Raw genomic sequence first — 144,179 nt, 5'->3', positions numbered from 1 at the left:
CATGAATATTGAGAAAACTCACGTCGCGTAGATCGATTGAAAGGAAAATTGAAACGAATAATCGAAGCTTCTCTCAATGGCTACACCGAGTGAGAGTTGAATTCCTCATAAAAAAAAAGGTTTTACGACGTAGTACGTCCCGCGAACAGGCCTATAAATAGTTGTATCAAAATGAAAATAAAGACCTTACAGCTGATTGATTCGAGTGAGCACGTCGAGGACTGCTTGTAAAACAAGCTCGTGGTGATTGACCGGTGAATCTATCAGCGTCCCCATAATTTGCGTACCACATCACAGTATTGACCAACGGATCATCGGATAACGACAGTCTAACGAACTTCTCCGTTTGACTAATTTATTTTTCGACGAAAATAAAACCTCCTGATTATTCGAGTTATTAAAAAATCTTTCAATGGAAATACGCAATTCAGAAGGTGTCGTCGTCGTTGGGTGTTTCCGTTTCGATTTCAACCTCGTTTAATACTTCTCCGTCAAAGGAATCGCTAAACTTTTATCACTTCGGAGATCTAAATTTGCATTTATATGAATAATAATACAAAATAGTTATGCAGTTTCCAGGTAAGTGCGCAAGCACTCGAGAAAACAGTCCGCAGTTGCGGTCCATGTATTTTTTCAGTCCCAACGAGAAATCAATGGGAATGCAGTAATTAATAACATTGTTGAAAATGAAATTGGAGTCGATCGGAGTAGGTTAACCAAAAACGTTGTGAGCTATCTCTTATTACAGTGCGCTTACGAAATAGGCTCTCTCGCCATTGGAATTCTCAACGAAAAGTTGGAGCGCGATCGATTGGTCATCTTCAACATTTTGTTCCTTTTTTTCTTTCTTCGTTTTTTTTCCCCTTTTTTTCTCTCGTTTCATAGAAAGTGATATCTGCTCATGGTATCGAAGAATGAAGAAACAGGCACCTATAAGTGACGAAGGCCGCACGAGCATGGAATTCTCACGACTGAGAGACTCATGGGAGAGGAATAAAAGAGACGGAATGAGGAGGGCTATGACCCGTGTTACTTACTACTTTACTATATCGTTTACACGGAGGAGAGCGATAGCGTATCTGCGTAGAGTTTCCGCCAGCTCTGACTCGCGCGCGAGAAGCTGTGACGCAATTACGATCTTCTGCCGTCTGGTCATATTTGTATACGCGCGCGTATGTATAGGCACACGCGCGCGCCCAGGCTCATGTGTAACCATGAGATATTCCATGGGAAATTTTCATTCGAAAACCCGAATCGCCCTTCGGATCGGTACGAATTCTTTGGCGATTTTCGCTCGCTCACCGTGAAAAAATACAGACTCGTGTATATACTTCGGGGACTTTTCGTTGCGCTATTTTTTCAATTGCGCAGTCAATAGTTTGAAATTTTGAGGATTGCGAGGCTGAAAGTAATGGGGTGCTTGCATTTTATCTTTTTTCGAAAAAATCACGAATCTTGTACGAAAAAATGGTTTTTTTCACTGTTTTCTTCGCAGCGAGGTTAATGCTCGAAATTCCAAAGGTGTCGGCACTGTTGAGACCATAAGAATTGAGTTGTAATTAAAACGTTGGATTATATATCTACGAATGGAACAAATGGCAACTAGTTCCTCTCACTTTCTGAATTTGGAGCTACGATCATCGAGAGAGATCGTGTCGTAGCATTTTTATTCCATTATTGATGAATTCGCTGGAAATAATAGACGAGCGTCTAAGAATAAATGTTCCGGTTTTTCTTCTCTCCAATGCCCAGCGGCATTGGAGAGAAGTTCCCAAAGAATTATTTTATTTATTTATCATAATAAATTCATTCAAAAATAACCTGACGATTCGGATTTTCCACAAATGAGTTTCAAGAGTTCTCTAACTCATTCATACAATTTCGAGTTTGGAATTAAAAATCTGAGCACTCGGGTCCTCAATGAGAACGCCTTTTAAGCAGTTTGTGTTCCAATCGGCAACACGTACCATTGAGCAATATGTTGTTTGCGACCGGATCCCAATTAGAAATTCAAGAATTTTATGCTAGAAACAAGAACCTTCTGAAGTTCCACCTTCGCAGCTCCTACAAAATTCGTGGCACCTTCGGCATGAAAACCGTTCATCGAGGAGAATAAGTTTTTCAATCGAATAAAGGCATCGTTTCTTCTAAAAGAAAATCCTTAATTCGTGCTTTTCGAATACTATTTTTCATGATCCATTCCTCTTACCCTTACATCGAAATCAAATCGAACAAACGATACACGAGTGTACAGTAAAAGAAGAAAAAAGGAATGAAAAAAGTGGAGACTCTGGTTGCGAGGTTTACGACCTCGTCAAATTGCAGTCAATGTACATAGTATACCACAATATTTTACGCAGATATCGCCAACGGTGAGAACTTCAAAACTGTTACATAGAAACCCACACGTACATATATAAATATCCGAGTGCAGTCAAGGGTCGTTTCCCCCATCGCTGACAGGATTATTCTCCATAATTTCGATTCACATGCAAACGTCACGTGATATCCTCGACGGCTCTCATGTAACTGAGTTTTACAAATATATATATATAAAGATAAAAATTGAAAAAATGCAGCGCGAGAAAAAAGGTAACGCGAATTGCGAATGAAAGAACGGTGGGCCGCGGTGATGCGGAAATCCGAGACGAATAGGAAGCAACGTTGCTTGTGGAGGTCTCGGCTCTACTGCCTTGAGATGCTTATGCCAGGTGTCATAAGTGTCTCTTTCACATCGCTATTTCTGTACGTACACATGCATTTTGTGTGCGTGTGACGCTCAAATTATGTTTGTGCAAACACCATTTCGTGCTTTTTTTTTCTTGGCGATCTTGCTGAATGGCATATTTCATTCGCACATTTGACTACAAAAGGCGACAGCGCACAACCCGACTTGCCTGCTGATAAGATTCCGACTTTATTTAGTCTCTCGATTCAAGAATATGCCACTGTGTCTCGTCATTTTCAAGCTGAACTGTACTCCTTATTTTTCTTTACTTACTTTCCTCTCTTTCTCTCTCTCGCCGTTTTCTGGCACGGAGATCGTTCACTGTTCGCGTTACTGCAGGTCAAGTCACGTTATCAATTAATTATTGCCGCGCGCATGAGTCGGATGCACTACGCTCGGCTACGTCAACCCAAAGAGGCGGAATACTCACATTTTCACTGCTTGAAAAGGAGATTTTTAATCATCCTCGAAACTTAGTAAGTCGCGACAAAATCTTTTTACCAAAAAAGATCGTGATTTTACCTGCTGGCTTCGAAAGCATTGACAGCATTTCGAATTCAGAAGTTTCATTGGAATAAGCAAACCAGGATGAAGCCAGACTGGAGCGTGTTCCTCGAACGTTATTTTTGTGCTACAATCGAACGCGATGCAGAATGGTTTTTCAATGGTTTTTTGAAGGACCATCCTTCCTCGTCCAGAGAGACAACGAGATTTTACTTAATTATCGCAGTGTATATTGGTACAATTAAGCAAATTTCTTTTTCGAATTTTTTCATTCCAATATGGCCTTTCCATGTGTATTTCCGAGTCTCCACTGCAGGAGTTTGGGGAAATTGTTCACAGGACACCCCAGCAAATTATTTTATCTGTTAATCTCATTTAGCAAAGTTCATTGAATCGGAGGTTTGAGGAGGCTGCTTTCCCCTGCTTGCCTAGCTTTCTTGATTTTTTACCAGACGATTTCGAATAAGAATCGGAAATATTACAAAATCCGATGAACTGTAAGAAAGAATTTTTTTTATCTGCGAAGAAAATTCAAACGAACGCGATCGACGAACAATTTTCCCAACGTAATGAAAAATACACGAGTTGCATTCAAGTACTTGTATTTTAAAAAAAGTGTGTTTTGGACACATCGCGACAGTTTGCAGTATTTTTACGACAACAGAAACTGCACGAAAAATAAGACCAGCAGACCTGAAGCGTAAGAAAGATTTGAGAAAATGTTGAGTAAACAAAAGAGTGACGACGAATATCGATTAAGTTTTAAGACTGTGAGAATTCATTGATTTATCAAAGCTTTTCAATGCTACAATGAATCGACTCGTAACCGCTGTCGAAATTGCCGGTTTTTCTTGCGATACGCGCAAAGGCGGTCAACGTCCTTTCGAAGGTTTGGATCCAGTTGCAGCAGCAAGTAGCACCGGCAGCAGCGACAGCAACAGCATCAGCACCGCCACCACCACTAACAGCAGCAGCATCAGCATCGCCAGCAGCCGCAGCAGCAGTCGCAGAACTAGGAAGAGGTGGAGGGGGAGGAGGAGAGCGCGATCGTGAGCGTATCGTACGAATGAGAGCGCGGCTCGCATGCCGATCGCGATCGCGCGAGCTCAGGAGCTCTTTAAAAGAAGGACCGAGAGCGGTACGCGAGTCTCTCTGTGATTGTTGCCTCGTGCTTATACTAAATTCGTTGTGTGAGCATAAATATGCGTGCGCCAAATGTGGAAGTGCCCAAAGCTTTTATGTCGGCGATGTCCTTGCTGGGGATACGCCACTCGTGTCTCTAATTTATGGTTCGCATTGCGTAGGTAGTATCGCAGCTACGAGAATGCATTGTTCTATATACACAACATTGTCGCATTCCCTCGCGTGTCAAAATCGCTGGCACATCAAAATCTTTCGGACACGAGCGTCGCAAGATTGTACAAACAATTATTTCCCTCTTACCGAAGCGCATACGAGCTTTCCACTATTTTCAGTACAGATTTTCCCAGGTGAGAATAGCGCACCTGCCATATTTTCTGTGCAGCTGCGCACCGCAAACGTTACATTTTTCCGATCGCCGAGTACCGATACGGCCCGGTTAAGCAGCCGATAATCAATCGGGCGTGCAAGCATATATGAAAAGCAAAGGAAAAAACGAAGGAAGGAGAAACAAAAAAAAAAGAGAATAAAAAAACGAGCAGAAAAGGAAAGAGACGCGAGAACATGCCAAGCTCTCTCGGGCTCGGCCATTGAATCGAACGGGTCTTATGTATGTACTCTCGCGTGTCACTTTTACTGTTGTTCGGGTCAGTCGAGCATTGACCACGCTCTGTTGCAGAGAGCTCCGATCAATGTATGCGTATGTACGTTCAAGTATCGAGTATATTGATACGAATCAAATGCACACCGGCCGCCCTGCTGCCACGCCGCACGTGTCTCTGTAACTTCGTGCACTTATACATACTCTACCAACACGCGAACCAACACAATCGTCACCATAAACTTCTGCAGTATGCCCTCTTTAAGAACCAGCAACAAATATTTAACCAAAAATATATTTTGTCGGTTGCTCGAGGCTCCGTTAATATTTCCAGTAGTAACTGTGCTTTTTTTTTTATCCAAAACTCCATCACAATTGTCTGGTTTTCTGTATGGATTTCATTGGGAAATAACGAAGATCTTGTAGCTGACGCGAATTTAGAGGGAAAACAGTTTTTGTCGTTTTTCATTTAGGGGTCGGGCATAAGAAGATTTGCCTTTTTGGAAAAACACAAAAACGACTTGAAATGATCTCGAGGTATCGCCGTTGAAGTGGATTTAAAAAAAAAAAAAAAATAACATGCGTCAAGTTCAGAATTTTGATTTTCAAGCGAATTTCTGGACGCAAAAGTTTCGAAATTTCTATATTCGTTAAGTACGGACGCGCACCATTGATAGAAACGTCTACGCAAGCGTTGAAATCTCTGAGAACGTTTACCTCGTGAAGCCTCCGAGTGCCCTCCCGAGCAAAATGACACCGGATTCAAAGCGATGAAGAGGTTTTTCAAATCGGCTAAACTTCGGCATTTATCCAAGATTTTCTCTTACCGCACCAGCACTCGGACACTCTGTTTTTATTTTCTCATTCGATCAGGTGACGCTCTCGAGTCCGCGTAACAAACGCTCCAAACGCAGTATATTCAAAAGCGTTTTCCCGCGATGCATTCGCGCTGTGGCGCGCTCAGTTGGACGCGACGAGCTTATCAATACCTGCTACTGCTGGATACGGTGATCGGGAATTCACCCAGGCGTCCGTGATGTCCGCAAGAGTCGGTGCACTCCCCTATCGTAGCTATGCGAGGGGTCGATGCTCACCGAACACACAATAAACATGCAAAACGTACGTTACGTTTATACTTGGAAACACGCACGTGCGCACGCAATTATGTGCGCACGGACGCAATTATGCCTGCACGCAAGCACGCATACACGCCCGCAATCTTCAGTTTTTTGAGTATACCAAATTTTAACTCTCCAAAAAGTTCATTCGCATGAGAATCCAAATAAAGGCGATCATATCGGACGAAACTCTATATTGTTTATTCACATTTTTCTTTTTCATTATTTCTAACGAACTTCGATTCTCTGAGGCAAAATATTCGGTGGGGTGCAAGCAACGAAATGCATCTGGAAACAAATTAAATAATTTATCGATACTGGATTAGTTGCTGGAGGCACGTAATTCATCCGGACGACTCTCGTCGAGTCAATTTGGTAATTAAAATGCAAACGAGTGTTCATCTAACGGCCTGACGAGTATGCTTAAGCAAATTAATACTGCCCAATTATTGCAATACAATCGTTCAACTTCGCCAACGAACAAATGATTGGAGCTACCGAGCTTTGGTCCAGAGGTTGCATCTTGAAAAGAGTTTTGTAAAATTCATCATTTTTATTGGATTTTTCTTATCCAACGATGTTGTATCTTGATTAGTACTGAAGAGCTCACTTTTTTACGTGCAAGGGGCAGAAACGAACTTCAGACGAGCATTTGAAAACAGATTAATCTTGAATGGGGGAATTGATAGGAAAATATTGCGACAATCTCAGAGTTTGGAAAGCACAGATGTTTGACTTCCTTCTGTTGAGCATCAGAGAGAGATTCGAGTGACCAATAATAGGGAGTATGTACACAAGAAGAACAAACAGAAATAGAAGGGAGCAGTAGATAAAAACGATCGCGTAGAAAATGAAGCAACAATAGCGAGCTGTATCTTGAGATTTGGACATGAAACTCTATCGAATCTGACCTTATCAGAAGAGACTCTTCACACCGTCTTGTACTCCTCGTTGACCGAGTTTTCTAGCGTTCCACTGGGATCCTCCCCGCTACATCTAAACTTCGTTTCACAACTGAAGTGAAGAATCGGGGATTTGATCAGTTGATAAACGAATTTTAGCAGGTTTATTCGACGATAATGTTCCTCTCCGAATAAAAAATGATTGAAAAAGATGAACGTGGAAAATGAAGTTATTCGAGCCACTTATTCGATCGTCGGAAACCTCTGTCAGGTACCAATCAACTATAAAATCTCGTGAGATTATTTCTCGATAAATAAATCAAGAAGTTTTAGCCGGTTTCGTACTACGCAGAGAGCACGTCGCTATATCTCTCGTTGTTTATATTGAGTAGAGTGCAATGCCCCTTCTGGATTGTCTCTCTATATATCAAGTTTTCCTTTTTTCGCACACGCCGCCTTTCCCTCGTACGATCGAGCGACATATTTCATATGGGACTCCGCACCCCTAAGTTCTCGGTCCGCACGTGACTTCTCGGGGATACTGCACACTATGACCGATCTCCTCTCGGTATGCTTTCCATATACGAGCTTGTCGAAAACTATCAGCGAGTACGTCGCCAGTCCGGTCTATTGCAAGGTTCTTTTGCATCGATCTCAGTGTGTGTGTGTGTGTGTGTGTGTGTGTGTGTGTGTGTGTGTGTGTGTGTGTGTGTGTGTGTGTGTGTGTGTGTGTGTGTGTGTGTGTGTGTGTGTGTGTGTGTGTGTGTGTGTGTGTGTGTGTGTGTGTGTGTGTGTGTGTGTGTGTGTGTGTGTGTGTGTGTGTGTGTGTGTGTGTGTGTGTGTGCGCGCGCGCGCGCGTGTGAGTAGAGAAATTTTTTCTTTTCTTCTCGTGCCCACTGCGATAAGACTGCGAGGCAGTTTTGAAAAACTTTTAGTCTAAAACTTTGAAATGTTCTGTTCGCCACCCGGTACGATCCACTGGCAGGATCCGGCCACGTCGATTGGCAAGGAATTGCAAAAGATTTGGTTACCAACCCGCGGTGAGCCGATTCGGGGTTTCACTCAAATTTTATTCCAGAAAAAGCGAACGTTTATTTTCCACGCGCACGTTCGCAGCTTTTGTAAGTGACGATGATTCGTTCGTGCGCGCGCGCGCGCGCGGCGTGCGTTGGGTGAATTCATTGAAGAGGAAAGAACACAACGAGATCGTTTCTTTCATGCCTGAATTTTCGTTCGAACGTATACAGCAGAAACGCCCCGCACGTGGCAAAAAATCTTGAGAGTAATGAACGCTCGACTTTGTTTGTGAGTGGCGCAATAAAATCGAACTACGTCCTCGTAAAATTTAGACGAAATGACGCTGCCCTTCGGACGCTCGATTAACCGCGGAATTAAATAGAAGAGCGAAATTGAATTTTAGTGCGGCTCCTTCTCCTCCCTTCATTCAGTGAATTATCTCATCACTCGCTGCCACATTTATTTATTATTTAGATACTTAATGAGCATTCAATTCGAACGAAGATACGCGATCATTGAAATGAAATTTTTACTAGAAATTCGGGAATTCGTGATAAAAAATAGGAAAAAGTTTGAGGCTCGATAACTCGATAGAAGGATAAAACATTGAAATTCTTTCGTACAATGTGCGTTCCGAAAACAGTACTGCCGATTAAAAATTCCATTAGCCCAAGCGCTCTGGAAGACACTTGTAAAAAATCTCACCGTTAGACGATCCGTGCAACGTGAACGGGTCGCGTCGTTCGAAATTATGTTTCGAGCCGGTACGTCCCTGCGACGTTCCTTTTCATCCTCGCACGGAGACAAATGACGATGAACGAAATCCCGAACGAACGGTATCATCGACGGCGGTCTCACCGCTGACGTCTCCTCGGATAACTATTTTGATAAAAAAGGGTTCGACATCCATGCAAAAGCGAATCATGATTTCGGTCCTGGATTGTTAAGAAAAAAGCATGCACTTTGCTTTGAGACTAGTTGAGAAGATTGAGCAAGTATGAGGCCGCTAAATATGGACCTGTCAACAGATTTTGTTTCATTTTACCACGTTAAATGGCAGTCTCTACGCGCTAAATGGAAAATTAGCAATCGTCGCGCGATGAGTAAACGCCTCAAATGATTACGATTTTTCCATGTGGCGAACGATGTAATGGAATTTTTTTCGCATAATTGAGAATGTTTACAACGATGACGAGCTCGTTACTGATAACTGTTTAATGCATTTGGATCCAAATTCAAAGGCGCGATCAAAAATTTTGTTAAAATGGAACGAAATTTGGTCACGTTTTGCAATATAAAAAGTAACGAACATCCGCACGATTCAGTAAATTTCCAATCGTGTTTATGAGAGCGTGCTTTTCAAAAGAATTTTACAACGTGAAGATTGTCCAATGAAATAACAATAATGATAATGACGTGATAATTAATAGACCGTCAGCTTTCCAGCGACGCAGTTGTGAGCGCAGAGCGCACTCAATCGCGCAAGAGTTGCGATCCTCCAAGGTTGAAGGTGTGGTTTTTGCTCCGAGAGGGCAAAAATCAATTGGAAAAACTGCGAATGAGTCCCTCGACGAGGCAAGAGGAAGCCCTTCGCATGCGCTTGTTTCGAGGCTCCCAAATCGATGGAGATTAAACGCGCACTCGATTCACTTGATTTCCTCAACAAATAAAGAAAAATCGCTCGCTTCTATTCGTCGCCTTTCGAAACGAAAATTTGTGAAACCCCGAGACTAAACGAGTTCTCAGAGTCATTTAGTTCCGGAGTGATTTGAAGATATTTTGAGCTGAGAAAAAATGAATCGAGTACTCACGTTTTTCTTTTAAACTGGACAGAGGCATTCGATAACGTTAAATTCGACGCAAAAGACACGATTCCTCGTCTTGGATACTCTACTTATTATTTAAATGGTAGATATATTGATACGCAGATAAACTATTAATAAGATGCGAGTGAGCAATTATCATTTATAGTACGGTCGAGTACCACTTCATTAACATATTGATTCTCTCAGCTCGCGGAATGCAGTTGAAACTCGTAGCCTTTATAACCGCGCGATTTATTACAAATTTATGATATTGTCGGGATACCGGAGTCACTCATATGTAACACGACATTCCTCCGGAGTCGCGTGTATTGGACTTCCCCCTTGTAATGTTTATACCTCAACATATTCCTAATAAGCCGCGTGTGAATTCTAGTTCACCGGTCAATCGCCGCGATAAGTTGCTTGAATCTGGTCACCCCGCGGACTCTTTATTCTCTTCGCACTATCGTTTATTATCTTGTTGAAAAATGCGCTCACACGCGGGCACATGCGCCTGTGAATCGTGATAAATGGATTTTTATTGCGACATTTGTGCGATCATGAAGCGATTTTCTGTCTCATTATTCGCAGAAATGATCGCGTGGACATTGGCAAGTTGTGAGTTTAAAAGCGCACGGACGAGAAGCATTTTTACTAAAATACTCCGAGCCACGTTTCACTTCCCATTTTATTTTATTTTATATTATTTTCATATTTTTTTCTCAATTTCATGATTCTCGCGGTTTTAATGATCCTCGCTACTAAGCCAGTTCGCTCATTATACGCACAAGCCTTGCAACATTAAGCCTTTGAATCTCCGGGTAAAATAAAACTTTCACCTTTGTACGGTGTGTGACACATGCAAACACTTTTTCTTTCTATTGAAAAATTCATTTGAAAAAAAAGCAAGTCCGTTCCTAGATATGCGCACTGCGGAGATTGCAATCGTGTAAGTTCGCTCCTTCCATCGCCGCATTCTCATCGCCGCGCGCGCGCGCGCCCACGCGAAACTTATTTGCACTCCCTGAACTTAACATCTATGCGAACAAAGTTCACACTTAGAAAGTTGGCAGCGCGGTTTCGTTGGTAACGTCACTTGTAGGGCCGCCCGCCGGCGTCTCCGAACGTAACGAGTCAACTGGCAGCAGCTTGCGATATTTTTTCGGTTATACGAATCGATCGATCGTGGGCTATTTTTGGTATTCGAAGACTTTTCGGAAGCACCTGTGCCATCGTCAATGCGATGCGCCTTCTGTTGCATTTTACTTCCGAATGGAATTCGAAGTTATGCATTTAGGTTAGTAAACTTACGGTGCACTCCCCCACTTTCGGAAATCTATTGAAGCTCGCATCTCTGAAGTTCGTTGGAGCAACTTCAGTGCGAAGATTTTTCAGAGATCTTCATATTTTACTTTGAGGAAAGTTCAACGTGTCGGATTGAAAAAAAAAAATTTGAACAATTCAATAAATTGAATGAAAATTTGAATTTCGTGGGCCCCAACAGAATAAACGAAAAATCCAAGAATTTATTCCGACGATCTTCACACCTACGAGCAAGCGACTGCACGGCTTGAATGTCAAGTATTTTGAAAAAATTATGGTAAACCTCCGGTAGAAAGTTACCCGATGAATAACCGAAACAGAGTGTTTCCATTAAAGAAACATTCCATTATCCCAAACTTATAGATTCCAGGAGCGCATGCTCGAATTGAGAAACCACGATGATAATTTACATGCCACTTTTGATTTCATGCTCTCCGAAGTGAATGCTCGTGACTTCGTAGGCTGTGTAGGAATCGATAGGGAGCCATAAAAATCAACGAGAAGACACCATCGCCGTTGGATCGAGCGTCGAGCTGCAAGCAGCCTTACACGCGCCTCAATGTGTAACATAGTCAAACTACAGTTTTTAACGTGTCGATTGAGAAAATCGTACCGATTTTATTCGAGTCGAAGCGGAGTTACAAACGGTATTGGGGATGATGGAAAGAGGAGGAACGCAGAAGAAAATTGGGTGAAGCATAATGATAGAGCTGGGGAGCGAGGAGTGCTGGAAGAAAAGAGAATCGCAAAGTGAGTGCGCGTGTGTTACGGATCCCTCGCTCGTAAATACCTTAATCCGATTTCCGGTTAACTCATAAAGTCACGTTTCAATTTTCGACTGTCGCAATTACGTAGCCGGGCGCGGGATCTCGTTGCAGAGGCCGCGCGCACTTTGGGCAACCGAGTTTTCGAGTCACGTAAACGAAGCTGCTTGCCTCACACGCACATACACATGCAGATACACTTGCATACAGATAGAGGAGGGATACAATTAATAAACATTGGAGTGGTGAAACTCGGGCTAGCGGTTCCCGTCAATTGTTACGACGACAAGAGGTCTTTGAACCCGAGATTTCGTGTCTCGTAATCAGACAACGCACAGCAAATTGGTGCGCTCGATTTTGCGTATTGATTGGTCCTTGCGTGCGCCTCGTATACGGAGCTCTTCTGCTTCTCTCTCTCTCTCTCTCCGTTCATATATATGTGACCATTAAACCAGGGAAGCCTGTGTCTAACTCGTAAAAAAAACGCACCGGATCTCATCTTCGTAGCGGAATGAGCGAGCGAGGAGCTCGCTCCGAAGTTATTCTTCGATTGAACCGCGAATTCGTTCGAAAATTATGAAAAATTCAAGGAGTACGCTCGTCTCATTTTTCTATCAAACTTCGCCCATACTTTTGCCAGCTTTTCATCGTTCTCAAAAGCCCACAGTTCAAACTGATTTGGGCTCATGAGAGATCGCGCGCGCTCCAAATATGTACGTGACACATAGTACTCGTTTAAATGCTCCGTATCTGCTCTAACGCACAGTAGACGTACAGTGGGCCAACTGTGCGACGGGTCGTTGATCCCGGTGAAATTTTTCAATTTCAACTCGCTTCATGTGCCGAGGACGAAAAATCTTCGTCTATATAGATCAATCCCCAGATATGCCGAACTCTTTCGGACCGAGATCTCCACTCCAGTTCTCGCACTCTCTCTCTCTCTCTCTCTCTTTCTCGCTCAATGTTTTCTCGTCTCGGATGGGGGGGGCTTGCTCTTCGACGGGGTTCAACGACATCCGAAAATTTTATTACACACAGATCGCGTACGATCGGATCAAATTGTCGCGCTGGTATATGCACGTGTCCCGGTACAATCATCGAATATACTAAGAGCAATGAAATTTTAATTGATGCGTGTAACGAAAAGTAATTTCTCACGAATGTCATTTGAATTGACGTCGATTAGAGTCTACGCGAGTCTCTGTACCGTGGGTAAGGTCATACCCACGATCCTTCCAGGTCATATGGGAAAAGCCGTGAGCTTATATTGGGAGAAACTTCGGAGTTTCGTGAGATCAAACATTTCGATCTTCCAAAGTTCCTATTTTCAGTTTCTTTGTAATTTTATCTCCAACAAAGAAGCTCCCATTTTCAAGGGATTTCGATGAGCCCGAAAGTACCTCCGGAGAATTTTCACCTCGAGGAACCTCGCGAAACTTGGACTGCGAACAAATAGTTCTCCGCCGAGTCCGATAGCTCCGGAGATAGTTCGGCGTACGAATCCATAGCGATATATCTATGTAGAGACCCGTGCACCGAGGATATGAACACGATTAACTCGATATGCAAGGTGCGCATCGAATGTGCAACGAGCGAGAGAATTGGTCCAAAGCCGAGAGAGCCGGTGGGACACTCTTTGCACTCCACCCGCGGATATTACACCACTTTACCGGTCGTTCACCTGTTTGTGCGTTTGCCCGGTGTACGAGAGAGCCACTCACTCGCTCGCTAACTCACTCCTCCAATGTATTGAGAATACGTACAAACACATACACGTGTTTTAGCTCTTACGGTTCTTCGTGTAACTTATCGTGCTCTACCTCCGGTCACTTTTCAATGAGTCTCGTACCGGAGTCTATATATACTACGAACTGATGCTCGCGCCCGGTTTCCTCACCGCTGTCGCACGTTCATTATTCTCAAAACCGCTCCCACCCCCGTCCTCTTTGTACGACTCTTTATCTGAATCAGACCGACGGCAGCTGGCGTGTCCCATCCCTTAAATTCCCATGGATCCAGACTCCCCGGAATAATTCAACTTCATTATTTAATCAACAATTATTGATTAACGAATCCGTTAGGGTTCGTTTAGGGGCAAGAACATCATTGATTTTGAGAGAAAAACTCTCTCGGTTTTTTCTCGTTTTGGGTCTGTTTGGAGGGCCGAACGATGGATGGGAAAGACGTTGGTACAATCGCGCGGTGGGACACTGCGACGACCATCGAATCTGACAAAATATTTCTTCAAGTCAGCAAGATTCGGAATAACGTTTCGAGAGATATATACGCACGGATTCGTTGCGATATAACTGCCCTCGATCGAGGTTTTCCTCGTGCTCGTCGCAGCATTACATAATTTGACCTAATCACGATCGCGACGAACAGCGCGCGCGCAAAAAAAATGTAACAACGTCGTATACGACGACGACGACACGTGTCGAAAATGTCGTTTACGCACAAATTTACTAACCCAACGGGACGGTATATGCGTAACAGAAAACGCAAACGTCCTCACTTTTTCCAATTGCCGAGTCAACCGATTTTTGCTCGATCGGTATACCCGGCACTTGCTCGGGGCCAAACTCAATAGCAAACGATATTCGAGAAGAAATACAAACGAATTCCAAACTAGCCGTTTTATCGTAACCAAAAAACTGCTTATCGGATCCAGAATTGCCCAAATATTGGGTCAACCGTCGGTCCTCACCGTTGAGGATTTCTGAACGCTTTTCAACACTTGCTCGTTTATTTTCAAGCAAACCAACAAAATGAATATGCGTCGAGGAACAAATGATTAAATTGTGTTGAAAAAAGCCGAATAGCTTGGTGAAAATGACTGATTTTATGGAAATTACGTAGCCATTTTTGTCTGCTTGTAAAAGGTGCTCGCTCAATTGTTCATCATCGATAAGTTTTACATCGAACATTTTTCATTACTTCGTGGCATTTAATTTCGCAACGTGATAAAAATCGGTGAATTGGAAGACGAAGTTTCGTTGTAATTTTCCATCATTGGTAGTTTAAAAAAAAACCCCTCTCACTCGGCGGGAGAATATTGGTCTCACGAGTTGTATGGAAATACTTGAATTATTGCATCATTTTTCGGAAATACGTTAATAATTTTTAACGATGAGCATTTTTTTTTACACGTGCATGCGTAATGATCTGCCTGCACCCACCGAATTCTCACTTTTCAACATTTTTTTTAAAACACTGGACGTGTTTTTAATGTTTCTGTCGTAAGCCGTAACCGGCATAAAAAATTTATGAAAATCGACGAAAGGTCGTCTAAAAATATTGTCAAGGTGCGCTCGATTTATATGCTGTTGGAAATTTACGGGATGCAAAACCGTCTGTCGTAATACTTGACATTCGGCAAGTGATCGTAGACGAATAATATAACCGAGTGATGCATCTTCGGAGTTTCTTCAATTTTGATTAATTTTTTGTTACGAAAAATGCGAGTTTTTTGCGAGCGACGCTTCTGCTTGAAGTACAGTTTTAGGGTTCATGCTCGGTAATTTTGAATAATGCTGCTTTTCGAGACGTTTCCCTCCGCGAAAGCGTGAGCCAGGTTTAGAATAATGAAAAAATTACTTTTTCGATCGAGAAACTTAAAAATTTGATTTTAATATCGATTTGAACAAAAATTCTTTGCATGCTCCAGCTCAATTGATTTTTTTAGCAAAAACCATTGAAAATCTACGTGAAAGCAGAAAAAATTTCCAGAAAAAAATATATTCTTAAATTTGTAAGTGCTTTGAATATATTCTGAGAAGATGAAAATAAACAACGAAAGCAGCGAAAAAATTCAATGAAAATATTCATAATAACAAGAATCTCAATGCTCTTGATATTCTTGTTTGATCCTCATAGTGTCTGAATCACGCGGCTAATTTAACGAGACTAAAAAAATATGAAATTTGAGTACGCTATTCGGAATAATGAAAGCGGTCTTCTCATTCTCGAGTCATTATTTTGGGTCCTAAAGATCAAAAGTTGCAACGGATTTTCGAGAATGTGTAACTTGCCTGAAAAAGAATACTAAAGAATCCCCGTGAAAAAGTCTTCTTCCAAGAACCTGATTCCAGCTGGTCATCCTTTTTTTTAAGTTTCTTGAAAAAAGTTAGTTCGTCACTGTTCAAAGGTCCACCAGATCGTAAAAACCGCAAAATGCAGTGATTTTTTTAAAACTGTTAACTGAGAACGAAAAAATTGAATAAAATTGAATTGTCCCGCTCGACAAAAGCTGGTTTGATAAATTGGGTTACGAACATTCTTGACCGAGATATCTAATTTCGTCTCCAAATAGAATTGCAAATTGCCATACTTTTGAGCCGTCGCGTGGCTCGATATATCGGAATGATTTGAGCACAAAAATCAGATCACTTTTGATCTACGGCCCTTTTGATAAGCACGACAGATTGACTCACTGAATTATAGTACCAAACGAAAGAAACGAGAATTTATAATAATTTAATGTATACAAATATATGAAAGTTTGGTTATCTCGCTCGTGCTCGCCGCTACGCAAAGATACGAAACGAACGAGCATCGCGATCGAATACTTTTATGACGAGAAACGGGTGATCGAATACACGAATCACCTATAAAGATAAAAAGAGCGAGGGCGAGGGAAAGAGGGAGGGAGAAAAGAGAGAGCGAGAGAGAAAGAGCGCGCTCTTTTCGGGGCACATCGAGAGAGCAAAACACTTAAAAATTTCGGCTGCAACGAGTCTCTTTCTTTCTCTCTTTCTCGGCGAGGTCGGTGACCCGTCCGTTGGCAGTGGTCAGTGATGGTAACGGGTATAAGACCGAGAATCCACAATCGCCCGAACCCAGCCGAGTCTCGGCTCTTTTCTCCCAGTAAGGTGCGGTCCCTGGACTCTTTTTACGGGCACTTGATTCATTTCGTCAAAGATCATTGTTAGTCTAATAATTTTGAGGGCACAATGGACCCGATATTATCGAGTCGATGATTCAGCACGAATTATTAGATCAATTAACTCGATAAACGTGCAGACGTCGAGAGTAAGGAGCTCGATTTTCAGTCGTTCGTATTTGAGCTGTACCCAAGTTTCTTGATGTTAAAATCGTCGATGGGCGATGTCACAAATTTCAGCAATTTTCGTACGCTTTTACAGCGACGTGAAACAATTGAACAACAGGAGAGCCCGGAGAGTGAAAATACTTTTCGGTAACTGAAGTGAGCGAAAAAAATGATTGACGAAACCGAATTTATCGATCGGGAGATCGGTTCGTTCATCCACAATCGATTTCTTAAGTGGAACAACAAGTTGATTCGAACGGTGGAAAAAAACTAACGAAGAACCTCTAAATACTCTGGTGCGATTACGCTTTTTATTTCAGAGAGCATATCGCATGACGTTCGGAATAAGAAAAAAGAAGCGTTTTTCTGCCGCTCGATGACAACAGCACGAGCGCATTGACTGCTGGAAACGAACGCATATTCCACTCGTTTTTCGGCATTGAAGTTTTTATCGATGACACACGACCTTCATACGCTGGGATCGTGACCGAAGAACGCACGTACGCCAGTCACTTTTGTCGTTCAATCGACTCGCTGATTATTACTCACGAGCACTCGTTCAATGACTGCGGGATTACCTGCTGTACCAAACGTTCGTTTGGAATAATCAAACTGAACACGGTTACAATCGGCTCAACAAATGATCTCCTGGACCGTCGAACAGTTTATTCGAAAAAGTTCATCGAGAACTTTGGAGACGTTTCACTCTTTCCGGACGATTTCCATCGTTGCATCGACTCGAAAAAGCGATTCAGCGTCGTTCGCTTTTGTCATATTAAACGTTCCATTGTTTGCCACCATTCAACGAACTGTTCCGATCGTTAGAGAAGATGGCGGTGTGAAATTAAACGAACTTAAATCCCGAAGAAGCGATCCATTGAGCGTGGATCCAAGTCGCGACACGCGAAGCGGGACAAGAAGGTGTAGAAAGGTGGGGGAGGGGCGAGAGCACGCCAGTTTTTCGTTGTCGGATCTCGAAAAAGAAATGAAGGTTAAAAATAAGTGGACCAACCTCGCGAGAATAGAGCACTATGCGGAAGAGCGAAGCAGCAAGCGGCTAAGAGAGACGTTCAAGACTGCGAAGAGATAACGGAATTCCTAAAATGACGGACGGGCCAACGAATATTAGCCGTTAGAAATTAAATCCGTTGGAAAGCTCTCGGCTGTGCTGGCCGAATTTGCCTTACTGCTTTGGTCACTATGCGATTTCAACGTACTGTAGACGACTCAACTGTACCTTTGTCGCGTCTACTTTTACGGAGTTTCGTGCCGAAATAAATCGCAGCTGAATTTTTATTTTATCCTGTAATTCGATTATTTCAACGACTTTTTTATTTTCAAACATTTTTTCCCATCGCTAGCCAGAAATCGTTCAACGCCCTCTTTTTCCGGACACGTAATTATTGCACGGGAGAAAATCGAAAAAAAGTATTTTTCAATCGAAGCGAATGTAGCAGAGGACGAAACAACTGTGCGATCCAGCACGACTCTTTGAAAGAAAATGCAAAAAACTATGAACAATCCGACGAAATGTGACGAAATTGGCCAGTCCCATGCGACCGCTGCGTTTTGCAGCGGCTACGACTGAACTTGGCGAGTCCGTTTTTTTCACAAAAGCTCCAAAGACGAGAGTTGACGTGAGCTTGAACTTGCGAGTTTCCCTGAAATAGCGCCCTCCCTGAGGATTTCGCTCGATAATATTTTTGTATTGATTCGACGATAATTACTCACTCGATTGCACGATTGAAAAACAGGCACCCGCCTCGATATGCAACTGAATTATACATCGTCGCCGAACAACTGTGTCATTATTCTTTGGCAATGTTGGTTTTTTGTTGTCTCAGATAAATGTTTGTTTTCCAGGTGATGCGCTCAAATACGTAATTGTTCCAGTTACAGTGACGAGTCTATATAACGCGCGAGGTAAATTCGTTTCGATCATCTCCCGAATAAAATTTCCATTTCCTTCGTTCACGATATAAAAAATATGTATTTAAGTTGCACTTTGCTATTAAAAGATATTTATCACAGCTCGGTATTTATAAACGGTCATGCAGCAGCAGGGAGCTCGGAGACAATATTTTAATAATCTCGGGCCGCGCAGCATTGACGAATCAACGGGTCACCAAAACAACCGTCATTTCAATAAGATACGCAAAGCGTGTACAAAATAATGTTGAAACTCTCTCTTTCTCCATTATGTAAGAGCGGAGCAATGCCAATGGGATGAAAAATTTCGATGCATACGTAGAGGCTTCTTCGAGGTATAATATTCGTCGGTCGTGCGTCGAACTCGCACAGCCAAAATGTCCAATTTCGGCCTTGATACGGTCTCGAGTCTATTCAGCGATCATCGAAACCGACGAAAATGCCAATTTTTCTGGCGTTTAAGGACGCGAGTGTTGCAGCGATGCAGCGAGCAGGGTGAAAGAGTTTGAAAAATCTTCGTTTTTCATTATTCCTTCCAATTTTTTTTCATCATTACAATAATCTGAAGACGCGTGGGAGGGTGGCGAATAAAAAACGATGAAATAAATAAAATCGAAAAAATTCTCGAACGTTGGCACTTTCTTGCGCACCGAAAAACTTTGATCGAGGATGATTAAAATTTCGCAATTTTTGCCTTTACGTTAAATTATCTGATTTCGCATCCATTCCAAAATCGATCGTTTCTGTGCTGTATTTATTGAATTATTTGAATGATCGTTCGCAGACGTTTATCTATAAAACGAAATTTAACGATTGAGAAGTTAAGGAGAAACTACCGAATACATCGGCGATATACGGGTCAGCGCGCGGCTTTGACAATTCGTTCGTAGCACTGCGAGCAGAGTCTGTCAAATGGAATAAATGAGTAACGTCTCGACCCAGTTACAAAACAGAAACCGGAACTCTGCGGAGTCTAACTTTTCGAACAGGTCAACATTACAGCTCCTTTTGAAAGCGTATTCGAGCCACTTGGGATAAAGGGAATGCGAAGACGAGGTATCGCCGATGCCGTAGTGACGGAGGGTTCGTTCGACGCGCTCGCGCGTTCACGAAAATCCTGACCGCAAAAGTATCCGCAAGCTATCAAATGGCTCGAGCAGAGAGTAGAAAATTAACTGAAAAAAAGAAGTTCCGAATTGAACACTTTCTTACCCAGAGCAGAGAATTTTTTAGTATGACTGCGAATAGTTTCATTGGCCACTGAATTCGCAGAAACGAATCGTTCGCTGCGGCTGAACCGAGCCCCGAAATTCTCAGCTTCGAGTATAAAGTCAAAGTCGGCATCGATTATTAGTGCCAATTAAGACTAACACAAGTCGAAGACGACATAAATTATCGTGCCAGCCGATACGTCTAAATCGTCAGAGAACAAAAGCCGCATAGGAGCATCTGTCAGGACAAAATTTGATGTACTTTATATACGAGACGTTTTGAGCTCGTCATAATACATCGTAAACGCACAAGCCTTCCGAAACATTCGTAAGGAGAGAAGAAGAATTATTCTCCTGGCAACGGATACCGCGTGTTTTCTCCACAAAGAATGTCCAGCAGAAGTTCAACGAACCCAAACACGGGTGGGCGACATGACCAGATGAATCGGAGTAGATCTGAATATTCGATCACGCGAATGTTAGCAAAACTACGCCGTTCAAATCACTTATTCGAGACTCCGCGTATGTAAACTGCACTTAATTTTTATGCGATGTGCAATTAAGGCTGGGGGAGCCCGGGAGTGAATCGGTCATCTGGAAACCTGTTAAATGTGTTGACCCGATCTTCAAACTTTGAGAATAAAATTGGCATTACGAGGTTTTATCGTCAATCTGAATATTACTCGGTTTACCGTTCGATCGAGCATGGGAAATGGGAGTGCAAAAAACGCTGCTCGTCACGCAATTTTTCTTCCTCAGGTCACGAATTTTAGTTCAATTGGTTTCGCGGGAGCAAAGTCTTGATTGAATCTTCACGTGTCTCGGACAGCCTGACTCGACTTTACTTGCTTTCTCATTCGAATTTTCTCGCTCCGAAATAATGAATTTTCCAGTGAATTGAAAAAAAAAATCAGCCGACAAAGTTCCATGAAACAAGTCTCCGCTCGATGAATTTCTAGAGACAACAAATTTGTGTCCTGACCCCAAATTATTGTTTTAAATTCGGGCTGAAGCTTCTGTAGAACGAGCGCGATGCGTTTCTTGGCCTCGCCAACGTCGCATGCGGTACGACAAGCGGTTCGAGAGTCGCGATCGCGCCTGTTAAAGGACGCAGTGAATGTGCGAGCGCACAACATGCCGATATACTTGCGCCGATCGGCAAACTTTATATATACATACATTCGCGAATAGAACTAAGGTAAGCGAGATCCGGGCAATGACCTCGTATGTAAACAATCAGAAAAGGCAGACAGGTGAGCGCGTATATATTGGCTCAATAGAAATTCTGCGGTGCTTTGTTACGCTGCATGTTTGCGCGTAATCGTGGGTAGAAAATTAACAAAATAAAAATTAAAAAAAAAAAAACAAAACAAAAACAAAATCACGTACTTTCCTATCGCCAGAATACGCGAGCGGCGTCCTCGTGCATTATTTAAAAAAAACTTTAAGCAAAAACGAAAACTGTTTTTCACTCTGAAGAGAAAACTTCACATTCCATTCTTTGCGTAATTAGAATATCGACACCGACAGTTTTAGAGACGCTCGAGAAAACTGCTCGTCGAGTTTCGACAAGAATTCTTCGAGTATTTTTTGAGATTTTTGAGAATTTCGACAGCAGCCAAACTCCATTAATTTCCTTTCGTCATCGAAGAATATGTCACAAATTTCAATAAAAAAAAAAGTCTCCGAGATAACGAGGAAAAAAACGTTCGACGAATCGATCAGAGAAAAACTTTTAATAAAATAAACGTACCACGATTTTAATGATAAAAATTAAACAAAATAGATTGATGGAAAAAATATTTTCAGAAATAATCTTTCAATCGCAGAACACCGCAGTTGATCGGAATTTATTAACGATTCTGTCCAAGTACGATGTGCAATTTGTCAAGGTAAGTTTTCGTTGTGGAAAAATCGGTGGTTGAGCATTCATCGACCTGTCAAATTTTGTTTATTTCTAAGCCACTGTGGAGCTATCTTTCCACGTAATTATACATTCCTCGTGTGATTATCTTGCTGATCCTGCTGACCTGAAATCCAGTCAAAATGACGTCAATAAATTGCCTCTAAATTGCTCCGAGCGCGGCGTAACTACACGACTATTTTTTTCTCGGTTTACAGAAATCTTCATCGCCGCGCGAATCGTTTTCTCTCGGGCTCAAAACTCCTTATTTTAGCTCCTGTTTTTTTTTTTTTTTTTTTTTTTTTTTTTTTTTTTTTTTTTTTTTTAATTTGATATTCAATTAGCTATCGATCTCTACCTTACACAAAAGATGGTGGCTCACAGCTGAAAATCCGAAGGTTGGCGAAGCTACGTCTGGTAGTGTTTCGACGTTCTTGCAGTAGTGCCTCGAGGATGCGGCGCAAGTCCTATTCCGAACTTTGGTAAAGAATCCTCGGCGTTTCGTCTAACAGGATTCGAGGATAAAAGCTGAAGCAGCAGCATCCGGAGTAGCCAGCAAAAGTTTGAAATTCGTGTCGCCCTCAAAAAAAAAAAAAGTGTTTCCGCATGCGGTGTCGACACACTTTACCAAAAATATTGTGTCAGTAATATTTAACGAAAAAGAATAAATCGATTGGAGTAATGCGACAATGAAATCATTATTTCGAAGGAAAAGAAAATCACTTTTTTCACGATGAAATGACAAGCATTGATGACACTTGACAAAATAACAATGCCAGCAATTTTTGGCTGCTCAATTTCTTTTCCTGCGACAATTCTCAATGCGCACGTATATGCACAGCTGAGAGAAGTCACACCCACGCATACGTACTCGCTCGCAAGCTTGACACTCGCCTGCGAGTGTCCTCGTTACTTATGGATTTAGGGACACGAGCGTAGCGGGAGTAGAACAGGCGGCACGGTGGGGCCTTATAATCGCTGGCCAGTTTGCGGCAATAGCAAAAGAAGACAGTGAAGAGCGACATGAAGAGAACTACACACTCGCGCGCGAGCGGGCGTCCTCCGCACGGACGGTCGTTCACCTCTGTCGTAGGCTCAGACGGAGTGTAGACCGTTTTTCTTCTTCTTCTTCTTCTTCTTCTTCTTCTCCTTCTTCGTCTTCTTCTTCTTCTTTTTCTTCGTCTTCTTCTTTTTCTTCGTCTTCTTCTTCTTCTTCTTCTTCTTCTTCTTCTTCTTCTTCTTCTTCTTCTTCTTCTTCTTCTTCTTCTTCTTCTTCTTCTTCTTCTTCTTCTTCGTCTTCTTCTTCTTCTTCTTCTTCGTCTTCTTCTTCTTCTTCTTCTTCTCTCTTCTCTCTTTCTCTTTCTCTTTGTACTTTTCTTCATTTTTTTGTTATCCCCATCGCTTTTCTTTTATTTCTTCCATTTATTCGCCCGCTTCTCCTTATTATTCTATACTGCTTCACTGCGATGCTTGGCCAGTTATTAAGTGCACACGCACCGACATTCTCTCTTCTGTCTCACACTAGATCAAGCGGTTTCGCGTGCCATCTCCTTCTTTTATTATTCCTGTTCTTGTGCTCATACCGCCAGCGGGGCATCTCACGTGCCACATCTCTCAATCAGAGTGACTCCTCTCCCCGGCGTTATATCTTTATCGGCGCGGTTACACGCTGAGGGGACACACGTTACCCCTAATTTTTCAATTTTCACCACATTTCTTTGCGTCCCCATGTAGCGATGTGGAAAATCGAACTCGAACAACAAAACCCCTTTTTCCATACAACGATTCAACAACACTGTCATAAGCATTCTCTCTGATGGAAGTAGAACATTATTTTACCGCCTTTAATAGGCAAACGAAACATAATGAATCGAAGGTTGAACAAAGGAAACAAAGGAATATCAAATTAAAAACCAAATTTCTCGGTGTCGCATTCAATTACGAAAAAAAAAGTCAAAGCAAATTCAGTTAATTACAAAAATTCGACGAATTAGGATCGAACGTTGCAAAACTTCATTTGGAGAAAGCAGATTCGCGGAAAATGATGATCGATTTTCAAGTGGGATCGCGTACAAAAAAAGCTTTATATAGCTGCACAAAACCACAAGAATTATTCTCCAAATTATCCGCTCGAGTCATTGGACAGTTGATCATCACTTGCTGCGGAACAATTTTCTAATTTTCAGCACATTTTCTTTCATAAATCTCGAGCTCAGCTTCATAGGTATGACCGTATATAACCGCACACCATTTGGTAATTGACGTATCCTGAACAACGGATCATTTAGGTCAAGAAAGTTCAGAGATGTGAAAAAATGGATTGAGCACATTTCTGTAATCTACTATAAACTCTTCAAGTCGAGTATCGGCTATCGAATAACATACTCCGAAAAGGGAGGATGTGAATTTTCAAATATTTTGATAAAAAAAAAAAAAAAAAACGGTTTGTTGCCACACTCCTCGGGCTGAAAAAAAATTGACAGTTACGCAATTTTCTGTTTGCGTAATGTTTGAACAAAGTTATAATTTCCCAATTGATTTAATGAATTTTCACCGCTCCGAGCACACAAAATGTGTCTTGCAGTTGAACCTTTTGGTAAAACTCTTGCAAAGCATGCTAATGCTGTGATGAAAATTTATTGACATGCACAAGTGAGCAATTTTCGAATCCCTCGACACACGGGGCGGTCTTTAAAATCAGCCCAAATTCCTGCCGTTCGATTTCCCTCCTTGACGGTTTGTGCGTGTGCTTCCAAAATTGTTGCGTTAACGCTGTTGGCAAATTTGCCGACAATGCGTGGTATTGCTCGAGTGGCATTTTGTGCAATGAGCGATTGCGTGTTGCCAAACTTTTGGCAAATTGAGGGCACCATCTCAGAGTCAAGTGTCTTGACAAACTCGTGTTTTTTGAGTGGCCGCGTGAATGCGATCGATGCTCGTTGCAGAGCAAACCTCTGAAAAATCCAATTCGACGATTCGAGGCAGAGCTTATAATGTCGATTCGGTTCACCAAAGGTCCCTTATTATCGTTGCTAAAATTATATGAACAAACCGTCATACAATTGTCTTTCGTGCGTTATCGCAATTAACAATATTCATCATTTTGCGGACGGTTCCACAAAAGAAATGAAATTCTTTCGATTTTCGATGCGTTTAACTTGATTAATAAATTTTCGTGACTCCACTAAACACCGAGCCCCTACAATCGTCGATTCTTATCGGACCCGGTGTTGTTGTTGTTGTTGTTGGTAATTTACGAAGGGATAGACCAATGACTCGTGTGAATGATGCGCACGCGTCCATTAATAACGTTAATAAGAATGGACTCTGAGGCCTCGCCGAAGTTTTATCACGTGAAAAATAGAATATATATGTGTATGTTGGCATTGACTCCCTTATTAAGCTCTGGCAACGTCGAAATACGAAATAAAACGCGAAGCAGGAGAAAGAGGATGAGGAAGACAGAGATCAGAGTACGTTTTGATATGTCCGCGTACGCTCTGAGATAATCGACTTTTCAGAGAAATCATATTATTTCTCGGAGCGCCTTAAATCCTCGAGAACAACAGTCATTAAACACTTGAAAACAACACGTGCCAAAAAATACGATCGTTAATTGCCGTCTTATTTTTCCACGAGCGACTTATCATATTCTGAATTGAAATCATCGTTAAATTTCTCGACAATTAATTCGTAAGGACGAGGTCGGGTGTAAAAAAAATTGACAAAAAAAGGAATTTTACACTTGCGGCAATAAAATTCTACGATGTTTCGTTATGTTGCGACGTTGGACTTGAAGTTTTGAACAACGGCCTTAAAAGTCACCCTGGGAAGTCGATTTATCGTGCTCGTTCTCAATCACAAAGTTATTCCAGTTGAAACGCACGTTGAAAAGTTCACATTGAAGAAGCATCACTCGAACGATTGTTAATACTTTTTGTACTCGTGTTGAGAATGCAGGGATTCGAAGCTCGTCAATGAATTTGAGAAAAAAGCTTTCTGAGATAAATTTTTCGAAGCAAAATTTTGATGCGCGCACGATATAGAAAAATCTTCGATTTCAAGTATAAAAATCGAATTAAACGAGATTCGCTTTTGACTGTACTTGGAGAACCTCGTTCTCGAAACCTTTGCCAAGATCTTCATCATCAACTGCGCTTCTGCATGCACAAATTTTTCCCACTCGATCCGCGTACGAGCGTGCGAGCGCCAGAGAATATATTCGTGCACATTGAATCAGCTTCGCAGATAAAACGATCGGTCTTATACGATAGCCAAGAAATTTGATAAAATTCCGTTGAACTATAAATAAAACTGGACGAAAAGCTCAACAATCGAGGTTGATCGACGATTCAAATTTGCATGGAAGCTTTCTCAGACGTCACTTCGTCGGTTTTGCCCGAAGAATGACGTTTGCATTTTTACCGATTTGTTAATCGTCAACAATCCGATGACGCACGAAGTGCTAATCAATGCTCGTGTCTGCTGAAAGAGGAAACTCAAGAGGACAAAAAAATGGTAATTCTTTGGAAAAGCTTTGTTCCGCGGTGTATTCACCGCAGCTTTATGATAAGTAAACTTTCGGACTTATTGAAGGTTCCGCGCGTGGTGCGAGATAATGGTAAGCTGCTGTACGACGACCAATGGGCCCGATAAACTCTCGCTTAAAGTGCATCGCCGTCGATCGCAAATGGGCTTCATCGCATGGACCGAAAGAAAGATAGTATATGAGATTGGAGGCACGAGAAAACGGGGTAAATATTTTTCAAGGCAACCACTGGGTCATTACCTTATTCGAGGAAATCATTTCGTTAAATCGGCGTGCTGCAGGCCCGGGGTCAGCCACAGTGAGAGGCGAAGCCTCTGATATTACACGGATCATTTATCAAAAGCTCCGTCGCAATGTGGCAACGCGCATAGATTTTTCGAAAGCTTCGATAAGAATGTCTACTTACAGGAAAAGATGCTCGAGCGTCCACCTACGAATTGCTGGATGCTCCACATGTTTCAGCTCATCGACGAATGAGAGGCTTCTACGATGTTTCGAGGGTCGATCGAAACGGAGCAGACTGCAAAAAAGTATTGTCTATATTTCAAAGAGCTGCTTAAAAAAATCGTCGAAATTGGAGGCCGCTGAAGAACCCTCCCGACACTCGAGTGGCCGACGAATCGACTGCATTTGCGAATCGACCCTTCGTAAGAGAATAATTGACGAGAATTTTTGTTCTCCATCAAATTATTACATCATGCGAAATAATTAAAAAATCATGAGAAATGAGGCATAGAAGTAAAACGCATTGTCTCTCGGCACCGCGCGGCCGCGACGATTGATACGTCATCGTTTTTACAATGACGCACAAGAATGGCTGCGCGAAGAGCGACTATGTACGATGACGTAAAAAAAATGAGACGATACCGAGAAACGTATTGTCCGTGATGAACGTTAAACGTAAAATGAAGTTGGACTTTTCGATGATCGCATCATTCCGAGGCGGTCATAATGATTCTTGTCATTTGAGAACGCGCGTTCGAACCTCGATTAAATGGCATTTGAAAAAAGTTATTAGCGGATGAAAAAAAAAGTGCACTCGCTCGAGCCGAGAAGCACTTGGAACGAAGGAATAAAGCGAGAATCAGATTTTCCATCAACTTTTAATGCAGATTAATAAATACCTTGCGGATGAGTGTACAAAGTTCAAATTCGCTCTGTCAGTCTCTGGTTCAACGGTCTCGCAAGCTTCCCGCGGTCAAGATTACAGCAATTTTTAACAATAACCGATTAGCGAACGCGGATTCGGTAAATGAGCCGAGCGCGTACGAAGATTTGTCCTTGCCGCGTTTGTGTACCGCGTGACGATAATACCATTGTCTCGGGAAGCCTGCCGCGAAATTCCCAGGCAAAATCTTATCGTCCAAATTCCACCGTTGCGATCGCGATATGAAATATATATTAATTGACGAATCTTCTCCATTCATCTTAGGAATACGATCATCGAAAAGCTCGATGCGGAATCTCGTCACTGCGCATCGACATGTTAATACCGCAACTGCGGGAGATGCAACAATTTTGTTTTTTCCTCGCGCAGTGCGATTCGGTGGTCATTGCCTCGCGCGAGAGGGATAATCTCACGATCTTCCGGATGCACGGGGCGGGCACGCGCGTGCACCAAGTGGAATTCCCAATTTGATCGAATTGTTTTTTCGCGGACAGACCAGAAGAGAGACGAAGATCTCCGTTGCTCGAGTTCAAGTGATTTTGTGCAAGACAGCGATAAGGGAGAGAGTTCCTTGCACTCGAGAAATACCGTGGCTCTTCTGCTCCGTTTCTCTTTTTCCTCTCTTGTAAAGCGATAAAAACCTGACCCCTTTCTCGCCAACTCTCGTTTTCCTTTTTTTCCCCCCTCCCCCTCGATCTCGCTCTCTTTTTTCTCTGTCTCCTGCATTCCTCATTCGCATACGTGGATCATTGGACACACTAATCTGCCGTCGATTCTCGCGGATTTTCCTTGTTTATGTGCGTACCGATATAGAGAATAACAAAACGCAAATGGTCGAACGTAACCGCTATGTAATCGTGTGAGAGAGAGAGAGAGAGAGAGGCGCGGAAACTTTTTCCAAGTTCATTTTCAAAGTCGCACTCGACACACACGACATATCGGTCATTCCAGCTCGATCCAACTGCCCTCGTCGCATTCCTCACGGAGAGAAAAAAATAGTAAGAATTACCATGCTGCCATGGTATTTGCGGGGTTCTATATCGCCCGTTTTGAAAGTTTTTACCAAAAACATTGTAATTTCCAGGTAAATTCTGAATGAAAATTTTTACATTGCGTATTTTGCTGTGACGAAGGTTTAAACTGTGCTATTTTTTCCTAACATAGCTCACCAAGGAAACGTTGTAAAATTTATGTTGACTCGATGATGAACTGTCAAGTAGAATTATTATGCCGTTTCGCTTGTTATCGCAATTTAAATTTACAGCTGGACATAGCAAAATTTGAGGAGCTCGAACACGAGCATCGATCATACGCCAAGGTGTTTAGAAATTTACTGTGATAAGAATTTCATTCGCGACATTGTACACGCGCTCTTAGCGAGATCGCGATCCACCACAAGTTCCAATACTTAGCCCGAGTGATCTGAAGATTGTTAAAATCTTTTCAACTCGTTATGATTAATCGCGGCAGGGAGAGCTCTCGTATCGATTCTCGTGCTGTGATTTTCCACGATTCTTATAAATCTCGATGCCAAAGACGCGGTTCTCCACGGAGGAAGAACGCAAAGGTGCTATTCGGAAAAGAAAATTTAGCGAAGCTACGAAATCCGAGGAATGATCGAGGAGCGCGATGTTTAAATTAATCGCACGTCTCTGCGGGCCCTCCAATCAGTGTGCGGAGCCAAAGTATACGGAGCTCGCGCGAGACGACCGAGTTTACCCGAAGATTCCAAAAATATTAATACCCATTTTGTTGAGCATGAAAAAATAAAGGAGAACGAGAGATAAGCAGAAAGAGCAGGAAAATAAAAGAGAGAGAGAGAGAAAGACAGCGAAGGACGAAGCGAGGGCAAGAATTATGAGTGCGCGCATGTTCTCGCGGGAACGTATGCGCGTTTCCACGTGTGGTATTTATTCGCATGTGCACTCGAAACGCAAGTCAAATGGATTTTAATGCGCGTATATTTATATGTATGTATTATATACTCGTCGGCAGAACTCCCCATATTTGGACAGGTTGAACTGTAACGGACGAATAAATATGCCCAAATGGGTCACGCGTGGGCTTTTTGCTTCCCATTTCAGAGAGTACAGAGCAGCATGTACGATCTGCAAATTTAAGAGTACAAGACTCTTATTTTTCGGGAGTCTCTGCTTTAAAAAATAGTGAAAAAAGTTTACGATCCCGGTGAGAATGTCGAATAATTCGGTGGTATTAATCATCCTTTCCTCCTCCATTCCCGGGAGCTTGTTTTTATTTCAAAATTTCATATACTCTCAATGCCAGCGTATTCGGCATGCGAAAACGTTGACAAATCATGCACGCGAAACGATGCCCATTCGTCGGCGAGCCTGGCTTGTGTGCATGTATGCAAATATGTACTCAATTTCGAAATACTCGAAGTGTAACACCTTGAAAAGCAGCTGAGATAACCTCCTGAAAATTTGGCACAAAGCTGGAGAACCACTGGCGAGACTTTTTCGAAACTCACTGCGATATATATCGTACGAGTTCAAGCTCCTTTTTGAATTCATTGAAAGACTCGTGCTCTTCGAATCGTGACTAATCATCGAGGTGGACTTGAGATAAAAATATTCCGGATTTTGATTGAAAAATAAAAACAACGTTGAATGAATTCTCGTAGTGTACCGAACAAACGATACGGAACGAGGCTCCCAATGTCGTCGAAGCGTTACCGGAAATCATTGCGAAAAATGCAAAATCTTAAGCACCGAGAATGCGAGGAAAAATGGTTTTCGTTGTAGAATATATCGAAGATACGAATCACTCGAGTTAAACGTTGTTTATCGAGAACGAAGAATAACTTTTCGAGTAGGAATTTTAATGCGTAATTTCAAAATCTGTTGCAAAAAAAACTCCAGTTTCCACTGGCCAATGAAACTGCTGGCAACGATGCACTTATCGCGCAGCGCAGCTGAATGCTTTTCCAATTTTTGTTCCCCCCTGCCGTGTTCAAAGAATCGTTTGACATTGAAACCGAGGAGAGTTGATAGAATATATATACAGCATATGATTGGAGGATCGGAGAAGGAAAGGTCGGGAAAAGAGGCATCGGGCCTCGGGTCATTGACCTCGAGTGCACAGGTGCTCTCAAGTCGACGAGGGGAACGGAGAGGAGCGCAGGTAGATCGAGGAGTGCGCATGCACCATCAATCGGCATATTGGCCTCGAGCCAGGAAAATTCGACGAGCCTAAAAGAGGACCAAAGTATATTTTTAACTTTTCCAACAATGGTGCGCTCCCCGCTGCGAGCCGAAAGATCGAGAATCGCTTTGATCGGAAAATTTGTGAGTTCCGGAGAGCGGCCCCTCGGATTTGCGTCGTAGAAGGAGCCACCGAAGGCGCCATCCATCAAACCCAGCACCCCCTGTTCCGAGGGCTCGAAAAACGTCGCACCCTCGAAAAAGGTTTACCTGGAAACGTTGAGCGATACCGATCTATTTTCGTTTCCTCTCTCTCTCTCTCTCGGCGCGCTTACACCTGCTTCCAAAAATGCATTAAGCCAGAAAAAAATACTCGCAGGAATTCGAGCATACGAAGGGCTCGATGATATCGTATTGACGTAAGTCGGAATCTATGGTCACATCGTTTCGGTACTCCGGGCAGCAACCACTCGATTCTTCGAGCGTCGATAAAACAGTCGACTTGGTTAATTGCAGTAGCACCGGGAGAATAAGTTATTCAGCACGACACCCATTTTATAGCAAGTGTAAGAGTTTAATCATTGATGCTATGCACTCGTGTCCTTTTTTCCAGGCTCAAGGTACCTCGATATTTCGTACCAGTGTGTACAGCGGAATATCATTCGTCACTACGTGATTTATCAATTGGAGAGCTCGGATTAGACATTAGTCAAAGTTGCAAGAGAGCCGATGAAGCAGAGCATTACCGAATACGAATGTCAACATTTGTGGGGAAAAAATTTCATCGGAGCGAGGCGTTGCGGAGCTCGAGACCTTGAGGGCCATTTGGATGATTCCGAACGGTAGATTTCAATATTCGGCGATGCGTTAATCGAAAACGAAACGATGTGACATTTGGATTTGGCTATTTCAAAACGGGAAAATCGTGAGCGAAGACTCGATGGTTGCGCATGAGGCAATCTTCGTAGGTTAGAAAAGTTTGGAGTCTCTGTGTGAGAAAGTGAATTATAATCACAATTTACGCTCGAGCGAATTCAGCTTCAAGAGCACTCGGGATGGGGAGAGTGAAAAAAAAAACATTCGCGGAGAGCCGCGCGCATTCAAGTGCGGATTCTTTCACCCAATTTCATCGAATGTCCTGACATTCGGGAAGTTCCCTCCAAAGCCATTGAAATGCGAAAGAATAAATGGGGAGTAGAAAAATATAAATATTCGGTCGGGCGTGGGATTGAAAGTGTCCGTCGCGAGTGCGAGCCGGGCGGTTTCTGGCGGGATGATGACGCGTAGGCCGGCGACCCGATCTTGATACGCGTTCACCGGGGGATTTGGTGACGGCGGCGGCGGCGGCGGCGGCGGCGGTGTCCCCCACTCGGGAAGATTCGCGGGGGCCCGCGTGTGCGTACCGAAAAGCATGGCCCCACCAGGAGTCTCGTGTGGGAAGGCGCCCCCCTCTCGTCCTGGGGGATTTTTCACGCGCAGCCGAGCGCACCGGCAAAAGCTCGAGGAGCTTTCCCCACCGCGAATAGAGCGAGGTGTACCTGAATGCGCGCAGGGGCCTCCGCGGATGGCTCGCGGTGCGTCTCGCTAGCCAACGAGACGAGCCACGCCAGCGGGTCCGCCTTTGCTGCTCGCTCGCTTCCCCGAGTCCATCTGTAGCCGGCGGGGGTGGAGGCTGGAGGGGCTCGAACGGGTACACAGAGAGGAGCAATATCGGTATACGAGAACCAGGAGTTTGCCAGCAGTTGTTGGCAAAGTACAAGAGCAGGACACACGAGCTGCCGCTGCCGCCACCACCGCTCCGAGAGCAGCGGCGAGAGAGGCTCGCGCGCGTTAAACAGCGCGGGAGATATATACGTGTGTGTATGACCCATACTGCCCCCCACCGAGAACGCAAAACTCCACGACGGACTCTCGCCCCCACCTCACCGTCCAGACGGCGGGCCACGGCTGATGAGTCACTATATAAGACAGCAAGGACAAGAAGGTGTATGTTAGTATACACTCCATTCCTCTCGTGGCGAGCACACCGTGTGCGGCGCTTATTCGGCGGTAACCGCACCATATACACGAAGGATCTCTCTTTTTTCTCTCTCTCTCTCTATCTCTTTCTCTCTCTCTCTCTCTCTTATTTTTTACACACGAAACGATATTTCGATCGAAGGAGGAAGTAATAAACGGGAATAGAGGAGAGACACTTGTCGATACTAAATCGTACTGATTCGTCGTTGAGCAATAACGACGAACAACGTCAAAGAACTGCTGCTGCTGCTGCTGCTGCTGCTGCTGCTGCTGCTTCTGGATATAGCGCGTTGCACCAGTTGACCGGCAGTTTCTGTAGACGAATATCCATTGTCAGACTTTCGGATTACATCTCGCGGTTGCACATCGAATGAATTCAATTCGTAAATACAACGAAAGACACATTGTCGCCGTAAAGGGGCTCGAAGATAGAAGCAGCAACCATTTAAATTGCTCCCGATTTACTATCTGTCGAGGGTACGATATCGGAAGGGAAATATACGACGCACTCATCGCGAAAATCCTCACATAAAATAGAACAACATGTTGGTGGAACACGCGGCACAATGGATGTGGCAGGTGATGGGAGGCACTGAAATCGACGTACTGTCGAGTCTTCTCGTGTTTCTCGGGGTACTCGGTGCTGTCAGATCCGTACAGTGGCTTAAATATCTCAGAACGTTGCCGCCTGGACCTTGGGGGTTTCCCATTTTTGGCTATCTACCCTTTATCAAAGGCGACGTCCATCTACAGTTCGGTGCGATGGCTAAAAAATACGGCTCGATGTTCAGCGCGAGACTCGGCACCCAATTGGTCGTTGTACTCAGCGACTACAGAGTAATCAGGGATACATTCAGACGCGAAGAGTTCACCGGCAGACCCCACACAGAGTTCATCAACATGCTCGGTGGATATGGTGAGTTTTTACACTCAATTTATCACCTCCCAATGCATTTCGTACGAGCTATTATTAGCGCTCTTATCGCCATTGATTTTGTTGACGATTCATCTCCGTTTGTCGAATCCCCGACGAATGACACGGGCACTCGTGGGAGGAGGGAATCGCGCTCGATGGAAGTGTGCAAATTTTTTGTCACCGGTGCTTCGAACGGGGAGTAACGATAGCGCGAATCTACCGGAAAGATCGATCGATTATTGTCGAGCTTACGAGTCAGAATTGTCCCACCGAAAAATTCGAAAAAATTCGAGCTTTTTTTTCAACGTTGCGAATTACGATTAAACGAAAATGTCGTCTTCCGTTTTTTTTGTGCTCCCCTTTTCGCGGCCCGAAAGTGCGCAATGTCAAAATAACCTCGAGGCTTCGTTCGAACGCGGTTTTTTTAATAAACCCTCTGCAAAAGTGAGATAAAATGTTCACTGCTATAAAGTATGCTTCGTGGATTCTGTGATGCAGGGATTATTAACACCGAGGGTGCGATGTGGAAAGATCAGAGAAAATTCCTTCACGACAAGCTCCGCAGTCTGGGAATGACGTACATGGGAGCCGGCAAAAAAATCATGGAAACAAGGATAATGGTGAGTGCGTCGTAAAAGCCCGTTATAAAACGCTCAATTATAATCTAACGATTGATATTTAATCGACGGGAATGACGAAAGAATATTGAATAAAATGATGAAATCGAGGAGAGAAGTTTTAATGGAATTTCGTACCCGATCAAAGATTTTCATGAAAACGTGAATTTCCGGCTGTTGCAGCGCGAGGTCGAGACTTTAATGCGTGGCTTGTCCTTGAGACACGGTGCACCGACCGACGTGTCACCCTCACTCGGCATGTCAATCAGCAATGTCATATGCTCAATAATAATGGGCGTGAGATTCAATCACGGGGATGGAAGATTCAAGAGATTCATGTCTCTCATCGAGGAAGGTTTCCGACTCTTCGGCAGCATCGTGTCGGTCAATTTTATACCGATGATGCGATATTTGCCGTATCTCCAAAAAATCAGAACGAAAATATCGCGCAACAGGGCGGAAATGGCGGATTTCTTTCAAGAAACGATCGACAATCATCGCTCCAGTTTCGACGGTGAAAACGTTCGGGATCTCGTCGACGCTTATCTCCTGGAGATCGAGAAAGCGAAAAAGGAGGGACGGGAATCGACGTTGTTCCATGGAAAGAATCAAGGTGAGGATCGATCATAATTGCGTCGGAGTGGGATGAAAAATCTTTGGAAAATATTGGTGCGGAGAGGCGCCGGAGCTTTCTTCACCGACGGAGAAAGCTCCGGTGCCTTCGGGCTCGTTCGGTTCGATCGAGTAATTAAATTTCCGTCGTTCGCAACGTTCCAGATCGGCAAATGCAGCAAATTCTCGGGGATTTATTTTCTGCCGGTATGGAAACGGTGAAAACGACCCTCGAGTGGGCCGTCATTCTCATGCTGCATCATCCGGAAGCTGCGAAAGCTGTGCAAGAAGAGTTGGATCAGGTCGTCGGGAGATTGAGAATGCCGGCGCTGGAGGATCTGCCCTTTCTGCCGGTTACAGAAGCGACGATACTCGAGATCCTCCGGAGGTCGAGCATCGTTCCTCTGGGCACGACCCACGCGACGACCCGGTAAGTCTATTTCGCCTAAATTTCAAACGCCCCTCTCCCTCTTATCCTCCTCGCTTTGTATCGACCGAGTTTCGCGAGCGTTTTTAAATAATGGAGAATAAATAACGCAGCGCGATTAGCTCGTCACCGACCGCTTCATATTTTCGTTAATCACCGCATTAAAATTCATAAAACTAAAAATCTCGACATTTATTATAGAACGCGATGCGAGCGAATGAAAAACTGAGAAACTGAGAAACACCTATAAGTAGGTCGTCGCCGCTGCGCGTACGCGTTTGTAAATTCGACCAATTTTCTCTTCAATCCCATATTTTAACGTTAAAAAATCGATCTTAGGCCCGTCGTTCGATAGGTTTTCGAGTATCGACGAGAGACGACTAAAATCGTGAATGGTCGACCCGTCCGCGTCTCGACCTTGACGATCTCCATAGAATAAATGAATTTTCTGTACATTTTTTTCGTTCAATTTCTCGTCGTTTTTTTTCCACCGCTCGCCGCAACGACGCTACGCCGTCTCGTTACGATTCTGCATCTTCGCTCGTGTTCCAGCAACGATGCGCGTGCGTATCAGTCCGGAGAGAAACGGGCCCGGGGGGAGGGGGCTCACACATACGCGTATCGCGGCTCGAATAATATTTTTTTCTTCTTATTTGAAATCTTCGATCTTACGGATAACGCATCGTGTATGCGGTTGCGGCGCGATCGATCGTAGCGGTTATTCGCAGAGAGGTAAAAGTGAAAGCAAAACGCGTGTCGTGCCCCCGCTTTTCGGGCCTGAGGCCCACCTAGCGACTTCGAGGTCGACGACACCTCACCGGTCCGCGTCTCCCAGTGAGGTTCTCAGACAAAGAGACCGGTGCGCGCGCCCGCGGAGTAGTCTCGATTAACGAATATAAGAAAACCCGAATCGCGCGCGAGCGTATAGGTATACCGACTTGAGCAACCTTTTTATATACTCGAGAGAGACTCCCCCCGTTCATTTGGCCGCGATCGATCCGAGAATTCCATGCATAACTATGTATTAACATATATTGGTGCGCTGATTATAAAACGTTAGAAGACCAAACGCCGGGGGAATCTCGCGCGAGTACCCTTTCGCTGAATAAAATTGTGCGAGGATGCGAGAACAATCGAGGATGAAAACGTCGCTCGTTAGTCGTTGGGCGGTGCGCGTGGATCGAAACAACAATTTTTCCCGATCGCGAGGATTATCTCGAGCGAATTGGCCTCGATATTTCAATTTATCGAGAGATCTCCGAAGCGGAGGAGCGCGAGGCGCCGAGGGGGCGTGAATACTCTATAAATAGCGGCGCGTCCGAGCCGCACAAAAGCCTGCTCCCCGCTGGTTACTTAACTCCCGATAAATGCTCATTTTTTATTAATCATTTTAATTGTGGTTTTTCAGCGACGTGAAGGTGAACGGTTTCACGATACCAGCCGGAACGCAGGTCGTCCCGCTGCTGCACGCGGTCCACATGGACCCCGAATTGTGGAGCCAGCCCGAAGAGTTCCGCCCGACGAGATTTCTCTCGGCCGAGGGCAAAGTTTGCAAGCCCGAGTACTTCATGCCGTTCGGCGTCGGTCGACGCATGTGCCTCGGCGACGTTTTGGCCCGCATGGAACTCTTCCTCTTCTTCAGCTCGCTCGTTCACAACTTCAACATCGCGCTACCCGAGGACGCGGCGTTACCGAGCTTGCGGGGCAACGCCGGTGTCACCGTCACCCCCGACCCCTTCAAAGTATGCCTCGTACAGAGGGACCTCGAACTCACTGGGTGCAGCAGCAGCAGCAGCAGCAGCAGCAGCAGCAGCAGCAGCGCGAGCGAGCAGCCGCCGAACCCTCTGAGAAACATCGGCAGTCATTGAAAGAAACGTCAGTGACGGGTTTGCTAATCGTATCGATTAGAAACACCGAAGAATCCTCGTTATTATTACTTTTTTTCGTCGACATGACTCCCAGTCTCCACCCATCGCTCACGGAGCACGGTAGTTGTTCCTATCGATTTCTTTCCGAGTCGGGAAAGATGAAGAAAGTACGAAAAGTTTTATGTATTTAAGTACGCATAAATATTTTTGTATATTTATGACAAGTTCGAGGTGAAAATAATTAGAGAAAGAGCTTGAGAGGGAAAGGGAGGGAGAAAAAGAGTCGTCGCTCCCCCGAATTCGGTGCAAAACTCCTCGGTGAGAGTTCTCCCGTCAGGGCTAAAATGGTCCTCTCGCCGCATCGGACGATCCTCGCGGACCGTTTTTTTTCTTTGCGCCACGGAAAATCGTAATTCCCACCGCGCGAGCGCGTTCTCTCTCTCTCTCCCTCGTCGTTTCGCTCAGAGTGTGAACGGAGTACAGATTTGTTGTGCAATCAGATCGAACGCACCTGTTTCTTTAATCGCAGGACTCGCCGTCGATCCAAGTCGTTCGCGCTCTCTCTCCCTCTCTCTCTCTCTGCGCGCAGCGAAGTCACGCACGCGCGCCTAGCCAAATGTGGCAAAGAGTACAAACTTGATGAACGGAAACATAGAAATTTCGAAGAGAACCCAAAAATTACACGATTTTTTTCGCCATATGTAAATACCCAGCACTCGCCCGTACACGAGACACAACGAACACACGCTGGCGCACGTACGAATGAGAATTTTCAGAACATTTGGCCCAAAGTGCGAAGCACTTGGACACTTTTCAGTATCAAACAATCGTGTGGAGTGTGCCACTCGAGACAGTGAACGAGAAAGAGCAACGGAAAACAAGAAAAAACGAAACACACGCGCGTAGTCATTTTCAGTATCGCGAGGAAAAATTCACCTTCGTTCGTCGCGCATTGCCATTGAAAAATGTTCCCATCGACGAATTTTTCCGGCGGTTTTAACAGCGGAAATCCGATTGCCAGTTGACTAATTTTGTATCAACCGAATCTCTGGCTTCCGCGAATTTGTACATAGGGATCGAGACATGTGTGTGTGTGTGTGTGTGTGTGTGTGTGTATGCGCGCGCGATCAGAACTCGAGAGCCTCGAGTTCGTCTTACGTATTTATGTGTGAACATTTTGTGAGAATGATTACAGCGAGTGTATCCGCTTCCGTTGGCGCATCGAGAGAGTTTCGAAATTCTCGATATTCGAACGATGGAACGGTGCGAAAATTCAGGTTTCTATTATCGAATCCCGTGCCCGGGTGTCGCGGTGAATTTTCACTCGCGTCTCGTCAACGTATCGATCGATCTGTCGAGCTTTTACCTGCTTGGATGTAAGTTGCTACGTACGAGCTCACTTCCGAGGCGTTGTTTCGGTACTGAGAAATTGCGAAATAATTTTCGAACGATTCTCACCTCAGCTGCCCGATATCCGATGATATTTTGGTGGAGGTTAACCGAACATAAACACGCGCTCACGTCTCAAAAGTCGATGAGACATTTAGTACCAACAAATTTTCTAACTAGGAATAAAAGTGACATTTCCTTAACGTAGGTAGGAACAAAGATTTATAAAGAGACACAGAAAAAAGGGAGAACGAAATGACACTCCAAGTTTCTCTCCGCAACGCCGCGAAAAACTCGCTGGACGACTATGAAATGTTAATTTTAAGCACAACCGAGAGTGCGGCTAAGAGGAAATAATTATCCGAGCCGCTAAAATGTGTTCATTAGCCGCGATTCGCTCAACGAGCGCTTTTCGCGTTATTTAATATCCTTTTTTATTGTACAAACGAACAAATAAAAAGAAAACATATTTTTATCTACATTCGTTGATTTATTCGTCGACTTTTATTCGTAATCAAAACCTCTACGAATTACATTCGAATTTATTCATCCGCAGAGACCTTAGTTTCTCATCGATCTTTCAATATATTCGGAAATCCACGCGGAATATTTATACACTTCATATATTTCGAAGATAAATTTGTATACGTCAACGAAATAATCAACAGCGTCGTTCGATTCAGTCGATTCTCGGGTTCGATCTATTTTTCAAGCTCGAGCACAACGCCCTCTTTACAACGGACATTCTTACGAGCGCTCACCCCCCCCCCCCCCCCCCGCCCCGCTGGAAATAAACTCATGCAATTTTATTTTAAAAAATAAGTAGAAATTCCACCACGACTTTTGCATAACCTCATTGAAATAATCAATTTTCTTGACGATCGTTACGGTTTTTCAAAGCCTCCACACGTAAACATTCGCTTTTTTGTTCTGGAAAAAAAAAATTATTCACTTGATTTGTCAATATTTGTGTGAGGATCTCAAGTCGTCCTCGAGAAGTTCGAGACCGAGCCGCGACGACAAAGGTCTCTCGTGTCGCGGTGCCCAAACTCACGGTACTCTCCCTCTTCTCTCTTTCCTCTTCGAAAAACGGTGCCGCGCGGCTCGCTAGCTTTCTCTTTGCAGGCAATCGGCACTACACGTCGATACAGTATATATTCGGTAGGGCACTTTTCCCCATTCATGTCCGGGCTTCGCTTGGCAAGGAACGATTATCTCTCGCTCTCCCGTTCCCTCTTTCTCTCTCTCCCTCGCCCGGTCTCTTGCTCTCTCTTGGGCGCTGAGAGATATCAAGACATTCCGAAATCGCGGGCGGGTACCTCCGCGTATTTTCGTTCTGCATCCGCTAAGAAAGGCTCACAAAAGTGCCGAGGTGTAAGCCTTTATATTCCTTCTTTTCGGTTATTCTGCTCTGCTAGGAATTCGAGAGAATTTTTAAAATGTCAAGCGATCTATTTGCATTTGCTTCGTTTCAAGGTGAAATACGAACGCTACTGATAATTTAGAAAATGCGCCTTCGAACTTGGAGTTTCGATGGTTCGTTTATTTCTGAGATACTTGTTCGCTCGCGTGTATACCATGACCTTTGAAAAACATTGGAAAACCGCTAAATTGAGGCGAGCGAACGATCTCGAGAGCTTGAATATTCATAACTCACGTCTTTTCATCTCGCTAGAAGGGGCATTCTTGTTTTTAAGCGTACACACGTTGAGGGTCAGAGGAAAAGCCTTCGAGTGGTTATGAAACTGAGGAGTTTGACATTCGATCGATCATCTTGTGGTCGCGCTGATCACAAACAAAATTCTAAAGAGTCGGAAGTACACACACACCGTGAAATAACGCCCTCCTCTCGCGTTTTTACGACAGAGATTCACAATACGTTTAATCACAATATGGCCGAGCTGTTCAATCACAAATTAATGAAAATCCCGACACCAAATAATCGAAATTCGTTCCAAGAGCTTTCCGACATCGATACACTTTTCTGAACGCTGCTCCCTCTCCCTCAACGCTTAGTTTGCCCGTGGCACGAGACGTGGCGCTGCCAGTTACCGTAACGGTCTCACGGCGCTGATGAGCATTCGAAACTTTGGAGAATAAACTGTTTTGTGATTTATTTTATTAATTTGCTGATGAAGACGATAAACATCGAAGAATAAAATTCGTTTGAAAAAAATGTTAGTGCCAGTGTTAATATTACAAATGTGTGAAGAGTCGTTTCTTTTTTTTCTGTCGGACAGAAGTGGCCCGAAGGTCCTCATATATGGATATGCAAGTCAAATGAATGGAGACATGCTCGTAAGGAAGCGAATGCGATACTTACATAAGAGAAACTCTGTTAATTCCCGCGCCTCTCCATTGTCCCCATATATTTTCTAACGAAATTTCACAGATAGGAAGAGACGAAGGAGGAGGAGGGGGAGGAGAGAGGCTGAGGTTGCGAACCGCTTGGTAAAACGTTGCTCGTAAGATCGATGACACGAAAGTCAAGTGGCCCGAAAACTCGCGAGAGTTACGTAAAGTTAGCTTCGAACTTTGCAGGGAGTGGCTCAATGTATCTGTATTTTCGAAGCAAAAGAAGAGGAAAAAATATTTAAAAAGGGTGTTGGAAAGGAGAGGGCGAGCCGATACTCATTATTTGCTCGAGAACGCGACACGCACAGCGCGATCCGTTGTCTTTTTTGCGACTAAATTCGATCGGGACATTTAATCCGGTGGACGAATCGAGCAGGAATCTCAATCGTAGTTGCTATGTGAAGCATCCGAGGATCCGTAAAATAACTAATTGCGTTTTCTCGAAGTGCTTCGACAGCACAAATCGTCGGGGGAATAAAAACGATGAATTCCCCCGATGCGTTTTCAATAATCGCTCGTATTTATCCCATTTATCCCCCGCAGGAGGGCTTCGTTTTTTAAAATCACGCCTATAAAAGTTTAACGAGTTATAAACGCCGAATGTTATTTTTGCTCGTCGCTCGCAAACCAGTGCCTCATTCCTCACTCACTCATTGCAAGGCCATTGCGGATTGAAAAAAAGAAACGAAGTTGTAAAAAAGAAACCCGCGCGTTGCGCAAGACGAAACGAAATCTCACGACACTAAAATTTCTCAAATTTGTCTCCTCAGATGAGCTCTCGCTTGAGTTAATCTCTCGTTACATTCGAATTCTGAGCTCCTCCGGATTATCTTATCGTTTATTCGATATGAGACAACAAATTATATGCGCTGCAGTCCGAGCCCTCGGTTTCAGAATCCGACTGAAAATTTCAATAACCTAATTACATAATTTTCATTTCACTTCATACAACGGGGCTTTAATTAGCTGTTGAGAAAAAACGAAACATCGTTGAATATTCGTCCCGAATTTCCGAATGTGCCTGACCATATGTCGATCAATCGAAAATTGAAGCAATTTCAGCCGCAAGAAATCGACTCCGAGCGATCGCGCACCCTGTTCGAGGTCGTTCATTTTCTTTGTTCCCTGAACTTCAGAAACATCGAAGAATTTTTCAAAATTTTGTATTTCCATTGTTAGAAAATCGAGAAGTTGCACTTTTATTTAAAACGAAGGACGATTGAATCTTGCGTGGCGAAATCATCGTTCACAATGTCCGTGAACTTATCTCCGACGTTGCTCAAAAACTCGAGAAATATTTATCCCATGCATCTGATTTGTTTACAAATTCACTGAAGTTACAAACTAGTAGAATCCATTTTTTCATCACATCTTGAATTCATATAAGCAGCATTGCATGATGTCAAGACTTTTTCATAATCACGTTTGAGAGGTTAGTGCCACGGATAAGAACGTGTGCCTTGCCTTAAGCACGGTTGTGAGCAATCAAAAAAATTGACGCTCCAACGACACCGTGACAAAGCGTTGTTTCGATCTCCCTTGCTTTGTTCGTTCGTGGCGTCTCCCCGCGCGTGCTTGATCAAGTCTCACGTAAAATTGATCGTGTTTTTGTTTATTTGTGTTATCGAAGCTCGATCGAAAACTCAACGGATTTGGTGCACAACCGCGAATGAACTTTTCTCGTTGTCAATATAACGTCAAATTTCTTATTTATCATCGAAAAAAGATGTTGACATTGTGGCCTCTCAATTAGGACTGGCTCTCCGTGCCACCGTGCCTCGTGCCTGTGATACTCGAAAAACTTTTGAGCGTAAATATTCAAGCCCATTCCTAACCTACGCCTGTGCAGAGTTTCTTCGTAATAAAACGCAAACTGTTATGAAAATCCCGCGCTCATCCGAGAGAAAAGCCACAAATCTATGAGCACTTCCACGTTGAGTTTGTTGAAAATTTATCCAATTTATAACACCAAAACCGCGGAGCGTTTTCAGGACATAATGTCATGTTCATATATTATATAGAAAAACGTGAATTGAGTCTGCAAGCTTCGCGAAAGCGTTTACAAATTACGACCAACACATTGCATGCTAGTACGAAACATTCACAAATTCCCGTCAAAAATAGGATTTTAGACTCACGATAAAAAATCCTTGCACGTCGACAGCAGATGGGTATGCCATAATCGATGTGTAGTGCTCGCGGATATGCATCGACGAAATGTCGACCGCAGAATCCAATGGCTAGTATAGGCGCCGTCCGTTGAGAGCCGCTATATTTGCAGTACAAACACTCGTTTTTTACGAGATACATTAAAGTTTGACCCTAGTTCATCGTATGCGAAAACTACACTTAAAATAATCGAACTGTGATTTCTTTGTGTCGGAATAAATCGTCATAATTCATAACACCACCATCACTGTACTTTGTCTTTTGAGCGCATTCTTGAAATTCACAATAAATCGACAGATTTTATATCAAACCGTCAGAATAGGTATTTTTTTTATATTCCATCGATTCTTCCGTAATTAACACTTATAAATCAAAATGACTTCGATTTTTTTTTTAAATATATTTTCGTTCGATTTTTTATCTCGTTCCCGTTCTAATATATTGAAGTATCATTCACTGATATCACAGGGACACAAAGAAATTTTGTTACTGTTTTCTGCATTATTCTTTGCCGGCATTACTGGACGCTGAGGTGATTCTAACGTCGTACCCTCGGTCGAGCACAAAATGGACGTCTGCGAAAGTGATCAAGTACAAACACGAATGGTAGCTTCGGAAATTGAACGCTACAAGCGCTACTAGCAAATGCCGCTCGATCGATAAAACCCAAAGAAGTCAAATGAATGCAGGACCCATTCGGTTATTTCAATTTTTTCGCATCTCATGATTATGTCGTTTCGGTTGTAGATGATTTTCGAACAGTTCAATTTCTTAGATAAACTTCTGCTTGAAGATAACGTTTGAAAACCGTCAGTTGAGACTCGTAGGCATCCTTAATATTTTCTACGTGATAATAAAATTTGTTCCTTGTCACACCTACATCATAATCCTAAAACCATAGTTCGTTACTATCCCTTTTAGATCTCCGAATTCGTTCTCTTTTTTCAGAAAACAATGATCAAATGAGAATCGATACGCGTTGAATACATCAGCGCTTGAAGAATATAAATTTACAATTTTCTCGTATAATATCATTGCGGCAGGTAACATGACAAGTTTTGGAAGATTGACTACGTCAATTTCTTTCCTTTTTAGCGTTTCAAATTCACTGGCATATATGTCTTTCCACTTTATTTCTCAAAAAGACTCGTTTATCAAACCTCAATCTGGATTTCAAACAATTTGAAAAGATAGAACTTTTGAGGAAGTAATATAAGTTCCTGAGTAATATTGAAAAATTGATTGATTTCGTTTTTCTTTTTTCACATGAAATGTAAATATGTTTAACAAATATTTACATTATTCAAACGATCACTTTCAGCGATAAATCTTGAATCGAAAACGATTCAAATTGCACAAGAATTTCAAGAAAGTTTGAATCTGGGGGCCATATTCACCTAACTGCTCCCGGTGCCTCAGCCATTATATTATAGTGTCTTCCCGGTTTGCTGTGATCCGCGATTACGATTGCACGTTTTATAACCTCAAAGTTTTACCACTGCGGCCATATGCAATTAGAAATATTTAGTGATCCCTTGGAATATGAATAAAACTCATGAACCTCCAAATTGGATGATTAATTGAGATTCTTTGAAATGCAAAAGATACAGTTGGTGTGAGCAAAAGTTGTGTCATTGTTGAATCAAGGTGCCAAAGTATTACGAAAAATTCCATGTTCGTTCGCGATCTCGAAATGGTTGAATGATAAGAAATAATAAAAGTAAAACAGTGACTACGCAACATAAAATATGTTCAGCAGTGTTCAATTATCTTTACGGTTATTAAATCGTACGAAAATTCCGAGATTACAAAAACTACAGAGCCTAATCAGGAAAGAAAATGCTACAGGTTGGGCGCATCGACAACCTATTGCAGTCATAAATGAAAAAATGACTTTTGATAATGACGAAGAATCGTCGAAGCCAACAAGGAAGCTAAAACCGAGAAAATATATAGGCGAAAACCTTGAGCATAAGCCTTTGAAAGAAAAGACAAATCATAAGAGGCCTGTAATAGCCACATCCGCTTCAATTGAAAGCGACGAAACTTATAATGAAGATGGAACTCCAAGGCTACACAAATTCACCCAAGATGAGAAAAAACTTAAGTACGATCTGTTTTTTTATTTCACATTTCTTTCAAAAAATTTACCACACTGGTGCATTAAAAACTCTTATCGAATGCTTAATTTTTCAGCGCTCTGATACTGGAACTTAGATCGAGGAAAAAGCGTGAAAAAAACAAACAAATACTTCTGGAGGGTTGGCGCCTCATCCAGGATGCTATCCAAGCGGGTCTAGTCCCACAAATAATTATGTACAGTAGACCGAGTGATATTGCTAGATTGACGCTACCAAAAAAAGGAGTCAAAATTTACAGAGTTCCATATAATACCCTCCAAATGTGGTCCAGCCTCACCACGTCACCAGGAATCTTTGGTAATATTCACCAAGCTTTTTTAAATATTCACACATGTGCTTTTGTAAGAGTCGATTCTGTTGCTAATGAGAGAAAATATGCGTGTTTTGAAGCTTTGAAAAATCTGATTGCATGGAGCTTGAGAATAAGAAAAACATTACAGATTGTAAAAAAGAATGTGAAATTGGGATAAAAATATTTGTAAAATTATAAAATTCAGCGAATCGAGTTTCATGAGAGAGATTTAGAAATTTGGGCATGAGGATGAAACTCGTTACCGAAGAAGTTTAAAAATGTAGAAAAATTTATAAGAACCAGAATTCTTTTGCTCGTTGAGAGGGAAAAAACTCAAACTGCAATAATCTAAATTACATTGATGAATGAAGTGTTGACGTTCCTCAGGTGTTTTTCAATCTCCCAGCACGCTTGAAAAAGAGCCCAATGCAGATACATTGCCATTGACGATAATATGTGACAATGTGAGAGAACCAGGCAACATGGGTGCGATTTTACGTGCAGCTGCTGGTGTTGGCTGCGAAAAGATCATTTTAATAAAAGGTATTTTATTGATCGTGCTCATCAACTCCGGATAAAGTGCAGAGCTATCGTACAAAAAAAAAGTTGTTGAATAACTAATGTAATTGTTGGATCCAACAGGCTGCGTGGACGTTTGGGATACGAAAGTATTAAGAAGCGCGGTGGGGGCTCATTTTCGACTATCGATTTCGAAATCTGTCGATTGGGATGAAATTGATTCGCTGATAAGCTCTACTGCTAAAATATACATTGCCGATAGCGACGGCGGGATGAAATCGGTGGTCACATCTGACGACTCGAAGACGGAAAAAAAATGTGATTCCAATGATGGAAATGCTCAAGAATTCATAAAACCTGAATCCAATGAAGATCTTGGTGCAAGCGACCAAAGTTCGGCCGATCGAGTAGACTGTGTTGCGGATAAGAGTTTGGAAGTCGATTCCAGCGACGAAAAAGTCGAAAAATCCATGAAATCTGAAGCTGAGTTAGGTTCTAATGCGAGTGAGCAAAATTCAGCGGACGAAGTGCGATGCACTTCGGAGGAAAATTTAACGAATTCCTACAAATCCGATACCGAGGAATATTCGTATGACAAAAGTTTCGAAAAATGCATTTCAAGCGCTGAGGACGTGATGCAAACTTCTCCCAGCTTACAAACGATCATTGCCAAACAAATATTGATGAGTATTCCTGTAAAACCGTATTACGCGCCGGATTATGCGTCGAACGAAGTGATTCTGATCGTTGGTGGTGAGACCGAAGGTTTGAGTTACGAATCCGTAGAACTAGCACAGAAGCGTGAAGGCGTTCGCGTTCATATACCGTTGACGAATAACGTCGAGAGCCTCAACACCGGCGTGGCCCTTGGTATAGTTGCTTTTGAAGTTAAAAGGCAATTCGCCGTGCGCAAACAGTCGTTTGAATGATTTATCCTTAATCCAGTTTCTTACATCATAATTGTAAGACAAATTCATCACTAAATATTAAATATGTTTGTTAACTGTTGTAAATACAAACACCAATTTTCATTGTCAAATATCATTTCTATCGAATTCGCTGATACTGAAACGACCAGTTCTTCGTCAAGCAAACTATTCATTTCATCGGCTTACTCCAGTGATCCTGGTTCGCCAATTATTTTTTTCAAGTTTTTATGGAAAAATCTCAAATCGAATTCAGACTTTTTTCTAGGTGCCAGAGACAAAAATCAACCTGACAATACGATAGTTAGTAGCTTAAACGACAGTTTTTTATTATTCACTGTAGAATTGAACTGAAAAAACTGAATTTCAGAAACTTTAATAGAATCCCAATTGTTTTCATGGCTCCAGTCAATTACAGTGAAGTTTCGCTCTTCGAACGATCATTTTTTGTCGAAATTTCGTTTCGAGGTTTGCTTGAATGTTAGTTACAATCTGCGCTTTGTCTCGCTGAATTCGTTTGTCCTTGAAAATCGTTTCCATGTGCACGAGTTTGTAGTGAAGTAAATCGGTAACTGACGCTAAAAAAAGAAAACTCCATCACGCGTGAAAATGCCTCAACTCGCTGAAGTATGGAATGCGAAAATTCGAAAGAACCAAGTAAACACAAAAATTGTGTCTTATGAAACAAGAAATTGTGACATCGCAAAAGCTGTTGCATCAATGACAGTTGTGATGTATTTTATCGTATTTTTCGTTCTCGTTGCATCAATTCTGAAACCCAATGATCGATTCCTTCGGTAAAAAAAATTTTTGTATCCGATACGACGTTCTTATTATGCATAATTTTCTTCGTTGTTTGACAATGAAAAGAGAACGTCGCGCGACAGTCTCACCTAGTGAAAACTCGATGAATCTATAGAATTTTTAGAAATCCCGAAAAAACAGAAGAGTTTTGTACTAAAAAATTCTTTGTCCCAACGTCGATGAAACGTCTAAAAAATTGTTCATCCTTCGATCGTGCAATAACTTGGCAAACCATGCTACGAGAATAACGCTGATGTGTGTGTATGTCGATGTTGAATAAAGAATTGAGCGAAGTAATGGAGCGATTGCTATCGGAAATGGAGAATTAGCATAAACAGTGAAATGCCCAAAGGTAATCGTATTAGTAGGAGCAACGCCATTCGTTTCCCCAAGGGCGCTAACTGCGTTCCGAGCACTGAATTATTCGAATTTAGATAATCGAAATGCTCTTTCGGTCTCTGCTAACAGTTTAGTATGCACGCTGCGTATTCACGCATTTTGGAACGCAATCAAGCTAACAACGGTTCCCCAAGTCTACAAAAATGGAGGAGAAATAATATCGGTCGGGAAGCTGAGTTGATTGCCAAATTCGAGCACCTTGGAATTTTTTTTATTGAACCTTTTTGTTTTTTAAATTCAAAGCTTGATCGGAAGATCCGACAATACTTGCGACTACGAAAGAAAAAAAAATTAACGATTCAATTTTTCAATCGATATATTGAGGGTTATTTGAACTTACATTCTGGTTTCCGAGCACTAGTACACACTACGAATAATAAAATGAGAAACACACTGAATTCCCGTCTGTTAACGTCGATTAACCTTCAATGGGAGAAACAATAAAACGGCTTTGTTGACAGTTGCTTTTTAATCTGGAAGTTTTGTCAAACAAAACGAAATTTGCACGGAGAAGGGTGCGTGGTGCAATTCATTGAAAATAATGCGTACACGCAGAGGAAGAGAGCATTGTTGTGGGTATTGTTCGAATCGCATAGATGGAGGCCTCGAATGGGTGCCCTTTAAATTCATTGTTGAGCAATGGTCGAGTGGAAGTGAGGTTATAGGAGGCGCAAGCCAAAACATGCAGGCTGCTTTTGCCACGAAACGAGCAATCGCTGTTCAATGCCACCCTGTGCTATTCATGCTCGAGAGAAAATACTGCAGAAAAAAATGGAGCTAATCAGCGCAATGAAACAAAAGCTCTTCTCAGAATTGTTCTCCTCTCGAATAGCTTACTGCCGAACTTCACTACGGCACTACGGTCGAAAACGGCTTCGAGTGTACGAGCCACGTGTGTGCATGAAAAGAAACATAGGCGGCAGCACAACAAACCAATGAATCCTCGTAGAGAATACTATTTAGCATTCAATCGTTTGTATGTGCTGCTCGGTAGGAAATTCATTTCAATTGATGGGCAAACACACGGAGGACAGAATTCTTTTCGTTATTTTTTTTCTTTTCTCACGGGGAGGACAATAAAACGTGGGATCGTGTCAGCGCATTTTCATCACACTCCTGCACTTTGTTCAACTCGTTAAAAATTTAACAGGATAAGGCCCGCGAACGTCAATTGTTGCGGGGTCCGAGTCGAAATGGATAACTTTTTTAAGAAATTTTTTAACAGTGTCAAACAGCAGAAAATTTTCAGTTTCAATATCCGAGGTTCTCGTACTTCACCTCGAATAATTCCTGATGTTCAATTTTTTTGACAGTTTGACCGATTACAAAAAAGTTCAGTCAGCCCACTTAAGACGATGGCAAATGGATGCGAGTTGACGAAGTCTTTTTGTCGTAATCACTCAAAACATGTCGATAAATTTCATCTTCGATGTTCGCAGCTACCTTTCATGGTCATGCACGCACGCGTTGACAAAATCCCGACTGAGCCACAAGCTTAACCGTTGCATTTTGAAAATAAAACAAAAAGGTAACCTCAAAGTTACCGAAGGGTTACCGCACACGTGCGGCTAACCTGTCGTCTCCACAAACTCACCTCGTCCTGATGAACTAAGCAACTTCGGCCTTCCGAACGGATATCATGTCCAAAGATATGCTGTGGATGGGTCCGTCCATCTTTTCGGCAATCACTATACCAGAAAATAAACATAACGCCAATGCAGGGGAGGGGATTGGGGTGAGGAAAATGGCTTAAAATAGAAGTATAGAAACACATTTTGAAAAGTTTATTTCATCGATAGTTTTACAAATTTTCAATGTGTTCGTTACTTTTTTTATTCGGTTTGTAGTACAGTGTGTAAGAATGCGGAAGGAATTTTCGTTTTTCGTAAAAAAAGGAAAACGAAGTTAAACCGATATTGGGAAAAGGTGTACTTCATTGGAAATTCGGGCAACGCGTTACTATTCTCCCTAGAGAGGAAGTCTTGGAAGGATAAATGGAAGCAGAATGTTTCGATCACGAGTCTGGAATGGAAGCTCTCCTGAGCTATTTTTTTTATTCCACTTGTTTCGTTCGCTCGCCGCTTCCTCCACTCCGCTCCGCTCTTCGAGTTGCCGAAACACTTTCCAGCTTTTTTTTATATTTCGAGTTGTTGACTTTTCTTTTATTGTCGTTTGGCACGTAGAGAGCTTACTCGTATTATGAAACCCGACGAAGTGTTCCCTCCCGTTCTCAACGCTCTCATGTGTTTCGTTTGTTTTCTCTCGTGTGTATATTAAATTATCGTGTATTTGTATTCGAGCACTAAAGTTTTTGAAAAGCGACTATATTCAGGAGAGCGCGCACAGGACACAACGGGGCGAGTGAATCTACAGTTGCGTGTGAAGATGAGGGTATAAAGATATTATACTCGTGAGATTTTTGAGTACGGGCGTTTGTTTATTTTATGAGAGCTCGTTCGATAAGGGCCTGTGAGGCATAGGTTTGTTTACTCAAGCGCCTGATATTCACGTCGAAACTTTATTGCTTATTATTAAGTCACTGCCACTCGTCACAAATACATAATGCGAGAGTCATTATTTCATAATTCACGTGATAATTCATTTTTCCTATTTCATCGAGTGTATTAATATTTTAGGTTAAATTTTTGCTCAACGCACGTATATACGTTGTATCGTTTAGAATTTTTGCTAACTCGATCCATCACTTTTACTCCCCTGCTGTCTCGCTCAACCAATTAATGAGCGAGGCCACGCGATCCTAAGTTGCTTGCCGGTATAACTCGATCATTTTTAATAACGCGCAATTGTATCGGGTTCGAGCGAAGCAGGTGAACTCGAATCCGGCAAACCTATGCCGTGCCGCATGCGAATCCCCTAACGGATAGAATCAGAAGTAAAAATAACCGTTACAGCTATGAAACAAGGAAACGACCTTTCGAAGTATTTATTCCATAACCACATTCGAAATGTAAATTTTCATGAATATTGAATTGAATTCTTTACTCCTAGCAAGTAATTTATCCACAAATATCCGTACGTCCCGGTCGGAGAAAAGCTAGTCAACAAATTCCACCTCCACACCGTGACGAACCGTGTACATATGATTTTATTTCAATCGACAATCGATATTTTTGTGGTTCTACACAATGGCGCCCCCGCGACTAAGGACTTCGTCATTTCTCGCGACATTGCAAAAGAAAGAGGCGTCGTCTAATGTAAATATTTAATAATAATAATAACTTTAATATGGTGATCTAATTTACTTCTCGACAACGGAAAATCTGACGGCAAGCCAAAAACGATTGATAAGAAAAAATCGAATTTTTGTCTCGAACTTGTAAAGATGTTAGAGTACCGTTGAACATATGCAAACAAAATTGTACCGAATTTAATTGTTTCGGTTGGTTGTTGAGAATTTTTACGATTCTTTAATAATCTGATACATAAAAATGATGGTGCCCATCGTTCTTTTTTTATAAATTCGAGCTAACGGAATTAATAATTTCTCATGAGCTGCTCAACGTTTGATTTACCAGGTGCTAGACGACACTTGATTCGCGTTGTTTGACCAATGAGGATGCGTGAAATCGCCTGTGCCTTTGTGTTCGAGCGAGACTTGGTTCGTGACTCGCGGTGACTCGAATCCACCGACCCTGTTAATTATACAGCGAACAATATTCGATCATTCCGGTTTTTCTAGAGATTTTAACCTGAGATCGTATAAACGATTTTACGTTTAGGAGAACAGGAAATTCCATCGAAAAGTAATAATCGATGGAAGAATTTCTTATTGAAAATGAGTACGAAACTTTCGGGTTTTTTCTAATATTTTTCGGTCAAAGCAATTTCTTTAACGAATGATGAAACCGTGAACTTTCCGAAAGTCGAACGAACTTTCAGCGGACTTTTTCCGTAATTTTATGAAATTCAAATAATTTCCATACAAAGTAATGAGCGTAGTTTTCGTGATTAATTCACAGTTTTCAAACTGCGATGTTGCACGAGTGTTGAAGTGACGAAAATTTTCATAATCTTTCCGCTGGGAGGACGAGTCCGACGTCACTGACTCGTCCCACTGCGCGCGACGTGTCCATTACGAAAATCATTCGAATTCCATTATTTTTAAGAGTGGTCGAGCTGCGACCGTCGCGTCCGGGTCTCGACGGAGATTAGGAATATGCGGGTCTCTATTTGGGACTTTAATACGGAAACGGGAAGTGTAAAGAACGTCAATTGCTTTCAATCCTGCCTTGCGTTCACTTGAACGTTAATGAATTTGGGAGCTTCGTATGAGATTTTCTATTACAGATAACCTCAAAATGTGACCGTAAGTTCTTCCATACCGTTCAACCAATTACTTTCGAAATGTTCATTACCAGCGACGAAAATAAATGGAACTTTAATCAACTAATGTTTTCATTCATTTCCCATAATATTTTTTTGCAAACGTGTTTCCTTCAATCGACCGAAAACAATCCTAACCTTTTCAAAGAAAAAATCTTTCTCGTAAGTGCCTTACTGAAAAAAAAGTAATAATGGTGAAATTCTATTTCGAAAAATCTTAGGAAATAATCGCAGAGTTGTCCTTCGAGGGTTATTCGAATGTGATGTGATGACAGAAAAAAAGTATCGATAAATTTGCGTGACTAATTGTAAATGGTATTGACGGTAGTACCGCGAAGTGTGGGTAAAAAAAAAACAGACATTTTGGTAAAATTTGAGAGTTGAAAAGTCCTTTCCGCGGAATTATTATTGACGCATGGTGCAGTAGAGTCGTTCAGCTTATTAGTTGGAGCTAATTCCGAGAAACTTTGACGCCTCGACAAGTGGCACTTTGATGTAAACACACGAGCAAAAGCGCCGAGTCGTTGCGAAGTGCGATTACGTGATTGATACGATGGAAAGAGGATAACGACGAGAGGGAACGGTAGAGAGATAAAAGAGGAAAAAACAAGATTTTCAAGAAGGATTTGTCGTCGGTTCAGTCTGGATTTGTTCAAAGTAAGGGAGTAAAGAAGCGGCAGGATTTCCGATTTTCCTTGATCCGAACATCTCAGTAAAAATTTCAGCCCCTTATATTTTCCGAATAAGGTTATACATTCGTTTAGTTTTCTCGAACGAAGCTATTATTTGGGATGAAAAACGAGTGCGACGAGAGTCGGAACTACTCGAAGGTTTTATAGCAAAAGTCGTGTGTAAAGTGGCGCTATCGCAATGACGGACAGGAATAAGGAGAATGTGAAAAGATGCTCGCTCGTCATAGTTTTCGGCTGGTTTTTCATCTTCCGTGATATATTTCCGACTCTTTCGAGAAGTACGTTGAAAAAAAGTCATGAAAAATGAAGTAGGTACGAGAAGAAAAAGACGAGAAAACCTGGTTGAAGTACGATGAGAGAGATAAGAAAGAGGCTGTTGGTGAGTTACGATACGCGGATACGCGGAGACAGAGACATAAGAATAAAGCTGCAGGCAGCGGCAAAAGACGAAGGTGGCAGAACTTGGCAACACTGCGCTCGCGCGAAGAGCGAGAGAGTGAGAAACGTTCGGCTATCTTTTCGCTCCCTTCGTCTATCGCTCCTTGCAACTTCTTTCTCTTTTTTCTTGTGTCCGAAGATCGGTGTGTGAGCGAAAAGTGGGAAAAGGGGAGTGAGAGAGAGCGAGAGAGCGGCGAGCGAGCGATGCGCGCGCATTATCTCGCACACAAGGAAATGTGCTCAATGAACGGAGACTCGTTTGAAGCCGGGAAACGGAGCGAAAAAGTGAGAGAGAGAGGGAGATAAAGAGCGAGCGAGAGTGATAGAGGAGCGGAGAGGCATACGAAGACGAAATGATGTAAAAGGAGAAAAAAGATGTATAGGGCATGGCCCGCCGCCTCGTAGTCGTCGTGAGTACTAGCCATACACATAGAGACACCGCGGCAGCACCGAACCGGTCAATACTCCGGGCAACCGCGTTGGAAGTGGCTCGATGGTGGATGCCGTCTCCTTCTTCCCTCTCTTCATTGCCGAAAGAGCGAGCAAGATGACAATTGCGCGAACGAATGGGAGGCGCAAGCGGGACTCGGGAGAATAAAAAATCGAAAAAATAAAACAGACGCCGTAAAGATAAAGAAAAAGATGTTAAGATAGCGAAGGATCGAATGAGACGGAGACTGTGACAGAAGGCCGCCGAGCTTTGGGTTAGAGTCTGCATAGGGGGATCTAGGCTTTAACCAAAAGGGAGCAATCGAGTTGCACGCAACAGCAGAGCACTAGCATCTCGGAGACAGCGGTGGTTCGCGAGGCTCTTTCGGTCTTTCCCAAAAGAGCAACCATTTCCTTGTTCTCCGTATAATGTATCCTACACACACACGCGCGCGCGCACACACTTGTCAAGGAAGAACAAGATATGCGTTTCACCACAGGGAGTAAAAATCCAAAATAGTTAAGCTAGATGCGCTGCCTCCAAGACCGAAGAACTCCGCGAGAAAGTAATAAATTTAAATAAAAAAAAAATCCGCGTTTATGAACGTCTTTATTTGAAATTGCGGAATGAAGCGCCTTGACCGTTGAAAAAAAAAACATGCGAGATATCGTATCGCAAATGCGTGTCACAAATACCACTGCGAAAACAGACGTGTTTAGAAAATAACATTGTCCTGTTAGTCATTTTTTATTCTCGAATTTGTAAAACATTGATAATATACGAAATCTGGTACAGCAGTACGCGCGGACTATATACATGTATATATAGTACGCATTGCAGGAAAGTATAGAGGCAGGGAGTGGGAGGGGGGGGGGGGGCGCCGAGAACGCGTACGCGTGGTATTAGTAAGGTCTTAGCTCTCGGACGAGACGCACGCTGGACGCTGGAGCTGAGAGAGCTCCGGAGCACGCCCGAGTCTCCGGATCTCATGGACTGGGGGACACCCATCACACAAGGAAAAATGAATTCGAATATTTTTCTAGTACCTGTGTATTGCTCATGGTGCTTTGATTCGTTCGGTCGATTAAAGGAATATCCCCAAACGGAAATCGTATAATACACGATGTAACAAAATCTCGGAGAATCAGTACCGTTTGTATATATAGGTACGTAAGAAAAGAAGGAAAAAAAGAGTGCGAGTGGGCTGGACATCGCACGAGATTCGCGACAGGAAAAGTGTAGCAAAGTCGACAACTCGTTTGGGTTTTCCTTAGTATTTACCTCCGTATCACGAGCACAGTCACGGTATAAACGTGGAAGCTGTTTTACGAGTGTGTGTGTACCAGTTTCATCCTTGTTGTGAGTGGATTTCCGTGTGCAGTGTGTGGGTGCGTGAGTGCGCGCGCGTGTGAGTTCCTCGCCGAGCCGATGGGGTTGTCTCGATTACTGCTCGTCTTTGGGCATTCGTTTCCTCACCGCTCAACGAAATACCCGGTAAAATCATGTGAATGAATAGTCCACGAGTTAATAATCGAGCTGCGGGCAACGGAGGAGCGCGCAGTATTTATTTATACGGATATACGTATATATATAGAAATATATATACATATATGTATACCTAGGTATATGCATATATACACGTCTATACGAGAGCGGTTGACGCCGCTGCGCGGCCAGCGAGACGACTGGATGACACTGCACGCCGCCCGAGTGTCGAGTGTCTCGTGTCGTCGCTGTGAGTTAAACTAAATAAGAGAGCGCCTCTTCCCTCTTCCAATATATATTATCGTGAATCGTGAATATTAAGATTAATTAATAAGTGACGGGAATCGAAGTGAATCGAAGCGATTATCGCTGATATTCCATTGCATATCCTCACGTTTCTTCAGCCCGACGTTCGTGTCACAAGGGCGCGTAGTTATTCCCAGAGGCAAGTGGAATAACGCACACGAAAAGTAGTGGGAATCCGCACGAGAATTCCGTGACGTATAGTGCGCCTGCTGAAGAAGCTTCGTTTCTTCTTTTCGTCGCTAAAGTTTCATTTCCATAGAAATATATTAGTTAGACAGAAAGCTTTGAAAGAAGCTAGTGCTTGTGTGAACATGTACACGCTTTATCTGTCGCTACGATGGTTCGTCAATCACTATTTAACGATGGGTCCCGTCTGATGGATCGACGCGAAGATTTCGTAAATATTCAAGGGTCGCGCTTTCAAGTTCGACTGGAAAAACGTGAGAGGCGTTATCACACCATCGGCTACCTCATGGACGCGTGGATCTTGTTGCTCTTTTTCGCATTCGCGGGTAAGTCGAAATAATAATATTGACACCGAGACTTTGCGGTTGTGGAACTTGACGCGAAAATCGTTCTCGTTGCGTCAAATATTTGCAAATTTCGATACTGTTTTTTCACGTACTAGTGCTGTTGAATTCTGGCAGAGTGACTTTTTTTTTATTGAATCGTGGCTCGTGATAACTTGGACATTGACGCAAGCCATTGACAGCTTCACGTGCTTGGCAACTCTCGTTATAATTTGCATTTGAAAGGGAGACCCATTTCGCCACGCTTTCAAGGTTTTCAGACCATTTTTTTCCTTTCAAAATAGATGAATATTGGATGAAATCTGATAAAAAAAAAAATAAAAATAAAAAAAAAATCAGCGAAACCCTCCCGCCTGCAGCAGCAAAGGTTTTTCACAAATTCCTTGTACCTCGCTCGTGCAGACGCGGTACGAGCAGTCCCTTCGTCGTAGGGATGAGTCGTGCTGTGCGGAAACGCTCTCGCGGCGCCTGCCGAAGCATGTGGAGGCGCCGAAGGCTATATAAATACGGAGGAATCCACATAAAAATACGACTATTCTCGATCATTTTTTAACAGTTAATTCTCGGTGCTAAACATTTCACGATCGTCTAATGCAGTGAAATATTTTCTTCTTATTCCGCACACGAATTTCATAGCTCAGTTCTGTTTAGTGTTTCCAAAATCCGGCCTTTTTCTTCGATATGAAAAATATTATGGGAACTAGAAAATCGTGATGAATATTTGAATCCGCAGAATTCATACTCGAAGACATTCGACGTCAAACGGTGTAAGAAATTCGATTCGTTACTCGAACAAACTTATTGGATGTAAAAATTTGTGCGTTTTCGTAATTTTTTTGTTTCAAGATACAAAAAAGAGCTTTAGAGTGTTTCGGGATCATGCTTTCGAAATAATTTCGTTTTCCTGCTCCAATTATTCTCAACCCGAATCGCATTAAAATAGGCCGGAGTAATAACTTTGAAAATGCGTTGAATTTTTATCTCCACTTACCAAGCTTGGGTTTTTGGGCTTCGTATGTTCAGTGGCCCGTAGAAAATAATTAATCTAAAATGGAATGTTTTTTTGCAAGCAAACAAAATACTCAACATCGTGTTTTCACTGAAATTTGCATTTATTTCACTCGTTATAATGAGAATCCCCTTTTACAGTGCCATGCGTTTCGTTACAGCGATTCTGGCAACGCTGCTCCGATTGTACTGAAATAAACAGTGACGAAACGACAAAAAATGCAGTTATCGTTGATATTTTTCACGAGTTACCAGCAAGCACTCGATTACGCGGTTCGAAAATGTCTTCCATTCCGATTTTATAACTGCAATTATCGCTTCAGTTCCCTCCTGAATTTTTATAGTAGCGAAATAACAGCTCGAGGCCGTATAAACCGAAAATATTTCAGCGACCCGTTTCCGGGTCCCCGAACCCATTGAACTTTTTCCACGACGATGATTAATGAATTTTCGAAAATACCTCGCCTGGCAATCGACGCTTTTACGAGTGCCTATGAATGTCCTATTATTTGTCAATCGTGCTGATGAACGGACCATTATTTCATACCGCAAAAACAAACAATCTTTACTGCAGTTAAACACTTTTATCGAGATTTTTTTTTCGCATTGGTGCGAACGAGCCTGCACATTTGCGAGCTCCCATGCACCGTTGTCGCGTTTAAGGCCTTAAATAAGCCCTTGCGATAAAGCGTATGCTTTTCTTTATATTTTTTCGACGATAAAATAAATGTTTATAGAAAAACTGTGAACGACATTCATTAGTACCCGTGTTCAAATTTTTTTCATCAAAAAATTTCTCAAAATAACCAAAAAACTGTTGATCCGTTCCATACCAAATTTATATCACTTGTTTATTATAAGAATAGCTTGGGCCTGGAGGAAGGATTTGTAAAAATTGCGATTGTAAAAAAGCGGCGACAGTTTTATCAAAAAATTCATTTTTTGAGCTGGTAATTTTCGGTTTTTCGTTACAATTTTTGTTCCCCAACAAAATAAGAAATCCTTCGTCCAGGCCGTATAATAAATAAGTGGTATAAATTTAGTATGGATCGGATTAATAGTTTTTTAGTTAATAATTTAATCATAGTATTTAAGGAGGAACATCAGCTTGAGAAAAGTGGTTATAGCTTAATGAAACTTTTAGAATACATTTTTTCATATATTTTCTATAGCCTCTCCAATTTTTAATCCATTTCATTCAGCCATTTTTTAGTATATCATTTTCGAACTTCGAATATTTAATACCTACGCATACGCGAAATAACTCCACAGACCCCATCTTTTCAAACTCAAACATAAATAAAAAATGGTGATATGTTCGAAAAAAAGTTTGAACTCCACAGTTTGAACTCTAAAGAACCTATGTGCAAAATTGGAGGTCGTTTCATTCTACCATTTTTTTATATTTCACATAAATTCCACCCAAAAATGACGTATTTTTGGGGGTTAATCCCGTATAAATAAAGCAAACAGGGTTTACATAACCTAGATAATTTAGATAAAAACAACGAAATTCATATTTACATAACCTCACTTTACGTGAAGCTGATGTTCCTCCTTAATTTCTCAAAATAACTAATAAACTGTCAATCGGATCCATACCAAATTTATACCACTTATTTATTAAAATAATAGCTTGGGCTTGGAGGAAGAGTTTGTAGAAATTGCGATTGTAAAAAAAGTGGCGACAGTTTTATCAAAAAATTCATTTTTTGAGCTGCTAAATTTTCGGTTTTTCGTTACAATTTTTGTTCCCCCAACAAAATACGAAATCCTTCGTCCAGGCCTTGGCTATAGTTATAATAAATAAGTGGTATAAATTTTTTTAGTAATCGTGTCGACAGCGCAAAGGTATTTTAAAAAAATACGATTCTGAGGTAATCGCGTTTGAAGATTCAAGTATTTCAAGGACCGGGCGGTCGCTTGAAATAGCCACAGCTACGAATCTAGTGCTCCGATTTTAATGAAATTTCGTGAGAATATTCTTCAGACGTTGCACTTGGAGGATATCTAATAAAAAATAAAAAATTCGATTTTTCGGCCCGTCGCAAGTGTACACAAGGCCTTAATCGTTGTGCAGTAATTGTCGAGGATTTTTCCGGAGACAGGAACGAAATAAATCTCCAGGGAGTTTTTGAGCTCGCCGACAAAGCTCCGGGAGACTTTCCGCTCGCAGAAGTTTCTCATTAACTCGTTTATCGTACACAAGAAACTTGCTATTCGGTCAGGAAGGAACGAAGAAGGTTAGAGGCCGGAAGATAGCGCAGAAAGCACGCCCGGGCGGGATGACATCTGCAAGAAGGCTCATTACGAAGCCTCAAATTACTAGGCAAATGCACGCCCCACCGGCATAATACACTCTCCGGCAGATTTCACTTCATTGTCTGCTCGCTTTACCAGTTAATATTGTTCAGAGTGTACGCGCCAGTAAACAGTAACAGCGCATTATACGGGCTACAACGTCCTAATTATTATCACCTTAAATATCCTCCCTTCCTTCCTTATTTATCTTTCAATCTTTAGGGCAAATGTCTCCAGTTTAAATTGGCTCTTTGGTTGCGCAACTTGGCCATCGTCATGTTTTCCCATTTCCGGTGCCCTCTCTTGCTGCGATTTTACCGTTGTTTCGTTCCAACAGCGAAGTCTCTGTTTCGGGTTTCGATCGAAGTTGACGCGATTCGAAGCAAAACGTTGAGCAGCATAACAATTAAAAGTTCTTGAGCTGATCGGGCCCGGGTGACTCGTTTTTTCTCAATTTCATTTTCTGATCGATCTCGATCGATGGGTTCGTGAATTTCGAGTTTTTCAAATGGCTCCGAAATCACGGACTCGATCGATTTTCCGCGTCTTTGTCTGTCTCGAAAAAATGATTTTACCTTCATTATTTTCCCATGCTTTATTCTATAAATGCGAAAAGCTCTCTTTGCGCCCAGGGAACAATTCAGCATGAAAAAATAAAATGACTCAACAATGCCGATGAACGTGTAATCGAAGAATAGAATTTTCTGCTCTTTCCTTTCATTGTGATACGATTCAGTAGCGTCAGCCGAATAGTAAAAACGAAAAAAAAAAAATGTTACCGTTCATCGCTCCGCCCTCCGTTACTCCCCTTCGTCCGTACATTTTCCCGGAGATAGAGTTTTAGGCACGAAAAACCTGGTCCAATTATCGTGACCAAACACGCTGTATAAATTCGGTGCTCTATTGAAAGAGAAAAAAGAAATTTCGCTGCGTTCCTACAATGCAAACTCGAGCGTCATTGAAATTTTCATATCGTGCGACACGCCCCCTCCCCCATATTCTCGTTATTACATTTTTAATGCCTGTTTTCCAGTGCTCTTCTATCTTGCGGAATGACGCTCATCTCCCCCGTGTTTAACACCGGTTAACACCGCCACTTTGGACGCTCTTGTACTTAATATGTAGTGCACACATGCTGCTATCTCTGCGGATAAAAAAAACCGTCGAGCGAGGTCTATCCGCGGTTTTTTCGTCTTCGCTGAACGAGTTACCACTCGCGGAGAGAGAATTTCACGAAAAATTGTGCCACCGGGATTCTTGGCTATTGTATCGACGATTTCGGAGTTTCTAAGTACAAACAGACGAATTTTTCATTCCGTTTGCACATTTTTGTCCATCCTTTCCGCGAGTGAAAAGTTACTCCTTGTGGCACAAAACTTTGCCGCCTTCCGTCAGTCATTTTTCATGCTATTTTCTCGCCCCGCACGCACTTTTGTTCGAATAATAATGGAGCGACGAACAAACGGGAACCCGTTGAAAGCTGAATTTTATACTGCGGGGGCTTTGAACGAATGAAAGCGAGAATTAAAAAAAAAGCTTTCGTGTTTTTTCAGTCAAGTTTACGGCCCACTAGGCGATCTCGCGATGCACCGCTTCGCCTCCGATAACTGGCTGCCCGTCCTCCGTTTCATCAATTAGATGAATCTCGATATTGTGTATGGAAGCTTCGCAAAGAGTTGGAAAAAATGACGCGCGCGAAGGCTCGTTCGTTACAAATTTTTCTAATTTTCTTCTGATTTTTGAACGAAAGTTCCATTTTCGAATTCTTCATTACCTTCGCAAGAGCCTGTTTGAAGCGCGAATAAACCGACGAGAATGTGCGCGTCATTTGAAAACTTTTCGATTCGCTCTTGGACGTGGATTTTTCAACGGGGACTCCGGATTCCTACGTCCCATTATTCCAAGCACCGGCCATCCGACGATGAGGTCGAAAACGAGAGCAATTTCTTCTCCTTAGCATAGAAGCTTTTCCGTACGGGGTAAAAAGACTTGAGCGAATTCTGTTCCTTCGTTTCTCGATGGCGAGTATAATGGGGCACGAAAGAGTGGAATTTGGGGAACATTCGTTCATAAAAACTCATCGATCGAACGTTAGAGAAGTTTGGAAAGAAGCTTACTCAAACTTCTCCATTTCCAGGGGTCCATTTGACATCGAGAATTCTGCGTTTGAGTAAAACTCTTGGAAATAATCGCTTCGAGAGTGATGGAACGTGGGCGAGGCGTTCGGATCGAGGGTCGGATGAGTCGCAGTACGAGTTACAGAGGAAAATATATATTTTTCGGCTTTATTATCGTGATACGGGCTTCCGGGATAAATGCGTGCATCCGTCGAGGCGCATTCACGTCCGGATAGCGCGCACGTACGCTTCTGGCGCCTCGGGTTACGCAGTGGCGGTGCTTCGTGCTTCGGGTTGATTATCTTTTCCCCCAGCCATTGAAGGAGCTCGGTACGAGGTCAGTCGTTTTTTCCGCTCGCGATTGTCTCGCCGCCCGCTTCCCTCGTTTCCTTTCTTTCGAGCGCTGCGTCAGGATTACTTTCGGCTTGGGTTCTGCGCCGTGAATTTTCTTTTGCTCCATTTTCGATGGGGAGCAGCAGGGAAAAGTTTCTTTCGCGTTCCGATTGCGCGGCCGCCGCGTGTGTCGCATTATATTTCGTGACGAGGGGCACGCGGTTTCGGTATGCGGAGTAATTCGCATTCGCGAGAACGAAGCTTCTCGATGAGAATGCAGTCGCATTTCGGTGGAGGAGGAAACGAAAAGTTTTTGACGTGTAACCCCCCCCCGCGAGCGAGCTTATTGCGGTGTTTTGCTCGCCGACTACGAGCAGGAGGAGGCTCGTGGCGAAATTGGTGCGATTCCGCACAGCGCGTTGTCGCTATTGATTTCCAATCGGTAGAATAGCAAAGTGAACATTTTCCGTTGCTGCTCAGCGTATCGTAATTTCGTAAAGTCCTTTTTTCTCCTCTCCTCCGCTCATTTTTTGTTCCACGTTTTTATCGGTCTTTTCGGCCAATATTTTCATGCGGCCGTGCACGAGATAGCGCCGACAGCGATCGCTGTGCTCGCCCGTTGTGCGGGGATTTGGCCATCTCCCAAGTAAAATAACTCCCGCGGCAAAGCCAGTACCCGATGGGTGACCGTTTAACCGTACATCGAATCGGATATCGATCGCTAAACGAAAACGCAGCTTTTCCGAGCCCTCGATTCTCCCGGCCGACTGAAAATCCGCGAAAATATACTCGCCCGGACCGCCACAGTGCGCTCTTTTCTCTTTTCTTTCTCTCTCTGAGTTCCGGAGTGCAAATGCGATACCGAAGTGCACCGCGAAGACCTGGCTGCGTGCTGCGATCTCGGGGGGGTCGTGCAGGCTCGATAAATTAGTATTCTGTGGTAGCAGTTGGCCAAAGTGATTGGATCGCGTGGAAAAAACGCAGGAATATTGAAAACGCGAAGAAAAACGTAGGGAAATATTTTTCACTGATTTTTTTCCTTCCCGAATCGCCCAATTTTTCCGCAGGTTTGGCTCCGAGGCCCGGGAAACCTCGACCAATTATCGTAGCCAAACACTGCTGTTGGATTTTCTGCTTCGCTAGAAGAGCGGAGAACGGGAAGGAAATCTGCTGCTGCAACTATGCAAAATTCAACATCGTTGAATCGAACTCGCTAGGGATTTTCAAAATGGATTTTAGTGCCTCGGGATTCTGCTCCGTTTGTTTTATGAGGCCTGAAGAATTAGAACGGAAAATTTTATTGAACGCCGAGTGACAGCGCGTACGTCAACTCGGTGACTAATGAAACTTCGATTTGACACGTTCTTTCACCGAGTCACCACCAACAAAACACTCCTTATCATCCTCGTATTTTTCCAATTTCAATGCTCATTGTGCACGAGCTGGAATAAAACCGGAACAATTGGTGTATTACTCCATCACACTCGCTTCGATATTAATAAAAGTCGTCGTAATAGCACGTTGGAAAAAAGGAAAGAGAACGAGAGCCGAGAGGAAAAACAATCGGACTGCAATCATCGAGCGAATCAGCCGGTACGTTCGTTATTCGAAATGGTAACGAAGCTTCCCTTGAAATTTCTTACGACAAATATTGGCCATTGATTTTCAATAAATCGTAAAATCGAAAAATCTCTACTTTTCTGTCCGAAATTCGTGATTTTTATTCCAAATTCTCCCAAAATAGTTGTTCCAAAATTTTCGTGAGTTTCATTGGGAGATAAGCGAGTCGATTTCATCTCTGATTTCACTCGCTCGTTGTTTGTTATATTTTCCAATGAATGCCCCATAAAGTTGACCATTGCAGCGAGAGCTTTGGAAAGCGTTCGGAGATTCAGTCGATCCGGGCTGTTCGACCGAAGCATCGCATCAAAAGTCAAGAAATATTATTCCAACTTTCCGCGACGCATGATCCACCATTTGTTGAGGGATCTCCCAACAATCGCCCTTTATCGGCGATAAAGGGGGCTCGAATTGGTTACGCTTCGTGGCATGGAATTGTTTTTCTTCAAATTTTTCAATTCACATGAGAAAAAGGTGCCGCTGTGTCTCGTTCCATGAAAAACGGGAGGAAAAGAAAGGAAGTATAGGTCAGGAAGGATTTCGTACGAGGTCGCGTGCTCGATGGACATTGACTCATCACCGCATTTCATTATTCCTCCGGACTAAATAACGCTCGACATCCAGTTCTCATGAAACGAGAACGAAGACGAAGTATAAAGGACGCGCCACGCGGAAAGGACTTGCAAAAGGTGTGAGCCAGCAAAAGGTTCGTCGCATCACAGAATCGTGGCGAACGAATGACGTTGCTTCAACGAAATAACTTTTGTTTATTGAGCCAATAAGTTAGGCCTTGGATCGACCGAATTTTTATCGGACAATTAATTTCACTAATCTCGCCCCGACTCTCGTCGATCCAACAGAAATTCACTGTACAACGACGCTGAAGTATGCAACAAAATTTGATTTCCCGAACCACTGACGTGGACTGAAAAACAAAACGAATCGTGAATTCGCTACGGATAAAAATTAGAAAATAACTTAAATTGGAGAGTATTTTTACATAATTTCGTTGGACTCCGACGTTGCATCAGCGTCATCGTGTGCACAGAGAGAGCTCGGATGTCGCGGCCCTCGAATCCTCTCCTAAATCATCGTATCTGCCTATTCATCTGTGATGAGAAGCATTTACAAAACACGAGAAAATATGGTCGTATAGGGTAAGGAAAGAAAAATAATGCTGGCCCGGCTAACAAAAGGATCGTTTGCTCCATTCTCTCCGAGTCCGAGTACAGGGAACTATTTTTTAAACACTTTAGGGCGATATTCACCGCGGAGGGATTGAGCTCGAGCGTCAGGAGCATCAGGCGAGACCCTCGAGTCGAGAGTATCGAGCTCGTAACATATTCGTTATATAGATACGTGGGCACGTACAAAGAGTCCGTTCCAGTAAAGTAGCGCCAGTAAGAAAGGGAGCGAGCGAAGCAGGGAGCGATTTGCCCCGTCGTTTCTGGGTGCTCTTCTCCCAGTTCCAGTTCTGTGTGTGTGGTTCACCGGCCATCTGGTTTTTCACTTCGGTTCATATGTGCACGCGCACGCTGCGTCGCATTTTCGTGCCCCTCTCGCCGCTCGGCAGCCGCACATGCGAGCGTTTCACTCGCATTCGACTTTTGTCAGCTCTCAACTCTATCCTCAAACGCAAACAATCCGTAGCCACTGCTGTTCAAGGCGAGATGGATATTATCAATGAGTTTGTGGCACACGTATCGGAAAGCGAAGACAAACAAAGCGGCTATTTCGAGGGTAATCGGCCCCGAGGAAGGACGTTCCGATGCAAGGCGGCCTGTCGGCTCTGCGGAGCTGACACGGCCTCGGCACACGCTTACATAAGTGCGGGGGGCAAGCCTGGCTGTGTGATGGCGGACGCATTAGCGCCAGGGCTCACGTCCCTTTTACACGCCGCACGAGCCAGCGAGATCAGTCTTTTCTCATCGTCTGCGTGTGTGTGCTCTGAAATGATCTTGCACGCTGTTTACGATACTTTGATTAAATGGACGCGAGCAGGTATTAATTAAGGGGTATATGGAAAGGTTTTCGGTGGGAAAACGATTCGATTGTGAGCGAGCCTGATGCTGAATCGTTCGTTACCGTTTCGTGTGCAGAGTGTGATGGTCGCTCGAGAACTCGAGCAGCCCTGAACGGACGAGAACGGCGTGAATAAATATCAATGTCATTTCTCTGCCTTCCGTCTATTTCAATTGCGCTTCATTACTTTTCCATGAATTCAGTCGCACGGATACGTCGCACGAGTAAGGCAAGTAGGCCGCGCCACAAGTTCCACTCGTCAGTGGGAAAATCTGGACTTCTCGTTCGTGACGCTTGCACAATGGCTTCCGATTCATCCGAACGTCACAAACGACCGTGTCGATTGAACGAGGGCTCGCGGAGATGCAGAGCGGGAGAGAAAGCCGCGGAGGAGGGGGAGGGAAGAAATACGAAGCTCCTAATTTTGAGGCTTTCATGGGCATTGTCACCGACACAAAAGTCGACCCTATCGAGAGCCGCATCAGCGACTTGACAATGCACCCGCAGCGATCGTCTCTGACAACTCCACCGTTTCAGATCCACTTCGAATGATCATTTTTCCATTTATAAATGGGCCTGAGCCAACCCGAGACGGTGGAGAATGTGACAACAACTTTGAGGGTCGCTCTAATATGGGAAACGAAAAGCAACTTTTGCCGACGCGACACGTCCGACGTTGGTACTTTTACTTTCCGAAACCCTGACCTCTTTTTCAACGCTTTTAATTTTCTCTACGCTCACGCACCAATATTGATTTTTCGACCTTTTAAGTTCCGACTCGTTCGTGTTTTTTTCGTTCGAGTCCAACGAAACGAAGGAAAAAAACATTTTTGTAACGCACCATTTCATTGTCTCACGAAGTGCAGGTTGAAAAACTACTGCAAATTCGATGGGGAATGAAATTGGAGAGATTGCCATTATTGGAGGGTTTTTTTACATAAAAGGCTTTTTTTTGAATAGCGTAAAACAGTGGATTCAAAGAGCAAACTTCCCATCGCAAACTCCGCGCAGTTTTTCAGGACACTGCTTTCTCCGTGACGCGCGTCTACGAAAGTCGAATATCTTGCAGAATTCCTACCGCTCCATCGACGCCATCCGCCGACCCGTTTTAACGAGACCCTGCCAGGAAGGTTCATCGCTTCCATCGAAAGCCTCTCATCAGCCTTTTTTTTTCGAGAGTCTCCGACAATTAGATGCCATGGAATTGAGGAATTATACCATTGGCTTGTACAATTTTATGTTAGCGCACTCAGTGGCATGCGCCCCCTGAATATGCACGTGTATGGGCGCGATGTTCGATAATAGCACTCCGAGAAAATTGGATGGGTAACCGGTAAGAGGATTGAGAGATTGGAGTGTTAACACTGCTATAATATCAAGGTACACAGACGGTTTCCGTCAATTTGCAGTGTTAAATAGGCGTGAAGCGAGCTTCGATGGGGATTCGCGCCGGCAAATTTGTACAACTTCAGAACGATCATATATCGTCGAACTTGAATGAGATAATTGCTCGATTTGTTTCATAAATTGGTACATCGTCGATGCTGTTTCGTGGCGATGCGATTTATCACGGTATCGTATCCATTATCCTATTACAACGGTGACAAACTCTCGGTCCGGAGCGCCCGATTGTCCCCAAGTTCGCATGCAAGGTCGCGAGTTATTTACATGGGAAAATTGAAAGTCGTGACACGAGAGCTGAATCGTTGGTTAGGAAAATGCACGAAATTCTCCGAATTTTTATTTTCCGGTACAAAGAGAAATGTCCCCGTTGAAGAATGCGTTAAGCGATTGCGCAAACGCTGTTTATGAATGCTCAAGCTCGGGTTTATTGCGCTCTTTCCTTCCAATTATGTTCTCTCTGCACCCGCGGTGAATTCGAATTAGTCGTTTTGTCATTATTTCAATTTTAAGGAGTTTCCGCTCGGACGCAAATGCCGTGGGAAGTCGGCGGCTGTTAAATTATAACTCGCAGACGATTCGCCGTTCTCTTGCAAGACTGATGGAGCCTCTTCGGCCAATTGAGACTCGTTTTTCGATTATTCACGGTGCTGATCTGTGCGACTTTGCCGGATTTACGAGCATAGTTTCAGTTCATTTACCGAGACGATTTTTGACGAGAAATTACTGTTTTTACGGTGACGAGAAGATTGGAACTCTGTGGGAAGATTCTTTGGCACTTTCAGTGTCAAAAAGCTCCGTAAATTAGTGTAATTATTGCTCAATTCAACGAAACGATCCGTCCCTCGTTTTGTGACATTTGTCAATGATTCTTTCGAATGATAAATCATCGATCGAGGTGCATCGTGAAAATATTCGTGAAACGTTTCATCGAGCCTGCATAACAGCGAGCAGTCGTTCTCGAATCACAAGCGAATAATGAGAAAAAATATCCTGGTCCGCGATCGGGCCAGTGTGCAAGCAAGTTCAGTGCGGCGACAGCGATGAGTATACGCGGTCGATTTGTGGCTCTGGCGATCTCCCAAGTGAAGCTGCTTCGGGCGCATAAGTCAGTAGTTGAATGGGCGATCGCTTAGCCAAGCGACTCTTGAATCGATTGCTGTTCGGGGAGAGAATTTTTCTGGATTTCTCAAGGTGTCAATCAACTGGAACTCTCACCGAAGATTGAGCTGCTCGATTCGGGGCGGGAGATGGCACAGTCTCCCGAGGCCCCGAATGCAAGTGATCGAATCAAGAATTTTTTAGAGCTCGCACGAATTCCATTTTGTTCACCGGAATTTATTGATTCGACGGAAATTTCGTGGGAACAACAAATTTATTTTCTCTCTGTGTTCCTGACGGGAACAGCGCCACGAATAATTTAACGTCGGGATTGCGAGCATAACGAGGAAAAATTCTTGTGCATCAGCATCGGGAATTTTCAGCTTCCGTCCGCCTCGCGTGCATGCGGATTGTACACGGTTCGTAGGATGAGTGACTGCGCGTCTGCGGAACTTGAAGTGCGTCCGTCAGGAAGTTGAAAAAAAACTCGTGAAACGGTGGAAAAGAGTGAAGAGCCGAGAGCTCGAGAGGTTGACGAAGAAGTGTTGGCGCGCGGGCCCTCAAAAACGCTTTCTTTTCGCATCGTCACGGGGTCCGTTGAATTTCTCATAACTTTAGTTTCGCATGGCGAAATTGGATTAGCCAAATTCCGATATCCGGATATTTCATGTCGGAGAAACGAGCGAGTCCGGCGTGATAAGACCGCGCGCGGGGGGAGATATTGACCAAGAAATATTTTGACGTGGACGACCGACAGAGAGCGATAGCGAGGAAAAAATATTGCTTGCGCTCGGAAAAGCACAATACGCGGGGGGCTTCCGTCGTTCTTTTTGGCAATGATAGACATAAAAATATACGAAGGAAGAAATTGCACGACTGGTCGGGCATGCATAGAACAAAAGAAAATTTCCGCGCGCACTCCGGCCGGAAAGATTGGTCGAAGCTTTGCAAGCTTCGCGTATCGATGCAACGAATTTATGAGAAAAGTTTGTGACAGCGTTCGTGCGAGGGTGGAACGAGAGACCCTATTTTCCTGTGCTTTTGTATACATTTTTCCGTCTTGCGCTATACGACGGAGGCGAGTAATGCCGCGCTGCTGAGGACGAGCGCGATTATTAATTCTTCGCGTTCCATTTCGCTTTCTCTTATTCTTTCTTTCCCTCTTACATAAATTCCCCATTTCTTCGGAGACGCTTCCGAGGCAGATGCCGCATTCGAGCAATTCCAGTCTCTTGAAAAGTAATTGAAAAAAGGGGCCAGCGCATAAAATCAATAATATTTAAATCGACTCGAGCCGTGCAACTTTCTGGGGGACTGCGCGATTGCGAGGAAATCCGCGGAGGTGATGAGAAACTTTGACGAGAAAAAAATCAACGTCGCGCGATCGTTGCCAACAAGCCAATCGTTTTCCCTCCGCTCTTTTCTGCGCATTGAGAATAAGATCGCGAGCGAAGCTAATCGCGGGTTTCTCATATTCTCAACAAGTCCCCGTTATTGCGACCGTCTCGGCGGAATGCGCGCACCTTTTTAAGTCCTTTTCTTCTGCCCTCGAAACCGCCGTCTCCCCAAACTCTCCGTTCCAAAACTACGATGATGAATGAGCTGCCTAATACACGAGGGAAGCAACCACTATAACGAGTTTTATGCGCATATACTCGCGAGCCACGCGCCAGTGATAAACGAGTGCGCGGTTGTGTCTCCTGTCAACGTGAACATTCGCCGTTTTGTCTCTCTTTGTTTAACGGCGAATAATACGCTTCGGATCTATGCAATTTAAATGGACGCGCACACGTTGAGTTCTCGGAGGAAAACGAATGATTTTATTTGCTCAGCTCCGAGAGCCTTTCATCTTCGATGTATACGAACGCTTTTGAGGCATTACTACCAAAATTGTCTCGTTAAGAGAGCGATCAAGAGAGAGGCTCGAGGAAATAATTTCGCTGATCGAGCTTCACTTTATTCATAAAAAAAGTAGAACACGATCATGACACGGTGTCGCCTGCTCGGGATATCGAGTTAGATATCCGCGTCATAGACGCACTCAAACTCGCGAGCGTATTCCAAGTAAAGTACATTCGATCGCCGCAGTCCCGGTTTTCCCCATACCTCGTTTGCCCTCCTTCTCACTTTTCTTTTTCTGCTTTTCCAAGAGGTCGTCGGTTTCATTAAATCCCAGATTAATTCTACAGTGGCCGAGAATTATTATATTGTACGAGATTACGCCAATAGCCTTTTTGTCCGCGTCCTTTCTCATCTCCTTCAGCTCATCGCCACAGCGCCAGATCACAGGGGCTGAGAGATAAAAGAGCAAAAGAGAGACAGGAGGAGAAGAAACGGTATTAAGGGTTTTCACGGGGCGAGCGGATGAGAGCGGGAAATTGCAAAAATAATTTGGTTGTCTTCCTCTCTCGGTTCTCTGCGGCTTTTTCAATAGTTTTTTTTCTTCTTCTTCTTCTTCTTTTTTTTCTCGTATTTCGAACGCTGTGAAGACATGGGGATTCACGGGTAGTTTGGAATTTCAATGGAGATTATCTTTTAACTGGAATTCAATTTCAGCTGTGCAAATTCAAGATTGCCTTGGAAATCCTTTTGCTTTTTGTAAACTACTGCTCGTAATGAAGAGATCCGAAGCGACGAAAGATTCGAGGGTTTTCATTCGTCGGGGTTTCATCTCATTCCGTGAATTTTGTTGATTCGTAATCGAATCTCTTTTTACACGCCGCGGTACGTTTTGAAAACTTTTGGGATTCCGTAGCGAGGCTTTTCAACTGTTTTGGAAATTCAATGGGAAATTGGAGCGAGTTTCCCGGGGGAATTCGTCGCGGACGATAAATTTTTATTTCTGTAATTTCAGAATATTTCGAAATGACGATCGCTGCTGCTATTATTCACGGAGAACACGAATATATCTCGGTTTTTATACGCCCGAATTTTCCTACACAAATCTCTCCGAGTGACAAATTAGTTTGAAAAAATGATGAATAATGCGGTCGAGTTAACGCACAGTGGCAGAATTCAAGTCGTTTATCTTTTTCTCGATAGTTTGACTTATTGATGTGATTTACAACGACAACGTTACTCGAAAAATTTACGAGGCCGAGGGCAAAAACGAGGGAGAGAACTCATTTAAAAAACAGTAAATTGCTAGTTTAAAATTTTGTCGCCTTCGTACACAGCGCGACGAAGGAGCAGGCTCTTTCTCCCTCGTCCCTTCATCCCCATTTTCGCTTCTTTTCTTCTGCCCCCTGCCAACTTTTTTTTACCTCCTTTGCCCAACTTACTCATTTTTATTCGAGTAAGTTGGCCTTACCATTATTAGAAGTTAGCAACAGTTTTCATCGAGATTTTACTCAGCCATTTTGAGGACTAGCGTTCATCGGGATTGCAGGATTTTTCGTTCAACTGTACACAAATGCATTTCTCCGGCCACTTGACGTTGACAGCAAGTTTTTGATCGAAGACTCTTCAGCGATGCTGACTCCTGCATCCTCGAAATCCCAGAACTCGAAAATCAAAGCTCATCTAAAATCGGACGGTTTCGGGAAATTGAAAAGTGTCATTGAGATGTTTTTCGTTCCAAGTCCCACTAACGCCGGTGACGCGATCCTCGATCACGTTCGTAGCGTGAGAAACTCCGACGAACGACGAAGTGAGTTTTCATTCGTGTGCAGGCCTTCGTTTCACAGTCCTTCAGTTTCGAGTTTCTTTTTTTCATACGAATTGAAAATCATTTCGCTATCAAAGTCTAATTTATTGCTAACACGGAATCGTGTATTCGAGATCATAAAAAAAGCGTCTGTGCTCGACGCAGCTTCTAAAATACTGATTTCCGGCTGCTGCTGCCGAGGCATTCTTGCCCCGCGGCAGTCAACTGTCGCGCGATGTGGACGCGCTCGGTCTGCTCCATTGCAGCATATTCGTTGGGATTCTCTCCACAATGTTTCCCTGCGGTCGTATATTTTTATAGAAGCCCTTCACAACCTTTATTGAAAGTGCAACCAGAGTTATGTGCCCACCAAGTTCCATTGTATTTGCTCCTCGGGGACCGACTCCCGACGTTACGAGTTCGTTTTCATTTACAATTTTTTATTCTTCGACGATGTCTCCGTTGCCGCATTTCCAAACAGCTGACTTTATTCCTTATACCTGCCGTCTTTTCACTGCGAGTATGTTTTAAATATTTCATCGAATATTTCAAGTTCGATTATTTCTTCTCATTGCATTTGAAGCAGAGTCATTTTTACGATTATTTGTGCAGACCAACGATTCACAATTTCATGAAATTTTTTTCTCATTTTTTACCGTTCCTGTGAGAGCCTTTCTCGCAGTGTTTTGCTCACAGCCACCTGAGATATTCACTTTTTATTAACTATCTTTCAACTCCAATCTTATTCCCAAGACTGTTTCCTAGTTTTATAATTGTTCTCTCAGTTGCTCGTCTATTAATATTGTTTTATTATTATTAATATATCATATTTATAAATTCTGCAATTAACGCTGATGTCGATTGTTCGTTCGTGCATAAAACCATTATATTTCGTCTCTCATTCTCCTTCTTGAAAATGAAATGTAAAGTACAGGATCTCGTAAAGAACGACCGGCCAGTCGATTTAATCATTATTGTCCAAGGAATCCTTTCAATGATTGTGCGACGACCCACCTCGATGACGTCCGCAGGCGAAGAGAGCGAGATTTTCGGAGCACGCGAATCGGACAGTTTTCGTGGAGATAACAAAATCAATTGATGAAGCGAAGGGATACGATCCGCGACTAATTTCGGGCAAGTTCGACGCGAGACATGAGTCGCGGGAATTATAAATTACACTCTTTCCTGGTGAAAACTCCTGCACTCGGAGAATAAACTTGCTGATTGAACGAATTTTGTGTTGGACCAACGCTTCGCGCGGAGTGAAAATCGACCTATTAAAAATATTGACCCTAAAACCGCTGCCTCAAGTAAATATTGTTCACTACGAAGAAAAAATTGTCGAATGAACAAACTTTTTGTCGGATTTATAAATTTCATTTGTCCGCCACGATTTTTTGAGCCAGCGAGGTTCGATTTCAGTGTGCTCAGCACATGATCAAACATTTTTCGATGCTATTCGATTCCAAAATCGCGTTCGATGTCGAAATTCGAATTGGATTAGTATCCAATAACTGGATGGATGTTGGAGTTATCACGTCGCGATGATAAACACTTGCGACAGTTTTTGCACTGCCGCTCATTGCACCGCAAATTCTCTCTCTGTTTCCGTCTACCATTCGTTTCAACGTTTTTCCCTTCCTACCGACTTTCCATCCTTCCTATTCCTCTAAAATAAACTTATGTGACATTCGTTTCTGCCACAATTTTGGTTATGGAAATTCCGAATTCATTCGTCGTTATTGACGATTTGTTGGTTGAGGCGATGCGTCAATTGTACGCTTCGATAAAAGAAAAAGACATGAGGAGTCAGGAGCGATCGCGTTAGAAAATTGACGGGGCGTCCTGCCATCGCTCGAATTTCAGTCATTTCGAGGTCGAAAGTTTCGTCACTTTTTCCTATAAAACCAGTGATCGATCATAAACGTCGGCGAGTTTGCAGATTGTGTTTTAGAATTCTTCGAGCCGCGTCTCGCTCTGTTTTGTCTCGCGGATTTGTTGAGAAAACCACAAGGAAACGTTTTGAAGCTTCGTAAGAATTTCATTAAAATTTCGAGTTGATTCTCACTACTGAAGGACCGTCCTGGTAGAAGAATCGAATTAGATCGTGGACGAAAGGGGTACGATGAAAAAGTGAATGCGTTCGGAGGATAAAAAGCGAGTGGCGGAAGTCAAACGTCGTCAAAAGCAACGTGCGTCGAACAGGCCGCTCAGTAGCTTTTCGACGGAAACTCGATGGAATAGAAACCGAAAAATCCATCGGAACGAATTCGAGAGTTTTCATACAAGAAGAGTACAACGCTTGCGGAACATCGGTGTGAAGTGGGTCACACGTGTAGCGAGTGTGGACACGGCATGGTGGCGCGTTATCACATCGAAGTTCTATTTTGTTGCTGCTTCGATCAGCAGCGATTATTTTTTCCTGTGCTGGTGCGAAGATCATTTCAACAAATCATTGTTGAAAGCCTCAGCGGTTGATAAAAAAATGTATAAAAGCGATTCGAAACTCGGCCAAGCAATTTTTCTGTTACATAAATCTTGTGAAACGTCCCGAGAACTTTCGTTTTTGCCTCATTTTTATGTTTCGACTCGTTCGACGTTTCGTTACATTTTCAACGCGGTTTCAACGGCCAATACGCAGACTTCTGAAGTCTTCTATTTGGTCGGATTAATTCTCGATGGTCGATGCGTTCACTGGCTCTTTTTGTCGCGTAAATAATTCTTCAGGTTTTTGTCATACGAATGACAAAAAGTGAGCTCTTTCCCGGATAAAAATCCCCGAATCAGCGCCTCAATTTTTCAACGGTCCAATCCCCTCGCGTCACTTGTTTTTTTTTTCATTTTTCATCGCAGACCGAAGGCTGAGCAGTGACATATGAAATTGCCGGGGATCATTGTCTCTCCCGTTTTCGCGGAGTCGAGTCACGAAAAGCAGCATAGTCACGGAGAAGTAAAACGCGCGTTCCGGGTCTCGCTCGATCGCTCTCGAGACGGGCGTTGTCCCTCTTACAATTTGCTTCTCCCGAGGCAGCGGCTCTCCGATCGAAAAGGAACTTTGCACGGAGCTGAACCAACCTCAAATCGCATCTCGCGTCTATTAACACACGCGTCCGATCCTCCGAGCTAAAAGCATTGCTGGCCATGCATCAAAAGAAAATCCTCAGCTCGAGGCAAGCCCAACAGGGCCGGGTGTACTCAGCTGAAGAGATAAACATTCCTGCAACTCTACCGAGTATCTTGAAGGACTACGCCAAAGCAGCGATCCGTACACAGCCCTACGATCTTTTGAGTTGGACCGCTGCGTATTTCGGAGCTTTGGCAAACGGCGAATTGCCTCCTGTGAAAGTTAGTCGTATTTATCCTTCGGGATAACTGTGCACGAACTTCGAAATTTATCTTGGCGTTGCAGGCTTCCGGTGGCTTTTCTTCCAATCAGAAACTCCGTGACCTTGTTGCCAATCGTAGTAACAACTCGATGAACGAGATTGATCGTGTTGCAGTTGCATTTGAATCTCATCCAAATGCATGCACGCCATCTCGGAAGCTGAACTGTTGAAAATCCTCGTTTTTTAATACTTTCGTCGGTCCATTCGTGACAAGCACGCACGCAGCAGCTTATTTGTAGACGAAGATTTCGCTGGCATTAATTCTATCCAAAAAGCGTTCTAAGAATCGCTCCCACTGTGTTGAACTTTTCCTCATTTTTTATCTCGAATCTTCGCTCAATTCAATTGTTTATTGATATTGTCCGTTTACTCCATAGTTCATCGTGAGCTCCTCGAATTCGTGCTCACGCGAATACCTTTGAATTACAGGAACGCCTCGAATACCCTCCATTCGTCCACCCCTCGGGAATCACGCCACGTTTTCTGAAGGTTCTCTTGAATCAGTTTTGTCACGATGAAGATTCGGAGCAGCTGAAGTTAACGACCGATAGGAAGCCTCGAACGAAGTGTGTTAAGTTCGAGTCTCTGCTGAAACACTGGCGCGGTATGGCTCTCAAGGATACAACTCTGTATCTGATTGTCATGGCTGGTCGATTTCTCCATTATTCTGAAGATTCTCGAGCCTTGAATCTCGATCTTCATCGCTTTCTTGCTGTAGCTTGCGGTCTCCTGGGAAACGTAAGCTCGGATTTCCACCCATAATTCTTCTCCGCTTGTTCTATCACGGAAATATAAAGACATCTCGACGGTTCATGTCGATCTGAATATAAAAGTGCCCAAATTTTGAGCAAACTTCATGTCAGCCCAAACAAACGAGGCTAAACTGCTGCCGTTATTTTTGAAAATCGTTGAAAATCATCTTCGTAAACTGCGAGCGGAAAGTTTTTCACTGAGAATCGTAAATCATCGTTTCGATGAAAAAGATCAGAAAATAATGAAAAAAATATCGAATTTCGTTGTTTTTTTACCTTTTTCCCATTCGACACTGAGCTACAAACAATTTCAACTCGATTTCTTTTGGTTTCGTTAGAAACTGCGAGTAATATAAATCCGTAAAATGATGAATTTGTCAGTGCGTCCGCTTGGTCAAATATCGAGCCAAATTGTTCAGAAGCTTCGAGTTTCGGTGTCCTGCGTCATTTGATTTCGCTTCGAAATAATGATAAATCAACACAAGCTTAACGCCCTGTTCTGGACGATTGATAGAGCAGAATCTGTACGAGACTATGATTTACATCTGCGAACTATTGACCAAAGAACCGGAGGGTGGCTCCGCCAGAATATGCTGCAGGACCTTCGTGAATCTTTATCAGTATCTGGCCGATCTCGATTGTTCCGGTGGCCAATCGATAGCCCCGCTGGTGCTAACCTCCAGCGCGACGGGTTCCGACCGAGGCGAGGTATCCCTCGATCTATCGGCTCATTCCTCCTCGTTATCGGCGATTCCTTCACCCAGTTACGCCGGCGCAAGGTGCCAAAGCTCGGATATTTCGTACGAGGACGCGGACGGTGAAGAACGTTCTTGCTCTTCCGAGGTAACTCAGCGTCCATTGAATATATTTACGTGGGCTATCGTTTTCTCTTAATCGCAAAAATATCTTCTGGCGAGTCCTCCAAAGCCTGAATCATTTCTGGAGACAATCCATGTTTTTTCTAACTCTGCCAATGTCGAGTCCGTTTCACAGATTTTTCCAGGAGAAAACTGTCCCAGAAGATATTTGGACGGACAAATATTTGGCAAAATTCTCATATCCAAGTTCTTCGAGCCCTTCGAAATCTAGGGACAAGTAGAATCGACGTGATTCATGTTTTAAGAAAAAAATGTCGAATTCAAAATACCTTGATTCGGAAAAAAGTTGGATTGATAAAAACACAGTGTAAATGATCGAGTCCGAAGCCGCTTTTCGAGGAGTTTGTCAAATAATTTGCATCTTTGGCCTCCTTAATACTTGAGCTCTGTTGCAATTTTATCGGCGAATGGAAAGAAGAATGATAATTCAGGAAGTTTGTAATGCAAATGAATTCTCAACGAAGGATGTACCCAAGAGGACCAGAAAACCAGAAGATTTTGAAAAAGCCTCAGAACCAGAAAGCACCGACGCTTCCAACACTGTGAGGCGAACGAAGGAAGAGTACAGCAGTGCGATTTTGACGAAGCAGCAAATAAGCGTGAGCAGTGGAGACGAAGAGGCGAACGGAAGTATAAAACCTCGTCCGAAGTCAACGAGCGAGAACAGTACACACGACAATAAGAAGCGTTTGGAGTTGGAAGTCGAGGAGTCTACTGGCGAGAGACTCGCTAGTGGCGAAACTGAGGTTACGAAGGTTCAAGAGGTACGTCGAGACGTCGAGATGCACTCGAAAGCAGAAAAGGTGAAGCCAACGGTTGCCGGCGAGATGAAGACCATTGTGCAGCCCCGCCAACCCAATCTCACCTCGTCTGCCTCTTCCCTCCCTGAGGATCCTTCCAACTCGATGTCGGCTAAAAGTTACAAGGACGTTGAAAAAGAGGCTGGAGTGAGCGAAACTGTTGCTCGGGAAATAAACATGAATCAGGAGTCGGAACACGTCGATGTGCCATCGGGCGCGGGGTCCAGCCAACTCGTCAGGGAAGCTGGTGGCGCCGATATCAATCCAAATGATTCCGCAGCACCGAACGATCTCGATGAAAATCCTCACAGCGATGTAAAAGCTTCGAGCGTCCGGCAGAACGTCGACGACGCACGCGTAGACAAAACAGAAGAAACCGGGTACGAAAATGACAAGAAAAGTGTGCCAAATACACTTGCGCTCGAGGTAAGAATTCTAGAGTCGGAAAGTTCATTTAACTTGGCGCAGAAACGGAGACTCCTTTGATGAGACATTCTTGCGTTGCTCACTGGGTACGAACAGATCCGTGCAACTTATTAGTCAGGCATCGAAAGTACTGCTGATTACTTCGTGATGAAACTTTGACAGTTCGCACAAGGGAGATCTCGACTCGTTTCTCAGCTTCGAGGGCCTTGACCGCGGGTCAAAGGGCATTTGAATTTTTTCTATGAAACTCTTAGTTTTGTATCGAGCAGTTAGTTCACGCAGGTATTTGATAAAAACGTTGAATTAATGATGGAATTATTGAAAACGAATTTTATCGTGGCACGCACTGAGCGAATGATTGTGGGGCTGAAATTTTCGTATCAACGTTTAATCAGAGATTTGGATTTCAGTTGAGCGAGCAATTTCACAGTCGCATTAGGACTCGAGGCACAAGAGCCTCAAACTATGACTTTCCTGAAGTGCATTACTTCGATCAAGTTTCCCCTCGAGCTCCTTCACAAATTAGTGAAATTACACCACATCGTTAGCCCGGAATATCGTGGGATATAGCGAGCAAAAATTCGGCTGATCGCGTATGAGAGCATCTCCCAAGTTGTACAGCTTCCTAAGCGACAAATGACCACTCAAAGTTTATTGCTAGCACAGCGAGTTGGCGATTGCGTTCCCAAGGGATCGGGACGGAAGTTGGCCCGGGGAGTCGTCGTTATGGCGCACAGTCAATAAACCTCACGGATATTGTCACTTTGCTTCAAGTTCCTACGAAATCTCGTTACTCTCGTCGGGAATGGAGTATTTTTAAAAACAACTTTCGAGACGGTCCGAACTCCCGATACTTTTGTATCGATGGTAGATCGCGCATGAGATTCATGGCCTGAAAGTGTTGGACGTTCTCCGGAGCGGCCCGGATATGTTCGAATTTCTTGCAGTTCGTGTTTTCGTCGCGAATTTCGATTCGTCGAGAAATCGTAAACGTCATCGTTTTAACGACTTTTTTTTTATCTTGGATTTTATAATAAAAACAAAACATTTCGTTCCATTTTCTCTACCAACATTGAACGGTATTTCAAGAAATGGGGAAACTAGTTTTAAATATACGTGGGAGTGCGAGCATCGCGAATGTTTGTTCTTGTAGTTCGATCCTTCTCTCTCTCTCTCTCTCTCGTCTTCGTGCTGAGCTCAATTAATCTCGTTAAAATCCACGATGAGTTCTCCCTCGAGAGTGCTTCACGTTCAACAGTCCCCGTTCCTTCAGACACACGATTTTTGCGGTTCGCAGGAGGCTTGCACTTCTTAAATTACATCGAGGAGTGATCAAGTGTGAGTTCAGCCTCGCAGAAGTGCGCTTTCGTAATTAGTCGGGCTGGGTATGAGCAGTCAGATTTCGAGAAATCTCGTCGTTGCTAAAGCCTGGAAAAACCGTTGCTCTTGAATCATTTATAAAAAAAAAAAAAAAATCGATCGTCAATGACACTTTTCGTTGAAGTACTCACGGAAAACCCATTGAAAATCCCTTTGACGTCGGAAATCTTGTTTCTTTTCTATTTGGAGTACACACTTTAATTAGCGAAATTTCAAAGAAAAAACTCGAGCATTTCTAGAATCAACTTTCCCTGAAATCCCTTCGGGGAGTCCGCAAACTAGTAAATTTTGTCCGCGCGGTATTGTCATTTCTCTGAGCATCCTGTGAAGAAAAGCCTTGTTCAGAAACGTTTATTTCCGTAAGAACGACGAGCCAATAACGAGGGTCGACTCCGACGGTTCGACGGACTCTGAAAGGGCCGTTGCGCAGCACGGCGACGTCAAGAAAATCCCAGGGAAGGGGGACACGCCGAGGGGAAAAAAAGGGCCTGGAAGGGCTCGAGGAATTCGGGCGACTCCCGAAGATCGCGACGCTGAACAATCGTTCGACGGGAACGGGAGCATCGAAGGCGAGGAATTCGAAGACATGGTAGACTACGAGACAATTGGCCTCGAGAACATCCTCGAAGGCATTTGCGAGTGCCTGGAAACGAGGAAGGACACGACGAGGAACCTCGAGAACGCAACCGAGTCCAGCCAGCCAGAAGAATCGTCACCGACACTCGATCCCGTTGCCGAGTTTTTCGAGAAGATGAGACTCGTCGAGTGTCCCACCGGCTCGTATATCTTGCCGGAATTACCTGGCATCGGGCCTCCCGTGAGCCCTGAAACGGTTACAGCGGTTGCTCTCTGGTTGACGGAATGTTCACGACGCCAAGAAGGCCAAGTTGGACCGCGGAACTTGAGGCACTTTATGTGCCCGAACCTCGACGGCAATTTTCGTTAGGAGGGCTGCATTCGGAACAAACTTTCGTCATCAATTTGAAACCCAAGTTTTCCTCACAGGCGAAAAACTCTTTTTCATTCAGTTTGTTAACTTGCTTGTGATTGCAAAACGCCCCTAATTCAATTCACTCGTTCTCCCAATATCATTGTTATTGTTTAATAAATATTTAACTTTTGCTATAACTGCGTTATTCCTGCTCCATCTCCGTGCTAATTATACCGAAAATAATTCAATATTCACGTTAGAAAAATAAGACTGAGAAATTTCGACAATTTGAAGAACATTCATAAACTTCAGAACGTTGGACAAACCTTGAATGGAATTGTAAAATCTTGTGAAAATCAAGATATATTCGTACGAAAAAGGTGACCCAAATGCAAGAATACTTTCTTACATTTTCTCCAAAAATAAATGCAAATTACGGAAACTAACGAAGCTTCGTTCCGATCGATTAATTCCCGAATACGTAAATTCGGTAATATTCCGTAATATTCGGTTCAGTGTTCAGTCAGCGCCGAGTAACGTTATTTTCAATCGTGACGTTTTCGATCGGGGCTCGAGGGATTGAGATTTTCCTTCTTCTTGAGTGTCGCTTTGACGTCAATTACCATGAGGTACGGAGCGCATGTACGGAAAAGCGTATGTTAAATTAGGCCATCCTTCGAGCTCGATAAACCCATTTTATCCGACGCGACGTCACGGGAGTTCAGACTTTTTTCGTCTCTTTTGAACTTTGAACCACTCCGTACACGTTTCTCTTTTTTCATAATAAAAAAAAAAAAAATGCTTCGGAAACTCGGCAGAGACTTTTCTTCGATGCATGGATAATGCTTAACTTTTTTTTCTTTCTTTTGTTTTTTCAACCTTTATTCCAACGAGAAAGTTCACTCAAGTTGCTCGTCAATGACTATACAACTCGGGCACTAGAGACATCTTCGCTCGAATATTCTCATCACAGACGCCAGAGCAAGCCAAGCAAACTAACAGATCACATATAGACGTTAATTATAGTGGAGCAAATTTAGCATCCAATCCAAATTTGCATCAATTTCACGCGTATACACACCGATTGGGTATCGTGGCGAGCCCCGCGCACAACGCGCGTCTCTTCGGATCTCCGAGCCTCTGTTTCAATGGCCTGAAACCAGAGCAGCTATACAAATAGGATAACTATTTATACTGGCGGATACTCGCCCGCGTTTGAAGATGTTGCCATTGTTTTTCGTTTTCTGTTACGTGACGGAGAAAAGTTGGTGGGATAAATTTTTACTGATTCCACTGAGTTTTAGTCGGATCTAGAAAGGGCGAGGAACAAAATGAAATTGGTTAATCCAATTAGAAATTTGGTTGATTCAGAAGCTTCTTTTGTTGACTCAAATATTTCTTGGTACGACGAAAACTTTGTTGAATCCGCGATAGTGTTTTCCAAGAAGGAAATCCAATTTGGTTGCCACCGTTTGTTTATCCAACATTTAATAAATTCGTCAATCAGGCTATTTTATTTCAGTGTAAACGACGCGCGCGTCTCTGCGTTTAGTATTTTCTTGATTTGATTTCACGAGGCTCAAATTTCGGCATCTTCGACATCGACCATCTCTGCTTAATCGCTTAATAGTTTTTTCCACTTTAGTACGTTCGTACAAAAGTCTCGACCATCGATCGAATGCTTTTCAATGATGGTTGCGCGGAAAAAATGCTGAATTTGAACGTTGGAGTCTCGGAAAATCCTTTAACAGCAAATCCAATGAGCAGCTTATCGATAAAGAGAGATCTGAATAGAGAGTTTTGGAAAAGAAATATCTTTTGAAAACCCGATAAGATCGAGCGAGAATAAACTTCGTTTTTATTCCCGGGATGCGGAAGAATTGATCGAGAAACTTTTGATTTCAACGTGTATAACAACGAGAAAAGGTTGAATCCGAAAAAGTATTCGCGGTGAGCTCGCAAACCACAATCGATGCGCAGCTTTCAAATTTTACTTACTCCGCACGTACTTCAAAATAGCTGAGGCTTTGAGAGTCCATAAAAAAGGATTAGATTCCTCGAATTGCGCGCGCAGTGGATAACATTTCTCGAAGCCTTTTAGAGCGAACTTGAGGATCGGAGGAGCATGAGAATGCGATACACTGCGTACTGCATCTAACGAATATCCGGATCTGATCGCGAGTGATACGGCCGCACGTATCGCGTAATAAAAAGCTGAAAAACGCTGTTCCTCTAATACAAAAAATTTCATTTGATCGTACGATATTCGAAGGAAAGCGAGTTCACATAATATTTGAATTGAAAATAAAAATGAGAGTTTCTCATGTTCCAAACGCGCCCGGGAACAAAAACGAAGTTGTCGACACGCTGAAGTTCGCAGCGTTGAAGTCCAACGAATTCGGCGAAAAAAAACATTCGTAATTCACCAATTTTTTATTCCACGAATCATTGGTGCAGACTGAAAAACTGCGAATTCGATAGGGAACAAAATTAAAAAATTGCTAGAACGGTTGGAGAGTTTTTTTACATCATTTCGTTGGACTCCAACCCTGCAAACTTCAACATCATTAAATTAACGAAAGAAAACGCAGTAAGCCGCGTCGCAGCGAATCTATTACACAAGAACGGATCGAATCCAACGGTTACGTCGATAATCCCAATCCCCTTGAAGCTACGAGAAAAGGATAGAAGCGCATATTTTGCATTGACGAAATCGACGACCGCGCATGAAGGGTACAGCAAATACGAAACTTGTTTCAGTTTTCAAGCTTTCACGGCCCTGTTATAAAAGTTCACGAGCTCTTATAAGCATTTGAGGCTTCCGGTTGGATACCGTGATGCGTTTCGTGCAGTGTGCTGAAGCCTTACACGATATAGTGCCCCTGAAAACTTGAAATTTTCATAAAAGTACAAACCTTTTAGAGAAATTTGAACTTGACGAATGAAGCTTCGATAAGTTTCTGATGGTTATCATCGGACTCGTGGTCTCAAGAGGCTGTTTAACTTCAGACGATTCTGGAGTCTATTTCAACGAGAATATCAAACACCCAGCGACGAGAGAGCAGCAGCCGTTAATGTATGAATCGAGGACATGAGAAATTTTCGTTCTCGTTAAAGTTTTATTTGGGTAATTCTTTCAGGTGGGACCGATAACGTCGATAAAGTACGCTTGCCGACGATCAATTTTACATTCCACCGAATTATTGAAGCTTCGAATTATAGAGCTGTCTGAGCTAGTTACGCGGGCCAATGAAACATTGCTTCAATAATTGAAGCGGAAATGTCGTGACACACATTGGTGATTTGCAAGAGGCGCGTTGTGAGCATTGGAGGCATCGATGGGTTTCGAAAATACGAGAAAAATAAATAAAACACACAATCACTGAGTGAACAAAATTCACTGATTCGACGAAATCTCCTCTGTCGCATCAAAAAATCGTGTCGAACACGCAAACGAAATTTGTCGACTCAACAAGCTCTTCTGGTCCAACGGTGTTTCCGCCGTCATGAAAAAAGGCATTTGGCCCAACCTGCGAAGTCCTTCGAACCGTCAAAACTGTCGATGATCCAACGGAAAACTCGGTTGAACCAACGCCACAAAACCGAGCGAAAAGGGCTGATGAATTGTTTTGGAAATCGCATGAAAACTCAGCATCGCAGTGAACGAAAATAAAGAGAGACGGTTGAAAAAAGAAAAGCGAAGAGAGGCTCTCGGTGTTCCGAGGGCTTAATATTTCACACCCCCGGCTCCTGTGACGTGAACAACTAGACGTTGATGATGTATATTCCCACTTACGTTGCATAAAGTAAGAGTAACGTCGCCCGACGTGCGATTTTCTCTCCTTCCTCCTCCCCCGTGCACGCTGTCGGCTTGAAGAAATAATGTTTATACGCGCGCGGTACCGCGGCGAGCGAGAGGGACGGAGAGGGCAACGAGCGAGACCTCGTTTCACGATGAATTTCTGCAGGATATCTGCGACCTATGGATCCTCTGCAAACTTGCGGCTTTACTTCCGGTGTGTCGAGCCAGGACGGGGCTTGCGCACGAGCCAGACTGTGTACTATGTACACACTAGATACGACCTAATCTGCTCAGACCGCGTTCATCCGTGCGAATGAAATTCAAGATTATTTCGTGGCATGACATTATGAGTAACTATTGCGCAATAAGTTGAATTATATTCGAGGAGAATAACGAGAAATAGGTCAAGATTATTCGGACGATTGGTCGAATATGGAGTATCATCGGCTCACGAAATTCGAGACTTGGCAAGAAAAGAGCCCCGAAAACCGCAAATTCAAGCAAAATTATAAGTAGACCGGCTCGGAGCTTTAAACAAACTCTACTAAAAGTTATATGAAATCATGCAAAATCCACTCAAGTTCCCATTGAGTGTTCCCCGAGTGTACAGATGCGAAACTTTTTCATATCCGGACCAACTCCAGGTTATTTACAGACACGTCGAGCTTAGCTCAACCCTTACGAAAAGTTACGAGTTTTAATCAAGCAGAAAGTTCTCGATCATCCCTCTTATAAATTACTCAATAAAATGGTACTTAATCCCTCGTCTGCGGCGGACAAAAAGCGTTTGCACTTGGCTCGAGGTGCCCGCGCAGCAAGAATGGAAAAAATGTTTCTTCGCGATGAAAAAATGTGAGCGGAGAAAGTGATTGGAATGAGAATTGAATGAATTTCTCGTCAGTCATAAGATTTTCAATAATTTGAGCACATTTTTAAGGTTTTCACCTACATTGACGTTCGCGCACGACACAGCAGAATAGTATGACTATACGGTGGATGGTTTACAAAGGTTTGGGAGTGATAATCGATCCATAGTGTGGCTTCTGCTTCCTTTCGGGCTTGCTCGCGAGGCCGTAAACGCGATTCCTGCTGCGCGCGTACAACAAGAGGGGGCAGGGCACAGGGAGACGACCAGTAGTTTCGTCGCCTCGTTCAATTTATCGACGCGTACGATAGTCCGCCGCCACATGCCCGCCTCCCCCTCGGCGTGCCTCTGTTCTCCGTCGGAACTTCCGGCGGTGCGCGCTTGATTCTTCAGGTCAAAAGCGACAAGCTTGCCTGCGGGCCTTTCGAGCGAACGAGAACGTGCTGCGGCGAGGGGGGGAAAAACAAAGCGTAGCAACGTACCCCGAGTGCTCTGGAATCGATGTTTATAATGGGAACTCGAGGCTGAGCATAAGTCGGATGAATCCAACGTTCTCGGGATCACCCATTCGCGATTTCGCTTCTCTTTCGCACTCACGACGAAATTTTGCAATGGATCTTGACGATGCAATTAGGAGAGAGACCTCCGCAGCTTTGGCTTTCAATGAAAACCGACGAATGAATTCAATGACTTCGATTGGGGCTCCTGTCGTCGTAGCTGTTTGGATAAAACGCTGAAAAGATGAGAGACACAAAATCCGAGCCGGGACGTCCGAATTGCTGAACCAATCGTAGCTCTCATCGAATGGGAAAAATTTATTCGGCATTTTGTACTTGAACTTTTCGTTGCGCGTGCTTTCATTTATCATCGGTGAATGGAATTCATCTCAGCCTCATTTCCAAAGAAATTGGAGAAATATTTGCTCGTAGAGTGATGAGGGATACTCGAAGCACTCGTAACACGGCTGGCTTTCCATAGTCGGAGTATTTGGCACGCTAAAAACAGATGTTCGGGCGTAAAGTAAACGCTTGCGACTTATGAAAGCTTCATCGCACGTTGACGTCCTGTAAACGCTCTGAGTTTTCGACGCTCGTACCGAAAATCAAACGTTTTTCGAATCCCTCGGCGTTCACTCGTTTCATATGGAAATACGACGGGATGACTCTATCAAACCCTTTCCCTCGCGCTTCGGCTTCCGAGTCTCGGGGTGCAAGGATTTAATATACCGATGCGCATCGGAGGACTTTGAATTCTGAATAGCAAAGAATAATTACACCGCCGCGGTTCCATTGACGTCCGCGGAATGCGTCTCGTGCAAAGATTTTCCCTCCGCGCGAACATGCACGAGCGTACGCTGACGTATTATTAGTCCGCGGAGAATTTTTATTCATACGCGCGTATCTGCTCCCGCCGCCCGCTCTCCTCTCATTTCCTATTTTCTCAGTTCTCATCTCGCGATTCAACGCTGCGGCGACGGAGTGCCGCGACGTTGAGTCGTTACATACACACGCTCCGTTTCAAATGTGTGAGATTGTGTCACGGCTGCCTCCGGAATGAATCATGGAATGTCGCATGTTGTAACGTGCTCGCGCGCACGACTCCCCGATTGCTCGGAAGAGGAAATTACGCGCACGTGACAGCTGACGGCCTGATTTTATCCGAAAACCAACCTTAAACGAAAAAACGCGCGGTAACCTCTTTTTTGACGTCTGAAAAAGACGGAATGAGCTTGCCGATCGTTCGCTCAAATTTTCTTGTTTTCCTTCTCAAAATACAAGGCGCACCGGCGGGAAATAAGCAGCGAAGTTTGAGACATTTTTATCGCCATCAATTTCGCTTCCACTTTTACATCGGCAGGATCGCTGGATCGGGACTCGAGGTTGGACAACCCAACTCTTGTAACTCGAGAGCTCGCTTCCGACGACTTCGCTCCATAGAAATATGACGACGGGACATATACTTCGAACGAAGCGAATTACGCTGAAACAATGATGTAAGAAGGTCGGAACTTGCGTCGATTTCGAGTGGCAATTTTCTTGCAACTCCGCTGGCGAGGAGGCGAAACTTCAAATTGATTTTGTTCGCTAATTCATAATTAACGGTGATCACACCGAGCCAGGAGGAACACGCTCGATGGGAGGTTCGTTAGATATTCAGAGATTATCCGCCGGCAAAAAGATGCCGTCGAGAGACAAGTTCATCCGCTGCGGCTACTTTTTCTGGAGAATCCTGCTCTCGTGTTCGGCAGCCACCGAGCGGAATTGCATAAATTAAATGCAGCAAGAAAAATTCGGTAAATAAAAACACCGAAACAAAGACTTCTATATCGCATTGTTATCCTCATACAATGCTCGTTGGAAAAAGCTCATTTTGAAAAAGAAAAACGAACGAAGCCTCGGGAGAGGTATGGGAACGAGTCATTGAGGATGCGGAGCATGTAAAAACGCTTGTGCACTTTTAATCGCACGATTAAAAAAGGCGAACGACGCGCAATGAGATAATTTCTCGTTTTCTCGGGTTATCTATTTCTCACTGATAACAGCGTTGTCGGTAGAACACAAGTGCATAAAATAATCTTGGAAATACGATCATAATTTATCCAATTACACTCGAGCAACGTGCCTCTGATTATGGCCAGTGATACAAGAGTATATAAGAACGGAAACAGCTGAGTAGCCTCAGTGTCGTCAGGCATTGTTGGGAAGAGGAACGAAAAAAGTGCTTCACTTCTTCCCCAAAGTATTTTCCTCACAAGCATTCAATCGAAATCCAATTTTTGGACTTTTACGTTACCAATCGCTCCAACAATGATTCTCCACCGCCTGCTCATCCGGATTTTGTCCGTGGCGTTCGGAGCTTGCGCGTGTTGGAGCATTAAAATTCATCCAAACCTGGGGACAGATCCGGCAGGAAATGAAAAAGTGGAATCCGAGGGAGAACCTTTCGCTTTAATCTTCCCAGGTAAGATTGAGACACCGTGAAATCGAGAAACTTCGTAAAGTTGCCAATGCGACCGGAGAAAACGAGCGTGAAATCGCTACCAAAGATTCCTAATTCCGAAGTCTCCATGACGTTGAACTCGATTGAGTTTTTGAAAGTTTAAATTGTGAGCGGAACTGAATTATCATTTCCAACGATAAAATTATCATTTTAACGTGAATGGAGCGCTTCCCCGAGTAAATAGATTTAAGGACGTTATTTTAATCTGTTACCGGCGAAATCCGTTCCGCTGAACACAGGAACAAAGTGGTGCGGCAGCGGTAACATCGCCGAAAATCCCGACGACCTGGGCCACTTCGCTGCTACGGATGCCTGTTGCCGTGACCACGACCAATGCGATGATATTATCGAAGCAATGCAAACTAAGCACAACCTCACGAATCCCGGCACTTTCACCAGGTCATAAATAACAAGCCACTTCCTCTCGAGTTGTACGGTATCGCTTCTCGAAATAACAAACCATCCGATAAATACGGAGCTTTGGTAGTCCTCGGGGTGGTCATAGGCAGAGCAGTTCAATTAATTTAAGGGGGACAGGCTCGAATTCCGTCGCGGTTTAAACTCACGCGAAAGGAAGATCGATCGTATGAATAGAATGACGATGAAATTGATCTTCTCGGCTCGATTCCTCGTTTTTATTTAGTTTTTTCAAAGTCTCGATACCCACGACCGAGCGAATGATCGTTTTCGTTGATAATTGCCTTGCCACGGATCGAACTCAACACAGCTACAGAAGATTATTCTTCTGGAAATGTTTTGATATCGGTCAGAGATAGGAGTATTTTCACTGTGAAAAGTAGAATATAGTTGAGACAGAGCCCCGCGTATAGAGCTCCGAATGGAACACAATAGCGTGGAAACACATTTCTTCTGGAGTCTCCGCGCAGCTCGACACCCTCTTTCGTTCATCCACAAGATAAGGCGAAAGGAAAGATTGAAAAATTGATCGAATTTACGTCTGATTGATCGCAGGGTGCACTGCTCGTGCGATGAAAAGTTTTACGACTGCCTGCACAGATCGGAGGACAAGGCAGGCGTACAGATAGGCACCGTATACTTCGATCTGTTGAACACGAAGTGCTTTCGCAACGACTACCCCATTCTTGGCTGCAAGCGACACACGAAGTAAGTTTTTTATCCCCGTCCCTCCGGAGCTCAGGCGAGTTTCCTTTTTCCCCGACACAATATGAACGTCCAAAGAAAACAAAAGGGGAAAGGCGGAGCGCAGACTGAGAGTCAATAGACTAGAGGACGCGCCGAATTATTGAAGATGCGAGTGCAAAATTCGTTGGAGGGAAAGAGGAGAAGAGACTGGAACGAAGCATTTTGCTCCTCTCCTTTTCCTGGATACTCCTCGGCCTCTTTTTTTCGTTTTTTATAAATATCAACATCGATATGACGCGTGTATCGAATGACGTCTGTGTGTACAGCTACCCCGAACGTTGTCTCGAGTACGAGCTGGACGAAAGCCAACCGAAGATCTACCAATGGTTCGACGTCCCTTTTTACTGATTGCCACCATCGTCGTAGCAACTTACGAAGAAGCGAGAAGAGTTGCAGGGAGGATTCATAGAACTCGGGATGCAGTAATTTGCGTTTTTACCGACTAAATTCCACCGGGAATCGCGATTATGTACGCACACGCCTTTGGAGTTTGATGTATCGGCAAGCAAATGCGATGCTCGTTGTCGCATTTTTATCATTTATCATTTCATGCACTATTTACGATCGTCTTTACGTTTGACTATGTATCGCAAAGTATTATCCTTCAGTATTAAACTAAAATAAACTTTCCCTGGGGCTCTTGTGATGAAATAAAGGTCTTTCGAGTCATCCGATGGATTAATCAATCGAGATTGGGGTAATCAAGATCGATTGCGACGGAAGCATAATCTAAAAACTGGGAACCGAGAGTTCTGCGAAAGTTTTTTTATTATTAATTCCGAGCAATTGCGTCGAAAATGAAAAGCTCGTGGGTCTCTGTACACGGTAGAAAAGTTTTCTCGCATCCTAAAGTGGCTTGAAAAAGTACGAGGTGAAAATTATTCTGAATCGAAACGAAAAACTTTTGCGAGCAAAAGACTTGAGCTCTTCGCAAAATATGAAATTGGAATTTCGATCACGACATCAACGACTCATGAAGTATAAACTGACTGAAAAACAGGGAACGGAGGCGTCGCGTTCGACGTAAAATTGCTGAAGAAACGCGTTAAAAAAAATTCCTTATCTATAGTGAATCAGTCGTTTCGAGATCGATGGCTGATCGAGCTCGCTGTGTATTCGCTTTATTTTCATTGCTCTGCTCGATCTTTTGGTCCATCCTTTTTAGATTTTAATGAAATAAGAAGCTCGGAGAAAACAACTCGATCGTTCCAACGTTTTCAGTTCGTTTTTCTTCGAGTTTGAGTCGTTCGAACTCAAACTCGAAGATTCATATTTCGAATATCTGGAATATTACACGTCTCTGCCCTCCTCCCTCTCGGAGAGAATGAGGTGAAACTTTTATTTCCCTCGAAAGATTCAGCATGCTCGAGACAAACGCGTGTGTTCGCCTGCTCGTGTTATCGCTTTCGCACAGTGCGGAAATCGATTACACCAACTGCTTCTGCTCGACATTTGTTGCCCAGCCCCTACGTACATTTGACCTTAAGATAATTTATTGCCCCATTTTATATCTGTGAGTGCTAGGAACGCGGTTCGGGTTACTCAGCTTCGGGTTTTATGGCTGCGAGCCTGTTGCTTTAGCGGCCATCTTGGATGGGGGATAAGTGAAATTTGACGAAATGAATTGGCCGCCTCTAACTTCGGGTTAAAAACGGTGCTAATGACAATGTAGAAAATTTGATTCTTTACAATATTGGAAATGAACGTTTTTCAATAGGACAAAGTTTCATGAAATTGACCCAGAAGATGGGGTGAAGTGGAACGAAATAATTCGGATCTGGAATCCCGTCGAACTCGAGAACGTTCAGTAGAAAGTGGCACCTCGTGCTGAAACGCCGAATCGACGACTTGAACTATTTAAAGTTGTATCGCGTTCGCCTGTATATCGTCGCATTCTCGTAGAACGCGCATTGTTGCCACTGCGACACAATCGAGAACTGCCGAGAACCGGGGATTCGAAATTATAATCAGGTTACATTTCCTGCTGGCATAAGCTCCGCGCAATATTAATCTCAGAAAAAAACTCCAGTTCGGAAGACAATGCATTCCCCTGCTGGATTGTTCATCTCTATACGAGTGAGCTTAAAATGGAACAAAATGGAGTACGCGATAGCTGTGCACTCCGACTCCTCGCAGAACCGAGTCGGAAGTTATTTATTTGAAAAGTCTAATATCCGACGTAGCAGCTCCCACGATTTCGTTCTTTTTATTTTCATCACAAATTCCAAGAATATTCAACTTATTTGCATTCCGATCCCGATAAAGAGTTAAATAATCTTCAGCAAATCGTATCATCGCGTATAAATCGTATCAAGCGTGTATACGAATATCTCATCGACGTAATTATCCATTTATCGTAAAACATGATATCCCATTGAATCATTTTGATTATTTAAAGTATTAAATAACCACCAAATTTCGCAATAACGTCACGACGAATACTTCCAGTAAAATAAATAAGTAGGATTGAATATTGTCTGCGAGTGTAAAATATGTTCAGCGTTAGGACCATTGAATCATTTTGATTATTTAAAGTATTAAATAACCACCAAATTTCGCAATAACGTCACGACGAATACTTCCAGTAAAATAAATAAGTAGGATTGAATATTGTCTGCGAGTGTAAAATATATGTTCAGCGTTAGGACGTTTCACAAATCACTGAATAATGAAACTTGACGAGAAAATGTAAATCGGGTGGGATCTTTGTGTGTTCGCAGATGTAGCAACATCCGTCGAGGTTCATTTCGAGAACAAGGATGGCGGTTTTTTTCTCAAGCATACGCCGAAGCAGTATTTTCCATCGAGATCGGATCCGCAATCATCGATCGGGTCAGGGTCCGGGCAAATGCCTGCGATGCCAGGAGACGTGATGAGTTCGTCGCCATCGGTGATCGTGCCGCCGCCAGGATCGTTGTTGTCGGTCGACAAATTCACGGTATTTCAAACGAGCGAGCCGGCCTCGGTGAGGGCGACCTACGGGCCATTCAGCACGAAACAGACAGTGCCAGCGCGGTACATCGTGCCAGATCCTTTGGAGGCTTTGCCAGGACCGGAAATGCGTAGAAACGTGAGCGCGTCGTCGAGCGCTGCTCTGATGGACGCCCAGGAGTTGGGAGCGCGTCATCTTGACATGTCAGCTCATTTGGTCGGCTCGAACATACCCAGAGATTCGCCGGTGCTGAGAGTCCTCTTCCACGCTGGTAGCGAGGCCGGTGGCCGGCGTCAACTTCTCCTGGCGAGACATCAACGCGTTTGCGTTCTGTTGCACGCTTCCTTGCCAGGAAAAAATCCCTTGACGGCGACCTGCAGTCCTGACGGCGAGGATGGGGTCTGCCTGGCACAAATCACGATACCAGCCGATTGGTGGGCGCCGTTACCAGCACCCGACGCCTCGGGGAAAGTGAAGATTGCGAAAACCCCGCCGAGATTAGTTCAAGTCGCATATTCCGTTCTCGAGCCAAGAACGATCGCGATGGCGGAAGGAGAGCCTCTAGCTGATGCTTCTGGCAACGGCTCCAGAATGCAAAGTCAAGTCGACGGCTCATCCGTTGGTGGATGTCGGCCCAGAGTTCAAATTCAACCCGAAACCCCACTCGGCAATATTCCACTCGCTCCAAATCGATCCGAATACAAAGAACTTCGCGCTGATGACTCGTTGACGCTTCTCGTACCTCATGGACCTCTTTATCCGAGGTCCCGACTCCACGTGCCGGCATTTCTTTATTCCCAAACTCTTCCATCGTCGGCCGGCACCTCCTCTCAGCGACATACTGCTCCTGGAACTTCCATTTCTACGGTTATTCTCAGGTAGGTGCGTCTTTGCTTTCTGTCTTCTAGCCTCGTCGCCTCTTCGCTAAATTCCATTATTTCCCAAAAATAAACACTCGCCGATGCGTGGAATCGTGTCATTCGAGAATTCATATCTCACGTGCATATCTATAATTGTGTCGGGCCGGTGACTCATCAAATTGGCTCTATGAAAAATTTTTCTCCTCACACGTAGCTCGCTCGCTAACCTCTTCTTTTATCGATTCACCCGCCTCGTGTTATTACCTTGATGGAATCCTATTTCTAGAACCCGGGCATCACCTTTCATTTATGGATGTGCTCTTGTGACGCACTACAATTTCTTTTACCAACTACCTTGTACCTTTTTCCTCCCTCTCCCCCTCTCAGATTACCTAAGATATTATTTTCGGATTTACTCGGTCAAATAACAGTCGATAAACGTCTTTGTCTATCATTTCGGTGATGAAACTGAGAAAAAAACACATCCATTACTGTGATTAAACTCATACGAGCTGACGTCTCAAATGAAGAGTATGGACCTAACCGCACTTCAAATTTTCGAAATCAAATTTCTCTGTCAGCCCACCCAGGGCGATGCCAAAAATGGGCTGACATTTTTATTATTTCGATCGCGTACGAACGGTGTGGAAAAATTTCACTTTCAAAAATAGCAGCTGTTTCTCTCGTACTCACGGTTTTTAAGTCTCGTACTCGTGGCCTTTGAAGTTCAAACTGTGAAATAGTAGAGTAAGTGCAGCTAATTTGGGGTAGCATATTATACACGTTTTTTTGTATTCCAAATTAGCTTCCTTTCCTCTACTTTTTTCTGACCTATCACCAGTTTTATTTGTTTTTGAGTATACAAAGATCGGCCTGTGGAGTTATTTCCTATTCCTAGGTATTAAATATCCCAAGTTTCGAAATTATTTACTCAAAAATGGCTCAATGAAATGGATTAAAAATTGGAGAGGCTATAGAAAATGTATTCAAAATTTTATTCTAAAAGTTTCATTAAGCTATTCCCATTTTTCTCAAGCTGATGTTCCTCCTTGAATGAATTTTTCATCAGCATTGCTCGAATAAATGACACAGCAACAGGGATTTATCATTGAAACCTAACGATTATTAGAAAAATGAAAAATCTCGCGCGTGCCTCAACGTGCTTCAATTATTCAATAAATTATCGTATTCGACGGATCCGAATTTAGGGATGAAATCTCTGAAAAATTCAACATGACATATCCGAAAAGGTCGACGCAAATACCAAAAGTCACTCGACTTCTTCATGAAAAGTTTGTCGTCTCGGTAGTAATAAATTGAAAACTTCGAAGCTGTTAACTATCTGTCCAATATCGCTGCTGAGAAAATGACAAAAATATGTCACTATGAACTCCGACGAGCAGATGGAAAATGCAACTAGATTTTCGGAATATGAGATATTTTTGCGTTCGCCGTATTCTGACAGTAAGATATTTTCGTTCCTTTTTCACTGAGAGTGCCGGTTTGCTCCCCGGAATCGAATAACCGATAAGAGCGAATTTTTGTCTCGATAAGTGTTGCCAGAAATATACCGAGGGTAGTAAAATTACAATATTTCTGTAAGTGAAAGCACATTATTTGTCTTCGCTTTGCCAAGAATGTATATGAGAATAGTCATAACGATTTTTGTCGAACCAGTTTTATTTACAAATCTTCTCATTTGGGGAATCCCAATTTGAATGTTCGTGCGGTAATTCAGGGCTGAAATTCAATTTTTTCATTCGAAAGCCCAAAAATTCTTACAGTTCAGAATAACGGTGTGGTCTGATTCGTTTCAAAGGATTGGAATCGCCTTCACGAATTAAAATCTCGTGTAAGCACAAGCTTCAGACGAAATTTTTACCGAGTTCCAAAGCCCAACGCGTCGAAGGATCGTTAACATTTTTCATGGAGAATGTTGAACGAGTGATAAGAACGTGAATGAAATCTCTCGTGGATCCTCAAATAGTGTAGGATGAATTTTACAAAATGGCGTATTTCGGCTGCTCGGCACTGTGTCGACCTACGAGATGATATTGATTTCATTCGAAATGGAACAAATTGGCGACAGGCTGCGTGAATAAGGCCAAGGAATTCGAGTCGATTGCGTGCTTCCTGAATTTAAGAATCTTAAGAAGTCGAAACGAATGAAATTCACAACGAATTACATAGTTTTTTAAAATTGATTATAAAATGAATGAAAAATCGTTGAATCTGTCAACGGTAAAATGTGCCATTTGGGTCACTGATACTCAAGAGCAAACGGACCAAGCGAATTAACATTTTTCTTTATGTTCTCTGTAGAGCTAAGGTCAAGTCGGAAGTGCGAATTTTAGACGCAGCGCCAAGCAGTCCTCACTGGATACTCAAGTCGGAAATAAATGTAAAAAACACAGCAGCTACATTCACGTTGAAACGACGGGAAAATTCGCCGCGGTTGCCAAACGCGTAAGTATAAGAAGACGCGATGACATACTGCGGCGCCCCATTGTACGATCAGTCTGGCTTCAGCTCGGCCCAGACAAATGGATTACTCATGATAGAAAATGATGTCGATGTCTAGACATTTGTCATGCAGATTAATCGGTCAGTCAATCCCACGCTTGGTATTCGTCAATTTTATAAATGACTGAAGCGTGTCATGGGCGCCTGAGATGTAATTTTAAACGCCTCATTTTTTCTTGCGGCTGTGTGGCTTCTCCGATCTGTTAAAAGTAACGTCAAATTTTTACGAAAATCTCCTTTCTCTCGTTAGGCGCAGATTTATTTGATCAAATTCGTCAAAATCTTTTTAAAAAATAGCAAATAAAGTTCCGCATGAATGTAAAAAAAAAGATCGAAATTCGATGAGCCCTCTGAAGCCCCCTCAAACAGCGAACGAAAAAATGTAATTTCTCATTTCAACATGAAATATTCGTCCAGTCCGGCAGAGGAGATTATGACGATGCTATTGGAAGCGAGCGAGGAGGGTGCTGGGAGCAGCAGCTGGGACGGTGGACGTATCGCCTGGAGCGTTCGGTACGTCTTGGAAGGCGATTCGACTCTGCAACCGCGAACTGGACGCGAAACGGACGATGATATTCAGCCCGAGAGACAACAGCAGCAACAGCATCACCATCGTCGCCCGCATATCGAGAAAAGGAAACTTCAAGCACGACTGGAGATACAAAAAGACGATATCCAAGCCGTTCTACCCATTTCGAAGGTAAGCAGCAGCGGTCAACGACACCCATTGTTAGACGAACGTGAAATATTTCGCTATTTTTTTTTCTACCTCGCACGCCAAAAAACGCACTACGAGCAGGCGCTCAAGTTTGCATCCTTTCGATCCCATCCATTCTATTTTTTCGTCTTTTTCATCGGTCTAATTATTTGCATGGTTGATAACCGCAATGAAGAAACTGAGAACATGCCGATTCGAATAAAACTTTCGAAAACAACGATGAGAACTTGAGTGTAAGGGGATTCGGATGGGATTGAGCCATTGCACATGTTGTCAGAAACGAGCTGGTCGATCGACTTATTTGTCGATTTATATAATCGTCAAATTTACAATTTATTTTTACTGCTGGTGAAGAATTATTGAATTCGCATCAAGTTTATTTGATATTTTTGAAAATTAAATCGTGTAAAATAAAATGAAATTACGCAGGTTGCTATAGCTTTGCATTCCAATGTCCTGGGACTATTGATTTATTGGGAGTTAATCACGAACTTCGTCCGAGCGGATCATAATTATATTACGAAAATCAGATTTTACTTTCACGTTCTTATATTTTTGAAGTCATTAGTTTGAATTCTATAATTAAAGTTCGAAATTAGATCGCCGATTACGAAGAGCATAAACCTCTGAGTTTCTTTTTTTAATACGATCTTATTTGGTACTTTCGTTATTGAGGACGGAAATATATTTGAATGAGTGGAATTTCGAAAAAAGTTAAGTCTCATTTAGATTCGAGACACGTGCTTCAAGAAAATTGATTTATAATTATCCTGTTTCACATTACACTTCCGATTTGGATTTGAAATCGAGGCTTCAGGAAATCCGCAGTTTTCATTTCCCAAAACGTCTATAATTTTTTAGTGCTCGATATTTTTTGCGGTGAAAAGATAAGAAATTTGAAAACTGAAAGGAAAGCTTCACAGAGCAAATGAAACCAGTGGCGTAAACCGGTGGGATTACACACCGACGAATATTCTGATTCAATAGCAACGAACACTTGAATAAAAATTAAGCTCTGTGATCGTTCCTAGAATATAACGTTGGACATTTCAATGATAATCTTTAAGCGAATGCCATTTAATCCAGTGGAGTTTCTTGATGCTGAAGTCGAACCGATTCTGCACGTTTATTGTGCCAAGGAAGATTAGAGCCAACTGCCAAGAGCCACATTCACAATAATGGCGATAAAAAGAAAAACTTTATGGGGATGAAACGATGATGAGGGTGGTAGACGATGAGGAATTCTTTATTTTTTATTTTCTCCAGACCAGAGTCGTACTAGCTCTCTCAATTTCGTCATTTACCAAAGCGATTTCTTTCGGATTGGTTCTCTCGGTTATGTGACGAAGAATTCTTGGATCCTTAAAATGGTTGAACTTGAGTTTTTGGTAGCAAGTCTCGGGGAAATTTCATTTTTGAAAGTACAATTTTAAAAAATTTCTCGTGGGCTTTTTCAGTCTGCAGACTGAGCAAACATGAAACTCTTTTGTGTTTAAATCTCCGAGATTGAATGAGCGTAACTTGTTCTAACTGAGCTAGAAAATGTGAAACTTTTAACCGATGGACGTTTGCGTGTGCAGTGAAGCTAATATCTTTTTCCATGATTTCATCATTCCTGGAAAAACCTTGGCGCGTATCGAGCGCTCAAGAGTTTTCAAATTAAAACCTTCTCCAACTTTTTAAAGTAGTGTCCATAATGGCTGTTCTCTAATGCATACTTAATTAACCTCGAACGACAATAATCCAGTTGTTATGTCGAAATTACATAAAGACGAAAACGATTCAACCAGAAAGTTGACTAAATTCTGTAGTGTGATGAAACGAAAAGACAAACTATAGTTTGAATAATAATTAATCCATTTGACTCGAGACAAGCCAGGCTCGAGAAGTTAGAAACTGAAGAATCTTTTTTCTGTCGCCTCTTACTGCATTTGACAAGGTGATTAGCATGTTGACGCAAAGTTTAGTATATTCAAGAAGTACGCAGAAATTACTGAATGACTAAGTTATGCATTTGTTGGTATGTGAGTAAGCTAAAGATGCTGCAAATTCTCAAAATGCAGTAGCTAATTATCTGATGGCATGTATGGAGTCTGACTCATGAGATGTGGAATCTCAATTATATCAAAAACCAAGGGAAAGTGAGAAGGGAGTCGTTGATTATTAATTCGTTAATTAATTCGTTTACGCGGCTGCTCAGGATGAGCAGCCTTTGAAATCCGTAGAATCCGGGCGTGTTAGTCGAGAGAGAACTCGTTACGAAGTCTTGGAAACGTTGAGAACATAACCTCGCGAGCCTTGGTAATCTCTGGTGGCAAGGAGACAAGAAAGGAAGCTTATCGCGTCTCTTGGAACTTTATCAAGATTTTTCGCATCCCATGCGACGTTCATTTTCACACTCAAGCCATTGTTGCTGTAAGGAAATCGAGGATTCGCGACGTGAATTTTTTAACTTCAGATCTACAGACATCGAAAACCATTTTTCAAATGGTTTTTCATTGTTTAGTTAGATTTGTTTAATTTCAACGATGAAAAACCACTGACAATTCGGTTCGACCCTTGCAAAAAAACGAATAAATTTGAATAATGACGCCCCATGGAAAACCTACGGGATCTTATTGAGATAATCTTTCGTAAGAGAAACAGTTTAGTCTTCTCTGGTACTTTAACACAAAGGAAATAATAAGGAATTCCATAAAGAGCCCACGTTGTCTATTAAAATATTCTTATGCACCGTTGAATCAATTTTCCAATTATTTAAAAGAATGTCGAGAGCTCACCGTTGTGATTCTTTTTTCTTACGTACCATTCAATTGAAATGTATAAGAGTAATAAATAAATTCTGAATTAACGAGAGTAAATGAGATTCTTGTTGCTAGGAAGAGGATAAAATTTATGAACGACGAGACAGGTTCGTTGATCGCGTTAAAAAAATCTTTTTCATCGACTCAATGAGTTCGCTGTCTTTGTATATGCTTCCGGAGCCATAAAACCCCGATCATAATTTCTCTCTTTCTCAAATATTTGTTTCCCCTATTTATCGTCGTACGGTTCAAACGTTCGTTAAATTTAATTTCTTTTTCTGCTATAATGAAAATACTTGGTGTCTCTGGCGCGTCTCCCGCAATAATTTTCTTTTATGAAATAATGTTTTTCGCTCTTTCCTCTTCCTCCACCTCTCGGACGCGAAGTTATTTTTTTCCCCTTCCCGGATAACTCTTCCTTCATTTCAAACGTTTCCAAGTGAGTCTTGCTCCTTTTTATTCCTCGGCAAAATCTGTTGAGATCGGAGTTTACCACGCGATCATGACGCTGAAAAATAACTGGATAAATGATAGGAAATCTCTTGAGCTGTATCAAAAAAACATGACAATATTTCCAGTTTCTTCGCACACCGAAAAAATTTCAACCAGGACACCATTTATCTTCAATTCTCTGCTTTGGAGCATAAATTAAAAAAACAAAAAAAAACACTTCTCGTCAGTCCAAGCGATTTTTTTGTGTACTCGAGCATGGACTGTCGTTCAAGTGCGCACTTGTAAAGGAATTACGACTTGAGCTTCGAGAGCGATTGGAATGATTCTGTCATTGTGTATTGAAACGTTATTATAATTTATGGCACAACACTCGAAGCTCGTACCAACACTCCACTTTCCTTCGTCCAAGAACTTTGCCCAATTAATTAGAAATTACCATCGTTTGAATATTTTTTTACATGAAAATTGGGTATTTCGATCAAAATATTGGGATTTGAAACGAGAGCCAGAAAATTTAATGACATTAGAAAGTTTGAATGAATTGAAAATATTTTTTATGAGTAGCAGCATGTCCATCTTATAGAGAATTTATTCGGGAATAGAAAGTCAGTTTAAAAAAAAAAAAGTTCGACGCGAAAACCCTTCACCGAGGGTATTCGAAAGTATTTACCATTGACGCATCTTAATATAAACAATTTGTGGCAAACAAGGAATGTGAGAGAACACTCGTCAGGGTATATAAAGCCTGAATAAAGTAGAAAGCATTACGCGACCATGGAAATGGATTCAGGCTGGTCCGCGGTGAAGGCTTTGTTGTGTACAAAAATAAGGACCGCGTTGGGCCAACAGTTTGTTTGTAGAGATCAGAGACTTCAATATTGATGTTTCCAGCTCAGATAGTGGTTCAACTCATAAAAAAACAAGAAAAAAATGCAGGGAAGTTGCGACAGGAAAAATAGTGCCGGCGAGTAATTTCTCAGCGAAGAGTGACGAGAAACTTTTGATGAAATCACAAAAAAAAACATGAATACTTAAAAACCATACATTATTCAAATTTTTATTGGAACAGTGCCATTTCAGTTTTTCACAACTACAAGGATTCGTTTCGTCTTGAGGCATTCTATTCATGAGGGCTAATTGGAGCTTCTTGCAAAAGTATCTTCGTTACTTGCTTCTAGTACAAATGACTTTCTTGCAAGTTTAAAAATTCAGTGGATCGTTACTTGGCTTCCAAACAATCTGAGAACCAAAGTTCCGTAGACCCTGGAAAACTTGATTCGAGGTAGACAAGAATGCAACGGTTTCGTAGAGTCTTCTTTGTACCTCCTAAAAAATGCAACCGAGTTTCTTCTATGTATCGATATACATTTTAATACGACCGTAGATCACGTGCTATTCATTCCAGAAACCATCATGTTTCGAAGTCTTGCTCCGAGCGAACTCATGGCACATGTCTTCAGAATCCCCTTCGAGCCTATATTGATTTTCTAAAATATGACTGCGAGACCTCCTTAACCAGACACTTTAAATAACTTCTGTAAATATAATTCTCCGTTGTCGAGAGTCGTTTGCAATTTTGAGATATTGAATTCGACCTAGATTTCGATGCTTCGTTATATGTCGTTGGAAATATTTCGAAAAAATTGCATGTTCGTTTCGCAAGTGAAGGATCGCCGATACATTTTTTGACTAGATTTGGAAAAATCGTTGGTTCTTTCAATTTATTTCTGTAAGCAGGAAAATGTCGTGGAATATTTTTGACTCGCCATGATCTTTCAACATACAAATTCAAAGATCATCGATCTTAATATTTCGAATAACGTTGACAATGACAAAGGTTGCGATACATGAATAATTTTGTATTTTCTGCGTCTTATCTTTACAGAATTGGGAGGTGATGAATACCGCCGTATTAACGGGACGTCAAGTGTCCCAGGCCATGAAGGTTTTCATCGTCAGTCAGGCCGGTACCGTAGCAGACGTAACGCTTCAATCGTCGTGCCATTCCGAAGACGAGAGTGTTCTCAAAGTAAGTTCAATAGACCGGATAAAAAGCAATGTTTTTCGTTGGTACATTGACTTGCACTAATAAAAATATAATCGATAATGAGCGTGTGCTTCGAAACGTAGAGTCACAGATGATGCTTTCAAAGTAATTATTTCGGCAGGTCTCGTCATCGTGCAGCAGCGTTTACGTGGATGGTTCAGAAATTCGTGGTTCGAGCAACGCTTCGGTTCTCGTGAAATACGGAACGTATACGGGTCTGGCTCGTTTCACGGTTTGGATGCCGGAGTTTCCGTTGGAAGTGTCGGTCGGCGATTCGAAATTGAACCAGATCAAAGGTTGGCGAGTACCGGAAGGACATTTGTTACAGAAAAACAAACGTAGTTTGACGAACGATACGCAAGAAAGCGGAAGGACAACGACGGTGCCGAGTTCTCGAACGAAGCGAGATTCTCAAGGCATCGATGAGAACAACAACGAGGATGAGGAAGACGACGAGGACATTGACGCCGAAAGATTTCGCGGGGATGATCGTTGGGAGGCGGTCAATTCGATAGATCGAAGTCCTCTTCAGTTGAACTGCAGACTGCGATTTCAGCAGAGCCCGATCGAGGTGCACGCAAAATTTTTTGCCGCTGGTCACGATTCGGGACGCGAAAGTTACTTCGTCAATCGACGAACTTGGCTCCGAGTCACCGATCTTGTCGTCGGCTTGCTCAGGGTCTCCGATCCCCGGATTGCGACTCTTCTTCAGGATCGAATCGTCCAAGGACGCGGAGCTGGCCGCACCGAAGTCCAAGTACTTTCACCCATTACTGGACGAGTCATCGGTGCCAAAGAAATTCGAGTCAGTAACGATCGCGTCGCCATCACTAGGCTCTCCGTCAGAGTTGTTTCCGGCTTACAGCTCACAATCAGCCCCGACTCCGTTATAGAAAATGGATACGTTGCCAGAACCTTCGTTACCAGGCGACTCACGGCCCAGTATCAGGTACGCAGCCGTCTATTCGATCCGTCAAGATGCAATGATTCGTGTTTATACTTCTGTTGCACAAGCTCGGTCTGTCTTTAGTCACGTGAATTTGAGAAAAAATCTTCCCACTTGCTGTATTTGTTTTTAAATATATTATCAAGCCGCAGTTTATTTCTTTCCATTCGATATTGAATCCTCGTCAATTCTCGGGCGCTGTAGGAAAAGGACACTCAAAGGGTTGCCCTAAATTTTAACATTTTTTTGACTGTTACAAAACTAAATGAGCATTTGCTTCGCTTCTCAGTACTTTGATCGTTGCAGCTCTGAAAGTATGATTACTATTTCAAAACTAAATGGAATGTTTACGAAAAATGAGTCCTTTTGGCTAACTCTTCGTCGGAAAGATCAATCGAAATCGTAATAGTCGATTCCGTTGTTGCAAAGGCTAGTCGAATTTATGAAATTGGTTAGTGAACGTGGTAATTTACGTAATTCGTACCTGAGTCGACGAGGCTGTGATCATGCTCTTCCCAAAGATCGAAAATGCCAAGTTAATTGGATTTAGAAACAGCAAGAAGCGATTCGTGTGAATAGAAATAAGAAATTGGGAGGGATTGCCCGTTTCAAGTTTTTTTGATTGACGTAGACCTACTTTTTGACAGCCTGCTGAGCAGCAGGTATATTAATAAAAAATGTAGAAAGGGATCAACGATTCACCCTTATCCACATTTCGAGAGCTGACACAAAATTATAGGCGAGGTCTGAGCGGCATACAAATTACTGGAACGATTTTTTTTGTCCCCGAGTATGTTTTGCGAGGGTGAAAAACATCGAGGAAAATAAGAATCGTGCGTTCGTCGAGTTTCACCTGAGATATGTACTGAGACACGCGAACGCAACTTTTTTGGCTCCGTTATATGGAGTACTGTGGTTAACGGAGGGTCGTTGATCGATTACCTACTTTTACACACGTACGTGACGAGCCGTCTGATCCAACATTCGTTAGTGAATCGAGGAATTTCGAAGAGTCGAGCCGAATCAGTTCTACATTTTATGCAAATCATATTTCTTTGATTCTCGTTACTTTCCACTTTGTACTTGAATTCAATTAACACGTAATTTTTTTTACGATGCACGAACTGCGTGAACGTTCAGTGATTACTTTTTATTATATTTTTTGTCCCAATCAGGAAGGACTTTTGGATATTGACATTGAATTTTCGGATAATACACGGACTCCCTTGAGAGATGTCGCTGTCAGTGATTACCATCTCGTCGTCGAGAGTCTGGATCCTGAGATCGTGGCATTTGCTCCGATGGTCGCCGCTCATCACCCCCGGGTTATCGCGGTCGGTGAAGGCCGCGGTGATTTGCTACGAGTGACCGTACAATTAGCAGATGTTTGCCGACTCCCATCAGGCGGAGTTCGTAGGTTCAAAGGTTCCTCGACGAGATCGAATGTCGCACCTTCACCCGCACTTGCCACCGCGTCGGCCAACGTCGAAGTTGACTTTGCCACGGGCGACCTTCCTCATCGTCCTGAATTTGTCCAAAACGATGGCGGTGGCACTGTACAAGGTGGATCGTCGCATCACCATCGGGACCGGAAACCGGGACGCGAACTTTCGACGGATCTTCGTGATATTATTATTGGTACATGTCGCATTAGCATTTTTTCGGACAATATTTTTTTCAAGTCAATGCTTTCTGGAGCACTTTTGTGTTGATATTCATGAAAAATATTGAGTAAATATTTCCTCCTGCTCAAAATTGATCCAAACTGCATTTCTAACATTCAACGACCATCAAATAAAAACCATTTCTCGAAAGATATTTGGTTCCAGTGCGCCACTGTTACAGTCAGTTTAGAGCTAGTGCCGCGACTCGGAATATTTATCAAACAGGTTTTTTTCATTTTCACATTTAATGAAAATCCCTCAGGTGGAATGGGTGGTTTGGGTGGACACGAGCATGAAGATTCGGAGATGACACCACTCGAAATCGGAATGTATTTCCTCCTAGCCGTTTTCTCTTTCGGCATTGTTGTCTCGGTAGTTTCATGCGTCGTTTATGCGAGTAAGTTTAAGCCTCAACCGAATGATTCACCGTTGCCGAGTCTCCCAGTTCTCGGTGCAGCAAGAGCCAGAGCGGCTGCAAGTCAATTGGCGATGGGTCGAAGACCTCGAGAGTCTACGACCAACGCCCACGATTGGGTTTGGCTTGGTCGCGCGACCCTGGAACGAGCGGCTTGCGCTCCTCAACAGGTGCGTTTTTTTTATATACAATTTAAATATATAAACGAGCCGAACAACTTGCCGAAAAAAAATTCCCTTCACAGATCTCATAATTTCTCAGGAATATCGTTTCTTCCAACGGATTGCTACGGTTAAACTTTTTTTCCAGAGTCTGATCTGATTTCTGAAATATTTTCAATATTTTATGTGTAATTAGTATTTCAAAATAAAATTACACTCAATTGTACGCTGAGTGAGTTTGGCCCTTATCGATAGAAAATATTCGAGTGATTTGAGCTAGAATCCGAATCGTGAAAACAAGTGGCACTGTGATATCGACGTCGTACTATAGAGAATTATCGATGTTTATTTTATTACTTAGGTTCGAGTTACCAACAATCCATTGGCTGGTGAAGAGGAAGTAGATCCGATGTTAGCGGAAATCGGCACGAGCTTCGACAATCCAAATCACGTAGAATTACCAACAGCAACGAGACCTATCGGTTGGTCGGCGAGCGCAGTACCAATCGATACGACAACTTACTGCAAAAGAAACAAAGAAACACGAGGTTTGGTCACTAAGCCGATCAAGGGAATCTCGGGTAAATCTCACAGTAATGCAGGTGTGACGGCCAACGTAACTCAGCGAAACGGGTAAATTTTTAACCGTTCAAACACTCGCACATTGCGTTTCACACTCCTGCTGGTAATGCAGAATCATGAGCAATCGGCTTACGTGGCAATTTTTGTCCGGGAGCGACGCAATTCCTTTCTTTCTACACTTGTGCCATGCTCGTTCTATTTTGTTTGATCAAATGTGAAAGTTAAAACTGGATTTGAAAACGACTGGAATGTCATCATTGTTATAAAATGTTTCTCCTTCACGAAAATGAGATTGAATTATACAGAATACATTCCTTTTCGATAACGAAGAGAACGACGTCCAACAAAGTCAGTTTTGATAACTCTTCAACAATATAAAAATCGTTAGACGGAAATAATTTAAAAAAAAGAAAAGAAGAGTTTTTCACTGAAACACGGGGTCATTTCAGCTCTCGGTCCAGAAGTCGAAGGTCAAATGTAGGTTCTCACCCGGCGTGGTTGATTTATTTATATTGATGTCATTGCTTTGTTATAGAAATGAGGAGGGATCCACATCGGATGTACCGCCGCCTTTGCCACCCCATGGCATCTCCGCTGCAAGCGCAGTGACGATCCCATCGGCGAGCAACGGTAACGAAGATTACAAGCCGCCAGTACCACCGCACAGAAATACGGGGGTAATGGTCAGGCCTCCGGAAAAGCCGAAGAAACATCACAGAGTATCGAACGGTGGGCATCCTAGTAACCATCGTCATCATATTAAACACCATCACCATCACCACCACCACGCAAAAAATCCTAGTAAAAGTAAGCAAATAGTAACGGCTGGGATTTCTTCGCAAGTAAACGAAAATCCGTGTATTACTGAAACGGATAGCGAATTCGTGCTGGGTCAGAATTCGCAGGATGACAAAGCGACGAAGGATGGAAAATCGAAGGAGATTAAAAGAGCAACGATAATCGGTAATCCAATGTTTTCATCGTCATCTTCGTCATCCTCCTCATCGTCGTCATCATCGTCGTCGAGTCACGAGACTGAGGAGCCTGTCGCAATGGATGATCTCAATCTAGACATGGATTACAATCAGATTATGCAATACTTCGATAATCTGAAGGAATCTAACGCCTAGAGCATCTCGACGTCGTTCGATTGTGGGCGATTCGATTGAATTGATGAAAAGATTCCCAGGCCCGCGGTGCAATCAAATATTGTTCCTAACGTACTCCAACCCAAAACATTCCCTTCCTACTTCATCCGTTACTAAAAATTTACAATATTCCCCGGGATACTTTTCCTTCGACAGATGAACGACGTCGAGAAAACGCCATTGTACACACACGGAGATCATACGTTTGCGATTCGTCGAGTCTCGAAAACGAAAAGAAAAAAAAACTTACAACCGTACGAACGAGTAACAAAGAAAAAAATGCGAGAAAACTTCCTAAAGTCCTTCCTTCCTTCTGCGATCGCGTCTTTGACAGTTTGCGGAAGGATAGTATTTATAATCCACGAGATATATTGTACCGACAGAAATATATCTTTCCGATTAATCGGTAATCGCAAAGATGGAAATGGCATATTCGGTCAAGAGTATACATACATCTTATTTCCCGTATGCTCCGAAAGATTCGTGGAATGCTTTACGTAAATATATGTCAATTAGATTGATGCAAACGATGCTATTTTTTCTTCAAACTTTATTTCGTGCAGTGCCTCAGGATATCAACGAAACTCAAGTCAGAAAATACAGGATGAACGGGCATCGTTGTGTAATTATCACTCAAATATTCCGGATAAATCATCATTTTCGCTGCAGAGTTCAACAAAAAGTTTTCTTGTTTTTCATTGTTACAGCGAACTTGAAAAAATTGGTCTTTTTAATCGTACTCCATTGAAAGGTTCGAGTTCGAGTGGCATTTGAGAAATAAACGCACTTCATTCAAAGTAAAAGATACAAAAAAATATTCGAAACTTTAGAAAATTGAGCAAAGAGAGTTTATAGTTGAGTACGAAGACTTGTGTTTCATGTGAATTTCGTGTCAGTGAGCAAATAAACGCCTGCATGAAATGAAATCGAGTAAAAAAACATTTTGCATCAGTCTAATGTGTGTGTACGTATGAGTGTGCGCGTGAATGTGTGTGCGCGCTCGCGCGCGTGTGTATGTATACAGGATTTTTCTTCGTCTGTCCGCGTAAATATTTTCCGAAATATCTGTTCGAATTGAAAGTTACAGTGTTTCGGGGCTGAAATATCCGAGTTCCTGTTGTCTACGTTTTCTTTAATTTTTTTCATTCATAGCTGATTTAAAACGACCTAAAGTCTTGGAGGAAAAAAGTTTTGTCTTTTCAAAAATTCCCCAATTAATCCCGAAGTTGGGAAACTCCGTCAACCACAGAAAACCTGTGTTATTCGATGATACGCACGAAACAGTGACTCGTATTTGAAAGAATTTTTCGGACAACGTATATTTTGAGGAATATTTGCTTGGAACCGGCACACGAAATGCCCTGTATGTACATATATATATTCTAGTCAGCTTCCTAGCAGCACTTAACTTGACGCGAATGTTAACGACTTTAACCCTTTACTGGTAATTAGCCGAAAAATCGGTGCGGCAAGCGGCACACCTACGGATATGATACCGCATTTGAGTGTAAAAAAACGAAATTCACGTTGGTTCCCACATACACACACACGCACGCACAACTACACACACAGGGTCATTGGTGTCTCGACGTGTCCCTCTCGGTATGGGCTGATTGCTATTTGAATGAAAAGTTAGAGACAGCATATATTCGATAGTTTTTGAGATATCTCGGTGTTTCTATTTTGTTTTTCGATATTTGAATCATGAAAACAACAGATTTATCCAATTTTTGTGCTCCGTTAATGCATTACGGAATCGAGATTATTGCTGAATTAGAATTTTTGAAAGAGAATTCGAAAGATTAGAAAGGGTTTTTTTTGGAATTTATTTTCTCTTCTGTGTTCAACAATTTTTAATTCGAGTTAATACGGTTTGACTATTCGGGAAGATACTCGACAATGGGACTATGCTAGCATGCACGAGTTCTGTTTGTAACGGAATGACGCCATGAAAAAGGTTCAAAAAAGAAACTATCCCAAAGGCTATCGAAATATAGATTAATCTGTGATGAGAGCGATTCTCAAAATGATGCGTCTGGGTACCATGAATCCAGGATTGCGAACGATACCGGTCAAAAGTTAGAAAGTATTCTAAATATTCGATTAAAATACGCTTTATTTATTTATAGAGTTGTAAAATCTTGGAATCTCTTTAATAAATAATTTATTTTCTTAATTAAGTTAAAAACTAAGATTAGGTTCGAGAACCTAATGATAGTTTGAATAAATTGAATAACGTAATTGAAAGAATGAAAAATAGAATAGATTTCACAAAGTAACTTAACAAATATACATAAGTGTTCGAATATTTATTTATTGAAGAATTTTGTTGTCTTGTTTTTCGTGTGAACGTGTCTAATTTGTATTTTCTATCGTTTAGCAGCAACACCTGTCATAGTGTAGATGCTACAACGCACGTGAAAGAAATTTTCTGTTCTGATGTATATAATAATACCTGAAAACGATAAATTCTTTTCAGAATCGAGAGAAATATACTGTTCCAAACTTTTGAACGGTAGCGTATAAATACGTATATTCATAAAAATTGAACAAACTAATTCGATTTTTCAAAAATTCGAGATGAAATGTCGGCTCCATATCTTCTTCGACTGATTGCGTTGAGTATTTGCGTGTCCAAAAGGGCTCAGCCAGAATATGTGTTGCTAATCGAGCAAAAAAAAGAAAGGTGATAAATTATTTACGCCGAGAGAATGTAACGGTAAAATTTTAAGCAAAGCACTTTATGCTTGTCGCAGAGTGAGCTCCCAAGCAGTCAAAACTGTGTAAAAGACATAATCATGAAATTTCGTAGCTATTTTTTCGAACCTTCAAAACAAACGTATCCTCTCTCACTGCCCTTTTATTCTGTCATTTAAAAATACAATATTTGAATGATTGGAAAGTAATAATTTATAGTGTTCAACACGATACTCGCTCTTGCAAGCTGTGCTGATGAAAGCATATCTCCGATTATGACAATAGCGCAATAGATTACGAAGCCGTCACATCAGCCATAGAAAAGAAAAATAATTAAGGGTTAGAGAAGATAAAACATGAGGTTTCAATTATAATATTAATGTCGAACGATCAGTCGATATAAAGACTATAAATGTCAATAAATATCGTATATTTTCTACTGTCAGCTAAAATGCTACGATATCTAATACACACACACATGCATACATACACACACGCACATAGCCACACACACATATATATATAAATATATATATAAATACATATATACATAATCGTTTAAACGTGTCAGCACAATTAACTTTACCAGTCCTGGGTTAAAGTGTCAACCTCGGTATTCCCTGTAGCGCGAGTTTTTCGTTAACGAGAATTACTTTGCGAATCAATGGAAAAAAAAAAACAGTGTTCTGGTTATAAATAAGAAGGAACTGGAGAAAGTTTTTCAATCGTTTTAACATGAACTTGCGTTATCAGAAATACTCTATAGTTTACTTTCGTAAAAATATTTATTCGATTGACTGCAACGTCATCAAGTTTGTAAATTTTACTTTGTAAGATTTTGTACATATATTATAGTTACGCAAATAGTACAAGGTATACCTATAACGTATTAATTATTGTAAATGTATTATCAGCGCGAGCGCGTGAAGAAATGGGAGATAAAAGACAGCAAAAGAAAATAAGAAAAGAGGTTTGTGGTCGCCATATTATTATTGACCATATTCGTTAAATATGTTGCTTCGATCGAATAATAAGACTTGACAAATTTTGCAAGAATTCATATCGTAAACGATAGGAATTCTTGCAATTCATAATTGGGCTATGAAAACTATAAATAGGGGTAAAACGAACGAACAAACTGAGAAATTGTATTACACAAAATTGTAATTGTGTGAAAATGTTGTGTTCATGTCGCCTCAAAGTGATATAACTCTGGATAACTCTGGAATTTTACACTGCAGCATTTATAAAACGAGAATAAGGCATGCTTTTGTTTCCATTTAATTCATTACCAAAAAATGCAGTGTAAAATACGTAAAAAAAAACTTATTCTGGAACTAGCATATTTTTTTTTTTTTTTAGTTTCGAACATTGGAAATTTACAAGTGTCTGCATATTCTACTTTGACTTTTGAAAATGCGGATTGGAAACTCATATCGACTTACTCACGAGCCTCGAACGGAGCAAAATTATCACGTAACATGGCACTTTTGATGTTTAGACGTTACTTTTACGGACGGTTATGCTACACGTGAACGAATGGAAATACACGAAATGATTTCTCGTTGATCTTTAACTTTGAAAATAAAATATAACACAGAATAATAAGGAATGTCAGTGTGCCGAAAATGTTTGCAAGTACTCTTCGCGTCGTACTTTTACCTCTAAACCAACAAATGGCGCTTCGTAGCCGAATGTTCAATCACCTCATAACTATTGGCGATTTCCGAATGATCTCTTATTGCGCAAAACGACGAGAGCTGTCACAAATACGCGTCGAGGTTTCCGTGAATGATCGAACGAAGAAGTAAGACTAACCATGAAACCCTCATCGATATACAAGAAAAAGAAAGACGAGTTATTTAAGATCCAAATGCCGACGATTAATCCTCGAGGGAGAGAGATAAAAAAGGGAGGAGAGCCGGTACGAGGAGACTAAGCATGTAGAATGTAAGCATCTATCTAGAGCTTGTATGGAATACATTTCATAAGTACCTTAACCGTAATTTACATGTTTAGAGCGCCATTGTAGGAAAATTAACGTAGCGGAGCATATGTAGTGGTATGAACCTGTGAAAATAGGAAAAATTAAGAGAAAAAGAAAAAAGGAAATGGCACATAAAGGATACAGCGATAATTAAGCGCGCGATAATGGTTAAAACGGAGGGGATCGAGTACACAGAGATGATGAGTATTCGAATGAAAAACAAATCCTCACGATTGTTTGGAGAACCAATTATAACGAGTGTGATTCGTCAATGTTTTAAATTTTCTTCCGCAAGCAATCTCCAGAAAAACAAAACTCGTTTTCGAAGCAACTTATTCATTTGTCGTTTGATATTTGAATTCGGAGAAAACTTTTGATCGCGTTTGTTTTATTTTTCATTCGAAGTATGCCCATTTCTGGTTCAATGGTGTCGACATTGTGTGAAAAAAGGAAGCCCTTGGAAGGGAATCTCATTTTTGTTGAAATAGCAGCCTACACAAATCGTCAATACGTTTGACCATCTCTTGCCATCAACATTCTAGTCGAATACTTAAAAAATAAGATTAAACTTTAATACACATAGCCTGAGACTGCGGGATTAATAGCTTGTCACTGGTATTTATGAGATACCAAATTGGATAACGCGTTTTTATTGAAATACAAAGATTTTTGATGGATTCCCAAAGTAACAATTAACTCATCTAAATTTACGTCAATTTTATATTTCGTTCGCTGTTATTGTCGTTTAGTCGATCCATCTCAGATTTTTATTTTTATTTTTTCTCTAGTTACTGACTTTGAGGACTTTGTCGTGCGACAACTCAAAATAATTCGGCTCTTGAACAGTAGTCAATTTTAAAGTGCACGAGTATATCAAAATCACTGCCTTTTATACATATTCACTTATTTATCATTGTAATGAAAGAAAAAAAAAAATTCTCAGGCCATCGTGCTAAATTATATTTCCATTAAAAGAGACTATTCAAACATTTCGTTTAAATACAATTCAGACTCTCGACAATTTTCTCCCACCACTGTAAGCACGACAACGTCCTTGATACTGAAATAATAAAGAAGTCAAAAACGAACGCAGCATCAGGCCCATTATCTCCATCAAACTCTCCCATCCCTAAGTTTTTCGCCAATTCGCTCAATCTTCGCAACCGATAAAAATCATTCAAGCGTATATGAAAAGAGAAAAAAAAAACACTACGAAATAACAGAATAATATCACTAATAATAAATAAAATAAAAAGTCTACAACCATCTGCCGCGTTTGTTATTAAACTTTCGCTTAGGGATGCACTCTGTCTCCTCTACCTCGTTGTAGCATATGTATACCTCGCTAATATAACATTTTCCAGTGTATAAATAACCAATTGGTGAAATAGCCACTCTTTTCTTCATTCCTACTTCAATCACCACAAACGTCACAATCCCCTTGCCTTCCTCGTTAATAATTCTATAAAAAGGGACGTTTATTATCAATCAATCGACGTGTAATTTGCTATACCTTACATATATATCTATATTTTGTATACCTTTTGCTCTCTCCTTTTGACTTCATCATGCCTCCCCCTCCTGCCCCCTCACACATTATCCGCAAAATCTCGTAATTTTACCTCACAGTGAATTTCCAAATGAAATCGCAACGTATATGAAAGGCTATCCACGAATTCATTGGTCGAACGAATTCAGTTGTAATTCAGGTAATTTCTAGGATATTCTTTTTTTTTAATTTTTTCTATTTTTATTTCGTTTTAGAACTTTCCAAACCTTTAATGTTCTCTTGATATAAACAATCTTAACGAACTGTTTTATTCCTTCACATGGTATTGTCTCATCGAAAAATCGAACAACGTTTCATCTGTGGTCGCCCTGATGTTTTTTTTTCTTGGCAAAATTATACTAAAGTTACTGAACTTTCGAACCATCAACAATAGACAATCACACATATGTATACTTCACTTGGAAATGAGCTCACTCATCAATTTTGGCTCTTTTATTGTGAATTCGTGAACATCCTGTGTACGTATATATGGCCATGAGGACTCGAGAAATTGCGTTTTACGATGAATATTATATTATACTCCGTATCAGTCGATTGTATCAGTATATACATTCGTGTATCTGTATAAAAGGCCTCCCATTTTGATCTTTGATTCGAAAAGTATACTGTTTAGAGACGAGAACGATACGACGACGAATGAAGAGAATTGAAACTGGAATAATGTCGTTGCAGCTCACAGGCTTGTTCAGGGTGCAATTTTGAATTTTTTGTTTTTATCCCAGTGAGCAAACGTAAATTTTCGTGGACGAGAAAGAACATTTTCTATGTTGTACAGGAGACTTCATCTTCATCTGACGAAAATTTGTATTATGCTCAGTAAAAGTTAAAATTTAAAGTTGCCCCTTTACTGGTGCTGTAACGGTTATTTCTCAGTTTTAATAACCCTTTCCGTTCCACGGCACGGGAATTCTGAAAGTGGAGACAAGTTTCTGAGGTTCGAAGACAGCCTTCAATTTTTCTTTCAGACTCGAAGGTGCTGTTAGATTCCTAAATTTAATCATGTACGTCGTACTTAAGCCGTTTTAGTAATTTCGCTATTCAATATCACGTCATAACGTTTCTTCTGCCATTGTCGGGATGACCTTGGACTTGGACCCAGGAGTTGGACTCGGGTAATAAGAAATCTTGCACAGATTCAAAAATCCACTTTGCGTGAAAGACTTTCCTGTCGCAAGTCCAACAACATATACCAATTGACCAAGAAAGGTGAAATTTTCTTCTAACAAAAGCTTGAAGATTGTGGAAGCTCTGGAAACAGTAGAAGCGTTATAACGATATTAAAAAGTGAAAATAATTCATGTGAAATTTGGGTGAAAAGTCGGAAATGGGAGCCGGCCTGTTGATACATAGATACGTAAATGTTTGAAAAAAAAGAAAAAAAAACACCCAAACAAAATGAAAATTATATTTGTAGAACCCATTAGTATATGGAATGCTTGAAAAAATAAAACAAATAAAACATTGTACGCGGTGCGTCTTATGTCGTGAAGACGTTCGGAGCAAACCGCTTGCTAAATAACTGAAAAAAAAAAAAAAAAAAAAAATAAGGAATTATATAATCATTCCGTCGTTGCAACGTCATTGAACGCACATTACGTCAAACCTGTGACGGAAATCAGAGAAGAAATTGAATGAAGATATAACAGATGAGAGATCAACGAATATTATATATTATTCGTATAAGGGCAATTGGCACAAAAAAAAACAACTAAATCATTGTCAACCTTCGTCCACATAATTATCATCAAATTATCAAATCGTCATCCTCCTCTAATACGCTGCATAAGTATTAAGATACGACTGTCGCCTACTGAATGTACAATATGTAGTATTTACCTGTTGTTACCACCAAACCGTCATCAAAGATATTTAAAAAAAAAAGAAAAAAAATGTAATTGTACCATATATCAGCACGCGATTATGTTTCTTGACCACTATTCAATCACCAATCGCTCATTTCCTGTCTTACAGATCCTCTGTGTTTACCCAAATTGAAAGATATTTCGATCGAACGGAGTAATTCAATTTGCACTGTCAACTTGTATCACGATCGGTGTCCTCTTCGATATGGATTCTTCAGCTTAGTCAAACTTTGAACAAAGTAACATTTTTTTTCATTTGGAATTTTTCATTCCCATAAAATAAACGCCATTTGAAAATTTGTAATGAACTGAAAAAATTGAAGTAATCAGTCTCTCTAGAATAAGGCTAAAAATTTCGGAACTTACTTAGTTTTGTTCTCTCTTGCATGGAATTAGATATTTTGAAAGGAAAATATAATTTCCCACTCAGGCAACGCTATTAAATTGTCAGATTAAAAATCGTCCAATATTCCCTCAGTTTTGCCCGATGTGGCTGACCTTAGATAAGCCTGAAGAATCTAGATTCCATTTTCCAGGTGTCTCATTCGGTGAGTTGAGATTTTCAACATGTGCTCCGTTCACTCGAATGAATGCAGGGAATAATACTCTTCATAATATCTCGATATACCCCTTTATTCTTGTTTTTATGGATGATTGCTCAAATTCGAAAATTACTGTTTCGCCTTTCGTATTTCGACTCGTATTAGAATATCGAATTACTCAAGGTGAGTATAGTTCGAGCTGAACGAAACTAATTGTTTTCTTATCAAAGCTTAAAATTTAGATGGAGTGTTTGTCTATGATGACAAGCTTTTCTTTTAGACCCAAAATCTAAATTCAATTTCAAAAATGTAAAATAATAACGAATGAAATAAAAATTTTTTGTTAGGTTTTTGTTAGTGTATGAATTTCACTACCGACTTGGACAACAAAATATATTTATGTTCCGTAATTTCTATAATTAGATTCAACAACGAAGTGATAATAAATAAACACAGTGGTATTTTGATGTGTTTATTATATACAAAAATTTGGAACTGCGTAAAAGTACTGAAATTACCGATGTTTACCAAACCACATCTTGTCCACCGGTGAAATCCACTGGTGACAGCCCCCTATATTATTTTGAATGATATACTTCATGGTCCAAGGATTCTTGTTAGTTTCCTCCAACCTCTTCTCTTCGTTTTTCATGTCTTCGAGCATTTCGTGAGTGAGGGCCATCGCTTTGAATGGTAATTTTGCAGCGATTTCTTCGAGCAATCTCTTTACTTCGAAATATTGGCAGTGACCGCCAACCTCGATTATAACGCGGCCAGCTTTGATTGGTGTGACATAATGATCTATAGCTCCTTTTCCACCACCCATGCGTTGTCCTTGTCCCTTTGGAAATCGCATAAAGTACACATTACAAACGATTTATTGACTCGCACAGTTTTTGAGAGCCGTAAGGGGGTTCCTACTCATTTGGACCGATAAACAGTGACATAAGTTACATTTTTAGAGCTTCAATGTATTCAGCAGTCAAATATCTGTTGGCTGGTATTGGATGTGGAAAACAAAACTTATATCGCCAGATGCTTTCAAAATAACGAATGATTTATTACCTTGCAAGTAACAGGTTGCCATGGAGCATCAATTCTCCACATTCCAAACATTCTTTTTGTATCGATTTTTTTTCCAAGTGTGTTACGAATCATCTCAAAGTGTCCATATTTGAGCCTTCCACCTCCGAGTGCCTTAATTCATTCAATTTTACATAGTTTGTTTTGCATCATATTTCTCTATAATAGCAAGAGCTTCCAAATTTCTTAGATCTTTTTCTCCCTTTAATATTTCTACATGCCATGTTATTAGCCAATTATTTACTAGAATTTGCTGTGTTTAATTTTCAATAAGTTTGTAAATTTTAATAAACCATTAAAAATACTATCTGCTGCAAAATAAGATGTCAAATTTCAAGAGGAAAAAAAATAATTTAAATCCGAATCTGGTATTAGTAAAACAATCATGACGATAACCTGACATTGAAATTATAAGCCTTATATTAAACGGACTTACTATGATACCAAATTGCTTGTGAACGAAAAACGTATGGGTTGGTTCAGGTCCACGCATATATCTCAGCCTCTTCTGCATTTTAAATGGCTTCATAGATGCTGGATATTGTGGTGCTCTTTCAAGAACTCTCAGTTTAGGTCGTTCCGGAAATTCAATCTCTAAAAATCATTAATAGAAAGTCATTTTATGATTTATAAAATTATTTCTTTATTTCTGTTACGCCATTTTTTTACCTGGATAAACAGGTGGTGGTTCGAAATCTTTAAAACCTGCTACTTGTGTGAAAACCACTGGCATCCGTCCTGTAATTCATCCCAATGAAGTATACATATTGACAACTTGTAGTTGAAATTGCAAAATTACAGTTATTAAATCATTAAAGGGACATAAAGTGACTTTAAACGTTAATGGAACTCAAACACGACACAGGGTTAATTTTTATTTTATTTGAATATAACATTTGTGTGGGAAGAGCTGTGGACCACAGGCTCATTATCAGTACATTATGAAATTAGGTAAAAACAGGTCAGTATTTGGTGTCATGCAATGCTGTATATGGAAAAACGTACATACGAATTTATAAATGAATAAACAATGAAAGCTCGAATATTAGATGGAATGTGTCAAATATTGGCCGAAAAATGTTATAGCTAATTTGACTCTCACTCCGATCCATAACCTACAAAAACATACAAGTTAACGAATATGTCTTACCGGGCAGAAGTGCACGGAAATTTATATGTCGAATAAACATGATTGTTATTTTTTTTGGAACACTTAATGAAGAAACTTTCAACAAGAATAATGTTTCTTCTGAACTTGTTGATTGTAAATCGAGTATGTCAGATGTAAGATGTAAATCCTGGTAAATCGCTCTACTCGCTCTACTCTAAATCTGCAGCAGACGAGACGACGACTCCAGCAGTCGTCGTACTGTACGAACTGTACACACACGACCTGCGGGCCTCGGTGAACTTGGCTGACTGATTTTGGATTTTAATTGTTGAATCGAAATCGAAAAGGAGTTTTATGTAAGGTTGGTCGATTATTTTTTATATAAAAAAAGTAAAAAGTAGCCCAAGTCTGACTGACTGTTGACTATAAGCAATTGTTGTCCGTTGTCGTCGTTCAATATCAACAAAATTTACAAAACAGAGTACGAAATAGGAGCGACTGTATTCTATTTGATAGTCGGTGAATACAAAAAATCTAAAATAAATATGCTATATATTTTTCAAAAAAATTTTAAAAATATTGGCCAACTCGATTCCCACAGATTTTTTTTTTATTCGCCAATGTCCTATATCATTTAGCTGCTCTGACCCACAATCATCAGTATTTGATAAGAACGGAATTATATTTCCTTACAGAGGGTAAAGGAAACTCGATTTCGCGGTATACCGACAGCTTCCATTTGTCAATGCTAAATGAATCACTCATCATATATAGATGGTACAAATGAATATTTTCAAATGCCGTTTATTTATATCCAGAACGAAAAGAGAAAAAACCATTTAATTGAAAATTAGGCTTATTATTCACTATTCTGTGTGTGAAATTGTGATTTTTATTATTGACTAAGGTGGTCGTAGCATTTGAGGTCACTGATATAGTAACCTAGAACCTGCTATATGTACAGAGGTGATGGATGGAACATAAAAGAAAGCTGAAGCTGGAGGTACTCGAAATTAAAACGAATATAACCAATAATAATGATAAAACGTGAAAATTCTATGTGGTGATACAACAGGGTAGAACTCAATATAAATAAGTTCTCTAACATATAGAGAAATACGAGTTGATATGGAAATTTCGAAGGAGGATAATATTTTATTAGAAGATGACAGTTTATGCAGAGTTTGTTTGTCATCTGATACAAGAAACATATGCATTTTTACCACCCCCATTGAAAATTGTCAATTGACAAACGTATGGAAAAAAATACGATTGTATGGCGGTATCAAGGTATGTAAGGTTAGTTCATATAATCTCCAACATGAAAAAAATCTGTTTCATCAAAACAAAAACTTTTATTGTTCAGGTGAGTCAAACCGATGGATTTCCTTCAAAGATATGCAATAACTGTATTTCCAAATTATGTGTCATTGAAGAATTTCGAAAAAAATGTCAGGAAAGTGATAAGAAATTGAAGGCACTACGAGAAAAAGCAAAAAATAAAAATCTTGAAAACAACCAAATAAACAAGATTCACAGAGAAATAAAAGTAGCTGAAGTTACTGAAGATAACTCCGGACACAGCTTTCTTCAGAACATGAAGCCAATGAAGGTTGAAAAAGAAATGGAAATAAAAAGGAAAGATTCTGGAATTTTAGGGATTGTAGCTGATCAGTGGGCGCTTGAGCAGATCGAGGAATCCAGTCCAAAGATTATTTCCAAACCTTTTGAGGTTGTTGTAGAAAAATCAGGAACTCCCGTAAACAGTCAAAACTCAAATAATATTGAAGGAAAAATTCAAAATTCAAAGTCCAAGGCAGAGGAAAATCCTGTACCAAAGATGCAGAAAAAACCATGTAAACGTTTGCTCATTTTTAGGAGAATAACTTCAATGGAGAATTTAAAGAAGTACAAAGAGAGACAGAGACGATATGTAAAAAAAACAAAATCCATTGAGAGCAGCGCAGATAAGAAGACCACGAATAATTACAAAGTCTCAATCCAGCAGGTACAATCCGACTTTGAAAATTTGCAAGGCGCAAAGTTCTTGGAAGAGCATCCGTCAAGTCACGATCTCAAGAAACTTGGTAAATCTCCAGAATTTTCAGGGGACATCGAGTCTCAGGAATCAAACAGCAAGTCAAGGTCTTCGACATGTAAAATCTGTGATAAAAGATTTCGAAAATCTCTTACTATGGTGAGACATTTGCACGTCCATAAGAGAGAAAATCCCAGAGCTGTGTACACCATTTTGAAAGAAATAAGGGATGAAAAAAGAAGAAACGAGTCCATTTTTCACAATGAGAATATCGTGAGTCAGGAAATACCGGATGAAGTCAGTTGTAATAGTAATCAGGAAGGCCTTACGAGAGACCTCCAAACGACGCCTGGAAAGCCAAATATCTCCGTTATTAGAACGAACAATACAGACATCTCGATGGAGTCTCGAGCTAAGGAGATTCCGGCAAGGTCAGAGATTTTGTATGACGACAGGGCGGCGATAAAGTTGATAAACACCTGGATCCGTGAAGAATTGGATTCGGACAACGAGGGTAAAGGTTTTCCGTGCAACAAGTGCAACAAATCATACGTAACAAAAAAATCATTGTTGAAACACGAATCAAAGATGCACAAGGAGCCTATTCGTTGCAGAGTTTGCTCAGAAAATTGTATTTGCAACATAAAAGCTTCAGAAGGTCATAAAGATGCCAATAAATCGGGAGATCATCGTTGCAACGAGTGCGAAAAGACTTTCGAGCAGGCAAATGAGCTGGAGGATCACTCGAAAATTCACAAACGTGAAAAAGAGCAAGTCGACAAGGATTTCAAGCGCTTTTTGTGCCACATTTGCAGCAAAACTTTCAGGCATAATACAGGCTTGATGTTCCACATGAGAACTCACACGGGCTATAAGCCTCACGTGTGTAAATACTGCGGACGTGGATTTACCTCAAACTCGAATTGCATTAATCACGAACGTACTCATACCGGGGACAGGCCTTTTGTGTGTCACTTTTGCAGCGCCGCCTTCGCCAAATCTTGCACTCTCAAAGCCCACATAACAACTCACACTGGCGAAGCTAATTATCATTGTAAAACCTGTGGCAAATCCTTCAGGCGACTAAAGTACTTGAAAGAGCATAGATTCACTCACACTGGTGAAAAACCGTACGCTTGCAAAATTTGTGGCACCGCTTACAGTCATTCGGGCAGTTTATTCGTTCACGAGAAAAAATGCAAAGCTCAACAAGATGCTTGTCCGGGGATTATCGAGCATTTTTCCGATGGTAAAACGGCTCTTTACCAGCCCAACTTGCCTAGTGGTGAACCGATATTGACAATCCAAAACGTCAACGAGGCCCCTGAAATTACGAATGAGAACAAAATTTTCATCAGCAGCATCCAGAGAATCAATCATATCAATGATAATCTTCACACCAGTCATTTCAGCTTGCCTAACAATTCTCCAAACTTTTTAAACATCAGTCACATTTATCATTCGTAAAACAAAGTACAGAACGCAGGGAGCTCGCGTTTACGAGGGACGAGAAACATTCGATGAAAAAAATAAATTTTTCGATCCCTTGGAAATTGAAATAAATAAAACTTTCTGTGATAAAGATTGTAATTTTATCTTCCTTTTTGAAGCCGCATATTATTAAATTTTTTAATTTATTAAATTTAAATTTATTAAATTATAAAATTTAAAACATTTATTAAATTTTTTGAACAATTGACCCACGGTCTATTGACAGTTCTTCGAGGCTTCGTGAAAAAAAATTGTAAACCGTCGTTGACTCGACGTGATACTTGTCGACGAACGATTTACGAAAATTTTATTCAAAAATGAAGATTTTATTCTTTTTTTCTTCGTGCTTAGCTCCATTTTATGGTCTGACAATCGCTCAGCAATTCCGAGATCAATTCGTCGTGATAAAATTGTACTGAAAATGTATTTTTGAAGAATGTAGTTTTCGATTAAGCGAAAGAGCTTCTGAAAGCAATTTTATGTATACTCTTGACATGGTGAATTACCAATACAATTTTTTTGCACGTTCAAGACTGCTGTTTATTTCCCTTCCTTTAATTCCAAACACTGGGGATGAAGTGTACTTGTTTTGAATAATTACTGACCATCTGAGAAATAACTAATCGATTGAACCGCGCCGATTCTATCCGTAGGCCTCTAAAGTTCATTTTTTGAACGTCAATTCTACAGTGGAATGAAAAACTTTCTTCTATTCGCCATGGGAACGTTCCTTTTCTCCAAAAATGGGGTTCGATTGTACACGAATTTCTCACTTTTCGGTAACGAAGCAAGTGGGTCGATGGTGACGTAATTTTTAGTGCAGTTCCAGTGACGAAAAAAGAGTGATAAAAAAATGCAGTTTTTCTACCGAAGTGCAGGACTAGAAAAGGGAAGATATTCGTTTCGGAGTTGGAATTTTTGCTCCATTTGAAAATTCACACAATAATTGGCCAAATAGACAAAAAAATTCCTTCCAAAAAGCATAAACGGTTTGAAATGTTGAAATTTTTCAAAATATTCCCTGCAAATTGCTCGGATTAATTAATCGTTGCCGGAAATCATGGATCTCAAACAAGGTTCAGGCGTACAAGACCCATAATTCGTATTTCGTATTTTAGTCATGCGAGATGATAGCCAAGAGCAGGCCAGTGAAAGTGCCACCATGCCCCACCTAGGACACGTTCGAATCGGAACTCGTGCATCTTTCGTTCTCTCTCTCTCTCTTTCTCTCAGTCTGTATTTTTGTTAACTATATGCGGAATAGGTGGTACAGAACCTCGGTAGAATCGTCCGAGACAAATCACTTCGAACTCTGAACGTGCGAGCGCACATGAGCGAGTAGACACGTGGTCATGAAAGAGTCGCGAGTTTTTTGACGTTTTTGTCCAAGCAGTAAAATTCAAAGCAGTGCGTGATTTTTAAACGAGCTCAAGCGTTTCTTTATTTGATTTATTTTTTCAAAGAAAATCGAACGCAAAATTCACCTTTGTGAGACAAAAGTGGTGTTTCGAAAAAATTACGTCAAGTGAAATTAAGTGCATTTTATTGCTGCGAACATTTGAAGTATATAAGTGATTGCGATGCAGAAAAGGTCGTTGATTTTTTGCATCATGTGAATCGAACAAATTTCGTGATTTAAAAGGTTCAATTTAAGAAGAAAACGGTCATTGGAAAACTGTTTGGACCAGAAGTTCTTTCGAGGTCGAAATTATTCTGACCTGGTCGCAGGATTAGATCATGGGGAGAGTCTTGATCGAATTTCTGGTTTTCGTGGTGAGGCTTTGAAACAAATGAATCCATTAAAAAGTTTGTCGAAAATTTTTTAAAACTTTTCTTAATAGTTTGTCAGGAACATCCGAAATGATCACAAACGTTGGATCGAATAAAAAACTGAAATGCAATAAAATATCCTCAAGTACGTAGAAAAATATTCCGTCATTTTGAACAAAGAATGAAAATACGAACAATCGTCATCTCAGCAGAAGTCGCATCCTCCACGCGACAGCCAATGTTTTGAATTTTTTATTCCGAGAGAAATCGCCCGTGCAACGTTGGAGAATCATCGAGTAAATAATTATTTCGTCACGTAGATAATGACTCAGACGAATCGTAATTGAATTAACTAAACAGCAAGTACGTACTGCGGTGAATCAATTGTCGTCGGTGAATAATTAGCGAACAATTTTTTCACTCAATCAGCAGATTAATCGAAGCGTACAGTGGCTCAAAAGATTCTCGCGTAATGTCGATAAAAATCGTTGATGCAGCAGCATCCGGATGTGTCATTGTGAAACTCGTATTATTACAATGTACTCTGGCGCACGCACGCGTACAACATTAGCTTGAGATTGAGTCGGGTCGTGTCAATACGTAATCGACCTTATTTTGAATAAATAAATGAATAAATTATTACTACGATCTCCGACGTCTATGTATATTCGTATCTGTCTTCCAGCACACGAAACCGTCCGTGTGCGTGAGTTTGTTCGTATTTGGATGCGGGATGGACGAATGTGAGCTTGTACACATTGCGTTACGCATTTTAAAATCAACCACACGCGCGTGAAAGTGGTATATGGTAATTTTTTCCTTTGAGGAGAGCATGGGAACGGTTTTATAGTGGGTGTTGAACGAGAACGAGCGTTGGTTGGTTGAGCAGGTCGATGCACATGGGCGTGTGTGTCACGATGGTTTGAAAGGTTGATAAATTCTATTGAAAATCGGTACAATTACTAAAACGCGCATCACTCCGAGACGACAAATTTCATTTCTTTTTCCTCGTGACCAAGTTTTGTTTCTTCGTTCTTACGCATACGTTTTTTTTGTCCTACTTATGAAGAAGTTTCGTGAAAGTAAATTTTCTTTACGTTCGTCTTTGAGGCGGATCGATAAATGACGAGAAGAGACGAATGAAATTTTCGAAGAATCTCCTGTCTCAATGATTTTGCTCACGCACATTTGAAGTTCTGAATCGCTGCAGTAGTTTTGGGCCTCCAATTCTCAGTTATATGATCTGGCAAAGTGTCGAATTTCACGCGAGCCAGCAACAGTGCCAAAAGCACGATTTTTAGCTGCAAAATCGATCGTTCTTGATGGAGTTTTGTTGAGAACAGAAGTAAAAAAAGGCTAAAAAATGAAAATATGCTCATTCAAGAAAAACGCGTCTGTTTATTCACCGCGACAGTAATTTGAACGTTCGAGCAAATAATCCGTCCAAGCAGGAATTTTCGTGCAGGATTAACGTAGGTTCAGGTGAGCCGTGGCTAATTAAGGCCTCGAGGACCACCAATAGTGGAAAGACGCTTGGACCAGGCAGCCGATTTTTTTATCGTCATTTTTTTCCTTCAGCAATAATCGACCTCATTGTTCAGTCTCTCGTGTTTATTACACATTGCAAGCAACGAACCTAGCCTTGTCTGTAAAACCACGTGCATATATACAGCGATTTACATTCTAACGAGATGATAGTCTAACCCTTTTTTTTGCTGAAACTTGCACATAGAGGTCTCAATCGATTTGACTCATGGGAAAGACCACTTCGACGACGATGTAGGTCGCCCTTTGTTTATACACTTGAGGATATCGGACTATAAACGTTCGGGCTCCTTCCCGTCTCTACGACGACATCGCAGCGTCTCGCCTACTACTTTTCTATCCTCATCGAAAACTTCACTTTCGCGAAGGCAGGAAAAGGTGAAAGAATCCACGAACATGTGAGCTTCAATCGGAATATTTAAGTAGATCTTCCTTTCCGAGAATTACGTATTCCGATTCTTCGTTTCACAGTGTTCAAATTTGATTAGAAAACCAAGTATCGAACCTCATTTTATGGGTTTTTTGACTCATCATTAAAAAACCGTCGATTACGAAATTACGAATAAAACGGACAACGTCGACAGTAAAAACCACGTCTGCGGATTTTCGTAGCTTCCATCAATACTGCAGACAGATTTCTCAAAGTTGTTACGTTAATGACACGACGTTGATGTCAAAAGATTAAATTTTCAAACAAAAGAATTATTCCTTAAAAGGTATTAAGTTTTTTCATCTCCTTCTCACACGTAACGTGTTACACCTTTCACTTTTCCTCAATTCGAGGATAATTCGTGTGTGTGTGTGTGTTTTTTTTCTAGTTTCCATATTGTAACGTGCACGATTGTGTGTATTGTTTTGTACTCGCGTGCACGTAACTGCTTCTTCGATTGTAATACAAAAAAGAAAGTAAAACAATTTTCTTGCGATGATAATTGAGTGATTGACACACCGAGATTGCTCGGGTGTGTGCGCTCGTTGGCGTTTGCTCGTAAATGACATTTAGTCGGTGGATTTCCAGAACAATCTCGCACTGCTAACATCCTCGTGCGTTAACTCTCATGCCTAATTGATTAATTGGACGATTAAACTCGTGTAACGCGTCCTGGTCGTTGCGTTGACGTTCCCCTTGTAATCTTCATCAAACGATCGAACGTACAACTTGATATTATTAGTTTCCACGTGGGTTATTCCGAGGGTTCGAGGGGAACCATGAGATTGCAGCGGAATCGATACGTTCGGTGGATCTCGAATGATTCAATTGAATTAACAGCCGTTGAGTAGTAGCTTTTTATGCCATTTTCATTCGCTATTAAATCAGTGAGAGTTTTGCAGAAAAGAATCTCTAGAAGCCATTCGATTTTTGAAAATAGGTAAAAATAATTAGACACAAGGAAAGAATCGTTAAAACGTTCTCGGCGTTTTTAATCGCAGGATTAAACTCAATCGCTTTCATCTCCATCGTCGAAGCTGATAAATCGAGTTGCTAATTGTGACGAGTCATTGTTAGTAAATGAATTTCGAGGACGAGTGGAATTCCCCGCATGATGAATATAATACTTTCTCCATTTCTCGAAACGATCAGTTCGCACATCATCGCGAGGACATTCCCGTCGTACGTGACTTACAGATGCTCTACGAAATATTGTCGTTCGATCAAAAGAGAGAGGAGGACGATAAAACGTTTTCTGGAAATATCTATTTACTTTAAATTCAACAGGTGTGTTTGTTGGTGAGCTCAACACGGGGCAATCGAGGTCAGCCTTGCGGATCTTACGGATGTCCTTATCGACCTCGATACGAACCCTTCGTTCCTGCACCACCAGGACAAACCCCGAGGTGCGCCAAACCTGGACAAACGTTTTGCGAAGTCCCGGATCACTACCCACAGTAAGATTCATCGTAGAAATTTCATAGCTAAAGAAATACGATTTATCGATACTTTTTCACGTGTCGAAAGACTCGTTTAATAAAAATCGACATTTTAATAGTGAACAATGATTTTTCGAAATTTCACGTCCACTAGAAAGACACTTTAGAAGTCAGTGCTTCGGGTGAATCGTTTCCTTGTCGCTTTGGCAATCAAATAATTTCAATTATTCGTAATCTCCTTGGCAACTGATGTAAGCGTAGAAATATTTCGAAGAATCCGCAGAACCTGGGGCCCTTGACCGTGACCACTTAATCTGGTGCGATTTTTAAATTCTGATTTCTGACGAAAGATTTTTATCCGATCAATTGTATGAAGTGGGCAGGTGAGAATTGGCGAAAGCGGATAAGGTTTCTCGCTCCGGAGACAAGATCGCGGGAGTTCGAATTTCCATTTGTGTGGGATGAAAAGATTATCGATTATTTCGTAAATGTAGAGTCGCCGTGGGCGTTATACGACTTGTTAATTTCGAATAAATGAATCGAAACCTCGCATAAAAATTTGTGATGTGTCGATGTTTTTTTACGGTGGACATTCTTTCGTCTTCTTATTCCAAATATGAAGTAGTTCGATGATGAAAAATTGAGTACAACGTTGAAAAACTTTGGCTTCTAACTTTGAGTGTTATTAAAAATCGCACGGGAGAGCTGCAGAGTAATGGAGAAAAATTGTTTCGTTCGCTCTTTCGTTCTCGTACGAGATGCGACGATGAGTAATAACGAGAACTCTCATCAAAAGTTTGCATAGGATCCGGAGCGTGATTTAAAAAAAATAATTTTAGCCTTCCAACGATCATTAACTTCAATGAAATCGACCCTACGATTCGGTTAATTGTTCAACAATTTTCATTTTTTTCTCAGAGTCGCGAAACACGTTCTTTGCATCCGTTAATATTCGTTATACAAAACTGTACTAAGATTTGTGTAAGGAGTCCTGAAATTTGTGCATCACTCCGAAATCAACGAGTACAATTTTCCCGTCTTCGGTGAGACAAAACTGGCGAAAAATCATCGCGAAATAAGCGTGAAAACCCGAAATAATAAAATGTTTAAACCAGTAAACTTCCTCCTGTGGATAGAAGTTTTTACGGATCCGTTAATTCGACCGGGAAAGCCCCGTGCATACGTGTTTAAGGCCCAAATAGCGCGAGGCCCGCACATGAATAAAACATTAACTCTTGGGGTCCGACTCTTCTTTTCTATCATCGAGCACGATTCCTCGGTTCGTATATTTTTCCGTGCACGCGGTGAAAGTTCAAAAAAGCCCTGCGCATCGCGAGGGACAGATTTATCGCACCTTTCGGTCTATCAAACATTCACGAATGTCGTACAAGCGACGAATTTTGCTGACGTTAAAATCGCGATTGAAGTAACTGCAATTGGCGATCGATTGATCCCAGCACGAACGATCAACCAGTGCCTTCTTCTTATTGCAGCATTTTCATGATCATTTTCTAAAACACGTTCGCAATTGAGAATGCTTTGACCCGCTTTGACCCATCGTAAAAATCGTGCGAAAAGTCTAATTGAAATTATCACGTATTCTGAAAGCGTTGTACACACTCGTCGGAACGCTCCGGTCATTTTGAAACTCAACTCGACGAGGAATTCAGCCCTAGTCTGAGATATTTACGACCAACTAATAAACCAAGTACATTAGATTTCGCGGCACACCCAGCATAGTAAAAAGAACGCTGTATAAAAGATAGGAGATTCGAGATCGTCGGGAGATTTACTTTCCCACAAGAAGCCGAGAAGGGAAGAGAAGTTTACTTTTGACAAACAAAACTTGTATGTAAATTACAGACAAACACGAAGCTGCGAATTGCCAATCACTCGTGTACCTCCGTTCGATATTTTCTTTTGACTATTCCAAGCCGTTTTTTCATTTTGGTTCGTGTCTATGACCTCGCGTGAACTCCTCTAATGTATACTTTGCTTTCTACTCATATGCGACAAATGAATCGCGTTTCGATGTCTGCGAACGGGGTAGAAGTGAATGGAGTTTTTATAGCGTCGATAGTTCGTCGGGTGCAATCAAATATCGATTTAAATTTACTATAAAATTAGTTGATTTGTCAACGTCGCTGTAACGCTCGAAAAGGTCGAAATTTTTTCAGGTTTTCCTCGAGTGCTAACGTGCTCGTATCGCACATGAAAGTTTTGAATTTCTCTCAGATAATCGCCTTAAGTCTCTACCCCTATAGCGGAAAAAGAAATACGAACGTTCAAGATTCGTGTTTTATTCGTCGCGACAAACAGATAAATCGAAAATAATGGAGCATCTCGGACCGTAAAGCAGTGTCATAAATTCACGAGGAAATTTCTGGTGAAATGAATTAGCACATAAAGGATTGAGATTATTGTACAGCCGTGTACAACCGTGAGTTACGGTATCGATCTAATGCATTGCAAAACGTTCCATATTTAACGTGTAATTGCTAGTTGTGCAGTCGAGTGCACTTTCAACTTTATATATAAATAGTGCTACTCGGTTAAGAGAAAGAGGAAAAACAATGAAACAACACACAAAAAAGAGAACGGGAGGTTCTTGGATGAGTGCTTCGGTCTCAAGGAGTAAGCAAATTGCTTCGGGCATCGTTTCTAAATCGTGGCTTTTCGCACATTTTCCTACAGGCAACTCATCAAGTTTCTCGTCGACAAGTGCAGCTATGATTTCGCAAGTGTTCTGAGAGACGAGGCCCATTTCGATTTTGATACGTACACGTAAGCATGACAAATCTATTTCCAAATGTTTTTTATTCTTTTTAAAATGTTATCCAACGATTTATTAATATTTGCTAATTATAGAACATTCAATTACCTTAATGGGACAATTCACCACAATTTGGATTGATCAATTTTTCTTTCATTAAGTTTAGTTTTGCCACTTGGTGTAGTGACGACTTTGATTGCAACGACAAAATAACGGATCGAGAATGTTTTTTATAATTTATTATACATTTTTTAATCCTCGCCGATCAATCCGCGATTAAGAGTTACCGTGAATCATGGCATTTTAAGTGTCGTTGAGTAACTTTAAATCATCTACAAATATCATGGATTCTATGCATGATTTCATCCTCTGGGAATGGGTCAGTCGGTATCTCGGCACCGTGAGTACGAGAAAGAGAGAGAGAGAGAGAGAGAGCTGCAAATTTCGAAAGTGAAATTCTCCGACGTGGTTCGACCGATTACAAAAAAGCCCTGAAAACCGATTTTGCCATCGTACCGCGTCCGTTGACAGAGCTTTTTTGTCACCGGTAAAACCGTGTCGAAGAATTCCAATTTCGGAAATTCGAGACGAGGTTAGACCACTTAACGCTCTCTCGGTCATTATTATTCAGATTTTTTCTTGAATTTATTATCTATTTTATTCGAGGTGAACAAATTTCTGATATTTTTGCATGAAAAATCGTTCATTCGATGCTTTCGAAATGTTCGTTGGTAACGTCGAATTTCATTACAAAAATGAGAAATAAAAAATGGACGATTTTAATCTAATACTTGGAGAGCTTTTGGATAAATGTAAAAAGCCTTGAGTCGAATGAGCGAAGAAATGAACTGTCACTGTGGCATTGACTTATTTTCTATTCCAAAGATCAAAGCCGGAATATGATCAGGGTTACGAGTATCCAAGGCAGCAAGTCCCTCAGTTTTATCCCGAAGCTTTGCCTGTCATGACACCAAGCTCGGTGCCACAATATCCAGCGGTGCACCAAGGACAACCGGCGATCGTTTACGGACCTCCCTCAAACGATACCGATCGCGAGGGGTTAGTACCGGAAAATTACTCGACGTGTTTAACCACACTTCGTTGATCTCACTTCCCCCTTTTTTTTCTCCCGCTTCCCCATCTTTACGCGAGCACTCGTCCCGTCAGCTCTCTCGAGGTGTCTTACCTCGAGAACTTTTTTTCTCACATATAAATAGAATTATTATAAGATTTTCCACGTAACCATTTGTTCCAGATACAATTACGATCCGCCGGTACGTTCTCAGCGAAATTCTTACGTACAAGAGACGACGACGTCGACGTTGCTCAATTCACAGAAAAATTTGCGCAACTTTCACAATGCGAGAGCCTACGAAAATCTTCAAATTGACTCCCCGAATCAGGAGCAACAAGAGCTGTGGTCGAACAGGTATAACGAAATTCAAAATTTCAAATCAATTTATTTTTTTTACCGAAATTTTACCCACTGGAGTTCGCTGCTTCGAAATAAAGTGAAAAATACTCTTTTCATTTTCAAAATGGTCCCTCTTGGACAAACTTAAGTTTTCATTCATTCAAATTGTGAAAGGAACGCAGCAAATTTTCACAGCAACCGGAGGCTCCGCCAGGAATAACGAATCAGTTCAGTTTACTTTTGTCAATCAAATGGAATATGAAAACGTTCACCATCATTGAAACCGATGGACAGCTCGTGTCACGAGCCGATCATCAATAGCGTGTGGCAAGTGACAAAATCCTGTTGAAAATCGTTACGATTAATATGCAGATACTCGAGGGACTCGTCGAACGGATCGTCTCGTCCTCGTCGGGATAATCCGTTTGTGGAGTTCACGATAACAGAAAGAGCTCGAAAAAAGAGACAGGCCGGTAGTCCCGACGCGGTGCCACTCTGCCGAACTGACTCGCGATACATATCACCACGGGCGGCGTTAAACAGCCAGGGCAATTGGATGTACGTCGTTAATCTTTCGGAAACTCGGGAAAAGTACACGCAATTGGTGCGGAGTGAGGCTTGCTCGTGAGTACGAAAAAGAGTTCAACAAAAGAATTCCCTGCGCAATATCCGGTTTGCTTCAGTACTTAAACTACTCACATTTCAGTTTGCTTCATCGCAATTAAAATTTGTATGAACTTGACGTCTGAATATTATTGCAAAATGCGAATTTAAAAAATCTGAATTTCATTTTTGTTGTTTTTTGCAGAACGACCGAATGCAGTGGTCTGTGCTCACTTCCCGATGGATACAAAAGCAATTGCAAGCAAAAGTACGTGCAGAGAAGGCTGGTGGCGCTCGAGGGAACCGGAGATCGATTGTACACCGATGTATTTTGGTTTCCTCACGGTTGCGCGTGCGAAGTGTCTTCGAATTTTTGAACGAGTTTATCAGAAGTATTCGAGGACCGTCGTAATCGAAGGAATTTAATTTTCCAAGAGTTTCCTGTACTATTGCAATTGGGGACGAATGATGCTTGAATTTTTCTTGAAATAACATTCCAAAGAATTCATCATTATCCGTGATAATGCAAAAGTCATTGGAAAATTTCATTTTCATCGTTTTTCCCTATTTTTGCGTAAGTTATTTTTTCATTTTCGTGATAGTAGCGGTGAGCTTCGAGCATTTATAGAGATTACGAATATACTTTTTATGTATACGCACTCTTGAAGGAGATAATTATTGATTGAGGGAAAAGTCGATCGTAGAGAATCGGAAAAAGGGATTTTCGTTCCCTGCCCAAAAACTCGTCGGATTCGAAATTTTGAGAAGTTCCTTTCAATCATGTTCCCATAACAGAGAAAAAAATCCTATTTCTGCGTGTGTGTGTATAGATAAATTTATAGAAAAATATGACGTTTGTGATTGGTTGTCAAGTTTTTGATCAAATGCTTCCGCCATAAATCATTCGATTGATCACTTGTTTCTTCGCCGCTTCAAACTGGTCCCCAAAATTGTTCTTTTTTCTTGATTAGTTTCTCTCGAAGAAGTTTTCCGGTCGGTAAAATGTGAAAGTCGATGGTAAGTGATGCGTGAGGAGAGACACGAGCTTCCAAATGAAGGTGACCGACTGTCGCACGACTTTGCGTACGTGTGCATGTGAACGAAAATAAATTAGAGGGGACTAGTACACATTTTTGTGGGAAGATGACGCCACGCCGCTTTGCCGCGCTGTCTTTCGTTCCCCATTGAATTTATGACAACTTCGTATTTAGTTTTTTCTCTCCGGAATGCCGGGCTATTTTTGGCCCCGAGCTACGTATTTTCTCCGCGTTTTCGTAAATAAGATAGCGTGTATAAATAAATCAATCAGAATTTAATTATACAGTTCTGAACGAGAGCTGTGCTGGTCTCGGGGATCATGAAACCTGTGTAGTATCGTTTTCCGTCGTCATTTCGAATGTTTTCAGTTTGAAAATTGAGCAAGCGGAGGCGTGGACCGAATAATTAGCTGTTCAGAAATGCTGTTATTTTAATCCCGTTTTAGAAAATAAACATTTCAATAATCCCTCATCAAAATATGAAGAATTCTCGAATTTCGATCGGTTTTAAACACACAATCTTTTTTTACTTCTTCGTCATCAATCAGATTGAATTTGGTGACCCTTTTCTCCAGGAGTTTAATGTCGCATAGTAATGATCGAAAACAAAATCATCAGAAGAGTTCATTCAAAAAATCCAACGTTTTAAACGTTCGTCCAATTAATTTGAGTCGCTAGAAAGTTGAATGTAGACTTTTCGATTCTTTTTTAACGTTTTTACACCTTGGAACGAACGATTTTCTTTATACCATTAAAAGAAAGTGTCTTCAAAACTCTTTTATTCCAAATACCCAGAAACTGGTCTAGAATAAAAATCCAATCGAAAATTTATCAATTTCATGTGGATTCGTATTGTTGAGTCATTTTTTTCGCCAAATTTTTTATTTTTTCGTCGTCATTTATCCTCCTCCACTTCCTGCAATATTCCAAGATCCATTTGAGCTGGATTTTATAGGCCGAAGAAAAGGCATGACGAGAATACTTCGTGTGCCATAAAAGTAGCTGGAAATTGACATAAAAAGGAGGAGAATGGAGAAAAAAATGGGACGTACTTTTGGAGGGATTTTCGTCGGTAGTACATCGATAAAAAAAGAAAGAAAGAGGTGACACGCGCGATTTATCGATATGTGTGTACGTGTATACGAGCGTCGGTATATACAGTGGCAAAACCCATGTGGCAACAACACGCACCCCTTGTCTTTTACGCGTCGGTCACCTTTCCACCGACTGACGTCCTTCTAACCCTCATTTTTTCTGTCGTTTGTATTTTCTCGTTGAATCTACCGAGCGCCGGAGAGAAAGAAGCGTCGGTAGTTGCACCCGTTTCTATTTGCCACTGGAGCTTTCGTTTTATCTCCGAACTGCGAAGAGATATCGGGGCGAAAGTGTTCCAGGAGCGAGAGATAAAATCGAGTATGAGAGGGAAGCGCGTTGGATTAATGCTCAACTGGGAAGAAGATTAAAAAAGAAAAAATAGGAGGAAAAAGGGAAATTTTGAGCACGCGCAAGGTCGAGGGTATGAAAATGGTGCTACAGAAATAAACGACGAGCCAGCAAATTATAAATAGTAGTGAAGAACATTCGATAACGCAATCAAAACATTTTTTATCTTTTTTTTTCCGGATCTTTAAAAATTTTGTATTCCGAGACATCGGAAGGCAAAAAACCACTTTTAATGTGTAAATTTGTCTTATTTTCAATACAAAATTTCACTCTTTTTCTAGTAGATATTATGCCGGCTGGGCTTTTCCCCAACGACTTTCAGTTGGGTTATTTTGATCACTGGAGTTACTGCGACTGCAACAGTCGTTTTCGCCAGTTTCCTTTGGTCCTCGTGCGATTTCAATGCCGTCCAGGGGTCTCACGGGACGAACGAAAGTTCGTAAAACGTTGGAAAAGTGGCCTCAGATATCCTGAAAACGCGAAAAATATTTTTTTCGACCTTGAACGGACATTTGGACTAGAGAAAAGTTCTCAGGCCCGGTGTTTTTCGTTCCACTAACTTGAAATTCCCCATACAAGAGGCAATAAACCCTCTACACCTATATGGATGCGTGGATACACGATATATATGCGAACCGGAGTCAGCAACAGCTCAGGAGAATAGTTGGGATATGATCAGGCACGAGGCAGGCTTGAGGAGCAAGTTGAAGAGAGAGAGAGAGAGAGAGAGAGAGAGAGAGAGAGAGAGAGAGAGAGAGAGAGAGAGAGAGAGTGAAAGGGAGGGAAAGGGAGAAAAAGTGAAAATGCAGAGCACTCTGGGTGCTCCGATGCAACCCTACGTGCACTTGTACATACGTGTCGTATTCACTCTTAGGTACCACATGCACGCACAGAGCTCACACAACCGTACGAGATCCACCCCCACCTGCGTTCACGTAGAGACGTAAAAGGGGTTGATTTCTAGGCACGTACGCACGCATGCACTCATCAACCCTCGCACACGTTAAAAAAAAGAAAGAAAGAAAGAAAAAAAAAAATAAAATCCGCCCCACAGCCGAAAGATCTAACTATATCCTTATTTGTACGTACATGCGTGTATCCAGGCCTAACTCCCCCTCAACGTAACCAAGGGCCAGTATATAGAGATAGAACAGAAGCACCTAGCCAGAGAATTCAGACCTGCGACAGGATTCGTACGTGTGTGTGCGTATATTTGCATTTGGTATCGTCGTCAGAGGTCCAGAAGGGCATTAAAACGTTAATTTGGTCGTTCTCCATTCAGCACTTACGCCGTTTTTGGTATTAGAAAATGATGGTGAGGCTTGCATCTTTACGATGCGCACTGAAAGTTTTTAATTATAAAATGGTCTGATTTGTGAGCAAATCTCTCGAGGCATGTAGAAAGAAATGTGTTGGGTGCTCACTTCATCGGACGAGGCGCAGTTGCTTCTTGGATCGCGTTTTTTTCACTCATTTTGGTCGAACGAACGTACTCGAAAAAAAGATTTCGTTTTGGCTCTGGATACTCGTGGACTTTGAACTTTGGTCAGGCTGGAGCGCAGAGTCCAAACGGAAAATCAAACGACGTATCGAAACGATATTTTAATTGCGTAACGCATGTCGTGCTCGTTTCTGAGATAAAGCTGCAGAGCTGTAGCAACTCCTCCGATTTAAATTTAATCAAAATTTACCTAAAATTGAGAGCTTTCGGTCTACATTGATTTTCTGATAATTATTAAATCAACGGAAATATGCCAGTCAATTTGTTTTGGGTCGAAAATGAAAATTATTCGAATGTGGGTGGAAGTAATCGCTTTTTTTAATTAATTACGAAGCTCACTGCGAAGGCATCCCGTAAGTTTGCTCAGAATCAGCGATACTGCAGTGACGAAATCAACTTTTTCGAATCAAATTTATAGTCCCAATGATTCATGACGTTTGATGTATTGCCCAAGTAGAAAAATGGCTGAATCTGTATTAGCCCCTCCACTGATCTGTATCGCCGGATATTTTCGAGATCAGAAGGCACTTTTGTCAGTGCTGCCATCACTGATTTGCGACTCTCGTCAGCTTTAGCCTCGTTTTCCTGCGCGTTGTTTCCATATGCGCGACGCATACGTATCGTGGTCGAATACATTCAGTTGAGAACGCACGATGAAGCACTTTTCATTTTTATTTGCTCTTTACTAAGTACGCGAAGTTTGAGTACGCTCGTATGCATAACATGAACCTCCCGACCCACTTGACTCCACGGCACTCTTTAGCTTGGAGTATGTTTTTCCTTCGGAGTAAAAACAATTGTGCATTAAAAGAACATGCGTTTTTTTTCGAAATTCACTCAAATCATTGCTTCGTTTCTAACGTTTCTGAGCTACTTCGCCCTTCCCCCATAGTAATTGGTTATCAGTGAAATTACCAGTTTATGGATACGGAAAATCAATGCCAAGAGAGCATGCTCCAATCGGTACGAAATTCCTGGCAGATTGCGAGCTTCCCAAGAAACGTCAAAAGTCGATATTTTTTCACCAATTTAAAGAATCACTCTTTATCGATTTTTTATATGATTGAAATAGAGTTTGTGTGATCCACCGCGATGAATCTCGAAATTTGTATAAAGTCACAGAAGATCCCCATTTCTTTTTTCTTCTTCGCTGAACTTTGTTTCATCTCGATTTCAATGAAACGGTGAGTATCGAATTTCCGAATGAAATTTTCCTCACGTTGAGAATGCTGCTGTTACTTTTTCCGCGTGTCGCCGTTCCAACCTTTTTTATGAACAAGTGCGAGTGGACGTGATATTGGGGAAGCGGAGGCTCCCAAAGCTCTTGGATAAAGTCACGAGAGGGCAGTAATTATGAACGATGGTAAAGGAGTGAGAGCCGCACAGGCGGGAGAGAAAGAGAGGAAGAGAAAGAGAGGAGAGACGATATATAATTGTGATTGATGGGGAGACGGAAGAGGGAGATGAAGGTGGGGGAGGGGGGGGGGGGAGGAGGAGGACAGGGAGATGACTTCCTTTTAATCTAGAATCTCTAACCCTTTCCCTCGTCGATTGCTGCTGCGTCTCTGCTGCTCTCGGACTCGACCATGTTTCCTTCTGCTCCACCCCCGCAGCCGCGGTACATCGACGTTGACGCGCTATTCCATTACCGGGCTGGATGCTGCGTGATCGAGATTTTCGTCCGGCTCAATATGAAGCTTGAATGCTCATGATGGACGCAGCGCTTTTATGAGAATGATTGCACCAATGAAATAATCACTGTCCAAATCATTTTTACATCCCACCCTTCTCAACACGAATTCAAATATTCGTATCGATTCCAATTCCGCTTGATTAGGGAAACATGAAAAATCGCAGTGCATATGTAAAGCCCTGGGGAAAATGGACGAAAACTTTTGTTTTCACTCGATCATCGAAACTGCCCTGGAAATGTTCAATTTCCGATTTATTTGCCGGTTTATTTTTATGCTAAAATTATTTGCATTCGTGAATGTCGGAAAGGAAAGTTCGCAACGACGTTTTCAGAGCTGAGCTTCCGGGGTGGAATGTGTTCCTGTTGAACTCGACGAGGGAACGAATTTCGAGGGGGAAATTGTGGAGGAAAATTCGACCTACATCACACAGTAAAGCATTATTTCCATAGGATCATAGCGCGTTCACAGGTGGACGATATAGTGCACGATAATAACACTATAGCAAAGCGAACACGTGGTCCAGCGGGTCAAGTTTACGTGATGTCCCGGTTTTCCGTAAACCCCTTTGGGCTTAACGGCCGTCCCTCCAGCTCTTGTGTTTCGCTTTGGATATATATGTACTCGGGCACGCAAACGGTCGTATACATATCTACGGTATACGTCAGATTTTTCCTTTTTTCGCAGAATCACGTATTTGTCTGGATTTTCTCATCCGAAGACTCGAACGTTTTGGTCGTAGCTCTTCCTTATTTTCTCTGTGCACCTTCGCAGCTTTTTTGATCTTTTTTCACACTGCACAAAAAGGGACTGATGAAAGTGACAGAATTTCCGATGCACTTCTGAAAAACTCTGTTTCGGAATCGCGGAATTTTGTTGAGGGGATAACTCTGAAAATTCGTGATCACTGTCGCATGATTCCGGAACGAAATGTTAGGATTTGTCGAATCGATGGTAATGTTACTGGAACGAAAGCTCAATCGCGAAGGCTCGCGAGTGGCTTTCGTTTTTCGGGTCTTGCAATATCGAGTTTTTGGCTCCTCAGCAAATATTTTTCTGCTTTCCTTCATTTTTTTAAGATCAAACAACATTGTAACGACCCGGCGTGTTCCATTCGCTCGAAAATAACGTTTTAATAAGTACTCTTTTACGTGGTACGTGCTGCGAAACGAAGAAATAATTCATCCGACATTCCGCAGTCAGTCGACGAAATTTATCGGTTTTTTCGGCGACGGGCGAGTGAGTCGGGGGCTTTAAAAAGCCGCGGGAAGTGAGGGGATTATCGGTAAATTTTTGGAGGAAAAAATTCAATAAAAAACGGGGAATTCTCAAGTCCTCTGCGGATAAGTCAAGACGACGAGGCACATTGCCCAGGGCGAGAGAAGCACGGGTGAAATTTATAGACGTATAAAAATCGTAGAACGTGGTCGTGCTCACTCTCGAGAGTCTCCGCTCGCTGCCTACTGCTGCACGCGACATACTGTAAAATCGATAGTGCGTGTGCTTGCCCGTACGCTGGGCTTTCGAGCATCGAGCCAACTAGTGAGAAGGAGAAAGAGAGAGAGCGAGGAAACGGAGTTCTCTCTCTTGCTGTGTATATATAGAAATACTATTCGGGCACGTTTTCACGGGAAGCTCTCAGGGGCCCCCTGTCGGCTTCTCTCGTACCTCGTCTCGGGCTGTTACGCACCGAAATGCTCGCATTAACAGTACTCGCTAGTCAGCCTACGATGATAATACGCATGTAAAATACCAGACTTGAATTCCAAGAAAATTATATTTATTGCGATCGAGCGTGGCTCATCAGACTTCAGGAAATCCGAGCTCATTTCCCCGAATATAAATAACGATTTAAAATACTTGATTTTCTGGTCATTTGAGCTTTTTTGAATTGATGTTCGCGTATCCGAGGAACGAAAATCGATTGGGAACGTAGAAAATTACGTATCAAGTAAGCCCGGACAGCAACAAAATGATATTTAGCTTTTTTTAAAGCGAGTCAAACTGCAGGAGCAGCCAAGAATTCTTGATAAATACTCAATCCAAAGGTTTAGTTTCTCTTCTCGCATTGCATATGTGTTTCGAGTTTGTGTCACGTGTGCTTTGGGGGTCCATTGAAAAACATCGCAGTCTGTTTAAGCTCCAAGAAGAGACAAAAACATCGAAACACATGCCTGGCAACTGCAACCACAAGATTTTCATCCTTTGCTGACCTGCTCATTTCAAATTCAAATTACACCGTGAACGATCTGATAAAAAAAAAACGTTCGTATCAGAGGCTCGCGATTATTCATTTAAATAAAAAATTAATTAAGAACAAATTTTGCATATAGATGCGTGAAAAAATAGTAACGAAAGAAGATAGAAATAAGCAAACCAACGGAGCAAGTTTGAGAGTGAATGGAGAGGAAAAAAAACTGCGTCATCAGAAGGCGTGTTTTGAGGGTGAACTTGTTCTTCCCATTTCCACTTTTACCCTCGCTTGCTCGCCGAAAGCAACAGCACGTGGAAGAGGATTTCTCCTCCTGTTTCACCCCCCCCCCCCTCCCCCCCCCCCGCCTCTCCAACTCCTTCGCAAACCTTCACGCCCTTATCACTCCTTCTGGAAAACGCTCCAAAACCAGGCACTGTGCCTATTCCCCGGGTCTCTCTGTCATTCACGGCTTAACCCAAATATTTTGTCGGTCAAACGGGCGGTATTAACCGCTGCCCTTTCGCGTATCTACCGATGTTTTTTACTCCCATTTCAATACAAGAGTGGGTCTAATCACTCGCTTTCAGTATCGACCAAATGCTTTATATTTTTAATATGAAAATCGTCGATTTGGTTATTTAACATAAAAATACGTGGGTTTCATTGAATTTCTAATGATTGTTGTAAATCTTGAAATATTCGTTGCTCAACTCCTGAAATTTGTCAACGAATCTGGAATAGTAAAGCTCTTTGGACGATTTCGTATTTTTATCGAGGAATCGATTCTGAGCCCTGAGAGCGCAGAAGAAATAAAATTCAATGGTTCTTTTAGCTCGAAATATATCTTCACATCGGAGATGTTATTGATTTTTTTTTATTCATCTGAGAAAATGGCTTATGAGGAAAACTTTTGGCTCGAGGAATAAATAAGTTTAGTTTTATTTTCGTCGATCCAATCTCGTCGCGTTCCTTATATTCGTCATAGTATAGACGGGAGTACGAAAAGGCGGGATAACACGAGCCCGGCGCATGGTCCTGCGAGGGCGAAGGACGAGAGCTGTACTACGCACTACGCGAGTAGCCACGTGCTCCTTTCATCGTACGTGAAAATTTGCAGAGCATCGATCGCTTCCATGACGACGAGAGCGAATTTAGTTTGTACTCGCTCTTTCTCCCTCTCTCTGGCCACGCACCGTGTGTGTCGTGCGACGTAGTCACTCCCTTTTTCCCTCTCCTTCTCGCCCTTGCGATCTCTCACATTCTCCGGAGTCTGCTTGATTCTCGTGCCCTGAACTCGAATTCGCTCGATTTCTCATTTTTGTATATGCACCGAAAATCTTTCCCCATAAAGTCGGACTTCGAGTGCATGAAAATATGTAGAAAATCGACTCGAAAGTGGCATCAAAGTTTAACTGAAATTTTCTATTCGCGGAAAAAGGTGCAGGGAGTTCGATTCGCGTCGACGATATGAGGCAATTCTGCGAGGAAATTTCGACACAGAATTCGTGTTTTCGAACTGTAACGAGAATAAAATTCAGAGAGATTTCCAGTTTTGTAGTCGGCTGGTACTTTTTTCTGGGGACTATTAAGAAAGAGAAGAAAATGACACAGTGGAATTCGAGGCTGTTTCTTGTTTTCGGTAATTCCGTGAAAAATTGTATTGCGGGGAGGGTGTACGCATTAAAATTTTAAATGAAACGTGGCAAAGTCTAAGACTCGTTTTAATTGCTTGCACGAACGAATAAGGGCGAGGATATATCCAGGCCAAATTGTTTGGTGTTTGTCGCAACGGAAACGTTTTTAACGACTTTATGTCCGTATAAATTGAGTTTTCTTTGAAATTACTTTATTTTTCATTGCTTTTTCGTTAAGTTGCTATTCCATCTCGAACCGAAAGAAAGTGTGAGAGGAAAGGGGCGAGAGAGAAAGGTGGGAGGGGGGATTGGGAGAAAATGAGAGTTCGCGTGGTCTTGAAAGCGGTGTGGGCGGCTCGGCACGTGGAAATTCGCGGGGCATCGATCGTTTTCGTCCTGGCTCCGTTGGCGGCGGGGCGCGGGGTGAAGCAAGAGAGAAAGAGGGGAAATCCGGGGATAGAGAGAACGGAAGAATCCACGCGCGCGTATTCAGCAAAAATCGTCTATGTAGCTCGACTATATAGTACAATAAATTTACTACGAGCATCAAAGTTACGAACTTGTCCGTCCGTGCTTCGTGGAAGAGCGCGCGGGCTCTCGTTTTGCACTTGGAAAAACTCCGAGGACCCGCTCACAACCCACGACGTCGAGAAGTTGGTGCAATTCCGATCAATATTTTACTCCGTTTCAGACCATTGAATTCTTTCATTTTCCATTATTTTTCAGCTTTTTCAGTATACCGAGCAGCATTATCTCAACGATAACAACTTTTTTTCACAAGTATTCCTCAAAAAGATGCAAAGAATCATCGATCGAGTTGTCACGCCTAACAAAAATCTCGTGAATCTTCAAAAACTTGAATATTTCATTTAGAATTTTTGTGAATTTTATAAAACGTGGGCCCCTCGATCTGCATATCGGAAATCGAAATCACTCGTCAACAATCCCGTAGAAAACGTTTGAATTTTCAACAATTCATAGCGATAAATGCGATGTCGTAATTTTCTACGAGTTGCGGAAAAAAATGGTTGAATCTCAATGCGCTTGCAGGCGGTTTTTCGTATGGACTCGAATTTTGCTACACATATATAGACATCGACTCTTGTCTTTCCTCATCCCCCTTGCTCTCTCTCTCTCTCTCTTTTGCACTCCCTCTCTCGGCCGGTGTCCTGACGGGCGCGTACGACACGGTGCGTTGCGCGTGGCGTTGCCATAGCGACCATCCCAGTGTGGTACGCATTGATCGCACAGACTCCCGTGTGCGTCGAGTCCAAGATAGAAAGAGTGATCGAGAGAGAGGGAGAGAAAGAGCGTAGCAAAGCGTGGCGAGTTTCGCAAGGAGGCGAAGTCGTGCGCACCGCGCAGTGGAACACGCACGACCCGCGCGACTCGACGAGCGCGCGCTCTCGAGCTCTTCGGCTATCTCCGTACCTACGCGCCGCCCACCGTTCTCCCACTCTCCGGTTCTACGCCGTTCTCCCTATCACGCGCTATCGCTCGAGTTTGATGGCTTTTCGCGCACATATCTGCGAATCTAGCTGTGGATTCGTGCGTATACGCGACGCGTGCACACACACACACAGGCTCGGTGACGTGATTAGAACGCGCACGTATAGCTCATATGTACGAGACACGCCGCAACGCTCGGATCACCCATCACAAACACGCACATTCCATTCGCCATAACTTCTACCCCCGATCAAACGCACATGTACGACATGGATGTATAGATCAATGTAATACACTAATTTCCAGCTCTATGTGCTTCTCTTGTTTGTATGTTTCATCGATTATCGACTCCGAAAAGTATGAATATGGGTGCGAAAAGAGCAGCCGATTAAACAGGCGATCAGCGTCCCCGAGGTGACCTGGGACGTCACTTTCTCGAGAGCGTTCGCAACTGCTCCGATTTGGAGGGACGATCTTCCAACTTCAGGGCCTTCAGGATCAGTTCTGAAAGGCTGAGCGATGGGAAAATGTTTCCTGGGAAAATAAATTCTGCTCGATGCGTCGCGGAATTTAGTTCGATCTGTCAACGATCTGTTTGGTAACTCGAATGATGAATTTGAAAAGTAGCCTGAGGCTGTGTTCGATGGAAACATCTTGGGAGATGCCCTCTCGACTCTGCGAGAAGCAGCGAGTTTTCAAGAATTTTTGACGGTCGAAGTCGTGCGACTTTTCGTTGGAGGACTTGTACGCAAGGCTATATGCGTGAGTAATTTTGCCTGTAGCCTGTAGCCTGTAGGCTCGCATCCCTCCAAACCTGCGGAGTTACGTACGTACTACATGAGCTATAGTACATATTGCAAACATACAGACGTGTATACGGGTGCGTAGGAGGTGCGTGCGCCGAAGGCTTGAAAAAGTGGAGAAAAAAATCATTATTCACTGACTCTGCAGCGACTGCCTGGCGAATGATTCATTTTATTCGTACGTATTTGAAATGTTTTTTTTTTTTTTCACAGTGTTTCCAGAGCTTTGTGCGATTCAGCAAGATTTTCGGAGTCTCCGAACCACTTTACATTTGATTCTTCGTTCTCCGGTTTGAGAAAAAAGTCTTTCAAGCCTTTTTTGAAGGCACAGGACATTCTGCGATAAATGTCACTTGCGCCTTCGACATAGAGCGAAGCTCGAAGGAGAACGGAAAAAATGCTCTCGCATTTTGCTGTGAGTGAAAGGGAGGCCAAAGCTCGAAATTTTCATTTGCTATTACAGACACGAACGAGCGATAGAATATTACTTATCTTTCAAAAGATAAGAAGGCTCGCTCGAATAAAAGAGACATGCGAATACAACTTCGATTATCTTCCCTCCACAGATAAATCCGAGTCCTCGCGGGATCACTCAACGGAGGCAAGGGGACGGTGAATCTTCGATGCCATCCAATCAGGGCCGAGAAATCGTTAGAATTCACGGAGAGAGAGAGAAGGAGAAAATTATTGGAGGAAGGACTCTATGCAGAGGGGAAATCAGAGTGGAGTATGGAAAGGAGTGAACGAAGGAATCGATCGATCGATCATACAAAGCTGCGACTAAAAGAATCGAGAACTCGCGAAAAGGTGCATGAGAGAAGGGAGGTGAAGGGCAATTTAAAGATTGTTGAAATTACCAGCGGAAGAGTGGGAAAGGAAAAGACAGAACAGAATCTTATAACGGAAAGGCAAAGAAAAACACTTGAGCGGACGGATTTTCCCACTCTTATTTCTCCCTGTCCCGCTCCCTCTTTTATCTTGTAACTTTTTCTCCTGTTTCGCACCCACCGTCGTGCCTCGTCCTCATTTCTCACTCCTTAAAATGTAGGGCAGCTGCGCTCTCGCACTCGGAAAAACGTACGCACTACGTGAACCTCATTCTATACTCGTAGCTCTGTATACTTGTGCGGAAGAGGGAGTAAACGTGTGGAAAAGCCTCGCGTTGTTTTGCCGAAAAAAGGACCTCGGCACGTGAGACACGATCGGAGGAGGATGGAACGAAGAATTTTTCAACTTCCGGATTATTTTTCCATTCGATATACTTCGCACGTGCTTGCGATTCCCCCCTCTCGATATTATTCCGCGTCATCGATCCTCTGTTTTAGTTCCTTT

The 144,179-nt window shown here is 42.1% G+C and overlaps 6 protein-coding genes across 8 annotated transcripts; 5 read left to right on the top strand and 1 right to left on the bottom strand.

The window, feature by feature from the left end:
- The first annotated feature begins 32,653 nt into the window (after positions 1-32,653).
- Cyp18a1 (Cytochrome P450 18a1) lies at positions 32,654-39,203 on the top strand. Its single transcript, XM_043411960.1, has 5 exons — positions 32,654-33,811; positions 34,310-34,431; positions 34,612-35,041; positions 35,206-35,470; positions 36,876-39,203. Exons 1-5 carry the CDS (start codon positions 33,439-33,441, stop codon positions 37,333-37,335), a joined length of 1,650 nt encoding a protein of 549 aa, XP_043267895.1. The 5' UTR covers positions 32,654-33,438; the 3' UTR covers positions 37,336-39,203.
- A 5,474-nt stretch (positions 39,204-44,677) lies between these two features.
- LOC122406406 (rRNA methyltransferase 3, mitochondrial) lies at positions 44,678-48,789 on the top strand. Its single transcript, XM_043411834.1, has 4 exons — positions 44,678-45,355; positions 45,445-45,686; positions 46,069-46,224; positions 46,324-48,789. The coding sequence occupies exons 1-4, from the start codon at positions 44,997-44,999 to the stop codon at positions 47,127-47,129; spliced, it is 1,563 nt and encodes a 520-aa protein (XP_043267769.1). The 5' UTR covers positions 44,678-44,996; the 3' UTR covers positions 47,130-48,789.
- A 6,385-nt stretch (positions 48,790-55,174) lies between these two features.
- Positions 55,175-114,904, top strand: dtn (transmembrane protein 132C dtn). 2 transcript variants are annotated; one of them, XM_043413195.1, is made up of 10 exons: positions 55,175-56,536; positions 92,208-93,297; positions 95,602-95,745; positions 96,220-96,502; positions 101,663-101,806; positions 101,946-102,773; positions 103,946-104,408; positions 104,697-105,019; positions 105,372-105,643; positions 106,128-114,904. In XM_043413195.1, exons 1-10 carry the CDS (start codon positions 56,362-56,364, stop codon positions 106,720-106,722), a joined length of 4,317 nt encoding a protein of 1,438 aa, XP_043269130.1. In that variant the 5' UTR covers positions 55,175-56,361; the 3' UTR covers positions 106,723-114,904. The 2 variants fall into 2 exon arrangements, with proteins under 2 accessions (XP_043269130.1, XP_043269131.1); XM_043413196.1 differs by lacking the exon at positions 55,175-56,536 and adding an exon at positions 88,017-88,284.
- A 952-nt stretch (positions 114,905-115,856) lies between these two features.
- On the bottom strand, positions 115,857-117,887 carry mRpL16 (mitochondrial ribosomal protein L16). Its single transcript, XM_043413200.1, has 5 exons — positions 117,632-117,887; positions 117,151-117,219; positions 116,918-117,075; positions 116,464-116,595; positions 115,857-116,239 (listed from the first exon to the last, which is right to left on the bottom strand). Exons 1-5 carry the CDS (start codon positions 117,669-117,671, stop codon positions 115,913-115,915), a joined length of 726 nt encoding a protein of 241 aa, XP_043269135.1. The 5' UTR covers positions 117,672-117,887; the 3' UTR covers positions 115,857-115,912.
- Positions 117,888-118,337: 450 nt separating this feature from the next.
- On the top strand, positions 118,338-121,652 carry LOC122407170 (zinc finger protein 2 homolog). The gene is made up of 2 exons (XM_043413197.1): positions 118,338-118,882; positions 118,959-121,652. The coding sequence occupies exons 1-2, from the start codon at positions 118,721-118,723 to the stop codon at positions 121,095-121,097; spliced, it is 2,301 nt and encodes a 766-aa protein (XP_043269132.1). The 5' UTR covers positions 118,338-118,720; the 3' UTR covers positions 121,098-121,652.
- Positions 121,653-122,403: 751 nt separating this feature from the next.
- On the top strand, positions 122,404-131,967 carry spz5 (spatzle 5). Of its 2 annotated transcripts, none has more exons than XM_043413199.1 (7): positions 122,404-122,894; positions 126,154-126,323; positions 129,000-129,089; positions 129,964-130,137; positions 130,334-130,507; positions 130,865-131,116; positions 131,301-131,967. In XM_043413199.1, exons 1-7 carry the CDS (start codon positions 122,859-122,861, stop codon positions 131,470-131,472), a joined length of 1,068 nt encoding a protein of 355 aa, XP_043269134.1. In that variant the 5' UTR covers positions 122,404-122,858; the 3' UTR covers positions 131,473-131,967. The 2 variants fall into 2 exon arrangements, with proteins under 2 accessions (XP_043269134.1, XP_043269133.1); XM_043413198.1 differs by lacking the exon at positions 122,404-122,894 and adding an exon at positions 125,693-126,048.
- Positions 131,968-144,179: the final 12,212 nt, after the last annotated feature.

The sequence above is a fragment of the Venturia canescens genome, chromosome 2, assembly GCF_019457755.1.
Source record: "Venturia canescens isolate UGA chromosome 2, ASM1945775v1, whole genome shotgun sequence".
Taxonomy (NCBI): Eukaryota; Metazoa; Arthropoda; class Insecta; order Hymenoptera; family Ichneumonidae; genus Venturia; species Venturia canescens.
Note: the sequence above shows the minus strand (reverse complement) of the source record. Positions and strands in the feature narration are given on the sequence as shown.

What these genes read in the sequence shown, in the direction of transcription:
- Cyp18a1 (XM_043411960.1), top strand. Translation starts at nt 33,439, where the DNA reads ATGTTGGTGGAACACGCGGCACAATGGATGTGGCAGGTGATGGGAGGC. An exon ending in CAACATGCTCGGTGGATATG is followed by an intron (nt 33,812 to 34,309) that starts GTGAGTTTTTAC and finishes TCTGTGATGCAG; the next exon opens with GGATTATTAACACCGAGGGT. An exon ending in GTTCCATGGAAAGAATCAAG is followed by an intron (nt 35,042 to 35,205) that starts GTGAGGATCGAT and finishes GCAACGTTCCAG; the next exon opens with ATCGGCAAATGCAGCAAATT.
- LOC122406406 (XM_043411834.1), top strand. Translation starts at nt 44,997, where the DNA reads ATGTTCAGCAGTGTTCAATTATCTTTACGGTTATTAAATCGTACGAAA. An exon ending in CAAGATGAGAAAAAACTTAA is followed by an intron (nt 45,356 to 45,444) that starts GTACGATCTGTT and finishes TTAATTTTTCAG; the next exon opens with CGCTCTGATACTGGAACTTA. An exon ending in AAAGATCATTTTAATAAAAG is followed by an intron (nt 46,225 to 46,323) that starts GTATTTTATTGA and finishes TGGATCCAACAG; the next exon opens with GCTGCGTGGACGTTTGGGAT.
- dtn (XM_043413195.1), top strand. Translation starts at nt 56,362, where the DNA reads ATGGTTCGTCAATCACTATTTAACGATGGGTCCCGTCTGATGGATCGA. An exon ending in CCGTTCTACCCATTTCGAAG is followed by an intron (nt 96,503 to 101,662) that starts GTAAGCAGCAGC and finishes TTATCTTTACAG; the next exon opens with AATTGGGAGGTGATGAATAC. An exon ending in AAGACGAGAGTGTTCTCAAA is followed by an intron (nt 101,807 to 101,945) that starts GTAAGTTCAATA and finishes TTATTTCGGCAG; the next exon opens with GTCTCGTCATCGTGCAGCAG.
- mRpL16 (XM_043413200.1), bottom strand. Translation starts at nt 117,671, where the DNA reads ATGTTTATTCGACATATAAATTTCCGTGCACTTCTGCCCG. An exon ending in ACCACCACCTGTTTATCCAG is followed by an intron (nt 117,076 to 117,150) that starts GTAAAAAAATGG and finishes AATGATTTTTAG; the next exon opens with AGATTGAATTTCCGGAACGA. An exon ending in ACAAGCAATTTGGTATCATA is followed by an intron (nt 116,596 to 116,917) that starts GTAAGTCCGTTT and finishes GAATGAATTAAG; the next exon opens with GCACTCGGAGGTGGAAGGCT.
- LOC122407170 (XM_043413197.1), top strand. Translation starts at nt 118,721, where the DNA reads ATGGAAATTTCGAAGGAGGATAATATTTTATTAGAAGATGACAGTTTA. An exon ending in GATTGTATGGCGGTATCAAG is followed by an intron (nt 118,883 to 118,958) that starts GTATGTAAGGTT and finishes TTTATTGTTCAG; the next exon opens with GTGAGTCAAACCGATGGATT.
- spz5 (XM_043413198.1), top strand. Translation starts at nt 125,947, where the DNA reads ATGAATTTCGAGGACGAGTGGAATTCCCCGCATGATGAATATAATACT. An exon ending in ATCGCGAGGACATTCCCGTC is followed by an intron (nt 126,049 to 126,153) that starts GTACGTGACTTA and finishes TAAATTCAACAG; the next exon opens with GTGTGTTTGTTGGTGAGCTC. An exon ending in GTGCGGAGTGAGGCTTGCTC is followed by an intron (nt 131,117 to 131,300) that starts GTGAGTACGAAA and finishes TGTTTTTTGCAG; the next exon opens with AACGACCGAATGCAGTGGTC.